Here is a 144179-nt window from a genome sequence, read left to right as displayed (position 1 = left end):
CGTTCAAGCCGCGGCGCCTCCATTCTTTGTGGTCAGTGCATTGTAAGTGTTGGTCGCGGCGAACCTAAAGGCACGCAAGATGTTGCAAAGCCAGCGTCACAGACTGATATGATGTAAACTGATGTAAGGAGAGCAAGGTGTAAGTGTGGGGACCGGCTGTTATCGAGGTGTCATCGAGTGCAGATCTGTCTTAGGTATCACGGCTTAACCTCATTGAAGTCTAGAGGGTGGACAACACGTTCGACTTACTCAGAGCGGTGTCCGAACTCTATTTTCGACGTTATACGTGCCACTTTCATTGTGGCCAACTACGATTCGATACAGAATGCACGAAACCTGAAAGACACCCTAACGGATACATAGAGAGTAGTGTTTGTCTGCTGAATAATGGGAGTGCAAGGGTCTGTGTCATCTATATGGCTGTTTGTAGCACCATTAGTCTTCGGGGGGGGGGGGGGGGGCGGGCGTAGCTCAGGTGGTAGAGCGCTAGCTTAGTATGCGAGAGGTACTGGGATCAATACCCGGTGCCTCCAGAATTTTTAACACACCTACATGCGCACCTTGCCATGCAAGTGGAATAATTCTCAGCCTGCAGATGTGTCTAGGAAGATACAAGCGAATGATTAGCATCCACAATTGGCAAGCGTGCTGTTATTAGTGCGCGGGAAGCACCCTCCTCCCACGCCTGCACTTTATTTAGAAACAGTACAAGTGTTCCCGTAAGATTCTCAAGCCTATGCCGGAAAGATCTGCGTTGCGCCGAGTTCACGTAAATCCCACTGCACATTCCTATTCTTTGCGTGCAGTCGGCTGCTACTGGTGTTGCTAGTTGTGACTGCTGATAACAGATGCCGTAGCAATCAATTCATGGAGTGAGTTGTATGTTTTGCGATAGTCTGTCTCTGACAAGCAAGCACAGGTGACATAGGTGCGAACACAGGAAGCTAGCAGACCCTCGCTGCCTGCAGACACCGAGCAGCCACACTAGGAGGGCGGCCTAAGCCGTAGGCGAAATGTGCTCATTCGCTTTGGCGCGACGTCGAACTATAAATAATGCTGTCACTAGCGTGAGCGTTGCGGAAAGTCGGAAAAGTCGGCTGCGTGGGTGAGTGCCAAGTTTGGGGAGCGTTTTGTTGTATGCGCAGTGCAATGGAGACGCGGAAACTTGTTGTGGCCCAGGGTTTTGCAGTTGGAGGACAAGATTAGTACACAGTAGTAAAGAGCGAGGCACTGAGTTGGCATGAATAATGGAGTGCACAATGGGGCTCGAGATGTGTTTGTTACCTCAGGTGCTGTATGATTGTCGATAAGGAGCGAAAACGGAGCAATTTGTGACGGCTCTTTCAATTTAAGACGTTAAAAACAGACGGAATTTGCATTTGTAATACCAGAGCATCGAAACTACTTGGAACGTTTGTGTATATGAACGTGTCCGCGCCTTTGTACTCTGCTCCCTTCACCGCTACAAACCAACCAACCATCGTGTCCGTGCGCATCAGAGTCGCAAAGAATGGGGAATAGCGCAGTTTGGTCGTGCATGTGGCGTAGCTCAGTTGGTAGCGCGTTCGCTTCGCATGTGAAAGGTGCAGCGTTCAAGCCGCGGCGCCTCCTTTTTTTGTGGTCAGTGCATTGTAAGTGTTGGTCGCGGCGAACCTAAAGGCACGCAAGATGTTGCAAAGCCAGCGTCACAGACTGATATGATGTAAACTGATGTAAGGAGAGCAAGGTGTAAGTGTGGGGACCGGCTGTTATCGAGGTGTCATCGAGTGCAGATCTGTCTTAGGTATCACGGCTTAACCTCATTGAAGTCTAGAGGGTGGACAACACGTTCGACTTACTCAGAGCGGTGTCCGAACTCTATTTTCGACGTTATACGTGCCACTTTCATTGTGGCCAACTACGATTCGATACAGAATGCACGAAACCTGAAAGACACCCTAACGGATACATAGAGAGTAGTGTTTGTCTGCTGAATAATGGGAGTGCAAGGGTCTGTGTCATCTATATGGCTGTTTGTAGCACCATTAGTCTTCGGGGGGGCGGGCGTAGCTCAGGTGGTAGAGCGCTAGCTTAGTATGCGATAGGTACTGGGATCAATACCCGGTGCCTCCAGAATTTTTAACACACCTACATGCGCACCTTGCCATGCAAGTGGAATAATTCTCAGCCTGCAGATGTGTCTAGGAAGATACAAGCGAATGATTAGCATCCACAATTGGCAAGCGTGCTGTTATTAGTGCGCGGGAAGCACCCTCCTCCCACGCCTACACTTTATTTAGAAACAGTACAAGTGTTCCCGTAAGATTCTCAAGCCTATGCCGGAAAGATCTGCGTTGCGCCGAGTTCACGTAAATCCCACTGCACATTCCTATTCTTTGCGTGCAGTCGGCTGCTACTGGTGTTGCTAGTTGTGACTGCTCATAACAGATGCCGTAGCAATCAATTCATGGAGTGAGTTGTATGTTTTGCGATAGTCTGTCTCTGACAAGCAAGCACAGGTGACATAGGTGCGAACACAGGAAGCTAGCAGACCCTCGCTGCCTGCAGACACCGAGCAGCCACACAAGGAGGGCGGCCTAAGCCGTAGGCGAAATGTGCTCATTCGCTTTGGCGCGACGTCGAACTATAAATAATGCTGTCACTAGCGTGAGCGTTGCGTGAGCGTCGTGGAAAGTCGGAAAAGTCGGCTGCGTGGGTGAGTGCCAAGTTTGGGGAGCGTTTTGTTGTATGCGCAGCGCAATGGAGACGCGGAAACTTGTTGTGGCCCAGGGTTTTGCAGTTGGAGGACAAGATTAGTACACAGTAGTAAAGAGCGAGGCACTGAGTTGGCATGAATAATGAAGTGCACAATGGGGCTCGAGATGTGTTTGTTACCTCAGGTGCTGTATGATTGTCGATAAGGAGCGAAAACGGAGCAATTTGTGACGGCTCTTTCAATTTAAGACGTTAAAAACAGACGGAAATTGCATTTGTAATACCAGAGCATCGAAACTACTTGGAACTTTTGTGTATATGAACGTGTCCGCGCCTTTGTACTCTGCTCCCTTCACCGCTACAAACCAACCAACCATCGTGTCCGTGCGCATCAGAGTCGCAAAGAATGGGGAATAGCGCAGTTTGGTCGTGCATGTGGCGTAGCTCAGTTGGTAGCGCGTTCGCTTCGCATGTGAAAGGTGCAGCGTTCAAGCCGCGGCGCCTCCTTTTTTTGTGGTCAGTGCATTGTAAGTGTTGGTCGCGGCGAACCTAAAGGCACGCAAGATGTTGCAAAGCCAGCGTCACAGACTGATATGATGTAAACTGATGTAAGGAGAGCAAGGTGTAAGTGTGGGGACCGGCTGTTATCGAGGTGTCATCGAGTGCAGATCTGTCTTAGGTATCACGGCTTAACCTCATTGAAGTCTAGAGGGTGGACAACACGTTCGACTTACTCAGAGCGGTGTCCGAACTCTATTTTCGACGTTATACGTGCCACTTTCATTGTGGGCAACTACGATTCGATACAGAATGCACGAAACCTGAAAGACACCCTAACGGATACATAGAGAGTAGTGTTTGTCTGCTGAATAATGGGAGTGCAAGGGTCTGTGTCATCTATATGGCTGTTTGTAGCACCATTAGTCTTCGGGGGGGTCGGGCGTAGCTCAGGTGGTAGAGCGCTAGCTTAGTATGCGATAGGTACTGGGATCAATACCCGGTGCCTCCAGAATTTTTAACACACCTACATGCGCACCTTGCCATGCAAGTGGAATAATTCTCAGCCTGCAGATGTGTCTAGGAAGATACAAGCGAATGATTAGCATCCACAATTGGCAAGCGTGCTGTTATTAGTGCGCGGGAAGCACCCTCCTCCCACGCCTACACTTTATTTAGAAACAGTACAAGTGTTCCCGTAAGATTCTCAAGCCTATGCCGGAAAGATCTGCGTTGCGCCGAGTTCACGTAAATCCCACTGCACATTCCTATTCTTTGCGTGCAGTCGGCTGCTACTGGTGTTGCTAGTTGTGACTGCTGATAACAGATGCCGTAGCAATCAATTCATGGAGTGAGTTGTATGTTTTGCGATAGTCTGTCTCTGACAAGCAAGCACAGGTGACATAGGTGCGAACACAGGAAGCTAGCAGACCCTCGCTGCCTGCAGACACCGAGCAGCCACACAAGGAGGGCGGCCTAAGCCGTAGGCGAAATGTGCACATTCGCTTTGGCGCGACGTCGAACTATAAATAATGCTGTCACTAGCGTGAGCGTTGCGTGAGCGTCGTGGAAAGTCGGAAAAGTCGGCTGCGTGGGTGAGTGCCAAGTTTGGGGAGCGTTTTGTTGTATGCGCAGCGCAATGGAGACGCGGAAACTTGTTGTGGCCCAGGGTTTTGCAGTTGGAGGACAAGATTAGTACACAGTAGTAAAGAGCGAGGCACTGAGTTGGCATGAATAATGAAGTGCACAATGGGGCTCGAGATGTGTTTGTTACCTCAGGTGCTGTATGATTGTCGATAAGGAGCGAAAACGGAGCAATTTGTGACGGCTCTTTCCATTTAAGACGTTAAAAACAGACGGAAATTGCATTTGTAATACCAGAGCATCGAAACTACTTGGAACTTTTGTGTATATGAACGTGTCCGCGCCTTTGTACTCTGCTCCCTTCACCGCTACAAACCAACCAACCATCGTGTCCGTGCGCATCAGAGTCGCAAAGAATGGGGAATAGCGCAGTTTGGTCGTGCATGTGGCGTAGCTCAGTTGGTAGCGCGTTCGCTTCGCATGTGAAAGGTGCAGCGTTCAAGCCGCGGCGCCTCTATTTTTTGTGGTCAGTGCATTGTAAGTGTTGGTCGCGACGAACCTAAAGGCACGCAAGATGTTGCAAAGCCAGCGTCACAGACTGATATGATGTAAACTGATGTAAGGAGAGCAAGATGTAAGTGTGGGGACCGGCTGTTATCGAGGTGTCATCGAGTGCAGATCTGTCTTAGGTATCACGGCTTAACCTCATTGAAGTCTAGAGGGTGGACAACATGTTCGACTTAATCAGAGCGGTGTCCGAACTCTATTTTCGACGTTATACGTGCCACTTTTATTGTGGCCAACTACGATTCGATACAGAATGCACGAAACCTGAAAGACACCCTAACGGATACATAGAGAGTAGTGTTTGTCTGCTGAATAATGGGAGTGCAAGGGTCTGTGTCATCTATATGGCTGTTTGTAGCACCATTAGTCTTCGGGGGGGCGGGCGTAGCTCAGGTGGTAGAGCGCTAGCTTAGTATGCGAGAGGTACTGGGATCAATACCCGGTGCCTCCAGAATTTTTAACACACCTACATGCGCACCTTGCCATGCAAGTGGAATAATTCTCAGCCTGCAGATGTGTCTAGGAAGATACAAGCGAATGATTAGCATCCACAATTGGCAAGCGTGCTGTTATTAGTGCGCGGGAAGCACCCTCCTCCCACGCCTACACTTTATTTAGAAACAGTACAAGTGTTCCCGTAAGATTCTCAAGCCTATGCCGGAAAGATCTGCGTTGCGCCGAGTTCACGTAAATCCCACTGCACATTCCTATTCTTTGCGTGCAGTCGGCTGCTACTGGTGTTGCTAGTTGTGACTGCTGATAACAGATGCCGTAGCAATCAATTCATGGAGTGAGTTGTATGTTTTGCGATAGTCTGTCTCTGACAAGCAAGCACAGGTGACATAGGTGCGAACACAGGAAGCTAGCAGACCCTCGCTGCCTGCAGACACCGAGCAGCCACACTAGGAGGGCGGCCTAAGCCGTAGGCGAAATGTGCTCATTCGCTTTGGCGCGACGTCGAACTATAAATAATGCTGTCACTAGCGTGAGCGTTGCGTGAGCGTCGTGGAAAGTCGGAAAAGTCGGCTGCGTGGGTGAGTGCCAAGTTTGGGGAGCGTTTTGTTGTATGCGCAGTGCAATGGAGACGCGGAAACTTGTTGTGGCCCAGGGTTTTGCAGTTGGAGGACAAGATTAGTACACAGTAGTAAAGAGCGAGGCACTGAGTTGGCATGAATAATGGAGTGCACAATGGGGCTCGAGATGTGTTTGTTACCTCAGGTGCTGTATGATTGTCGATAAGGAGCGAAAACGGAGCAATTTGTGACGGCTCTTTCAATTTAAGACGTTAAAAACAGACGGAATTTGCATTTGTAATACCAGAGCATCGAAACTACTTGGAACGTTTGTGTATATGAACGTGTCCGCGCCTTTGTACTCTGCTCCCTTCACCGCTAAAAACCAACCAACCATCGTGTCCGTGCGCATCAGAGTCGCAAAGAATGGGGAATAGCGCAGTTTGGTCGTGCATGTGGCGTAGCTCAGTTGGTAGCGCGTTCGCTTCGCATGTGAAAGGTGCAGCGTTCAAGCCGCGGCGCCTCCATTCTTTGTGGTCAGTGCATTGTAAGTGTTGGTCGCGGCGAACCTAAAGGCACGCAAGATGTTGCAAAGCCAGCGTCACAAACTGATATGATGTAAACTGATGTAAGGAGAGCAAGGTGTAAGTGTGGGGACCGGCTGTTATCGAGGTGTCATCGAGTGCAGATCTGTCTTAGGTATCACGGCTTAACCTCATTGAAGTCTAGAGGGTGGACAACACGTTCGACTTACTCAGAGCGGTGTCCGAACTCTATTTTCGACGTTATACGTGCCACTTTCATTGTGGCCAACTACGATTCGATACAGAATGCACGAAACCTGAAAGACACCCTAACGGATACATAGAGAGTAGTGTTTGTCTGCTGAATAATGGGAGTGCAAGGGTCTGTGTCATCTATATGGCTGTTTGTAGCACCATTAGTCTTCGGGGGGCGGGCGTAGCTCAGGTGGTAGAGCGCTAGCTTAGTATGCGAGAGGTACTGGGATCAATACCCGGTGCCTCCAGAATTTTTAACACACCTACATGCGCACCTTGCCATGCAAGTGGAATAATTCTCAGCCTGCAGATGTGTCTAGGAAGATACAAGCGAATGATTAGCATCCACAATTGGCAAGCGTGCTGTTATTAGTGCGCGGGAAGCACCCTCCTCCCACGCCTACACTTTATTTAGAAACAGTACAAGTGTTCCCGTAAGATTCTCAAGCCTATGCCGGAAAGATCTGCGTTGCGCCGAGTTCACGTAAATCCCACTGCACATTCCTATTCTTTGCGTGCAGTCGGCTGCTACTGGTGTTGCTAGTTGTGACTGCTGATAACAGATGCCGTAGCAATCAATTCATGGAGTGAGTTGTATGTTTTGCGATAGTCTGTCTCTGACAAGCAAGCACAGGTGACATAGGTGCGAACACAGGAAGCTAGCAGACCCTCGCTGCCTGCAGACACCGAGCAGCCACACTAGGAGGGCGGCCTAAGCCGTAGGCGAAATGTGCTCATTCGCTTTGGCGCGACGTCGAACTATAAATAATGCTGTCACTAGCGTGAGCGTCGTGGAAAGTCGGAAAAGTCGGCTGCGTGGGTGAGTGCCAAGTTTGGGGAGCGTTTTGTTGTATGCGCAGTGCAGTGGAGACGCGGAAACTTGTTGTGGCCCAGGGTTTTGCAGTTGGAGGACAAGATTAGTACACAGTAGTAAAGAGCGAGGCACTGAGTTGGCATGAATAATGGAGTGTACAATGGGGCTCGAGATGTGTTTGTTACCTCAGGTGCTGTATGATTGTCGATAAGGAGCGAAAACGGAGCAATTTGTGACGGCTCTTTCAATTTAAGACGTTAAAAACAGACGGAATTTGCATTTGTAATACCAGAGCATCGAAACTACTTGGAACGTTTGTGTATATGAACGTGTCCGCGCCTTTGTACTCTGCTCCCTTCACCGCTAAAAACCAACCAACCATCGTGTCCGTGCGCATCAGAGTCGCAAAGAATGGGGAATAGCGCAGTTTGGTCGTGCATGTGGCGTAGCTCAGTTGGTAGCGCGTTCGCTTCGCATGTGAAAGGTGCAGCGTTCAAGCCGCGGCGCCTCCATTTTTTGTGGTCAGTGCATTGTAAGTGTTGGTCGCGGCGAACCTAAAGGCACGCAAGATGTTGCAAAGCCAGCGTCACAGACTGATATGATGTAAACTGATGTAAGGAGAGCAAGGTGTAAGTGTGGGGACCGGCTGTTATCGAGGTGTCATCGAGTGCAGATCTGTCTTAGGTATCACGGCTTAACCTCATTGAAGTCTAGAGGGTGGACAACACGTTCGACTTACTCAGAGCGGTGTCCGAACTCTATTTTCGACGTTATACGTGCCACTTTCATTGTGGCCAACTACGATTCGATACAGAATGCACGAAACCTGAAAGACACCCTAACGGATACATAGAGAGTAGTGTTTGTCTGCTGAATAATGGGAGTGCAAGGGTCTGTGTCATCTATATGGCTGTTTGTAGCACCATTAGTCTTCGGGGGGGCGGGCGTAGCTCAGGTGGTAGAGCGCTAGCTTAGTATGCGAGAGGTACTGGGATCAATACCCGGTGCCTCCAGAATTTTTAACACACCTACATGCGCACCTTGCCATGCAAGTGGAATAATTCTCAGCCTGCAGATGTGTCTAGGAAGATACAAGCGAATGATTAGCATCCACAATTGGCAAGCGTGCTGTTATTAGTGCGCGGGAAGCACCCTCCTCCCACGCCTACACTTTATTTAGAAACAGTACAAGTGTTCCCGTAAGATTCTCAAGCCTATGCCGGAAAGATCTGCGTTGCGCCGAGTTCACGTAAATCCCACTGCACATTCCTATTCTTTGCGTGCAGTCGGCTGCTACTGGTGTTGCTAGTTGTGACTGCTGATAACAGATGCCGTAGCAATCAATTCATGGAGTGAGTTGTATGTTTTGCGATAGTCTGTCTCTGACAAGCAAGCACAGGTGACATAGGTGCGAACACAGGAAGCTAGCAGACCCTCGCTGCCTGCAGACACCGAGCAGCCACACTAGGAGGGCGGCCTAAGCCGTAGGCGAAATGTGCTCATTCGCTTTGGCGCGACGTCGAACTATAAATAATGCTGTCACTAGCGTGAGCGTTGCGTGAGCGTCGTGGAAAGTCGGAAAAGTCGGCTGCGTGGGTGAGTGCCAAGTTTGGGGAGCGTTTTGTTGTATGCGCAGTGCAATGGAGACGCGGAAACTTGTTGTGGCCCAGGGTTTTGCAGTTGGAGGACAAGATTAGTACACAGTAGTAAAGAGCGAGGCACTGAGTTGGCATGAATAATGGAGTGTACAATGGGGCTCGAGATGTGTTTGTTACCTCAGGTGCTGTATGATTGTCGATAAGGAGCGAAAACGGAGCAATTTGTGACGGCTCTTTCAATTTAAGACGTTAAAAACAGACGGAATTTGCATTTGTAATACCAGAGCATCGAAACTACTTGGAACGTTTGTGTATATGAACGTGTCCGCGCCTTTGTACTCTGCTCCCTTCACCGCTAAAAACCAACCAACCATCGTGTCCGTGCGCATCAGAGTCGCAAAGAATGGGGAATAGCGCAGTTTGGTCGTGCATGTGGCGTAGCTCAGTTGGTAGCGCGTTCGCTTCGCATGTGAAAGGTGCAGCGTTCAAGCCGCGGCGCCTCCATTTTTTGTGGTCAGTGCATTGTAAGTGTTGGTCGCGGCGAACCTAAAGGCACGCAAGATGTTGCAAAGCCAGCGTCACAGACTGATATGATGTAAACTGATGTAAGGAGAGCAAGGTGTAAGTGTGGGGACCGGCTGTCATCGAGGTGTCATCGAGTGCAGATCTGTCTTAGGTATCACGGCTTAACCTCATTGAAGTCTAGAGGGTGGACAACACGTTCGACTTACTCAGACCGGTGTCCGAACTCTATTTTCGACGTTATACGTGCCACTTTCATTGTGGCCAACTACGATTCGATACAGAATGCACGAAACCTGAAAGACACCCTAACGGATACATAGAGAGTAGTGTTTGTCTGCTGAATAATGGGAGTGCAAGGGTCTGTGTCATCTATATGGCTGTTTGTAGCACCATTAGTCTTCGGGGGGGCGGGCGTAGCTCAGGTCGTAGAGCGCTAGCTTAGTATGCGATAGGTACTGGGATCAATACCCGGTGCCTCCAGAATTTTTAACACACCTACATGCGCACCTTGCCATGCAAGTGGAATAATTCTCAGCCTGCAGATGTGTCTAGGAAGATACAAGCGAATGATTAGCATCCACAATTGGCAAGCGTGCTGTTATTAGTGCGCGGGAAGCACCCTCCTCCCACGCCTACACTTTATTTAGAAACAGTACAAGTGTTCCCGTAAGATTCTCAAGCCTATGCCGGAAAGATCTGCGTTGCGCCGAGTTCACGTAAATCCCACTGCACATTCCTATTCTTTGCGTGCAGTCGGCTGCTACTGGTGTTGCTAGTTGTGACTGCTGATAACAGATGCCGTAGCAATCAATTCATGGAGTGAGTTGTATGTTTTGCGATAGTCTGTCTCTGACAAGCAAGCACAGGTGACATAGGTGCGAACACAGGAAGCTAGCAGACCCTCGCTGCCTGCAGACACCGAGCAGCCACACTAGGAGGGCGGCCTAAGCCGTAGGCGAAATGTGCTCATTCGCTTTGGCGCGACGTCGAACTATAAATAATGCTGTCACTAGCGTGAGCGTCGTGGAAAGTCGGAAAAGTCGGCTGCGTGGGTGAGTGCCAAGTTTGGGGAGCGTTTTGTTGTATGCGCAGTGCAATGGAGACGCGGAAACTTGTTGTGGCCCAGGGTTTTGCAGTTGGAGGACAAGATTAGTACACAGTAGTAAAGAGCGAGGCACTGAGTTGGCATGAATAATGGAGTGCACAATGGGGCTCGAGATGTGTTTGTTACCTCAGGTGCTGTATGATTGTCGATAAGGAGCGAAAACGGAGCAATTTGTGACGGCTCTTTCAATTTAAGACGTTAAAAACAGACGGAATTTGCATTTGTAATACCAGAGCATCGAAACTACTTGGAACGTTTGTGTATATGAACGTGTCCGCGCCTTTGTACTCTGCTCCCTTCACCGCTAAAAACCAACCAACCATCGTGTCCGTGCGCATCAGAGTCGCAAAGAATGGGGAATAGCGCAGTTTGGTCGTGCATGTGGCGTAGCTCAGTTGGTAGCGCGTTCGCTTCGCATGTGAAAGGTGCAGCGTTCAAGCCGCGGCGCCTCCATTCTTTGTGGTCAGTGCATTGTAAGTGTTGGTCGCGGCGAACCTAAAGGCACGCAAGATGTTGCAAAGCCAGCGTCACAGACTGATATGATGTAAACTGATGTAAGGAGAGCAAGGTGTAAGTGTGGGGACCGGCTGTTATCGAGGTGTCATCGAGTGCAGATCTGTCTTAGGTATCACGGCTTAACCTCATTGAAGTCTAGAGGGTGGTTAACACGTTCGACTTACTCAGAGCCGTGTCCGAACTCTATTTTCGACGTTATACGTGCCACTTTCATTGTGGCCAACTACGATTCGATACAGAATGCACGAAACCTGAAAGACACCCTAACGGATACATAGAGAGTAGTGTTTGTCTGCTGAATAATGGGAGTGCAAGGGTCTGTGTCATCTATATGGCTGTTTGTAGCACCATTAGTCTTCGGGTGGGCGGGCGTAGCTCAGGTGGTAGAGCGCTAGCTTAGTATGCGAGAGGTACTGGGATCAATACCCGGTGCCTCCAGAATTTTTAACACACCTACATGCGCACCTTGCCATGCAAGTGGAATAATTCTCAGCCTGCAGATGTGTCTAGGAAGATACAAGCGAATGATTAGCATCCACAATTGGCAAGCGTGCTGTTATTAGTGCGCGGGAAGCACCCTCCTCCCACGCCTACACTTTATTTAGAAACAGTACAAGTGTTCCCGTAAGATTCTCAAGCCTATGCCGGAAAGATCTGCGTTGCGCCGAGTTCACGTAAATCCCACTGCACATTCCTATTCTTTGCATGCAGTCGGCTGCTACTGGTGTTGCTAGTTGTGACTGCTGATAACAGATGCCGTAGCAATCAATTTATGGAGTGAGTTGTATGTTTTGCGATAGTCTGTCTCTGACAAGCAAGCACAGGTGACATAGGTGCGAACACAGGAAGCTAGCAGACCCTCGCTGCCTGCAGACACCGAGCAGCCACACTAGGAGGGCGGCCTAAGCCGTAGGCGAAATGTGCTCATTCGCTTTGGCGCGACGTCGAACTATAAATAATGCTGTCACTAGCGTGAGCGTTGCGTGAGCGTCGTGGAAAGTCGGCTGCGTGGGTGAGTGCCAAGTTTGGGGAGCGTTTTGTTGTATGCGCAGTGCAATGGAGACGCTGAAACTTGTTGTGGCCCAGGGTTTTGCAGATGGAGGACAAGATTAGTACACAGTAGTAAAGAGCGAGGCACTGAGTTGGCATGAATAATGGAGTGCACAATGGGGCTCGAGATGTGTTTGTTACCTCAGGTGCTGTATGATTGTCGATAAGGAGCGAAAACGGAGCAATTTGTGACGGCTCTTTCAATTTAAGACGTTAAAAACAGACGGAATTTGCATTTGTAATACCAGAGCATCGAAACTACTTGGAACGTTTGTGTATATGAACGTGTCCGCGCCTTTGTACTCTGCTCCCTTCACCGCTAAAAACCAACCAACCATCGTGTCCGTGCGCATCAGAGTCGCAAAGAATGGGGAATAGCGCAGTTTGGTCGTGCATGTGGCGTAGCTCAGTTGGTAGCGCGTTCGCTTCGCATTTGAAAGGTGCAGCGTTCAAGCCGCGGCGCCTCCATTTTTTGTGGTCAGTGCATTGTAAGTGTTGGTCGCAGCGAACCTAAAGGCACGCAAGATGTTGCAAAGCCAGCGTCACAGACTGATATGATGTAAACTGATGTAAGGAGAGCAAGGTGTAAGTGTGGGGACCGGCTGTTATCGAGGTGTCATCGAGTGCAGATCTGTCTTAGGTATCACGGCTTAACCTCATTGAAGTCTAGAGGGTGGTTAACTCGTTCGACTTACTCAGAGCGGTGTCCGAACTCTATTTTCGACGTTATACGTGCCACTTTCATTGTGGCCAACTACGATTCGATACAGAATGCACGAAACCTGAAAGACACCCTAACGGATACATAGAGAGTAGTGTTTGTCTGCTGAATAATGGGAGTGCAAGGGTCTGTGTCATCTATATGGCTGTTTGTGGCACTATTAGTCTTCGGGGGGGCGGGCGTAGCTCAGGTGGTAGAGCGCTAGCTTAGTATGCGAGAGGTACTGGGATCAATACCCGGTGCCTCCAGAATTTTTAACACACCTACATGCGCACCTTGCCATGCAAGTGGAATAATTCTCAGCCTGCAGATGTGTCTAGGAAGACACAAGCGAATGATTAGCATCCACAATTGGCAAGCGTGCTGTTATTAGTGCGCGGGAAGCACCCTCCTCCCACGCCTACACTTTATTTAGAAACAGTACAAGTGTTCCCGTAAGATTCTCAAGCCTATGCCGGAAAGATCTGCGTTGCGCCGAGTTCACGTAAATCCCACTGCACATTCCTATTCTTTGCGTGCAGTCGGCTGCTACTGGTGTTGCTAGTTGTGACTGCTGATAACAGATGCCGTAGCAATCAATTCATGGAGTGAGTTGTATGTTTTGCGATAGTCTGTCTCTGACAAGCAAGCACAGGTGACATAGGTGCGAACACAGGAAGCTAGCAGACCCTCGCTGCCTGCAGACACCGAGCAGCCACACTAGGAGGGCGGCCTAAGCCGTAGGCGAAATGTGCACATTCGCTTTGGCGCGACGTCGAACTATAAATAATGCTGTCACTAGCGTGAGCGTTGCGTGAGCGTCGTGGAAAGTCGGAAAAGTCGGCTGCGTGGGTGAGTGCCAAGTTTGGGGAGCGTTTTGTTGTATGCGCAGTGCAATGGAGACGCGGAAACTTGTTGTGGCCCAGGGTTTTGCAGTTGGAGGACAAGATTAGTACACAGTAGTAAAGAGCGAGGCACTGAGTTGGCATGAATAATGGAGTGCACAATGGGGCTCGAGATGTGTTTGTTACCTCAGGTGCTGTATGATTGTCGATAAGGAGCGAAAAACGGAGCAATTTGTGACGGCTCTTTCAATTTAAGACGTTAAAAACAGACGGAAATTGCATTTGTAATACCAGAGCATCGAAACTACTTGGAACTTTTGTGTATATGAACGTGTCCGCGCCTTTGTACTCTGCTCCCTTCACCGCTACAAACCAACCAACCATCGTGTCCGTGCGCATCAGAGTCGCAAAGAATGGGGAATAGCGCAGTTTGGTCGTGCATGTGGCGTAGCTCAGTTGGTAGCGCGTCGCTTCGCATGTGAAAGGTGCAGCGTTCAAGCCGCGGCGCCTCCATTTTTTGTGGTCAGTGCATTGTAAGTGTTGGTCGCGACGAACCTAAAGGCACGCAAGATGTTGCAAAGCCAGCGTCACAGACTGATATGATGTAAACTGATGTAAGGAGAGCAAGATGTAAGTGTGGGGACCGGCTGTTATCGAGGTGTCATCGAGTGCAGATCTGTCTTAGGTATCACGGCTTAACCTCATTGAAGTCTAGAGGGTGGACAACATGTTCGACTTACTCAGAGCGGTGTCCGAACTCTATTTTCGACGTTATACGTGCCACTTTCATTGTGGGCAACTACGATTCGATACAGAATGCACGAACCTGAAAGACACCCTAACGGATACATAGAGAGTAGTGTTTGTCTGCTGAATAATGGGGAGTGCAAGGGTCTGTGTCATCTATATGGCTGTTTGTAGCACCATTAGTCTTCGGGGGGGCGGGCGTAGCTCAAGGTGGTAGAGCGCTAGCTTAGTATGCGAGAGGTACAGGGATCAATACCCGGTGCCTCCAGAATTTTTAACACACCTACATGCGCACCTTGCCATGCAAGTGGAATAATTCTCAGCCTGCAGATGTATCTGTCTCGCGTGTGTGCGAATGATTAGCATCCACAATTGGCAAGCGTGCTGTTATTAGTGCGCGGGAAGCACCCTCCTCCCACGCCTACACTTTATTTAGAAACAGTACAAGTGTTCCCGTAAGATTCTCAAGCCTATGCCGGAAAGATCTGCGTTGCGCCGAGTTCACGTAAATCCCACTGCACATTCCTATTCTTTGCGTGCAGTCGGCTGCTACTGGTGTTGCTAGTTGTGACTGCTGATAACAGATGCCGTAGCAATCAATTCATGGAGTGAGTTGTATGTTTTGCGATAGTCTGTCTCTGACAAGCAAGCACAGGTGACATAGGTGCGAACACAGGAAGCTAGCAGACCCTCGCTGCCTGCAGACACCGAGCAGCCACACTAGGAGGGCGGCCTAAGCCGTAGGCGAAATGTGCTCATTCGCTTTGGCGCGACGTCGAACTATAAATAATGCTGTCACTAGCGTGAGCGTTGCGTGAGCGTCGTGGAAAGTCGGAAAAGTCGGCTGCGTGGGTGAGTGCCAAGTTTGGGGAGCGTTTTGTTGTATGCGCAGTGCAATGGAGACGCGGAAACTTGTTGTGGCCCAGGGTTTTGCAGTTGGAGGACAAGATTAGTACACAGTAGTAAAGAGCGAGGCACTGAGTTGGCATGAATAATGGAGTGCACAATGGGGCTCGAGATGTGTTTGTTACCTCAGGTGCTGTATGATTGTCGATAAGGAGCGAAAACGGAGCAATTTGTGACGGCTCTTTCAATTTAAGACGTTAAAAACAGACGGAATTTGCATTTGTAATACCAGAGCATCGAAACTACTTGGAACGTTTGTGTATATGAACGTGTCCGCGCCTTTGTACTCTGCTCCCTTCACCGCTAAAAACCAACCAACCATCGTGTCCGTGCGCATCAGAGTCGCAAAGAATGGGAAATAGCGCAGTTTGGTCGTGCATGTGGCGTAGCTCAGTTGGTAGCGCGTTCGCTTCGCATGTGAAAGGTGCAGCGTTCAAGCCGCGGCGCCTCCATTTTTTGTGGTCAGTGCATTGTAAGTGTTGGTCGCGGCGAACCTAAAGGCACGCAAGATGTTGCAAAGCCAGCGTCACAGACTGATATGATGTAAACTGATGTAAGGAGAGCAAGGTGTAAGTGTGGGGACCGGCTGTTATCGAGGTGTCATCGAGTGCAGATCTGTCTTAGGTATCACGGCTTAACCTCATTGAAGTCTAGAGGGTGGACAACACGTTCGACTTACTCAGAGCGGTGTCCGAACTCTATTTTCGACGTTATACGTGCCACTTTCATTGTGGCCAACTACGATTCGATACAGAATGCACGAAACCTGAAAGACACCCTAACGGATACATAGAGAGTAGTGTTTGTCTGCTGAATAATGGGAGTGCAAGGGTCTGTGTCATCTATATGGCTGTTTGTAGCACCATTAGTCTTCGGGGGGGCGGGCGTAGCTCAGGTGGTAGAGCGCTAGCTTAGTATGCGAGAGGTACTGGGATCAATACCCGGTGCCTCCAGAATTTTTAACACACCTACATGCGCACCTTGCCATGCAAGTGGAATAATTCTCAGCCTGCAGATGTGTCTAGGAAGATACAAGCGAATGATTAGCATCCACAATTGGCAAGCGTGCTGTTATTAGTGCGCGGGAAGCACCCTCCTCCCACGCCTACACTTTATTTAGAAACAGTACAAGTGTTCCCGTAAGATTCTCAAGCCTATGCCGGAAAGATCTGCGTTGCGCCGAGTTCACGTAAATCCCACTGCACATTCCTATTCTTTGCGTGCAGTCGGCTGCTACTGGTGTTGCTAGTTGTGACTGCTGATAACAGATGCCGTAGCAATCAATTCATGGAGTGAGTTGTATGTTTTGCGATAGTCTGTCTCTGACAAGCAAGCACAGGTGACATAGGTGCGAACACAGGAAGCTAGCAGACCCTCGCTGCCTGCAGACACCGAGCAGCCACACTAGGAGGGCGGCCTAAGCCGTAGGCGAAATGTGCTCATTCGCTTTGGCGCGACGTCGAACTATAAATAATGCTGTCACTAGCGTGAGCGTCGTGGAAAGTCGGAAAAGTCGGCTGCGTGGGTGAGTGCCAAGTTTGGGGAGCGTTTTGTTGTATGCGCAGTGCAATGGAGACGCGGAAACTTGTTGTGGCCCAGGGTTTTGCAGTTGGAGGACAAGATTAGTACACAGTAGTAAAGAGCGAGGCACTGAGTTGGCATGAATAATGGAGTGCACAATGGGGCTCGAGATGTGTTTGTTACCTCAGGTGCTGTATGATTGTCGATAAGGAGCGAAAAGGGAGCAATTTGTGACGGCTCTTTCAATTTAAGACGTTAAAAACAGATGGAATTTGCATTTGTAATACCAGAGCATCGAAACTACTTGGAACGTTTGTGTATATGAACGTGTCCGCGCCTTTGTACTCTGCTCCCTTCACCGCTAAAAACCAACCAACCATCGTGTCCGTGCGCATCAGAGTCGCAAAGAATGGGGAATAGCGCAGTTTGGTCGTGCATGTGGCGTAGCTCAGTTGGTAGCGCGTTCAAGCCGCGGCGCCTCCATTTTTTGTGGTCAGTGCATTGTAAGTGTTGGTCGCGGCGAACCTAAAGGCACGCAAGATGTTGCAAAGCCAGCGTCACAGACTGATATGATGTAAACTGATGTAAGGAGAGCAAGGTGTAAGTGTGGGGACCGGCTGTTATCGAGGTGTCATCGAGTGCAGATCTGTCTTAGGTATCACGGCTTAACCTCATTGAAGTCTAGAGGGTGGACAACACGTTCGACTTACTCAGAGCGGTGTCCGAACTCTATTTTCGACGTTATACGTGCCACTTTCATTGTGGCCAACTACGATTCGATACAGAATGCACGAAACCTGAAAGACACCCTAACGGATACATAGAGAGTAGTGTTTGTCTGCTGAATAATGGGAGTGCAAGGGTCTGTGTCATCTATATGGCTGTTTGTAGCACCATTAGTCTTCGGGGGGGCGGGCGTAGCTCAGGTGGTAGAGCGCTAGCTTAGTATGCGAGAGGTACTGGGATCAATACCCGGTGCCTCCAGAATTTTTAACACACCTACATGCGCACCTTGCCATGCAAGTGGAATAATTCTCAGCCTGCAGATGTGTCTAGGAAGATACAAGCGAATGATTAGCATCCACAATTGGCAAGCGTGCTGTTATTAGTGCGCGGGAAGCACCCTCCTCCCACGCCTACACTTTATTTAGAAACAGTACAAGTGTTCCCGTAAGATTCTCAAGCCTATGCCGGAAAGATCTGCGTTGCGCCGAGTTCACGTAAATCCCACTGCACATTCCTATTCTTTGCGTGCAGTCGGCTGCTACTGGTGTTGCTAGTTGTGACTGCTGATAACAGATGCCGTAGCAATCAATTCATGGAGTGAGTTGTATGTTTTGCGATAGTCTGTCTCTGACAAGCAAGCACAGGTGACATAGGTGCGAACACAGGAAGCTAGCAGACCCTCGCTGCCTGCAGACACCGAGCAGCCACACTAGGAGGGCGGCCTAAGCCGTAGGCGAAATGTGCTCATTCGCTTTGGCGCGACGTCGAACTATAAATAATGCTGTCACTAGCGTGAGCGTCGTGGAAAGTCGGAAAAGTCGGCTGCGTGGGTGAGTGCCAAGTTTGGGGAGCGTTTTGTTGTATGCGCAGTGCAATGGAGACGCGGAAACTTGTTGTGGCCCAGGGTTTTGCAGTTGGAGGACAAGATTAGTACACAGTAGTAAAGAGCGAGGCACTGAGTTGGCATGAATAATGGAGTGCACAATGGGGCTCGAGATGTGTTTGTTACCTCAGGTGCTGTATGATTGTCGATAAGGAGCGAAAACGGAGCAATTTGTGACGGCTCTTTCAATTTAAGACGTTAAAAACAGACGGAATTTGCATTTGTAATACCAGAGCATCGAAACTACTTGGAACGTTTGTGTATATGAACGTGTCCGCGCCTTTGTACTCTGCTCCCTTCACCGCTAAAAACCAACCAACCATCGTGTCCGTGCGCATCAGAGTCGCAAAGAATGGGAAATAGCGCAGTTTGGTCGTGCATGTGGCGTAGCTCAGTTGGTAGCGCGTTCAAGCCGCGGCGCCTCCATTTTTTGTGGTCAGTGCATTGTAAGTGTTGGTCGCGGCGAACCTAAAGGCACGCAAGATGTTGCAAAGCCAGCGTCACAGACTGATATGATGTAAACTGATGTAAGGAGAGCAAGGTGTAAGTGTGGGGACCGGCTGTTATCGAGGTGTCATCGAGTGCAGATCTGTCTTAGGTATCACGGCTTAACCTCATTGAAGTCTAGAGGGTGGACAACACGTTCGACTTACTCAGAGCGGTGTCCGAACTCTATTTTCGACGTTATACGTGCCACTTTCATTGTGGCCAACTACGATTCGATACAGAATGCACGAAACCTGAAAGACACCCTAACGGATACATAGAGAGTAGTGTTTGTCTGCTGAATAATGGGAGTGCAAGGGTCTGTGTCATCTATATGGCTGTTTGTAGCACCATTAGTCTTCGGGGGGGGCGGGCGTAGCTCAGGTGGTAGAGCGCTAGCTTAGTATGCGAGAGGTACTGGGATCAATACCCAGTGCCTCCAGAATTTTTAACACACCTACATGCGCACCTTGCCAGGCAAGTGGAATAATTCTCAGCCTGCAGATGTGTCTAGGAAGATACAAGCGAATGATTAGCATCCACAATTGGCAAGCGTGCTGTTATTAGTGCGCGGGAAGCACCCTCCTCCCACGCCTACACTTTATTTAGAAACAGTACAAGTGTTCCCGTAAGATTCTCAAGCCTATGCCGGAAAGATCTGCGTTGCGCCGAGTTCACGTAAATCCCACTGCACATTCCTATTCTTTGCGTGCAGTCGGCTGCTACTGGTGTTGCTAGTTGTGACTGCTGATAACAGATGCCGTAGCAATCAATTCATGGAGTGAGTTGTATGTTTTGCGATAGTCTGTCTCTGACAAGCAAGCACAGGTGACATAGGTGCGAACACAGGAAGCTAGCAGACCCTCGCTGCCTGCAGACACCGAGCAGCCACACTAGGAGGGCGGCCTAAGCCGTAGGCGAAATGTGCTCATTCGCTTTGGCGCGACGTCGAACTATAAATAATGCTGTCACTAGCGTGAGCGTTGCGTGAGCGTCGTGGAAAGTCGGAAAAGTCGGCTGCGTGGGTGAGTGCCAAGTTTGGGGAGCGTTTTGTTGTATGCGCAGTGCAATGGAGACGCGGAAACTTGTTGTGGCCCAGGGTTTTGCAGTTGGAGGACAAGATTAGTACACAGTAGTAAAGAGCGAGGCACTGAGTTGGCATGAATAATGGAGTGCACAATGGGGCTCGAGATGTGTTTGTTACCTCAGGTGCTGTATGATTGTCGATAAGGAGCGAAAACGGAGCAATTTGTGACGGCTCTTTCAATTTAAGACGTTAAAAACAGACGGAATTTGCATTTGTAATACCAGAGCATCGAAACTACTTGGAACGTTTGTGTATATGAACGTGTCCGCGCCTTTGTACTCTGCTCCCTTCACCGCTAAAAACCAACCAACCATCGTGTCCGTGCGCATCAGAGTCGCAAAGAATGGGGAATAGCGCAGTTTGGTCGTGCATGTGGCGTAGCTCAGTTGGTAGCGCGTTCGCTTCGCATGTGAAAGGTGCAGCGTTCAAGCCGCGGCGCCTCCATTTTTTGTGGTCAGTGCATTGTAAGTGTTGGTCGCGGCGAACCTAAAGGCACGCAAGATGTTGCAAAGCCAGCGTCACAGACTGATATGATGTAAACTGATGTAAGGAGAGCAAGGTGTAAGTGTGGGGACCGGCTGTTATCGAGGTGTCATCGAGTGCAGATCTGTCTTAGGTATCACGGCTTAACCTCATTGAAGTCTAGAGGGTGGACAACACGTTCGACTCACTCAGAGCGGTGTCCGAACTCTATTTTCGACGTTATACGTGCCACTTTCATTGTGGCCAACTACGATTCGATACAGAATGCACGAAACCTGAAAGACACCCTAACGGATACATAGAGAGTAGTGTTTGTCTGCTGAATAATGGGAGTGCAAGGGTCTGTGTCATCTATATGGCTGTTTGTAGCACCATTAGTCTTCGGGGGGGCGGGCGTAGCTCAGGTGGTAGAGCGCTAGCTTAGTATGCGAGAGGTACTGGGATCAATACCCGGTGCCTCCAGAATTTTTAACACACCTACATGCGCACCTTGCCATGCAAGTGGAATAATTCTCAGCCTGCAGATGTGTCTAGGAAGATACAAGCGAATGATTAGCATCCACAATTGGCAAGCGTGCTGTTATTAGTGCGCGGGAAGCACCCTCCTCCCACGCCTACACTTTATTTAGAAACAGTACAAGTGTTCCCGTAAGATTCTCAAGCCTATGCCGGAAAGATCTGCGTTGCGCCGAGTTCACGTAAATCCCACTGCACATTCCTATTCTTTGCGTGCAGTCGGCTGCTACTGGTGTTGCTAGTTGTGACTGCTGATAACAGATGCCGTAGCAATCAATTCATGGAGTGAGTTGTATGTTTTGCGATAGTCTGTCTCTGGCAAGCAAGCACAGGTGACATAGGTGCGAACACAGGAAGCTAGCAGACCCTCGCTGCCTGCAGACACCGAGCAGCCACACTAGGAGGGCGGCCTAAGCCGTAGGCGAAATGTGCTCATTCGCTTTGGCGCGACGTCGAACTATAAATAATGCTGTCACTAGCGTGAGCGTTGCGTGAGCGTCGTGGAAAGTCGGGAAAGTCGGCTGCGTGGGTGAGTGCCAAGTTTGGGGAGCGTTTTGTTGTATGCGCAGTGCAATGGAGACGCGGAAACTTGTTGTGGCCCAGGGTTTTGCAGTTGGAGGACAAGATTAGTACACAGTAGTAAAGAGCGAGGCACTGAGTTGGCATGAATAATGGAGTGCACAATGGGGCTCGAGATGTGTTTGTTACCTCAGGTGCTGTATGATTGGCGATAAGGAGCGAAAACGGAGCAATTTGTGACGGCTCTTTCAATTTAAGACGTTAAAAACAGACGGAATTTGCATTTGTAATACCAGAGCATCGAAACTACTTGGAACGTTTGTGTATATGAACGTGTCCGCGCCTTTGTACTCTGCTCCCTTCACCGCTAAAAACCAACCAACCATCGTGTCCGTGCGCATCAGAGTCGCAAAGAATGGGGAATAGCGCAGTTTGGTCGTGCCTGTGGCGTAGCTCAGTTGGTAGCGCGTTCGCTTCGCATGTGAAAGGTGCAGCGTTCAAGCCGCGGCGCCTCCATTTTTTGTGGTCAGTGCATTGTAAGTGTTGGTCGCGGCGAACCTAAAGGCACGCAAGATGTTGCAAAGCCAGCGTCACAGACTGATATGATGTAAACTGATGTAAGGAGAGCAAGGTGTAAGTGTGGGGACCGGCTGTTATCGAGGTGTCATCGAGTGCAGATCTGTCTTAGGTATCACGGCTTAACCTCATTGAAGTCTAGAGGGTGGACAACACGTTCGACTTACTCAGAGCGGTGTCCGAACTCTATTTTCGACGTTATACGTGCCACTTTCATTGTGGCCAACTACGATTCGATACAGAATGCACGAAACCTGAAAGACACCCTAACGGATACATAGAGAGTAGTGTTTGTCTGCTGAATAATGGGAGTGCAAGGGTCTGTGTCATCTATATGGCTGTTTGTAGCACCATTAGTCTTCGGGGGGGCGGGCGTAGCTCAGGTGGTAGAGCGCTAGCTTAGTATGCGAGAGGTCTTGGGATCAATACCCGGTGCCTCCAGAATTTTTAACACACCTACATGCGCACCTTGCCATGCAAGTGGAATAATTCTCAGCCTGCAGATGTGTCTAGGAAGATACAAGCGAATGATTAGCATCCACAATTGGCAAGCGTGCTGTTATTAGTGCGCGGGAAGCACCCTCCTCCCACGCCTACACTTTATTTAGAAACAGTACAAGTGTTCCCGTAAGATTCTCAAGCCTATGCCGGAAAGATCTGCGTTGCGCCGAGTTCACGTAAATCCCACTGCACATTCCTATTCTTTGCGTGCAGTCGGCTGCTACTGGTGTTGCTAGTTGTGACTGCTGATAACAGATGCCGTAGCAATCAATTCATGGAGTGAGTTGTATGTTTTGCGATAGTCTGTCTCTGACAAGCAAGCACAGGTGACATAGGTGCGAACACAGGAAGCTAGCAGACCCTCGCTGCCTGCAGACACCGAGCAGCCACACTAGGAGGGCGGCCTAAGCCGTAGGCGAAATGTGCTCATTCGCTTTGGCGCGACGTCGAACTATAAATAATGCTGTCACTAGCGTGAGCGTTGCGTGAGCGTCGTGGAAAGTCGGGAAAGTCGGCTGCGTGGTTGAGTGCCAAGTTTGGGGAGCGTTTTGTTGTATGCGCAGTGCAATGGAGACGCGGAAACTTGTTGTGGCCCAGGGTTTTGCAGTTGGAGGACAAGATTAGTACACAGTAGTAAAGAGCGAGGCACTGAGTTGGCATGAATAATGGAGTGCACAATGGGGCTCGAGATGTGTTTGTTACCTCAGGTGCTGTATGATTGTCGATAAGGAGCGAAAACGGAGCAATTTGTGACGGCTCTTTCAATTTAAGACGTTAAAAACAGACGGAATTTGCATTTGTAATACCAGAGCATCGAAACTACTTGGAACGTTTGTGTATATGAACGTGTCCGCGCCTTTGTACTCTGCTCCCTTCACCGCTAAAAACCAACCAACCATCGTGTCCGTGCGCATCAGAGTCGCAAAGAATGGGGAATAGCGCAGTTTGGTCGTGCATGTGGCGTAGCTCAGTTGGTAGCGCGTTCGCTTCGCATGTGAAAGGTGCAGCGTTTAAGCCGCGGCGCCTCCATTTTTTGTGGTCAGTGCATTGTAAGTGTTGGTCGCGGCGAACCTAAAGGCACGCAAGATGTTGCAAAGCCAGCGTCACAGACTGATATGATGTAAACTGATGTAAGGAGAGCAAGGTGTAAGTGTGGGGACCGGCTGTTATCGAGGTGTCATCGAGTGCAGATCTGTCTTAGGTATCACGGCTTAACCTCATTGAAGTCTAGAGGGTGGACAACACGTTCGACTTACTCAGAGCGGTGTCCGAACTCTATTTTCGACGTTATACGTGCCACTTTCATTGTGGCCAACTACGATTCGATACAGAATGCACGAAACCTGAAAGACACCCTAACGGATACATAGAGAGTAGTGTTTGTCTGCTGAATAATGGGAGTGCAAGGGTCTGTGTCATCTATATGGCTGTTTGTAGCACCATTAGTCTTCGGGGGGGCGGGCGTAGCTCAGGTGGTAGAGCGCTAGCTTAGTATGCGAGAGGTACTGGGATCAATACCCGGTGCCTCCAGAATTTTTAACACACCTACATGCGCACCTTGCCATGCAAGTGGAATAATTCTCAGCCTGCAGATGTGTCTAGGAAGATACAAGCGAATGATTAGCATCCACAATTGGCAAGCGTGCTGTTATTAGTGCGCGGGAAGCACCCTCCTCCCACGCCTACACTTTATTTAGAAACAGTACAAGTGTTCCCGTAAGATTCTCAAGCCTATGCCGGAAAGATCTGCGTTGCGCCGAGTTCACGTAAATCCCACTGCACATTCCTATTCTTTGCGTGCAGTCGGCTGCTACTGGTGTTGCTAGTTGTGACTGCTGATAACAGATGCCGTAGCAATCAATTCATGGAGTGAGTTGTATGTTTTGCGATAGTCTGTCTCTGACAAGCAAGCACAGGTGACATAGGTGCGAACACAGGAAGCTAGCAGACCCTCGCTGCCTGCAGACACCGAGCAGCCACACTAGGAGGGCGGCCTAAGCCGTAGGCGAAATGTGCTCATTCGCTTTGGCGCGACGTCGAACTATAAATAATGCTGTCACTAGCGTGAGCGTTGCGTGATTGTCGTGGAAAGTCGGAAAAGTCGGCTGCGTGGGTGAGTGCCAAGTTTGGGGAGCGTTTTGTTGTATGCGCAGTGCAATGGAGACGCGGAAACTTGTTGTGGCCCAGGGTTTTGCACTTGGAGGACAAGATTAGTACACAGTAGTAAAGAGCGAGGCACTGAGTTGGCATGAATAATGGAGTGCACAATGGGGCTCGAGATGTGTTTGTTACCTCAGGTGCTGTATGATTGTCGATAAGGAGCGAAAACGGAGCAATTTGTGACGGCTCTTTCAATTTAAGACGTTAAAAACAGACGGAATTTGCATTTGTAATACCAGAGCATCGAAACTACTTGGAACGTTTGTGTATATGAACGTGTCCGCGCCTTTGTACTCTGCTCCCTTCACCGCTAAAAACCAACCAACCATCGTGTCCGTGCGCATCAGAGTCGCAAAGAATGGGGAATAGCGCAGTTTGGTCGTGCATGTGGCGTAGCTCAGTTGGTAGCGCGTTCGCTTTGCATGTGAAAGGTGCAGCGTTCAAGCCGCGGCGCCTCCATTTTTTGTGGTCAGTGCATTGTAAGTGTTGGTCGCGGCGAACCTAAAGGCACGCAAGATGTTGCAAAGCCAGCGTCACAGACTGATATGATGTAAACTGATGTAAGGAGAGCAAGGTGTAAGTGTGGGGACCGGCTGTTATCGAGGTGTCATCGAGTGCAGATCTGTCTTAGGTATCACGGCTTAACCTCATTGAAGTCTAGAGGGTGGACAACACGTTCGACTTACTCAGAGCGGTGTCCGAACTCTATTTTCGACGTTATACGTGCCACTTTCATTGTGGCCAACTACGATTCGATACAGAATGCACGAAACCTGAAAGACACCCTAACGGATACATAGGGAGTAGTGTTTGTCTGCTGAATAATGGGAGTGCAAGGGTCTGTGTCATCTATATGGCTGTTTGTAGCACCATTAGTCTTCGGGGGGGCGGGCGTAGCTCAGGTGGTAGAGCGCTAGCTTAGTATGCGAGAGGTACTGGGATCAATACCCGGTGCCTCCAGAATTTTTAACACACCTACATGCGCACCTTGCCATGCAAGTGGAATAATTCTCAGCCTGCAGATGTGTCTAGGAAGATACAAGCGAATGATTAGCATCCACAATTGGCAAGCGTGCTGTTATTAGTGCGCGGGAAGCACCCTCCTCCCACGCCTACACTTTATTTAGAAACAGTACAAGTGTTCCCGTAAGATTCTCAAGCCTATGCCGGAAAGATCTGCGTTGCGCCGAGTTCACGTAAATCCCACTGCACATTCCTATTCTTTGCGTGCAGTCGGCTGCTACTGGTGTTGCTAGTTGTGACTGCTGATAACAGATGCCGTAGCAATCAATTCATGGAGTGAGTTGTATGTTTTGCGATAGTCTGTCTCTGACAAGCAAGCACAGGTGACATAGGTGCGAACACAGGAAGCTAGCAGACCCTCGCTGCCTGCAGACACCGAGCAGCCACACTAGGAGGGCGGCCTAAGCCGTAGGCGAAATGTGCTCATTCGCTTTGGCGCGACGTCGAACTATAAATAATGCTGTCACTAGCGTGAGCGTTGCGTGAGCGTCGTGGAAAGTCGGGAAAGTCGGCTGCGTGGGTGAGTGCCAAGTTTGGGGAGCGTTTTGTTGTATGCGCAGTGCAATGGAGACGCGGAAACTTGTTGTGGCCCAGGGTTTTGCAGTTGGAGGACAAGATTAGTACACAGTAGTAAAGAGCGAGGCACTGAGTTGGCATGAATAATGGAGTGCACAATGGGGCTCGAGATGTGTTTGTTACCTCAGGTGCTGTATGATTGTCGATAAGGAGCGAAAACGGAGCAATTTGTGACGGCTCTTTCAATTTAAGACGTTAAAAACAGACGGAATTTGCATTTGTAATACCAGAGCATCGAAACTACTTGGAACGTTTGTGTATATGAACGTGTCCGCGCCTTTGTACTCTGCTCCCTTCACCGCTAAAAACCAACCAACCATCGTGTCCGTGCGCATCAGAGTCGCAAAGAATGGGGAATAGCGCAGTTTGGTCGTGCATGTGGCGTAGCTCAGTTGGTAGCGCGTTCGCTTCGCATGTGAAAGGTGCAGCGTTCAAGCCGCGGCGCCTCCATTTTTTGTGGTCAGTGCATTGTAAGTGTTGGTCGCGGCGAACCTAAAGGCACGCAAGATGTTGCAAAGCCAGCGTCACAGACTGATATGATGTAAACTGATGTAAGGAGAGCAAGGTGTAAGTGTGGGGACCGGCTGTTATCGAGGTGTCATCGAGTGCAGATCTGTCTTAGGTATCACGGCTTAACCTCATTGAAGTCTAGAGGGTGGACAACACGTTCGACTTACTCAGAGCGGTGTCCGAACTCTATTTTCGACGTTATACGTGCCACTTTCATTGTGGCCAACTACGATTCGATACAGAATGCACGAAACCTGAAAGACACCCTAACGGATACATAGGGAGTAGTGTTTGTCTGCTGAATAATGGGAGTGCAAGGGTCTGTGTCATCTATATGGCTGTTTGTAGCACCATTAGTCTTCGGGGGGGCGGGCGTAGCTCAGGTGGTAGAGCGCTAGCTTAGTATGCGAGAGGTACTGGGATCAATACCCGGTGCCTCCAGAATTTTTAACACACCTACATGCGCACCTTGCCATGCAAGTGGAATAATTCTCAGCCTGCAGATGTGTCTAGGAAGATACAAGCGAATGATTAGCATCCACAATTGGCAAGCGTGCTGTTATTAGTGCGCGGGAAGCACCCTCCTCCCACGCCTACACTTTATTTAGAAACAGTACAAGTGTTCCCGTAAGATTCTCAAGCCTATGCCGGAAAGATCTGCGTTGCGCCGAGTTCACGTAAATCCCACTGCACATTCCTATTCTTTGCGTGCAGTCGGCTGCTACTGGTGTTGCTAGTTGTGACTGCTGATAACAGATGCCGTAGCAATCAATTCATGGAGTGAGTTGTATGTTTTGCGATAGTCTGTCTCTGACAAGCAAGCACAGGTGACATAGGTGCGAACACAGGAAGCTAGCAGACCCTCGCTGCCTGCAGACACCGAGCAGCCACACTAGGAGGGCGGCCTAAGCCGTAGGCGAAATGTGCTCATTCGCTTTGGCGCGACGTCGAACTATAAATAATGCTGTCACTAGCGTGAGCGTTGCGTGATTGTCGTGGAAAGTCGGAAAAGTCGGCTGCGTGGGTGAGTGCCAAGTTTGGGGAGCGTTTTGTTGTATGCGCAGTGCAATGGAGACGCGGAAACTTGTTGTGGCCCAGGGTTTTGCAGTTGGAGGACAAGATTAGTACACAGTAGTAAAGAGCGAGGCACTGAGTTGGCATGAATAATGGAGTGCACAATGGGGCTCGAGATGTGTTTGTTACCTCAGGTGCTGTATGATTGTCGATAAGGAGCGAAAACGGAGCAATTTGTGACGGCTCTTTCAATTTAAGACGTTAAAAACAGACGGAATTTGCATTTGTAATACCAGAGCATCGAAACTACTTGGAACGTTTGTGTATATGAACGTGTCCGCGCCTTTGTACTCTGCTCCCTTCACCGCTAAAAACCAACCAACCATCGTGTCCGTGCGCATCAGAGTCGCAAAGAATGGGGAATAGCGCAGTTTGGTCGTGCATGTGGCGTAGCTCAGTTGGTAGCGCGTTCGCTTTGCATGTGAAAGGTGCAGCGTTCAAGCCGCGGCGCCTCCATTTTTTGTGGTCAGTGCATTGTAAGTGTTGGTCGCGGCGAACCTAAAGGCACGCAAGATGTTGCAAAGCCAGCGTCACAGACTGATATGATGTAAACTGATGTAAGGAGAGCAAGGTGTAAGTGTGGGGACCGGCTGTTATCGAGGTGTCATCGAGTGCAGATCTGTCTTAGGTATCACGGCTTAACCTCATTGAAGTCTAGAGGGTGGACAACACGTTCGACTTACTCAGAGCGGTGTCCGAACTCTATTTTCGACGTTATACGTGCCACTTTCATTGTGGCCAACTACGATTCGATACAGAATGCACGAAACCTGAAAGACACCCTAACGGATACATAGGGAGTAGTGTTTGTCTGCTGAATAATGGGAGTGCAAGGGTCTGTGTCATCTATATGGCTGTTTGTAGCACCATTAGTCTTCGGGGGGGCGGGCGTAGCTCAGGTGGTAGAGCGCTAGCTTAGTATGCGAGAGGTACTGGGATCAATACCCGGTGCCTCCAGAATTTTTAACACACCTACATGCGCACCTTGCCATGCAAGTGGAATAATTCTCAGCCTGCAGATGTGTCTAGGAAGATACAAGCGAATGATTAGCATCCACAATTGGCAAGCGTGCTGTTATTAGTGCGCGGGAAGCACCCTCCTCCCACGCCTACACTTTATTTAGAAACAGTACAAGTGTTCCCGTAAGATTCTCAAGCCTATGCCGGAAAGATCTGCGTTGCGCCGAGTTCACGTAAATCCCACTGCACATTCCTATTCTTTGCGTGCAGTCGGCTGCTACTGGTGTTGCTAGTTGTGACTGCTGATAACAGATGCCGTAGCAATCAATTCATGGAGTGAGTTGTATGTTTTGCGATAGTCTGTCTCTGACAAGCAAGCACAGGTGACATAGGTGCGAACACAGGAAGCTAGCAGACCCTCGCTGCCTGCAGACACCGAGCAGCCACACTAGGAGGGCGGCCTAAGCCGTAGGCGAAATGTGCTCATTCGCTTTGGCGCGACGTCGAACTATAAATAATGCTGTCACTAGCGTGAGCGTTGCGTGAGCGTCGTGGAAAGTCGGGAAAGTCGGCTGCGTGGGTGAGTGCCAAGTTTGGGGAGCGTTTTGTTGTATGCGCAGTGCAATGGAGACGCGGAAACTTGTTGTGGCCCAGGGTTTTGCAGTTGGAGGACAAGATTAGTACACAGTAGTAAAGAGCGAGGCACTGAGTTGGCATGAATAATGGAGTGCACAATGGGGCTCGAGATGTGTTTGTTACCTCAGGTGCTGTATGATTGTCGATAAGGAGCGAAAACGGAGCAATTTGTGACGGCTCTTTCAATTTAAGACGTTAAAAACAGACGGAATTTGCATTTGTAATACCAGAGCATCGAAACTACTTGGAACGTTTGTGTATATGAACGTGTCCGCGCCTTTGTACTCTGCTCCCTTCACCGCTAAAAACCAACCAACCATCGTGTCCGTGCGCATCAGAGTCGCAAAGAATGGGGAATAGCGCAGTTTGGTCGTGCATGTGGCGTAGCTCAGTTGGTAGCGCGTTCGCTTCGCATGTGAAAGGTGCAGCGTTCAAGCCGCGGCGCCTCCATTTTTTGTGGTCAGTGCATTGTAAGTGTTGGTCGCGGCGAACCTAAAGGCACGCAAGATGTTGCAAAGCCAGCGTCACAGACTGATATGATGTAAACTGATGTAAGGAGAGCAAGGTGTAAGTGTGGGGACCGGCTGTTATCGAGGTGTCATCGAGTGCAGATCTGTCTTAGGTATCACGGCTTAACCTCATTGAAGTCTAGAGGGTGGACAACACGTTCGACTTACTCAGAGCGGTGTCCGAACTCTATTTTCGACGTTATACGTGCCACTTTCATTGTGGCCAACTACGATTCGATACAGAATGCACGAAACCTGAAAGACACCCTAACGGATACATAGGGAGTAGTGTTTGTCTGCTGAATAATGGGAGTGCAAGGGTCTGTGTCATCTATATGGCTGTTTGTAGCACCATTAGTCTTCGGGGGGGCGGGCGTAGCTCAGGTGGTAGAGCGCTAGCTTAGTATGCGAGAGGTACTGGGATCAATACCCGGTGCCTCCAGAATTTTTAACACACCTACATGCGCACCTTGCCATGCAAGTGGAATAATTCTCAGCCTGCAGATGTGTCTAGGAAGATACAAGCGAATGATTAGCATCCACAATTGGCAAGCGTGCTGTTATTAGTGCGCGGGAAGCACCCTCCTCCCACGCCTACACTTTATTTAGAAACAGTACAAGTGTTCCCGTAAGATTCTCAAGCCTATGCCGGAAAGATCTGCGTTGCGCCGAGTTCACGTAAATCCCACTGCACATTCCTATTCTTTGCGTGCAGTCGGCTGCTACTGGTGTTGCTAGTTGTGACTGCTGATAACAGATGCCGTAGCAATCAATTCATGGAGTGAGTTGTATGTTTTGCGATAGTCTGTCTCTGACAAGCAAGCACAGGTGACATAGGTGCGAACACAGGAAGCTAGCAGACCCTCGCTGCCTGCAGACACCGAGCAGCCACACTAGGAGGGCGGCCTAAGCCGTAGGCGAAATGTGCTCATTCGCTTTGGCGCGACGTCGAACTATAAATAATGCTGTCACTAGCGTGAGCGTTGCGTGAGCGTCGTGGAAAGTCGGGAAAGTCGGCTGCGTGGGTGAGTGCCAAGTTTGGGGAGCGTTTTGTTGTATGCGCAGTGCAATGGAGACGCGGAAACTTGTTGTGGCCCAGGGTTTTGCAGTTGGAGGACAAGATTAGTACACAGTAGTAAAGAGCGAGGCACTGAGTTGGCATGAATAATGGAGTGCACAATGGGGCTCGAGATGTGTTTGTTACCTCAGGTGCTGTATGATTGTCGATAAGGAGCGAAAACGGAGCAATTTGTGACGGCTCTTTCAATTTAAGACGTTAAAAACAGACGGAATTTGCATTTGTAATACCAGAGCATCGAAACTACTTGGAACGTTTGTGTATATGAACGTGTCCGCGCCTTTGTACTCTGCTCCCTTCACCGCTAAAAACCAACCAACCATCGTGTCCGTGCGCATCAGAGTCGCAAAGTATGGGGAATAGCGCAGTTTGGTCGTGCATGTGGCGTAGCTCAGTTGGTAGCGCGTTCGCTTCGCATGTGAAAGGTGCAGCGTTCAAGCCGCGGCGCCTCCATTTTTTGTGGTCAGTGCATTGTAAGTGTTGGTCGCGGCGAACCTAAAGGCACGCAAGATGTTGCAAAGCCAGCGTCACAGACTGATATGATGTAAACTGATGTAAGGAGAGCAAGGTGTAAGTGTGGGGACCGGCTGTTATCGAGGTGTCATCGAGTGCAGATCTGTCTTAGGTATCACGGCTTAACCTCATTGAAGTCTAGAGGGTGGACAACACGTTCGACTTACTCAGAGCGGTGTCCGAACTCTATTTTCGACGTTATACGTGCCACTTTCATTGTGGCCAACTACGATTCGATACAGAATGCACGAAACCTGAAAGACACCCTAACGGATACATAGAGAGTAGTGTTTGTCTGCTGAATAATGGGAGTGCAAGGGTCTGTGTCATCTATATGGCTGTTTGTAGCACCATTAGTCTTGGGGGGGGCGGGCGTAGCTCAGGTGGTAGAGCGCTAGCTTAGTATGCGAGAGGTACTGGGATCAATACCCGGTGCCTCCAGAATTTTTAACACACCTACATGCGCACCTTGCCATGCAAGTGGAATAATTCTCAGCCTGCAGATGTGTCTAGGAAGATACAAGCGAATGATTAGCATCCACAATTGGCAAGCGTGCTGTTATTAGTGCGCGGGAAGCACCCTCCTCCCACGCCTACACTTTATTTAGAAACAGTACAAGTGTTCCCGTAAGATTCTCAAGCCTATGCCGGAAAGATCTGCGTTGCGCCGAGTTCACGTAAATCCCACTGCACATTCCTATTCTTTGCGTGCAGAACACGCGATCTAGTGTAGCTAGTTGTGACTGCTGATAACAGATGCCGTAGCAATCAATTCATGGAGTGAGTTGTATGTTTTGCGATAGTCTGTCTCTGACAAGCAAGCACAGGTGACATAGGTGCGAACACAGGAAGCTAGCAGACCCTCGCTGCCTGCAGACACCGAGCAGCCACACTAGGAGGGCGGCCTAAGCCGTAGGCGAAATGTGCTCATTCGCTTTGGCGCGACGTCGAACTATAAATAATGCTGTCACTAGCGTGAGCGTTGCGTGAGCGTCGTGGAAAGTCGGAAAAGTCGGCTGCGTGGGTGAGTGCCAAGTTTGGGGAGCGTTTTGTTGTATGCGCAGTGCAATGGAGACGCGGAAACTTGTTGTGGCCCAGGGTTTTGCAGTTGGAGGACAAGATTAGTACACAGTAGTAAAGAGCGAGGCACTGAGTTGGCATGAATAATGGAGTGCACAATGGGGCTCGAGATGTGTTTGTTACCTCAGGTGCTGTATGATTGTCGATAAGGAGCGAAAACGGAGCAATTTGTGACGGCTCTTTCAATTTAAGACGTTAAAAACAGACGGAATTTGCATTTGTAATACCAGAGCATCGAAACTACTTGGAACGTTTGTGTATATGAACGTGTCCGCGCCTTTGTACTCTGCTCCCTTCACCGCTAAAAACCAACCAACCATCGTGTCCGTGCGCATCAGAGTCGCAAAGAATGGGGAATAGCGCAGTTTGGTCGTGCATGTGGCGTAGCTCAGTTGGTAGCGCGTTCGCTTTGCATGTGAAAGGTGCAGCGTTCAAGCCGCTGCGCCTCCATTTTTTGTGGTCAGTGCATTGTAAGTGTTGGTCGCGGCGAACCTAAAGGCACGCAAGATGTTGCAAAGCCAGCGTCACAGACTGATATGATGTAAACTGATGTAAGGAGAGCAAGGTGTAAGTGTGGGGACCGGCTGTTATCGAGGTGTCATCGAGTGCAGATCTGTCTTAGGTATCACGGCTTAACCTCATTGAAGTCTAGAGGGTGGACAACACGTTCGACTTACTCAGAGCGGTGTCCGAACTCTATTTTCGACGTTATACGTGCCACTTTCATTGTGGCCAACTACGATTCGATACAGAATGCACGAAACCTGAAAGACACCCTAACGGATACATAGGGAGTAGTGTTTGTCTGCTGAATAATGGGAGTGCAAGGGTCTGTGTCATCTATATGGCTGTTTGTAGCACCATTAGTCTTCGGGGGGGCGGGCGTAGCTCAGGTGGTAGAGCGCTAGCTTAGTATGCGAGAGGTACTGGGATCAATACCCGGTGCCTCCAGAATTTTTAACACACCTACATGCGCACCTTGCCATGCAAGTGGAATAATTCTCAGCCTGCAGATGTGTCTAGGAAGATACAAGCGAATGATTAGCATCCACAATTGGCAAGCGTGCTGTTATTAGTGCGCGGGAAGCACCCTCCTCCCACGCCTACACTTTATTTAGAAACAGTACAAGTGTTCCCGTAAGATTCTCAAGCCTATGCCGGAAAGATCTGCGTTGCGCCGAGTTCACGTAAATCCCACTGCACATTCCTATTCTTTGCGTGCAGTCGGCTGCTACTGGTGTTGCTAGTTGTGACTGCTGATAACAGATGCCGTAGCAATCAATTCATGGAGTGAGTTGTATGTTTTGCGATAGTCTGTCTCTGACAAGCAAGCACAGGTGACATAGGTGCGAACACAGGAAGCTAGCAGACCCTCGCTGCCTGCAGACACCGAGCAGCCACACTAGGAGGGCGGCCTAAGCCGTAGGCGAAATGTGCTCATTCGCTTTGGCGCGACGTCGAACTATAAATAATGCTGTCACTAGCGTGAGCGTTGCGTGAGCGTCGTGGAAAGTCGGGAAAGTCGGCTGCGTGGGTGAGTGCCAAGTTTGGGGAGCGTTTTGTTGTATGCGCAGTGCAATGGAGACGCGGAAACTTGTTGTGGCCCAGGGTTTTGCAGTTGGAGGACAAGATTAGTACACAGTAGTAAAGAGCGAGGCACTGAGTTGGCATGAATAATGGAGTGCACAATGGGGCTCGAGATGTGTTTGTTACCTCAGGTGCTGTATGATTGTCGATAAGGAGCGAAAACGGAGCAATTTGTGACGGCTCTTTCAATTTAAGACGTTAAAAACAGACGGAATTTGCATTTGTAATACCAGAGCATCGAAACTACTTGGAACGTTTGTGTATATGAACGTGTCCGCGCCTTTGTACTCTGCTCCCTTCACCGCTAAAAACCAACCAACCATCGTGTCCGTGCGCATCAGAGTCGCAAAGTATGGGGAATAGCGCAGTTTGGTCGTGCATGTGGCGTAGCTCAGTTGGTAGCGCGTTCGCTTCGCATGTGAAAGGTGCAGCGTTCAAGCCGCGGCGCCTCCATTTTTTGTGGTCAGTGCATTGTAAGTGTTGGTCGCGGCGAACCTAAAGGCACGCAAGATGTTGCAAAGCCAGCGTCACAGACTGATATGATGTAAACTGATGTAAGGAGAGCAAGGTGTAAGTGTGGGGACCGGCTGTTATCGAGGTGTCATCGAGTGCAGATCTGTCTTAGGTATCACGGCTTAACCTCATTGAAGTCTAGAGGGTGGACAACACGTTCGACTTACTCAGAGCGGTGTCCGAACTCTATTTTCGACGTTATACGTGCCACTTTCATTGTGGCCAACTACGATTCGATACAGAATGCACGAAACCTGAAAGACACCCTAACGGATACATAGAGAGTAGTGTTTGTCTGCTGAATAATGGGAGTGCAAGGGTCTGTGTCATCTATATGGCTGTTTGTAGCACCATTAGTCTTGGGGGGGGGCGGGCGTAGCTCAGGTGGTAGAGCGCTAGCTTAGTATGCGAGAGGTACTGGGATCAATACCCGGTGCCTCCAGAATTTTTAACACACCTACATGCGCACCTTGCCATGCAAGTGGAATAATTCTCAGCCTGCAGATGTGTCTAGGAAGATACAAGCGAATGATTAGCATCCACAATTGGCAAGCGTGCTGTTATTAGTGCGCGGGAAGCACCCTCCTCCCACGCCTACACTTTATTTAGAAACAGTACAAGTGTTCCCGTAAGATTCTCAAGCCTATGCCGGAAAGATCTGCGTTGCGCCGAGTTCACGTAAATCCCACTGCACATTCCTATTCTTTGCGTGCAGTCGGCTGCTACTGGTGTTGCTAGTTGTGACTGCTGATAACAGATGCCGTAGCAATCAATTCATGGAGTGAGTTGTATGTTTTGCGATAGTCTGTCTCTGACAAGCAAGCACAGGTGACATAGGTGCGAACACAGGAAGCTAGCAGACCCTCGCTGCCTGCAGACACCGAGCAGCCACACTAGGAGGGCGGCCTAAGCCGTAGGCGAAATGTGCTCATTCGCTTTGGCGCGACGTCGAACTATAAATAATGCTGTCACTAGCGTGAGCGTTGCGTGAGCGTCGTGGAAAGTCGGAAAAGTCGGCTGCGTGGGTGAGTGCCAAGTTTGGGGAGCGTTTTGTTGTATGCGCAGTGCAATGGAGACGCGGAAACTTGTTGTGGCCCAGGGTTTTGCAGTTGGAGGACAAGATTAGTACACAGTAGTAAAGAGCGAGGCACTGAGTTGGCATGAATAATGGAGTGCACAATGGGGCTCGAGATGTGTTTGTTACCTCAGGTGCTGTATGATTGTCGATAAGGAGCGAAAACGGAGCAATTTGTGACGGCTCTTTCAATTTAAGACGTTAAAAACAGACGGAATTTGCATTTGTAATACCAGAGCATCGAAACTACTTGGAACGTTTGTGTATATGAACGTGTCCGCGCCTTTGTACTCTGCTCCCTTCACCGCTAAAAACCAACCAACCATCGTGTCCGTGCGCATCAGAGTCGCAAAGAATGGGGAATAGCGCAGTTTGGTCGTGCATGTGGCGTAGCTCAGTTGGTAGCGCGTTCGCTTTGCATGTGAAAGGTGCAGCGTTCAAGCCGCGGCGCCTCCATTTTTTGTGGTCAGTGCATTGTAAGTGTTGGTCGCGGCGAACCTAAAGGCACGCAAGATGTTGCAAAGCCAGCGTCACAGACTGATATGATGTAAACTGATGTAAGGAGAGCAAGGTGTAAGTGTGGGGACCGGCTGTTATCGAGGTGTCATCGAGTGCAGATCTGTCTTAGGTATCACGGCTTAACCTCATTGAAGTCTAGAGGGTGGACAACACGTTCGACTTACTCAGAGCGGTGTCCGAACTCTATTTTCGACGTTATACGTGCCACTTTCATTGTGGCCAACTACGATTCGATACAGAATGCACGAAACCTGAAAGACACCCTAACGGATACATAGGGAGTAGTGTTTGTCTGCTGAATAATGGGAGTGCAAGGGTCTGTGTCATCTATATGGCTGTTTGTAGCACCATTAGTCTTCGGGGGGGCGGGCGTAGCTCAGGTGGTAGAGCGCTAGCTTAGTATGCGAGAGGTACTGGGATCAATACCCGGTGCCTCCAGAATTTTTAACACACCTACATGCGCACCTTGCCATGCAAGTGGAATAATTCTCAGCCTGCAGATGTGTCTAGGAAGATACAAGCGAATGATTAGCATCCACAATTGGCAAGCGTGCTGTTATTAGTGCGCGGGAAGCACCCTCCTCCCACGCCTACACTTTATTTAGAAACAGTACAAGTGTTCCCGTAAGATTCTCAAGCCTATGCCGGAAAGATCTGCGTTGCGCCGAGTTCACGTAAATCCCACTGCACATTCCTATTCTTTGCGTGCAGTCGGCTGCTACTGGTGTTGCTAGTTGTGACTGCTGATAACAGATGCCGTAGCAATCAATTCATGGAGTGAGTTGTATGTTTTGCGATAGTCTGTCTCTGACAAGCAAGCACAGGTGACATAGGTGCGAACACAGGAAGCTAGCAGACCCTCGCTGCCTGCAGACACCGAGCAGCCACACTAGGAGGGCGGCCTAAGCCGTAGGCGAAATGTGCTCATTCGCTTTGGCGCGACGTCGAACTATAAATAATGCTGTCACTAGCGTGAGCGTTGCGTGAGCGTCGTGGAAAGTCGGGAAAGTCGGCTGCGTGGGTGAGTGCCAAGTTTGGGGAGCGTTTTGTTGTATGCGCAGTGCAATGGAGACGCGGAAACTTGTTGTGGCCCAGGGTTTTGCAGTTGGAGGACAAGATTAGTACACAGTAGTAAAGAGCGAGGCACTGAGTTGGCATGAATAATGGAGTGCACAATGGGGCTCGAGATGTGTTTGTTACCTCAGGTGCTGTATGATTGTCGATAAGGAGCGAAAACGGAGCAATTTGTGACGGCTCTTTCAATTTAAGACGTTAAAAACAGACGGAATTTGCATTTGTAATACCAGAGCATCGAAACTACTTGGAACGTTTGTGTATATGAACGTGTCCGCGCCTTTGTACTCTGCTCCCTTCACCGCTAAAAACCAACCAACCATCGTGTCCGTGCGCATCAGAGTCGCAAAGTATGGGGAATAGCGCAGTTTGGTCGTGCATGTGGCGTAGCTCAGTTGGTAGCGCGTTCGCTTCGCATGTGAAAGGTGCAGCGTTCAAGCCGCGGCGCCTCCATTTTTTGTGGTCAGTGCATTGTAAGTGTTGGTCGCGGCGAACCTAAAGGCACGCAAGATGTTGCAAAGCCAGCGTCACAGACTGATATGATGTAAACTGATGTAAGGAGAGCAAGGTGTAAGTGTGGGGACCGGCTGTTATCGAGGTGTCATCGAGTGCAGATCTGTCTTAGGTATCACGGCTTAACCTCATTGAAGTCTAGAGGGTGGACAACACGTTCGACTTACTCAGAGCGGTGTCCGAACTCTATTTTCGACGTTATACGTGCCACTTTCATTGTGGCCAACTACGATTCGATACAGAATGCACGAAACCTGAAAGACACCCTAACGGATACATAGAGAGTAGTGTTTGTCTGCTGAATAATGGGAGTGCAAGGGTCTGTGTCATCTATATGGCTGTTTGTAGCACCATTAGTCTTGGGGGGGGCGGGCGTAGCTCAGGTGGTAGAGCGCTAGCTTAGTATGCGAGAGGTACTGGGATCAATACCCGGTGCCTCCAGAATTTTTAACACACCTACATGCGCACCTTGCCATGCAAGTGGAATAATTCTCAGCCTGCAGATGTGTCTAGGAAGATACAAGCGAATGATTAGCATCCACAATTGGCAAGCGTGCTGTTATTAGTGCGCGGGAAGCACCCTCCTCCCACGCCTACACTTTATTTAGAAACAGTACAAGTGTTCCCGTAAGATTCTCAAGCCTATGCCGGAAAGATCTGCGTTGCGCCGAGTTCACGTAAATCCCACTGCACATTCCTATTCTTTGCGTGCAGTCGGCTGCTACTGGTGTTGCTAGTTGTGACTGCTGATAACAGATGCCGTAGCAATCAATTCATGGAGTGAGTTGTATGTTTTGCGATAGTCTGTCTCTGACAAGCAAGCACAGGTGACATAGGTGCGAACACAGGAAGCTAGCAGACCCTCGCTGCCTGCAGACACCGAGCAGCCACACTAGGAGGGCGGCCTAAGCCGTAGGCGAAATGTGCTCATTCGCTTTGGCGCGACGTCGAACTATAAATAATGCTGTCACTAGCGTGAGCGTTGCGTGAGCGTCGTGGAAAGTCGGAAAAGTCGGCTGCGTGGGTGAGTGCCAAGTTTGGGGAGCGTTTTGTTGTATGCGCAGTGCAATGGAGACGCGGAAACTTGTTGTGGCCCAGGGTTTTGCAGTTGGAGGACAAGATTAGTACACAGTAGTAAAGAGCGAGGCACTGAGTTGGCATGAATAATGGAGTGCACAATGGGGCTCGAGATGTGTTTGTTACCTCAGGTGCTGTATGATTGTCGATAAGGAGCGAAAACGGAGCAATTTGTGACGGCTCTTTCAATTTAAGACGTTAAAAACAGACGGAATTTGCATTTGTAATACCAGAGCATCGAAACTACTTGGAACGTTTGTGTATATGAACGTGTCCGCGCCTTTGTACTCTGCTCCCTTCACCGCTAAAAACCAACCAACCATCGTGTCCGTGCGCATCAGAGTCGCAAAGAATGGGGAATAGCGCAGTTTGGTCGTGCATGTGGCGTAGCTCAGTTGGTAGCGCGTTCGCTTTGCATGTGAAAGGTGCAGCGTTCAAGCCGCGGCGCCTCCATTTTTTGTGGTCAGTGCATTGTAAGTGTTGGTCGCGGCGAACCTAAAGGCACGCAAGATGTTGCAAAGCCAGCGTCACAGACTGATATGATGTAAACTGATGTAAGGAGAGCAAGGTGTAAGTGTGGGGACCGGCTGTTATCGAGGTGTCATCGAGTGCAGATCTGTCTTAGGTATCACGGCTTAACCTCATTGAAGTCTAGAGGGTGGACAACACGTTCGACTTACTCAGAGCGGTGTCCGAACTCTATTTTCGACGTTATACGTGCCACTTTCATTGTGGCCAACTACGATTCGATACAGAATGCACGAAACCTGAAAGACACCCTAACGGATACATAGGGAGTAGTGTTTGTCTGCTGAATAATGGGAGTGCAAGGGTCTGTGTCATCTATATGGCTGTTTGTAGCACCATTAGTCTTCGGGGGGGCGGGCGTAGCTCAGGTGGTAGAGCGCTAGCTTAGTATGCGAGAGGTACTGGGATCAATACCCGGTGCCTCCAGAATTTTTAACACACCTACATGCGCACCTTGCCATGCAAGTGGAATAATTCTCAGCCTGCAGATGTGTCTAGGAAGATACAAGCGAATGATTAGCATCCACAATTGGCAAGCGTGCTGTTATTAGTGCGCGGGAAGCACCCTCCTCCCACGCCTACACTTTATTTAGAAACAGTACAAGTGTTCCCGTAAGATTCTCAAGCCTATGCCGGAAAGATCTGCGTTGCGCCGAGTTCACGTAAATCCCACTGCACATTCCTATTCTTTGCGTGCAGTCGGCTGCTACTGGTGTTGCTAGTTGTGACTGCTGATAACAGATGCCGTAGCAATCAATTCATGGAGTGAGTTGTATGTTTTGCGATAGTCTGTCTCTGACAAGCAAGCACAGGTGACATAGGTGCGAACACAGGAAGCTAGCAGACCCTCGCTGCCTGCAGACACCGAGCAGCCACACTAGGAGGGCGGCCTAAGCCGTAGGCGAAATGTGCTCATTCGCTTTGGCGCGACGTCGAACTATAAATAATGCTGTCACTAGCGTGAGCGTTGCGTGAGCGTCGTGGAAAGTCGGGAAAGTCGGCTGCGTGGGTGAGTGCCAAGTTTGGGGAGCGTTTTGTTGTATGCGCAGTGCAATGGAGACGCGGAAACTTGTTGTGGCCCAGGGTTTTGCAGTTGGAGGACAAGATTAGTACACAGTAGTAAAGAGCGAGGCACTGAGTTGGCATGAATAATGGAGTGCACAATGGGGCTCGAGATGTGTTTGTTACCTCAGGTGCTGTATGATTGTCGATAAGGAGCGAAAACGGAGCAATTTGTGACGGCTCTTTCAATTTAAGACGTTAAAAACAGACGGAATTTGCATTTGTAATACCAGAGCATCGAAACTACTTGGAACGTTTGTGTATATGAACGTGTCCGCGCCTTTGTACTCTGCTCCCTTCACCGCTAAAAACCAACCAACCATCGTGTCCGTGCGCATCAGAGTCGCAAAGTATGGGGAATAGCGCAGTTTGGTCGTGCATGTGGCGTAGCTCAGTTGGTAGCGCGTTCGCTTCGCATGTGAAAAGTGCAGCGTTCAAGCCGCGGCGCCTCCATTTTTTGTGGTCAGTGCATTGTAAGTGTTGGTCGCGGCGAACCTAAAGGCACGCAAGATGTTGCAAAGCCAGCGTCACAGACTGATATGATGTAAACTGATGTAAGGAGAGCAAGGTGTAGGTGTGGGGACCGGCTGTTATCGAGGTGTCATCGAGTGCAGATCTGTCTTAGGTATCACGGCTTAACCTCATTGAAGTCTAGAGGGTGGACAACACGTTCGACTTACTCAGAGCGGTGTCCGAACTCTATTTTCGACGTTATACGTGCCACTTTCATTGTGGCCAACTACGATTCGATACAGAATGCACGAAACCTGAAAGACACCCTAACGGATACATAGAGAGTAGTGTTTGTCTGCTGAATAATGGGAGTGCAAGGGTCTGTGTCATCTATATGGCTGTTTGTAGCACCATTAGTCTTCGGGGGGGCGGGCGTAGCTCAGGTGGTAGAGCGCTAGCTTAGTATGCGAGAGGTACTGGGATCAATACCCGGTGCCTCCAGAATTTTTAACACACCTACATGCGCACCTTGCCATGCAAGTGGAATAATTCTCAGCCTGCAGATGTGTCTAGGAAGATACAAGCGAATGATTAGCATCCACAATTGGCAAGCGTGCTGTTATTAGTGCGCGGGAAGCACCCTCCTCCCACGCCTACACTTTATTTAGAAACAGTACAAGTGTTCCCGTAAGATTCTCAAGCCTATGCCGGAAAGATCTGCGTTGCGCCGAGTTCACGTAAATCCCACTGCACATTCCTATTCTTTGCGTGCAGTCGGCTGCTACTGGTGTTGCTAGTTGTGACTGCTGATAACAGATGCCGTAGCAATCAATTCATGGAGTGAGTTGTATGTTTTGCGATAGTCTGTCTCTGACAAGCAAGCACAGGTGACATAGGTGCGAACACAGGAAGCTAGCAGACCCTCGCTGCCTGCAGACACCGAGCAGCCACACTAGGAGGGCGGCCTAAGCCGTAGGCGAAATGTGCTCATTCGCTTTGGCGCGACGTCGAACTATAAATAATGCTGTCACTAGCGTGAGCGTTGCGTGAGCGTCGTGGAAAGTCGGAAAAGTCGGCTGCGTGGGTGAGTGCCAAGTTTGGGGAGCGTTTTGTTGTATGCGCAGTGCAATGGAGACGCGGAAACTTGTTGTGGCCCAGGGTTTTGCAGTTGGAGGACAAGATTAGTACACAGTAGTAAAGAGCGAGGCACTGAGTTGGCATGAATAATGGAGTGCACAATGGGGCTCGAGATGTGTTTGTTACCTCAGGTGCTGTATGATTGTCGATAAGGAGCGAAAACGGAGCAATTTGTGACGGCTCTTTCAATTTAAGACGTTAAAAACAGACGGAATTTGCATTTGTAATACCAGAGCATCGAAACTACTTGGAACGTTTGTGTATATGAACGTGTCCGCGCCTTTGTACTCTGCTCCCTTCACCGCTAAAAACCAACCAACCATCGTGTCCGTGCGCATCAGAGTCGCAAAGTATGGGGAATAGCGCAGTTTGGTCGTGCATGTGGCGTAGCTCAGTTGGTAGCGCGTTCGCTTCGCATGTGAAAGGTGCAGCGTTCAAGCCGCGGCGCCTCCATTTTTTGTGGTCAGTGCATTGTAAGTGTTGGTCGCGGCGAACCTAAAGGCACGCAAGATGTTGCAAAGCCAGCGTCACAGACTGATATGATGTAAACTGATGTAAGGAGAGCAAGGTGTAGGTGTGGGGACCGGCTGTTATCGAGGTGTCATCGAGTGCAGATCTGTCTTAGGTATCACGGCTTAACCTCATTGAAGTCTAGAGGGTGGACAACACGTTCGACTTACTCAGAGCGGTGTCCGAACTCTATTTTCGACGTTATACGTGCCACTTTCATTGTGGCCAACTACGATTCGATACAGAATGCACGAAACCTGAAAGACACCCTAACGGATACATAGAGAGTAGTGTTTGTCTGCTGAATAATGGGAGTGCAAGGGTCTGTGTCATCTATATGGCTGTTTGTAGCACCATTAGTCTTCGGGGGGGCGGGCGTAGCTCAGGTGGTAGAGCGCTAGCTTAGTATGCGAGAGGTACTGGGATCAATACCCGGTGCCTCCAGAATTTTTAACACACCTACATGCGCACCTTGCCATGCAAGTGGAATAATTCTCAGCCTGCAGATGTGTCTAGGAAGATACAAGCGAATGATTAGCATCCACAATTGGCAAGCGTGCTGTTATTAGTGCGCGGGAAGCACCCTCCTCCCACGCCTACACTTTATTTAGAAACAGTACAAGTGTTCCCGTAAGATTCTCAAGCCTATGCCGGAAAGATCTGCGTTGCGCCGAGTTCACGTAAATCCCACTGCACATTCCTATTCTTTGCGTGCAGTCGGCTGCTACTGGTGTTGCTAGTTGTGACTGCTGATAACAGATGCCGTAGCAATCAATTCATGGAGTGAGTTGTATGTTTTGCGATAGTCTGTCTCTGACAAGCAAGCACAGGTGACATAGGTGCGAACACAGGAAGCTAGCAGACCCTCGCTGCCTGCAGACACCGAGCAGCCACACTAGGAGGGCGGCCTAAGCCGTAGGCGAAATGTGCTCATTCGCTTTGGCGCGACGTCGAACTATAAATAATGCTGTCACTAGCGTGAGCGTTGCGTGAGCGTCGTGGAAAGTCGGAAAAGTCGGCTGCGTGGGTGAGTGCCAAGTTTGGGGAGCGTTTTGTTGTATGCGCAGTGCAATGGAGACGCGGAAACTTGTTGTGGCCCAGGGTTTTGCAGTTGGAGGACAAGATTAGTACACAGTAGTAAAGAGCGAGGCACTGAGTTGGCATGAATAATGGAGTGCACAATGGGGCTCGAGATGTGTTTGTTACCTCAGGTGCTGTATGATTGTCGATAAGGAGCGAAAACGGAGCAATTTGTGACGGCTCTTTCAATTTAAGACGTTAAAAACAGACGGAATTTGCATTTGTAATACCAGAGCATCGAAACTACTTGGAACGTTTGTGTATATGAACGTGTCCGCGCCTTTGTACTCTGCTCCCTTCACCGCTAAAAACCAACCAACCATCGTGTCCGTGCGCATCAGAGTCGCAAAGTATGGGGAATAGCGCAGTTTGGTCGTGCATGTGGCGTAGCTCAGTTGGTAGCGCGTTCGCTTCGCATGTGAAAGGTGCAGCGTTCAAGCCGCGGCGCCTCCATTTTTTGTGGTCAGTGCATTGTAAGTGTTGGTCGCGGCGAACCTAAAGGCACGCAAGATGTTGCAAAGCCAGCGTCACAGACTGATATGATGTAAACTGATGTAAGGAGAGCAAGGTGTAGGTGTGGGGACCGGCTGTTATCGAGGTGTCATCGAGTGCAGATCTGTCTTAGGTATCACGGCTTAACCTCATTGAAGTCTAGAGGGTGGACAACACGTTCGACTTACTCAGAGCGGTGTCCGAACTCTATTTTCGACGTTATACGTGCCACTTTCATTGTGGCCAACTACGATTCGATACAGAATGCACGAAACCTGAAAGACACCCTAACGGATACATAGAGAGTAGTGTTTGTCTGCTGAATAATGGGAGTGCAAGGGTCTGTGTCATCTATATGGCTGTTTGTAGCACCATTAGTCTTCGGGGGGGCGGGCGTAGCTCAGGTGGTAGAGCGCTAGCTTAGTATGCGAGAGGTACTGGGATCAATACCCGGTGCCTCCAGAATTTTTAACACACCTACATGCGCACCTTGCCATGCAAGTGGAATAATTCTCAGCCTGCAGATGTGTCTAGGAAGATACAAGCGAATGATTAGCATCCACAATTGGCAAGCGTGCTGTTATTAGTGCGCGGGAAGCACCCTCCTCCCACGCCTACACTTTATTTAGAAACAGTACAAGTGTTCCCGTAAGATTCTCAAGCCTATGCCGGAAAGATCTGCGTTGCGCCGAGTTCACGTAAATCCCACTGCACATTCCTATTCTTTGCGTGCAGTCGGCTGCTACTGGTGTTGCTAGTTGTGACTGCTGATAACAGATGCCGTAGCAATCAATTCATGGAGTGAGTTGTATGTTTTGCGATAGTCTGTCTCTGACAAGCAAGCACAGGTGACATAGGTGCGAACACAGGAAGCTAGCAGACCCTCGCTGCCTGCAGACACCGAGCAGCCACACTAGGAGGGCGGCCTAAGCCGTAGGCGAAATGTGCTCATTCGCTTTGGCGCGACGTCGAACTATAAATAATGCTGTCACTAGCGTGAGCGTTGCGTGAGCGTCGTGGAAAGTCGGGAAAGTCGGCTGCGTGGGTGAGTGCCAAGTTTGGGGAGCGTTTTGTTGTATGCGCAGTGCAATGGAGACGCGGAAACTTGTTGTGGCCCAGGGTTTTGCAGTTGGAGGACAAGATTAGTACACAGTAGTAAAGAGCGAGGCACTGAGTTGGCATGAATAATGGAGTGCACAATGGGGCTCGAGATGTGTTTGTTACCTCAGGTGCTGTATGATTGTCGATAAGGAGCGAAAACGGAGCAATTTGTGACGGCTCTTTCAATTTAAGACGTTAAAAACAGACGGAATTTGCATTTGTAATACCAGAGCATCGAAACTACTTGGAACGTTTGTGTATATGAACGTGTCCGCGCCTTTGTACTCTGCTCCCTTCACCGCTAAAAACCAACCAACCATCGTGTCCGTGCGCATCAGAGTCGCAAAGAATGGGGAATAGCGCAGTTTGGTCGTGCATGTGGCGTAGCTCAGTTGGTAGCGCGTTCGCTTCGCATGTGAAAGGTGCAGCGTTCAAGCCGCGGCGCCTCCATTTTTGTGGTCAGTGCATTGTAAGTGTTGGTCGCGGCGAACCTAAAGGCACGCAAGATGTTGCAAAGCCAGCGTCACAGACTGATATGATGTAAACTGATGTAAGGAGAGCAAGGTGTAAGTGTGGGGACCGGCTGTTATCGAGGTGTCATCGAGTGCAGATCTGTCTTAGGTATCACGGCTTAACCTCATTGAAGTCTAGAGGGTGGACAACACGTTCGACTTACTCAGAGCGGTGTCCGAACTCTATTTTCGACGTTATACGTGCCACTTTCATTGTGGCCAACTACGATTCGATACAGAATGCACGAAACCTGAAAGACACCCTAACGGATACATAGAGAGTAGTGTTTGTCTGCTGAATAATGGGAGTGCAAGGGTCTGTGTCATCTATATGGCTGTTTGTAGCACCATTAGTCTTCGGGGGGGCGGGCGTAGCTCAGGTGGTAGAGCGCTAGCTTAGTATGCGAGAGGTACTGGGATCAATACCCGGTGCCTCCAGAATTTTTAACACACCTACATGCGCACCTTGCCATGCAAGTGGAATAATTCTCAGCCTGCAGATGTGTCTAGGAAGATACAAGCGAATGATTAGCATCCACAATTGGCAAGCGTGCTGTTATTAGTGCGCGGGAAGCACCCTCCTCCCACGCCTACACTTTATTTAGAAACAGTACAAGTGTTCCCGTAAGATTCTCAAGCCTATGCCGGAAAGATCTGCGTTGCGCCGAGTTCACGTAAATCCCACTGCACATTCCTATTCTTTGCGTGCAGTCGGCTGCTACTGGTGTTGCTAGTTGTGACTGCTGATAACAGATGCCGTAGCAATCAATTCATGGAGTGAGTTGTATGTTTTGCGATAGTCTGTCTCTGACAAGCAAGCACAGGTGACATAGGTGCGAACACAGGAAGCTAGCAGACCCTCGCTGCCTGCAGACACCGAGCAGCCACACTAGGAGGGCGGCCTAAGCCGTAGGCGAAATGTGCTCATTCGCTTTGGCGCGACGTCGAACTATAAATAATGCTGTCACTAGCGTGAGCGTTGCGTGAGCGTCGTGGAAAGTCGGGAAAGTCGGCTGCGTGGGTGAGTGCCAAGTTTGGGGAGCGTTTTGTTGTATGCGCAGTGCAATGGAGACGCGGAAACTTGTTGTGGCCCAGGGTTTTGCAGTTGGAGGACAAGATTAGTACACAGTAGTAAAGAGCGAGGCACTGAGTTGGCATGAATAATGGAGTGCACAATGGGGCTCGAGATGTGTTTGTTACCTCAGGTGCTGTATGATTGTCGATAAGGAGCGAAAACGGAGCAATTTGTGACGGCTCTTTCAATTTAAGACGTTAAAAACAGACGGAATTTGCATTTGTAATACCAGAGCATCGAAACTACTTGGAACGTTTGTGTATATGAACGTGTCCGCGCCTTTGTACTCTGCTCCCTTCACCGCTAAAACCCAACCAACCATCGTGTCCGTGCGCATCAGAGTCGCAAAGAATGGGGAATAGCGCAGTTTGGTCGTGCATGTGGCGTAGCTCAGTTGGTAGCGCGTTCGCTTCGCATGTGAAAGGTGCAGCGTTCAAGCCGCGGCGCCTCCATTTTTTGTGGTCAGTGCATTGTAAGTGTTGGTCGCGGCGAACCTAAAGGCACGCAAGATGTTGCAAAGCCAGCGTCACAGACTGATATGATGTAAACTGATGTAAGGAGAGCAAGGTGTAAGTGTGGGGACCGGCTGTTATCGAGGTGTCATCGAGTGCAGATCTGTCTTAGGTATCACGGCTTAACCTCATTGAAGTCTAGAGGGTGGACAACACGTTCGACTTACTCAGAGCGGTGTCCGAACTCTATTTTCGACGTTATACGTGCCACTTTCATTGTGGCCAACTACGATTCGATACAGAATGCACGAAACCTGAAAGACACCCTAACGGATACATAGAGAGTAGTGTTTGTCTGCTGAATAATGGGAGTGCAAGGGTCTGTGTCATCTATATGGCTGTTTGTAGCACCATTAGTCTTCGCGGGGGCGGGCGTAGCTCAGGTGGTAGAGCGCTAGCTTAGTATGCGAGAGGTACTGGGATCAATACCCGGTGCCTCCAGAATTTTTAACACACCTACATGCGCACCTTGCCATGCAAGTGGAATAATTCTCAGCCTGCAGATGTGTCTAGGAAGATACAAGCGAATGATTAGCATCCACAATTGGCAAGCGTGCTGTTATTAGTGCGCGGGAAGCACCCTCCTCCCACGCCTACACTTTATTTAGAAACAGTACAAGTGTTCCCGTAAGATTCTCAAGCCTATGCCGGAAAGATCTGCGTTGCGCCGAGTTCACGTAAATCCCACTGCACATTCCAATTCTTTGCGTGCAGTCGGCTGCTACTGGTGTTGCTAGTTGTGACTGCTGATAACAGATGCCGTAGCAATCAATTCATGGAGTGAGTTGTATGTTTTGCGATAGTCTGTCTCTGACAAGCAAGCACAGGTGACATAGGTGCGAACACAGGAAGCTAGCAGACCCTCGCTGCCTGCAGACACCGAGCAGCCACACTAGGAGGGCGGCCTAAGCCGTAGGCGAAATGTGCTCATTCGCTTTGGCGCGACGTCGAACTATAAATAATGCTGTCACTAGCGTGAGCGTTGCGTGAGCGTCGTGGAAAGTCGGGAAAGTCGGCTGCGTGGGTGAGTGCCAAGTTTGGGGAGCGTTTTGTTGTATGCGCAGTGCAATGGAGACGCGGAAACTTGTTGTGGCCCAGGGTTTTGCAGTTGGAGGACAAGATTAGTACACAGTAGTAAAGAGCGAGGCACTGAGTTGGCATGAATAATGGAGTGCACAATGGGGCTCGAGATGTGTTTGTTACCTCAGGTGCTGTATGATTGTCGATAAGGAGCGAAAACGGAGCAATTTGTGACGGCTCTTTCAATTTAAGACGTTAAAAACAGACGGAATTTGCATTTGTAATACCAGAGCATCGAAACTACTTGGAACGTTTGTGTATATGAACGTGTCCGCGCCTTTGTACTCTGCTCCCTTCACCGCTAAAAACCAACCAACCATCGTGTCCGTGCGCATCAGAGTCGCAAAGAATGGGGAATAGCGCAGTTTGGTCGTGCATGTGGCGTAGCTCAGTTGGTAGCGCGTTCGCTTCGCATGTGAAAGGTGCAGCGTTCAAGCCGCGGCGCCTCCATTTTTTGTGGTCAGTGCATTGTAAGTGTTGGTCGCGGCGAACCTAAAGGCACGCAAGATGTTGCAAAGCCAGCGTCACAGACTGATATGATGTAAACTGATGTAAGGAGAGCAAGGTGTAAGTGTGGGGACCGGCTGTTATCGAGGTGTCATCGAGTGCAGATCTGTCTTAGGTATCACGGCTTAACCTCATTGAAGTCTAGAGGGTGGACAACACGTTCGACTTACTCAGAGCGGTGTCCGAACTCTATTTTCGACGTTATACGTGCCACTTTCATTGTGGCCAACTACGATTCGATACAGAATGCACGAAACCTGAAAGACACCCTAACGGATACATAGAGAGTAGTGTTTGTCTGCTGAATAATGGGAGTGCAAGGGTCTGTGTCATCTATATGGCTGTTTGTAGCACCATTAGTCTTCGGGGGGGCGGGCGTAGCTCAGGTGGTAGAGCGCTAGCTTAGTATGCGAGAGGTACTGGGATCAATACCCGGTGCCTCCAGAATTTTTAACACACCTACATGCGCACCTTGCCATGCAAGTGGAATAATTCTCAGCCTGCAGATGTGTCTAGGAAGATACAAGCGAATGATTAGCATCCACAATTGGCAAGCGTGCTGTTATTAGTGCGCGGGAAGCACCCTCCTCCCACGCCTACACTTTATTTAGAAACAGTACAAGTGTTCCCGTAAGATTCTCAAGCCTATGCCGGAAAGATCTGCGTTGCGCCGAGTTCACGTAAATCCCACTGCACATTCCTATTCTTTGCGTGCAGTCGGCTGCTACTGGTGTTGCTAGTTGTGACTGCTGATAACAGATGCCGTAGCAATCAATTCATGGAGTGAGTTGTATGTTTTGCGATAGTCTGTCTCTGACAAGCAAGCACAGGTGACATAGGTGCGAACACAGGAAGCTAGCAGACCCTCGCTGCCTGCAGACACCGAGCAGCCACACTAGGAGGGCGGCCTAAGCCGTAGGCGAAATGTGCTCATTCGCTTTGGCGCGACGTCGAACTATAAATAATGCTGTCACTAGCGTGAGCGTTGCGTGAGCGTCGTGGAAAGTCGGGAAAGTCGGCTGCGTGGGTGAGTGCCAAGTTTGGGGAGCGTTTTGTTGTATGCGCAGTGCAATGGAGACGCGGAAACTTGTTGTGGCCCAGGGTTTTGCAGTTGGAGGACAAGATTAGTACACAGTAGTAAAGAGCGAGGCACTGAGTTGGCATGAATAATGGAGTGCACAATGGGGCTCGAGATGTGTTTGTTACCTCAGGTGCTGTATGATTGTCGATAAGGAGCGAAAACGGAGCAATTTGTGACGGCTCTTTCAATTTAAGACGTTAAAAACAGACGGAATTTGCATTTGTAATACCAGAGCATCGAAACTACTTGGAACGTTTGTGTATATGAACGTGTCCGCGCCTTTGTACTCTGCTCCCTTCACCGCTAAAAACCAACCAACCATCGTGTCCGTGCGCATCAGAGTCGCAAAGAATGGGGAATAGCGCAGTTTGGTCGTGCATGTGGCGTAGCTCAGTTGGTAGCGCGTTCGCTTCGCATGTGAAAGGTGCAGCGTTCAAGCCGCGGCGCCTCCATTTTTGTGGTCAGTGCATTGTAAGTGTTGGTCGCGGCGAACCTAAAGGCACGCAAGATGTTGCAAAGCCAGCGTCACAGACTGATATGATGTAAACTGATGTAAGGAGAGCAAGGTGTAAGTGTGGGGACCGGCTGTTATCGAGGTGTCATCGAGTGCAGATCTGTCTTAGGTATCACGGCTTAACCTCATTGAAGTCTAGAGGGTGGACAACACGTTCGACTTACTCAGAGCGGTGTCCGAACTCTATTTTCGACGTTATACGTGCCACTTTCATTGTGGCCAACTACGATTCGATACAGAATGCACGAAACCTGAAAGACACCCTAACGGATACATAGAGAGTAGTGTTTGTCTGCTGAATAATGGGAGTGCAAGGGTCTGTGTCATCTATATGGCTGTTTGTAGCACCATTAGTCTTCGGGGGGGGGCGGGCGTAGCTCAGGTGGTAGAGCGCTAGCTTAGTATGCGAGAGGTACTGGGATCAATACCCGGTGCCTCCAGAATTTTTAACACACCTACATGCGCACCTTGCCATGCAAGTGGAATAATTCTCAGCCTGCAGATGTGTCTAGGAAGATACAAGCGAATGATTAGCATCCACAATTGGCAAGCGTGCTGTTATTAGTGCGCGGGAAGCACCCTCCTCCCACGCCTACACTTTATTTAGAAACAGTACAAGTGTTCCCGTAAGATTCTCAAGCCTATGCCGGAAAGATCTGCGTTGCGCCGAGTTCACGTAAATCCCACTGCACATTCCTATTCTTTGCGTGCAGTCGGCTGCTACTGGTGTTGCTAGTTGTGACTGCTGATAACAGATGCCGTAGCAATCAATTCATGGAGTGAGTTGTATGTTTTGCGATAGTCTGTCTCTGACAAGCAAGCACAGGTGACATAGGTGCGAACACAGGAAGCTAGCAGACCCTCGCTGCCTGCAGACACCGAGCAGCCACACTAGGAGGGCGGCCTAAGCCGTAGGCGAAATGTGCTCATTCGCTTTGGCGCGACGTCGAACTATAAATAATGCTGTCACTAGCGTGAGCGTTGCGTGAGCGTCGTGGAAAGTCGGGAAAGTCGGCTGCGTGGGTGAGTGCCAAGTTTGGGGAGCGTTTTGTTGTATGCGCAGTGCAATGGAGACGCGGAAACTTGTTGTGGCCCAGGGTTTTGCAGTTGGAGGACAAGATTAGTACACAGTAGTAAAGAGCGAGGCACTGAGTTGGCATGAATAATGGAGTGCACAATGGGGCTCGAGATGTGTTTGTTACCTCAGGTGCTGTATGATTGTCGATAAGGAGCGAAAACGGAGCAATTTGTGACGGCTCTTTCAATTTAAGACGTTAAAAACAGACGGAATTTGCATTTGTAATACCAGAGCATCGAAACTACTTGGAACGTTTGTGTATATGAACGTGTCCGCGCCTTTGTACTCTGCTCCCTTCACCGCTAAAAACCAACCAACCATCGTGTCCGTGCGCATCAGAGTCGCAAAGAATGGGGAATAGCGCAGTTTGGTCGTGCATGTGGCGTAGCTCAGTTGGTAGCGCGTTCGCTTCGCATGTGAAAGGTGCAGCGTTCAAGCCGCGGCGCCTCCATTTTTGTGGTCAGTGCATTGTAAGTGTTGGTCGCGGCGAACCTAAAGGCACGCAAGATGTTGCAAAGCCAGCGTCACAGACTGATATGATGTAAACTGATGTAAGGAGAGCAAGGTGTAAGTGTGGGGACCGGCTGTTATCGAGGTGTCATCGAGTGCAGATCTGTCTTAGGTATCACGGCTTAACCTCATTGAAGTCTAGAGGGTGGACAACACGTTCGACTTACTCAGAGCGGTGTCCGAACTCTATTTTCGACGTTATACGTGCCACTTTCATTGTGGCCAACTACGATTCGATACAGAATGCACGAAACCTGAAAGACACCCTAACGGATACATAGAGAGTAGTGTTTGTCTGCTGAATAATGGGAGTGCAAGGGTCTGTGTCATCTATATAGCTGTTTGTAGCACCATTAGTCTTCGGGGGGGGGCGGGCGTAGCTCAGGTGGTAGAGCGCTAGCTTAGTATGCGAGAGGTACTGGGATCAATACCCGGTGCCTCCAGAATTTTTAACACACCTACATGCGCACCTTGCCATGCAAGTGGAATAATTCTCAGCCTGCAGATGTGTCTAGGAAGATACAAGCGAATGATTAGCATCCACAATTGGCAAGCGTGCTGTTATTAGTGCGCGGGAAGCACCCTCCTCCCACGCCTACACTTTATTTAGAAACAGTACAAGTGTTCCCGTAAGATTCTCAAGCCTATGCCGGAAAGATCTGCGTTGCGCCGAGTTCACGTAAATCCCACTGCACATTCCTATTCTTTGCGTGCAGTCGGCTGCTACTGGTGTTGCTAGTTGTGACTGCTGATAACAGATGCCGTAGCAATCAATTCATGGAGTGAGTTGTATGTTTTGCGATAGTCTGTCTCTGACAAGCAAGCACAGGTGACATAGGTGCGAACACAGGAAGCTAGCAGACCCTCGCTGCCTGCAGACACCGAGCAGCCACACTAGGAGGGCGGCCTAAGCCGTAGGCGAAATGTGCTCATTCGCTTTGGCGCGACGTCGAACTATAAATAATGCTGTCACTAGCGTGAGCGTTGCGTGAGCGTCGTGGAAAGTCGGAAAAGTCGGCTGCGTGGGTGAGTGCTAAGTTTGGGGAGCGTTTTGTTGTATGCGCAGTGCAATGGAGACGCGGAAACTTGTTGTGGCCCAGGGTTTTGCAGTTGGAGGACAAGATTAGTACACAGTAGTAAAGAGCGAGGCACTGAGTTGGCATGAATAATGGAGTGCACAATGGGGCTCGAGATGTGTTTGTTACCTCAGGTGCTGTATGATTGTCGATAAGGAGCGAAAACGGAGCAATTTGTGACGGCTCTTTCAATTTAAGACGTTAAAAACAGACGGAATTTGCATTTGTAATACCAGAGCATCGAAACTACTTGGAACGTTTGTGTATATGAACGTGTCCGCGCCTTTGTACTCTGCTCCCTTCACCGCTAAAAACCAACCAACCATCGTGTCCGTGCGCATCAGAGTCGCAAAGAATGGGGAATAGCGCAGTTTGGTCGTGCATGTGGTGTAGCTCAGTTGGTAGCGCGTTCGCTTCGCATGTGAAAGGTGCAGCGTTCAAGCCGCGGCGCCTCCATTTTTTGTGGTCAGTGCATTGTAAGTGTTGGTCGCGGCGAACCTAAAGGCACGCAAGATGTTGCAAAGCCAGCGTCACAGACTGATATGATGTAAACTGATGTAAGGAGAGCAAGGTGTAAGTGTGGGGACCGGCTGTTATCGAGGTGTCATCGAGTGCAGATCTGTCTTAGGTATCACGGCTTAACCTCATTGAAGTCTAGAGGGTGGACAACACGTTCGACTTACTCAGAGCGGTGTCCGAACTCTATTTTCGACGTTATACGTGCCACTTTCATTGTGGCCAACTACGATTCGATACAGAATGCACGAAACCTGAAAGACACCCTAACGGATACATAGAGAGTAGTGTTTGTCTGCTGAATAATGGGAGTGCAAGGGTCTGTGTCATCTATATGGCTGTTTGTAGCACCATTAGTCTTCGGGGGGGGGCGGGCGTAGCTCAGGTGGTAGAGCGCTAGCTTAGTATGCGAGAGGTACTGGGATCAATACCCGGTGCCTCCAGAATTTTTAACACACCTACATGCGCACCTTGCCATGCAAGTGGAATAATTCTCAGCCTGCAGATGTGTCTAGGAAGATACAAGCGAATGATTAGCATCCACAATTGGCAAGCGTGCTGTTATTAGTGCGCGGGAAGCACCCTCCTCCCACGCCTACACTTTATTTAGAAACAGTACAAGTGTTCCCGTAAGATTCTCAAGCCTATGCCGGAAAGATCTGCGTTGCGCCGAGTTCACGTAAATCCCACTGCACATTCCTATTCTTTGCGTGCAGTCGGCTGCTACTGGTGTTGCTAGTTGTGACTGCTGATAACAGATGCCGTAGCAATCAATTCATGGAGTGAGTTGTATGTTTTGCGATAGTCTGTCTCTGACAAGCAAGCACAGGTGACATAGGTGCGAACACAGGAAGCTAGCAGACCCTCGCTGCCTGCAGACACCGAGCAGCCACACTAGGAGGGCGGCCTAAGCCGTAGGCGAAATGTGCTCATTCGCTTTGGCGCGACGTCGAACTATAAATAATGCTGTCACTAGCGTGAGCGTTGCGTGAGCGTCGTGGAAAGTCGGAAAAGTCGGCTGCGTGGGTGAGTGCTAAGTTTGGGGAGCGTTTTGTTGTATGCGCAGTGCAATGGAGACGCGGAAACTTGTTGTGGCCCAGGGTTTTGCAGTTGGAGGACAAGATTAGTACACAGTAGTAAAGAGCGAGGCACTGAGTTGGCATGAATAATGGAGTGCACAATGGGGCTCGAGATGTGTTTGTTACCTCAGGTGCTGTATGATTGTCGATAAGGAGCGAAAACGGAGCAATTTGTGACGGCTCTTTCAATTTAAGACGTTAAAAACAGACGGAATTTGCATTTGTAATACCAGAGCATCGAAACTACTTGGAACGTTTGTGTATATGAACGTGTCCGCGCCTTTGTACTCTGCTCCCTTCACCGCTAAAAACCAACCAACCATCGTGTCCGTGCGCATCAGAGTCGCAAAGTATGGGGAATAGCGCAGTTTGGTCGTGCATGTGGCGTAGCTCAGTTGGTAGCGCGTTCGCTTCGCATGTGAAAGGTGCAGCGTTCAAGCCGCGGCGCCTCCATTTTTTGTGGTCAGTGCATTGTAAGTGTTGGTCGCGGCGAACCTAAAGGCACGCAAGATGTTGCAAAGCCAGCGTCACAGACTGATATGATGTAAACTGATGTAAGGAGAGCAAGGTGTAAGTGTGGGGACCGGCTGTTATCGAGGTGTCATCGAGTGCAGATCTGTCTTAGGTATCACGGCTTAACCTCATTGAAGTCTAGAGGGTGGACAACACGTTCGACTTACTCAGAGCGGTGTCCGAACTCTATTTTCGACGTTATACGTGCCACTTTCATTGTGGCCAACTACGATTCGATACAGAATGCACGAAACCTGAAAGACACCCTAACGGATACATAGAGAGTAGTGTTTGTCTGCTGAATAATGGGAGTGCAAGGGTCTGTGTCATCTATATGGCTGTTTGTAGCACCATTAGTCTTCGCGGGGGCGGGCGTAGCTCAGGTGGTAGAGCGCTAGCTTAGTATGCGAGAGGTACTGGGATCAATACCCGGTGCCTCCAGAATTTTTAACACACCTACATGCGCACCTTGCCATGCAAGTGGAATAATTCTCAGCCTGCAGATGTGTCTAGGAAGATACAAGCGAATGATTAGCATCCACAATTGGCAAGCGTGCTGTTATTAGTGCGCGGGAAGCACCCTCCTCCCACGCCTACACTTTATTTAGAAACAGTACAAGTGTTCCCGTAAGATTCTCAAGCCTATGCCGGAAAGATCTGCGTTGCGCCGAGTTCACGTAAATCCCACTGCACATTCCAATTCTTTGCGTGCAGTCGGCTGCTACTGGTGTTGCTAGTTGTGACTGCTGATAACAGATGCCGTAGCAATCAATTCATGGAGTGAGTTGTATGTTTTGCGATAGTCTGTCTCTGACAAGCAAGCACAGGTGACATAGGTGCGAACACAGGAAGCTAGCAGACCCTCGCTGCCTGCAGACACCGAGCAGCCACACTAGGAGGGCGGCCTAAGCCGTAGGCGAAATGTGCTCATTCGCTTTGGCGCGACGTCGAACTATAAATAATGCTGTCACTAGCGTGAGCGTTGCGTGAGCGTCGTGGAAAGTCGGGAAAGTCGGCTGCGTGGGTGAGTGCCAAGTTTGGGGAGCGTTTTGTTGTATGCGCAGTGCAATGGAGACGCGGAAACTTGTTGTGGCCCAGGGTTTTGCAGTTGGAGGACAAGATTAGTACACAGTAGTAAAGAGCGAGGCACTGAGTTGGCATGAATAATGGAGTGCACAATGGGGCTCGAGATGTGTTTGTTACCTCAGGTGCTGTATGATTGTCGATAAGGAGCGAAAACGGAGCAATTTGTGACGGCTCTTTCAATTTAAGACGTTAAAAACAGACGGAATTTGCATTTGTAATACCAGAGCATCGAAACTACTTGGAACGTTTGTGTATATGAACGTGTCCGCGCCTTTGTACTCTGCTCCCTTCACCGCTAAAAACCAACCAACCATCGTGTCCGTGCGCATCAGAGTCGCAAAGAATGGGGAATAGCGCAGTTTGGTCGTGCATGTGGCGTAGCTCAGTTGGTAGCGCGTTCGCTTCGCATGTGAAAGATACAGCGTTCAAGCCGCGGCGCCTCCATTTTTTGTGGTCAGTGCATTGTAAGTGTTGGTCGCGGCGAACCTAAAGGCACGCAAGATGTTGCAAAGCCAGCGTCACAGACTGATATGATGTAAACTGATGTAAGGAGAGCAAGGTGTAAGTGTGGGGACCGGCTGTTATCGAGGTGTCATCGAGTGCAGATCTGTCTTAGGTATCACGGCTTAACCTCATTGAAGTCTAGAGGGTGGACAACACGTTCGACTTACTCAGAGCGGTGTCCGAACTCTATTTTCGACGTTATACGTGCCACTTTCATTGTGGCCAACTACGATTCGATACAGAATGCACGAAACCTGAAAGACACCCTAACGGATACATAGAGAGTAGTGTTTGTCTGCTGAATAATGGGAGTGCAAGGGTCTGTGTCATCTATATGGCTGTTTGTAGCACCATTAGTCTTCGGGGGGGCGGGCGTAGCTCAGGTGGTAGAGCGCTAGCTTAGTATGCGAGAGGTACTGGGATCAATACCCGGTGCCTACAGAATTTTTAACACACCTACATGCGCACCTTGCCATGCAAGTGGAATAATTCTCAGCCTGCAGATGTGTCTAGGAAGATACAAGCGAATGATTAGCATCCACAATTGGCAAGCGTGCTGTTATTAGTGCGCGGGAAGCACCCTCCTCCCACGCCTACACTTTATTTAGAAACAGTACAAGTGTTCCCGTAAGATTCTCAAGCCTATGCCGGAAAGATCTGCGTTGCGCCGAGTTCACGTAAATCCCACTGCACATTCCTATTCTTTGCGTGCAGTCGGCTGCTACTGGTGTTGCTAGTTGTGACTGCTGATAACAGATGCCGTAGCAATCAATTCATGGAGTGAGTTGTATGTTTTGCGATAGTCTGTCTCTGACAAGCAAGCACAGGTGACATAGGTGCGAACACAGGAAGCTAGCAGACCCTCGCTGCCTGCAGACACCGAGCAGCCACACTAGGAGGGCGGCCTAAGCCGTAGGCGAAATGTGCTCATTCGCTTTGGCGCGACGTCGAACTATAAATAATGCTGTCACTAGCGTGAGCGTTGCGTGAGCGTCGTGGAAAGTCGGGAAAGTCGGCTGCGTGGGTGAGTGCCAAGTTTGGGGAGCGTTTTGTTGTATGCGCAGTGCAATGGAGACGCGGAAACTTGTTGTGGCCCAGGGTTTTGCAGTTGGAGGACAAGATTAGTACACAGTAGTAAAGAGCGAGGCACTGAGTTGGCATGAATAATGGAGTGCACAATGGGGCTCGAGATGTGTTTGTTACCTCAGGTGCTGTATGATTGTCGATAAGGAGCGAAAACGGAGCAATTTGTGACGGCTCTTTCAATTTAAGACGTTAAAAACAGACGGAATTTGCATTTGTAATACCAGAGCATCGAAACTACTTGGAACGTTTGTGTATATGAACGTGTCCGCGCCTTTGTACTCTGCTCCCTTCACCGCTAAAAACCAACCAACCATCGTGTCCGTGCGCATCAGAGTCGCAAAGAATGGGGAATAGCGCAGTTTGGTCGTGCATGTGGCGTAGCTCAGTTGGTAGCGCGTTCGCTTCGCATGTGAAAGGTACAGCGTTCAAGCCGCGGCGCCTCCATTTTTTGTGGTCAGTGCATTGTAAGTGTTGGTCGCGGCGAACCTAAAGGCACGCAAGATGTTGCAAAGCCAGCGTCACAGACTGATATGATGTAAACTGATGTAAGGAGAGCAAGGTGTAAGTGTGGGGACCGGCTGTTATCGAGGTGTCATCGAGTGCAGATCTGTCTTAGGTATCACGGCTTAACCTCATTGAAGTCTAGAGGGTGGACAACACGTTCGACTTACTCAGAGCGGTGTCCGAACTCTATTTTCGACGTTATACGTGCCACTTTCATTGTGGCCAACTACGATTCGATACAGAATGCACGAAACCTGAAAGACACCCTAACGGATACATAGAGAGTAGTGTTTGTCTGCTGAATAATGGGAGTGCAAGGGTCTGTGTCATCTATATGGCTGTTTGTAGCACCATTAGTCTTCGGGGGGGCGGGCGTAGCTCAGGTGGTAGAGCGCTAGCTTAGTATGGGAGAGGTACTGGGATCAATACCCGGTGCCTCCAGAATTTTTAACACACCTACATGCGCACCTTGCCATGCAAGTGGAATAATTCTCAGCCTGCAGATGTGTCTAGGAAGATACAAGCGAATGATTAGCATCCACAATTGGCAAGCGTGCTGTTATTAGTGCGCGGGAAGCACCCTCCTCCCACGCCTACACTTTATTTAGAAACAGTACAAGTGTTCCCGTAAGATTCTCAAGCCTATGCCGGAAAGATCTGCGTTGCGCCGAGTTCACGTAAATCCCACTGCACATTCCTATTCTTTGCGTGCAGTCGGCTGCTACTGGTGTTGCTAGTTGTGACTGCTGATAACAGATGCCGTAGCAATCAATTCATGGAGTGAGTTGTATGTTTTGCGATAGTCTGTCTCTGACAAGCAAGCACAGGTGACATAGGTGCGAACACAGGAAGCTAGCAGACCCTCGCTGCCTGCAGACACCGAGCAGCCACACTAGGAGGGCGGCCTAAGCCGTAGGCGAAATGTGCTCATTCGCTTTGGCGCGACGTCGAACTATAAATAATGCTGTCACTAGCGTGAGCGTCGTGGAAAGTCGGAAAAGTCGGCTGCGTGGGTGAGTGCCAAGTTTGGGGAGCGTTTTGTTGTATGCGCAGTGCAATGGAGACGCGGAAACTTGTTGTGGCCCAGGGTTTTGCAGTTGGAGGACAAGATTAGTACACAGTAGTAAAGAGCGAGGCACTGAGTTGGCATGAATAATGGAGTGCACAATGGGGCTCGAGATGTGTTTGTTACCTCAGGTGCTGTATGATTGTCGATAAGGAGCGAAAACGGAGCAATTTGTGACGGCTCTTTCAATTTAAGACGTTAAAAACAGACGGAATTTGCATTTGTAATACCAGAGCATCGAAACTACTTGGAACGTTTGTGTATATGAACGTGTCCGCGCCTTTGTACTCTGCTCCCTTCACCGCTAAAAACCAACCAACCATCGTGTCCGTGCGCATCAGAGTCGCAAAGAATGGGGAATAGCGCAGTTTGGTCGTGCATGTGGCGTAGCTCAGTTGGTAGCGCGTTCGCTTCGCATGTGAAAGGTGCAGCGTTCAAGCCGCGGCGCCTCCATTTTTTGTGGTCAGTGCATTGTAAGTGTTGGTCGCGGCGAACCTAAAGGCACGCAAGATGTTGCAAAGCCAGCGTCACAGACTGATATGATGTAAACTGATGTAAGGAGAGCAAGGTGTAAGTGTGAGGACCGGCTGTTATCGAGGTGTCATCGAGTGCAGATCTGTCTTAGGTATCACGGCTTAACCTCATTGAAGTCTAGAGGGTGGACAACACGTTCGACTTACTCAGAGCGGTGTCCGAACTCTATTTTCGACGTTATACGTGCCACTTTCATTGTGGCCAACTACGATTCGATACAGAATGCACGAAACCTGAAAGACACCCTAACGGATACATAGAGAGTAGTGTTTGTCTGCTGAATAATGGGAGTGCAAGGGTCTGTGTCATCTATATGGCTGTTTGTAGCACCATTAGTCTTCGGGGGGGCGGGCGTAGCTCAGGTGGTAGAGGTACTGGGATCAATACCCGGTGCCTCCAGAATTTTTAACACACCTACATGCGCACCTTGCCATGCAAGTGGAATAATTCTCAGCCTGCAGATGTGTCTAGGAAGATACAAGCGAATGATTAGCATCCACAATTGGCAAGCGTGCTGTTATTAGTGAGCGGGAAGCACCCTCCTCCCACGCCTACACTTTATTTAGAAACAGTACAAGTGTTCCCGTAAGATTCTCAAGCCTATGCCGGAAAGATCTGCGTTGCGCCGAGTTCACGTAAATCCCACTGCACATTCCTATTCTTTGCGTGCAGTCGGCTGCTACTGGTGTTGCTAGTTGTGACTGCTGATAACAGATGCCGTAGCAATCAATTCATGGAGTGAGTTGTATGTTTTGCGATAGTCTGTCTCTGACAAGCAAGCACAGGTGACATAGGTGCGAACACAGGAAGCTAGCAGACCCTCGCTGCCTGCAGACACCGAGCAGCCACACTAGGAGGGCGGCCTAAGCCGTAGGCGAAATGTGCTCATTCGCTTTGGCGCGACGTCGAACTATAAATAATGCTGTCACTAGCGTGAGCGTCGTGGAAAGTCGGAAAAGTCGGCTGCGTGGGTGAGTGCCAAGTTTGGGGAGCGTTTTGTTGTATGCGCAGTGCAATGGAGACGCGGAAACTTGTTGTGGCCCAGGGTTTTGCAGTTGGAGGACAAGATTAGTACACAGTAGTAAAGAGCGAGGCACTGAGTTGGCATGAATAATGGAGTGCACAATGGGGCTCGAGATGTGTTTGTTACCTCAGGTGCTGTATGATTGTCGATAAGGAGCGAAAACGGAGCAATTTGTGACGGCTCTTTCAATTTAAGACGTTAAAAACAGACGGAATTTGCATTTGTAATACCAGAGCATCGAAACTACTTGGAACGTTTGTGTATATGAACGTGTCCGCGCCTTTGTACTCTGCTCCCTTCACCGCTAAAAACCAACCAACCATCGTGTCCGTGCGCATCAGAGTCGCAAAGAATGGGGAATAGCGCAGTTTGGTCGTGCATGTGGCGTAGCTCAGTTGGTAGCGCGTTCGCTTCGCATGTGAAAGGTGCAGCGTTCAAGCCGCGGCGCCTCCATTTTTTGTGGTCAGTGCATTGTAAGTGTTGGTCGCGGCGAACCTAAAGGCACGCAATATGTTGCAAAGCCAGCGTCACAGACTGATATGATGTAAACTGATGTAAGGAGAGCAAGGTGTAAGTGTGGGGACCGGCTGTTATCGAGGTGTCATCGAGTGCAGATCTGTCTTAGGTATCACGGCTTAACCTCATTGAAGTCTAGAGGGTGGACAACACGTTCGACTTACTCAGAGCGGTGTCCGAACTCTATTTTCGACGTTATACGTGCCACTTTCATTGTGGCCAACTACGATTCGATACAGAATGCACGAAACCTGAAAGACACCCTAACGGATACATAGAGAGTAGTGTTTGTCTGCTGAATAATGGGAGTGCAAGGGTCTGTGTCATCTATATGGCTGTTTGCAGCACCATTAGTCTTCGCGGGGGCGGGCGTAGCTCAGGTGGTAGAGCGCTAGCTTAGTATGCGAGAGGTACTGGGATCAATACCCGGTGCCTCCAGAATTTTTAACACACCTACATGCGCACCTTGCCATGCAAGTGGAATAATTCTCAGCCTGCAGATGTGTCTAGGAAGATACAAGCGAATGATTAGCATCCACAATTGGCAAGCGTGCTGTTATTAGTGCGCGGGAAGCACCCTCCTCCCACGCCTACACTTTATTTAGAAACAGTACAAGTGTTCCCGTAAGATTCTCAAGCCTATGCCGGAAAGATCTGCGTTGCGCCGAGTTCACGTAAATCCCACTGCACATTCCTATTCTTTGCGTGCAGTCGGCTGCTACTGGTGTTGCTAGTTGTGACTGCTGATAACAGATGCCGTAGCAATCAATTCATGGAGTGAGTTGTATGTTTTGCGATAGTCTGTCTCTGACAAGCAAGCACAGGTGACATAGGTGCGAACACAGGAAGCTAGCAGACCCTCGCTGCCTGCAGACACCGAGCAGCCACACTAGGAGGGCGGCCTAAGCCGTAGGCGAAATGTGCTCATTCGCTTTGGCGCGACGTCGAACTATAAATAATGCTGTCACTAGCGTGAGCGTTGCGTGAGCGTCGTGGAAAGTCGGGAAAGTCGGCTGCGTGGGTGAGTGCCAAGTTTGGGGAGCGTTTTGTTGTATGCGCAGTGCAATGGAGACGCGGAAACTTGTTGTGGCCCAGGGTTTTGCAGTTGGAGGACAAGATTAGTACACAGTAGTAAAGAGCGAGGCACTGAGTTGGCATGAATAATGGAGTGCACAATGGGGCTCGAGATGTGTTTGTTACCTCAGGTGCTGTATGATTGTCGATAAGGAGCGAAAACGGAGCAATTTGTGACGGCTCTTTCAATTTAAGACGTTAAAAACAGACGGAATTTGCATTTGTAATACCAGAGCATCGAAACTACTTGGAACGTTTGTGTATATGAACGTGTCCGCGCCTTTGTACTCTGCTCCCTTCACCGCTAAAAACCAACCAACCATCGTGTCCGTGCGCATCAGAGTCGCAAAGAATGGGGAATAGCGCAGTTTGGTCGTGCATGTGGCGTAGCTCAGTTGGTAGCGCGTTCGCTTCGCATGTGAAAGGTGCAGCGTTCAAGCCGCGGCGCCTCCATTTTTTGTGGTCAGTGCATTGTAAGTGTTGGTCGCGGCGAACCTAAAGGCACGCAAGATGTTGCAAAGCCAGCGTCACAGACTGATATGATGTAAACTGATGTAAGGAGAGCAAGGTGTAAGTGTGGGGACCGGCTGTTATCGAGGTGTCATCGAGTGCAGATCTGTCTTAGGTATCACGGCTTAACCTCATTGAAGTCTAGAGGGTGGACAACACGTTCGACTTACTCAGAGCGGTGTCCGAACTCTATTTTCGACGTTATACGTGCCACTTTCATTGTGGCCAACTACGATTCGATACAGAATGCACGAAACCTGAAAGACACCCTAACGGATACATAGAGAGTAGTGTTTGTCTGCTGAATAATGGGAGTGCAAGGGTCTGTGTCATCTATATGGCTGTTTGTAGCACCATTAGTCTTCGGGGGGGCGGGCGTAGCTCAGGTGGTAGAGCGCTAGCTTAGTATGCGAGAGGTACTGGGATCAATACCCGGTGCCTCCAGAATTTTTAACACACCTACATGCGCACCTTGCCATGCAAGTGGCTCAGGTGGTAGAGCGCTAGCTTAGTATGCGAGAGGTACTGGGATCAATACCCGGTGCCTCCAGAATTTTTAACACACCTACATGCGCACCTTGCCATGCAAGTGGAATAATTCTCAGCCTGCAGATGTGTCTAGGAAGATACAAGCGAATGATTAGCATCCACAATTGGCAAGCGTGCTGTTATTAGTGCGCGGGAAGCACCCTCCTCCCACGCCTACACTTTATTTAGAAACAGTACAAGTGTTCCCGTAAGATTCTCAAGCCTATGCCGGAAAGATCTGCGTTGCGCCGAGTTCACGTAAATCCCACTGCACATTCCTATTCTTTGCGTGCAGTCGGCTGCTACTGGTGTTGCTAGTTGTGACTGCTGATAACAGATGCCGTAGCAATCAATTCATGGAGTGAGTTGTATGTTTTGCGATAGTCTGTCTCTGACAAGCAAGCACAGGTGACATAGGTGCGAACACAGGAAGCTAGCAGACCCTCGCTGCCTGCAGACACCGAGCAGCCACACTAGGAGGGCGGCCTAAGCCGTAGGCGAAATGTGCTCATTCGCTTTGGCGCGACGTCGAACTATAAATAATGCTGTCACTAGCGTGAGCGTCGTGGAAAGTCGGAAAAGTCGGCTGCGTGGGTGAGTGCCAAGTTTGGGGAGCGTTTTGTTGTATGCGCAGTGCAATGGAGACGCGGAAACTTGTTGTGGCCCAGGGTTTTGCAGTTGGAGGACAAGATTAGTACACAGTAGTAAAGAGCGAGGCACTGAGTTGGCATGAATAATGGAGTGCACAATGGGGCTCGAGATGTGTTTGTTACCTCAGGTGCTGTATGATTGTCGATAAGGAGCGAAAACGGAGCAATTTGTGACGGCTCTTTCAATTTAAGACGTTAAAAACAGACGGAATTTGCATTTGTAATACCAGAGCATCGAAACTACTTGGAACGTTTGTGTATATGAACGTGTCCGCGCCTTTGTACTCTGCTCCCTTCACCGCTAAAAACCAACCAACCATCGTGTCCGTGCGCATCAGAGTCGCAAAGAATGGGGAATAGCGCAGTTTGGTCGTGCATGTGGCGTAGCTCAGTTGGTAGCGCGTTCGCTTCGCATGTGAAAGGTGCAGCGTTCAAGCCGCGGCGCCTCCATTTTTTGTGGTCAGTGCATTGTAAGTGTTGGTCGCGGCGAACCTAAAGGCACGCAATATGTTGCAAAGCCAGCGTCACAGACTGATATGATGTAAACTGATGTAAGGAGAGCAAGGTGTAAGTGTGGGGACCGGCTGTTATCGAGGTGTCATCGAGTGCAGATCTGTCTTAGGTATCACGGCTTAACCTCATTGAAGTCTAGAGGGTGGACAACACGTTCGACTTACTCAGAGCGGTGTCCGAACTCTATTTTCGACGTTATACGTGCCACTTTCATTGTGGCCAACTACGATTCGATACAGAATGCACGAAACCTGAAAGACACCCTAACGGATACATAGAGAGTAGTGTTTGTCTGCTGAATAATGGGAGTGCAAGGGTCTGTGTCATCTATATGGCTGTTTGTAGCACCATTAGTCTTCGGGGGGGCGGGCGTAGCTCAGGTGGTAGAGCGCTAGCTTAGTATGCGAGAGGTACTGGGATCAATACCCGGTGCCTCCAGAATTTTTAACACACCTACATGCGCACCTTGCCATGCAAGTGGAATAATTCTCAGCCTGCAGATGTGTCTAGGAAGATACAAGCGAATGATTAGCATCCACAATTGGCAAGCGTGCTGTTATTAGTGAGCGGGAAGCACCCTCCTCCCACGCCTACACTTTATTTAGAAACAGTACAAGTGTTCCCGTCTCTAGGAAGATACAAGCGAATGATTAGCATCCACAATTGGCAAGCGTGCTGTTATTAGTGCGCGGGAAGCACCCTCCTCCCACGCCTACACTTTATTTAGAAACAGTACAAGTGTTCCCGTAAGATTCTCAAGCCTATGCCGGAAAGATCTGCGTTGCGCCGAGTTCACGTAAATCCCACTGCACATTCCTATTCTTTGCGTGCAGTCGGCTGCTACTGGTGTTGCTAGTTGTGACTGCTGATAACAGATGCCGTAGCAATCAATTCATGGAGTGAGTTGTATGTTTTGCGATAGTCTGTCTCTGACAAGCAAGCACAGGTGACATAGGTGCGAACACAGGAAGCTAGCAGACCCTCGCTGCCTGCAGACACCGAGCAGCCACACTAGGAGGGCGGCCTAAGCCGTAGGCGAAATGTGCTCATTCGCTTTGGCGCGACGTCGAACTATAAATAATGCTGTCACTAGCGTGAGCGTTGCGTGAGCGTCGTGGAAAGTCGGGAAAGTCGGCTGCGTGGGTGAGTGCCAAGTTTGGGGAGCGTTTTGTTGTATGCGCAGTGCAATGGAGACGCGGAAACTTGTTGTGGCCCAGGGTTTTGCAGTTGGAGGACAAGATTAGTACACAGTAGTAAAGAGCGAGGCACTGAGTTGGCATGAATAATGGAGTGCACAATGGGGCTCGAGATGTGTTTGTTACCTCAGGTGCTGTATGATTGTCGATAAGGAGCGAAAACGGAGCAATTTGTGACGGCTCTTTCAATTTAAGACGTTAAAAACAGACGGAATTTGCATTTGTAATACCAGAGCATCGAAACTACTTGGAACGTTTGTGTATATGAACGTGTCCGCGCCTTTGTACTCTGCTCCCTTCACCGCTAAAAACCAACAGACCATCGTGTCCGTGCGCATCAGAGTCGCAAAGAATGGGGAATAGCGCAGTTTGGTCGTGCATGTGGCGTAGCTCAGTTGGTAGCGCGTTCGCTTCGCATGTGAAAGGTGCAGCGTTCAAGCCGCGGCGCCTCCATTTTTTGTGGTCAGTGCATTGTAAGTGTTGGTCGCGGCGAACCTAAAGGCACGCAAGATGTTGCAAAGCCAGCGTCACAGACTGATATGATGTAAACTGATGTAAGGAGAGCAAGGTGTAAGTGTGGGGACCGGCTGTTACCGAGGTGTCATCGAGTGCAGATCTGTCTTAGGTATCACGGCTTAACCTCATTGAAGTCTAGAGGGTGGACAACACGTTCGACTTACTCAGAGCGGTGTCCGAACTCTATTTTCGACGTTATACGTGCCACTTTCATTGTGGCCAACTACGATTCGATACAGAATGCACGAAACCTGAAAGACACCCTAACGGATACATAGAGAGTAGTGTTTGTCTGCTGAATAATGGGAGTGCAAGGGTCTGTGTCATCTATATGGCTGTTTGTAGCACCATTAGTCTTCGGGGGGGCGGGCGTAGCTCAGGTGGTAGAGCGCTAGCTTAGTATGCGAGAGGTACTGGGATCAATACCCGGTGCCTCCAGAATTTTTAACACACCTACATGCGCACCTTGCCATGCAAGTGGAATAATTCTCAGCCTGCAGATGTGTCTAGGAAGATACAAGCGAATGATTAGCATCCACAATTGGCAAGCGTGCTGTTATTAGTGCGCGGGAAGCACCCTCCTCCCACGCCTACACTTTATTTAGAAACAGTACAAGTGTTCCCGTAAGATTCTCAAGCCTATGCCGGAAAGATCTGCGTTGCGCCGAGTTCACGTAAATCCCACTGCACATTCCTATTCTTTGCGTGCAGTCGGCTGCTACTGGTGTTGCTAGTTGTGACTGCTGATAACAGATGCCGTAGCAATCAATTCATGGAGTGAGTTGTATGTTTTGCGATAGTCTGTCTCTGACAAGCAAGCACAGGTGACATAGGTGCGAACACAGGAAGCTAGCAGACCCTCGCTGCCTGCAGACACCGAGCAGCCACACTAGGAGGGCGGCCTAAGCCGTAGGCGAAATGTGCTCATTCGCTTTGGCGCGACGTCGAACTATAAATAATGCTGTCACTAGCGTGAGCGTTGCGTGAGCGTCGTGGAAAGTCGGGAAAGTCGGCTGCGTGGGTGAGTGCCAAGTTTGGGGAGCGTTTTGTTGTATGCGCAGTGCAATGGAGACGCGGAAACTTGTTGTGGCCCAGGGTTTTGCAGTTGGAGGACAAGATTAGTACACAGTAGTAAAGAGCGAGGCACTGAGTTGGCATGAATAATGGAGTGCACAATGGGGCTCGAGATGTGTTTGTTACCTCAGGTGCTGTATGATTGTCGATAAGGAGCGAAAACGGAGCAATTTGTGACGGCTCTTTCAATTTAAGACGTTAAAAACAGACGGAATTTGCATTTGTAATACCAGAGCATCGAAACTACTTGGAACGTTTGTGTATATGAACGTGTCCGCGCCTTTGTACTCTGCTCCCTTCACCGCTAAAAACCAACCAACCATCGTGTCCGTGCGCATCAGAGTCGCAAAGAATGGGGAATAGCGCAGTTTGGTCGTGCATGTGGCGTAGCTCAGTTGGTAGCGCGTTCGCTTCGCATGTGAAAGGTACAGCGTTCAAGCCGCGGCGCCTCCATTTTTTGTGGTCAGTGCATTGTAAGTGTTGGTCGCGGCGAACCTAAAGGCACGCAAGATGTTGCAAAGCCAGCGTCACAGACTGATATGATGTAAACTGATGTAAGGAGAGCAAGGTGTAAGTGTGGGGACCGGCTGTTATCGAGGTGTCATCGAGTGCAGATCTGTCTTAGGTATCACGGCTTAACCTCATTGAAGTCTAGAGGGTGGACAACACGTTCGACTTACTCAGAGCGGTGTCCGAACTCTATTTTCGACGTTATACGTGCCACTTTCATTGTGGCCAACTACGATTCGATACAGAATGCACGAAACCTGAAAGACACCCTAACGGATACATAGAGAGTAGTGTTTGTCTGCTGAATAATGGGAGTGCAAGGGTCTGTGTCATCTATATGGCTGTTTGTAGCACCATTAGTCTTCGGGGGGGCGGGCGTAGCTCAGGTGGTAGAGCGCTAGCTTAGTATGCGAGAGGTACTGGGATCAATACCCGGTGCCTCCAGAATTTTTAACACACCTACATGCGCACCTTGCCATGCAAGTGGAATAATTCTCAGCCTGCAGATGTGTCTAGGAAGATACAAGCGAATGATTAGCATCCACAATTGGCAAGCGTGCTGTTATTAGTGCGCGGGAAGCACCCTCCTCCCACGCCTACACTTTATTTAGAAACAGTACAAGTGTTCCCGTAAGATTCTCAAGCCTATGCCGGAAAGATCTGCGTTGCGCCGAGTTCACGTAAATCCCACTGCACATTCCTATTCTTTGCGTGCAGTCGGCTGCTACTGGTGTTGCTAGTTGTGACTGCTGATAACAGATGCCGTAGCAATCAATTCATGGAGTGAGTTGTATGTTTTGCGATAGTCTGTCTCTGACAAGCAAGCACAGGTGACATAGGTGCGAACACAGGAAGCTAGCAGACCCTCGCTGCCTGCAGACACCGAGCAGCCACACTAGGAGGGCGGCCTAAGCCGTAGGCGAAATGTGCTCATTCGCTTTGGCGCGACGTCGAACTATAAATAATGCTGTCACTAGCGTGAGCGTTGCGTGAGCGTCGTGGAAAGTCGGAAAAGTCGGCTGCGTGGGTGAGTGCCAAGTTTGGGGAGCGTTTTGTTGTATGCGCAGTGCAATGGAGACGCGGAAACTTGTTGTGGCCCAGGGTTTTGCAGTTGGAGGACAAGATTAGTACACAGTAGTAAAGAGCGAGGCACTGAGTTGGCATGAATAATGGAGTGCACAATGGGGCTCGAGATGTGTTTGTTACCTCAGGTGCTGTATGATTGTCGATAAGGAGCGAAAACGGAGCAATTTGTGACGGCTCTTTCAATTTAAGACGTTAAAAACAGACGGAATTTGCATTTGTAATACCAGAGCATCGAAACTACTTGGAACGTTTGTGTATATGAACGTGTCCGCGCCTTTGTACTCTGCTCCCTTCACCGCTAAAAACCAACCAACCATCGTGTCCGTGCGCATCAGAGTCGCAAAGAATGGGGAATAGCGCAGTTTGGTCGTGCATGTGGCGTAGCTCAGTTGGTAGCGCGTTCGCTTCGCATGTGAAAGGTGCAGCGTTCAAGCCGCGGCGCCTCCATTTTTTGTGGTCAGTGCATTGTAAGTGTTGGTCGCGGCGAACCTAAAGGCACGCAAGATGTTGCAAAGCCAGCGTCACAGACTGATATGATGTAAACTGATGTAAGGAGAGCAAGGTGTAAGTGTGGGGACCGGCTGTTATCGAGGTGTCATCGAGTGCAGATCTGTCTTAGGTATCACGGCTTAACCTCATTGAAGTCTAGAGGGTGGACAACACGTTCGACTTACTCAGAGCGGTGTCCGAACTCTATTTTCGACGTTATACGTGCCACTTTCATTGTGGCCAACTACGATTCGATACAGAATGCACGAAACCTGAAAGACACCCTAACGGATACATAGAGAGTAGTGTTTGTCTGCTGAATAATGGGAGTGCAAGGGTCTGTGTCATCTATATGGCTGTTTGTAGCACCATTAGTCTTCGGGGGGGCGGGCGTAGCTCAGGTGGTAGAGCGCTAGCTTAGTATGCGAGAGGTACTGGGATCAATACCCGGTGCCTCCAGAATTTTTAACACACCTACATGCGCACCTTGCCATGCAAGTGGAATAATTCTCAGCCTGCAGATGTGTCTAGGAAGATACAAGCGAATGATTAGCATCCACAATTGGCAAGCGTGCTGTTATTAGTGCGCGGGAAGCACCCTCCTCCCACGCCTACACTTTATTTAGAAACAGTACAAGTGTTCCCGTAAGATTCTCAAGCCTATGCCGGAAAGATCTGCGTTGCGCCGAGTTCACGTAAATCCCACTGCACATTCCTATTCTTTGCGTGCAGTCGGCTGCTACTGGTGTTGCTAGTTGTGACTGCTGATAACAGATGCCGTAGCAATCAATTCATGGAGTGAGTTGTATGTTTTGCGATAGTCTGTCTCTGACAAGCAAGCACAGGTGACATAGGTGCGAACACAGGAAGCTAGCAGACCCTCGCTGCCTGCAGACACCGAGCAGCCACACTAGGAGGGCGGCCTAAGCCGTAGGCGAAATGTGCTCATTCGCTTTGGCGCGACGTCGAACTATAAATAATGCTGTCACTAGCGTGAGCGTTGCGTGAGCGTCGTGGAAAGTCGGGAAAGTCGGCTGCGTGGGTGAGTGCCAAGTTTGGGGAGCGTTTTGTTGTATGCGCAGTGCAATGGAGACGCGGAAACTTGTTGTGGCCCAGGGTTTTGCAGTTGGAGGACAAGATTAGTACACAGTAGTAAAGAGCGAGGCACTGAGTTGGCATGAATAATGGAGTGCACAATGGGGCTCGAGATGTGTTTGTTACCTCAGGTGCTGTATGATTGTCGATAAGGAGCGAAAACGGAGCAATTTGTGACGGCTCTTTCAATTTAAGACGTTAAAAACAGACGGAATTTGCATTTGTAATACCAGAGCATCGAAACTACTTGGAACGTTTGTGTATATGAACGTGTCCGCGCCTTTGTACTCTGCTCCCTTCACCGCTAAAAACCAACCAACCATCGTGTCCGTGCGCATCAGAGTCGCAAAGAATGGGGAATAGCGCAGTTTGGTCGTGCATGTGGCGTAGCTCAGTTGGTAGCGCGTTCGCTTCGCATGTGAAAGGTGCAGCGTTCAAGCCGCGGCGCCTCCATTTTTGTGGTCAGTGCATTGTAAGTGTTGGTCGCGGCGAACCTAAAGGCACGCAAGATGTTGCAAAGCCAGCGTCACAGACTGATATGATGTAAACTGATGTAAGGAGAGCAAGGTGTAAGTGTGGGGACCGGCTGTTATCGAGGTGTCATCGAGTGCAGATCTGTCTTAGGTATCACGGCTTAACCTCATTGAAGTCTAGAGGGTGGACAACACGTTCGACTTACTCAGAGCGGTGTCCGAACTCTATTTTCGACGTTATACGTGCCACTTTCATTGTGGCCAACTACGATTCGATACAGAATGCACGAAACCTGAAAGACACCCTAACGGATACATAGAGAGTAGTGTTTGTCTGCTGAATAATGGGAGTGCAAGGGTCTGTGTCATCTATATGGCTGTTTGTAGCACCATTAGTCTTCGGGGGGGGCGGGCGTAGCTCAGGTGGTAGAGCGCTAGCTTAGTATGCGAGAGGTACTGGGATCAATACCCGGTGCCTCCAGAATTTTTAACACACCTACATGCGCACCTTGCCATGCAAGTGGAATAATTCTCAGCCTGCAGATGTGTCTAGGAAGATACAAGCGAATGATTAGCATCCACAATTGGCAAGCGTGCTGTTATTAGTGCGCGGGAAGCACCCTCCTCCCACGCCTACACTTTATTTAGAAACAGTACAAGTGTTCCCGTAAGATTCTCAAGCCTATGCCGGAAAGATCTGCGTTGCGCCGAGTTCACGTAAATCCCACTGCACATTCCTATTCTTTGCGTGCAGTCGGCTGCTACTGGTGTTGCTAGTTGTGACTGCTGATAACAGATGCCGTAGCAATCAATTCATGGAGTGAGTTGTATGTTTTGCGATAGTCTGTCTCTGACAAGCAAGCACAGGTGACATAGGTGCGAACACAGGAAGCTAGCAGACCCTCGCTGCCTGCAGACACCGAGCAGCCACACTAGGAGGGCGGCCTAAGCCGTAGGCGAAATGTGCTCATTCGCTTTGGCGCGACGTCGAACTATAAATAATGCTGTCACTAGCGTGAGCGTCGTGGAAAGTCGGAAAAGTCGGCTGCGTGGGTGAGTGCCAAGTTTGGGGAGCGTTTTGTTGTATGCGCAGTGCAATGGAGACGCGGAAACTTGTTGTGGCCCAGGGTTTTGCAGTTGGAGGACAAGATTAGTACACAGTAGTAAAGAGCGAGGCACTGAGTTGGCATGAATAATGGAGTGCACAATGGGGCTCGAGATGTGTTTGTTACCTCAGGTGCTGTATGATTGTCGATAAGGAGCGAAAACGGAGCAATTTGTGACGGCTCTTTCAATTTAAGACGTTAAAAACAGACGGAATTTGCATTTGTAATACCAGAGCATCGAAACTACTTGGAACGTTTGTGTATATGAACGTGTCCGCGCCTTTGTACTCTGCTCCCTTCACCGCTAAAAACCAACCAACCATCGTGTCCGTGCGCATCAGAGTCGCAAAGAATGGGGAATAGCGCAGTTTGGTCGTGCATGTGGCGTAGCTCAGTTGGTAGCGCGTTCGCTTCGCATGTGAAAGGTACAGCGTTCAAGCCGCGGCGCCTCCATTTTTTGTGGTCAGTGCATTGTAAGTGTTGGTCGCGGCGAACCTAAAGGCACGCAATATGTTGCAAAGCCAGCGTCACAGACTGATATGATGTAAACTGATGTAAGGAGAGCAAGGTGTAAGTGTGGGGACCGGCTGTTATCGAGGTGTCATCGAGTGCAGATCTGTCTTAGGTATCACGGCTTAACCTCATTGAAGTCTAGAGGGTGGACAACACGTTCGACTTACTCAGAGCGGTGTCCGAACTCTATTTTCGACGTTATACGTGCCACTTTCATTGTGGCCAACTACGATTCGATACAGAATGCACGAAACCTGAAAGACACCCTAACGGATACATAGAGAGTAGTGTTTGTCTGCTGAATAATGGGAGTGCAAGGGTCTGTGTCATCTATATGGCTGTTTGTAGCACCATTAGTCTTCGGGGGGGCGGGCGTAGCTCAGGTGGTAGAGCGCTAGCTTAGTATGCGAGAGGTACTGGGATCAATACCCGGTGCCTCCAGAATTTTTAACACACCTACATGCGCACCTTGCCATGCAAGTGGAATAATTCTCAGCCTGCAGATGTGTCTAGGAAGATACAAGCGAATGATTAGCATCCACAATTGGCAAGCGTGCTGTTATTAGTGAGCGGGAAGCACCCTCCTCCCACGCCTACACTTTATTTAGAAACAGTACAAGTGTTCCCGTCTCTAGGAAGATACAAGCGAATGATTAGCATCCACAATTGGCAAGCGTGCTGTTATTAGTGCGCGGGAAGCACCCTCCTCCCACGCCTACACTTTATTTAGAAACAGTACAAGTGTTCCCGTAAGATTCTCAAGCCTATGCCGGAAAGATCTGCGTTGCGCCGAGTTCACGTAAATCCCACTGCACATTCCTATTCTTTGCGTGCAGTCGGCTGCTACTGGTGTTGCTAGTTGTGACTGCTGATAACAGATGCCGTAGCAATCAATTCATGGAGTGAGTTGTATGTTTTGCGATAGTCTGTCTCTGACAAGCAAGCACAGGTGACATAGGTGCGAACACAGGAAGCTAGCAGACCCTCGCTGCCTGCAGACACCGAGCAGCCACACTAGGAGGGCGGCCTAAGCCGTAGGCGAAATGTGCTCATTCGCTTTGGCGCGACGTCGAACTATAAATAATGCTGTCACTAGCGTGAGCGTTGCGTGAGCGTCGTGGAAAGTCGGGAAAGTCGGCTGCGTGGGTGAGTGCCAAGTTTGGGGAGCGTTTTGTTGTATGCGCAGTGCAATGGAGACGCGGAAACTTGTTGTGGCCCAGGGTTTTGCAGTTGGAGGACAAGATTAGTACACAGTAGTAAAGAGCGAGGCACTGAGTTGGCATGAATAATGGAGTGCACAATGGGGCTCGAGATGTGTTTGTTACCTCAGGTGCTGTATGATTGTCGATAAGGAGCGAAAACGGAGCAATTTGTGACGGCTCTTTCAATTTAAGACGTTAAAAACAGACGGAATTTGCATTTGTAATACCAGAGCATCGAAACTACTTGGAACGTTTGTGTATATGAACGTGTCCGCGCCTTTGTACTCTGCTCCCTTCACCGCTAAAAACCAACAGACCATCGTGTCCGTGCGCATCAGAGTCGCAAAGAATGGGGAATAGCGCAGTTTGGTCGTGCATGTGGCGTAGCTCAGTTGGTAGCGCGTTCGCTTCGCATGTGAAAGGTGCAGCGTTCAAGCCGCGGCGCCTCCATTTTTTGTGGTCAGTGCATTGTAAGTGTTGGTCGCGGCGAACCTAAAGGCACGCAAGATGTTGCAAAGCCAGCGTCACAGACTGATATGATGTAAACTGATGTAAGGAGAGCAAGGTGTAAGTGTGGGGACCGGCTGTTATCGAGGTGTCATCGAGTGCAGATCTGTCTTAGGTATCACGGCTTAACCTCATTGAAGTCTAGAGGGTGGACAACACGTTCGACTTACTCAGAGCGGTGTCCGAACTCTATTTTCGACGTTATACGTGCCACTTTCATTGTGGCCAACTACGATTCGATACAGAATGCACGAAACCTGAAAGACACCCTAACGGATACATAGAGAGTAGTGTTTGTCTGCTGAATAATGGGAGTGCAAGGGTCTGTGTCATCTATATGGCTGTTTGTAGCACCATTAGTCTTCGGGGGGGCGGGCGTAGCTCAGGTGGTAGAGCGCTAGCTTAGTATGCGAGAGGTACTGGGATCAATACCCGGTGCCTCCAGAATTTTTAACACACCTACATGCGCACCTTGCCATGCAAGTGGAATAATTCTCAGCCTGCAGATGTGTCTAGGAAGATACAAGCGAATGATTAGCATCCACAATTGGCAAGCGTGCTGTTATTAGTGCGCGGGAAGCACCCTCCTCCCACGCCTACACTTTATTTAGAAACAGTACAAGTGTTCCCGTAAGATTCTCAAGCCTATGCCGGAAAGATCTGCGTTGCGCCGAGTTCACGTAAATCCCACTGCACATTCCTATTCTTTGCGTGCAGTCGGCTGCTACTGGTGTTGCTAGTTGTGACTGCTGATAACAGATGCCGTAGCAATCAATTCATGGAGTGAGTTGTATGTTTTGCGATAGTCTGTCTCTGACAAGCAAGCACAGGTGACATAGGTGCGAACACAGGAAGCTAGCAGACCCTCGCTGCCTGCAGACACCGAGCAGCCACACTAGGAGGGCGGCCTAAGCCGTAGGCGAAATGTGCTCATTCGCTTTGGCGCGACGTCGAACTATAAATAATGCTGTCACTAGCGTGAGCGTTGCGTGAGCGTCGTGGAAAGTCGGGAAAGTCGGCTGCGTGGGTGAGTGCCAAGTTTGGGGAGCGTTTTGTTGTATGCGCAGTGCAATGGAGACGCGGAAACTTGTTGTGGCCCAGGGTTTTGCAGTTGGAGGACAAGATTAGTACACAGTAGTAAAGAGCGAGGCACTGAGTTGGCATGAATAATGGAGTGCACAATGGGGCTCGAGATGTGTTTGTTACCTCAGGTGCTGTATGATTGTCGATAAGGAGCGAAAACGGAGCAATTTGGGACGGCTCTTTCAATTTAAGACGTTAAAAACAGACGGAATTTGCATTTGTAATACCAGAGCATCGAAACTACTTGGAACGTTTGTGTATATGAACGTGTCCGCGCCTTTGTACTCTGCTCCCTTCACCGCTAAAAACCAACCAACCATCGTGTCCGTGCGCATCAGAGTCGCAAAGAATGGGGAATAGCGCAGTTTGGTCGTGCATGTGGCGTAGCTCAGTTGGTAGCGCGTTCGCTTCGCATGTGAAAGGTGCAGCGTTCAAGCCGCGGCGCCTCCATTTTTTGTGGTCAGTGCATTGTAAGTGTTGGTCGCGGCGAACCTAAAGGCACGCAAGATGTTGCAAAGCCAGCGTCACAGACTGATATGATGTAAACTGATGTAAGGAGAGCAAGGTGTAAGTGTGGGGAACGGCTGTTATCGAGGTGTCATCGAGTGCAGATCTGTCTTAGGTATCACGGCTTAACCTCATTGAAGTCTAGAGGGTGGACAACACGTTCGACTTACTCAGAGCGGTGTCCGAACTCTATTTTCGACGTTATACGTGCCACTTTCATTGTGGCCAACTACGATTCGATACAGAATGCACGAAACCTGAAAGACACCCTAACGGATACATAGAGAGTAGTGTTTGTCTGCTGAATAATGGGAGTGCAAGGGTCTGTGTCATCTATATGGCTGTTTGTAGCACCATTAGTCTTCGGGGGGGCGGGCGTAGCTCAGGTGGTAGAGCGCTAGCTTAGTATGCGAGAGGTACTGGGATCAATACCCGGTGCCTCCAGAATTTTTAACACACCTACATGCGCACCTTGCCATGCAAGTGGAATAATTCTCAGCCTGCAGATGTGTCTAGGAAGATACAAGCGAATGATTAGCATCCACAATTGGCAAGCGTGCTGTTATTAGTGCGCGGGAAGCACCCTCCTCCCACGCCTACACTTTATTTAGAAACAGTACAAGTGTTCCCGTAAGATTCTCAAGCCTATGCCGGAAAGATCTGCGTTGCGCCGAGTTCACGTAAATCCCACTGCACATTCCTATTCTTTGCGTGCAGTCGGCTGCTACTGGTGTTGCTAGTTGTGACTGCTGATAACAGATGCCGTAGCAATCAATTCATGGAGTGAGTTGTATGTTTTGCGATAGTCTGTCTCTGACAAGCAAGCACAGGTGACATAGGTGCGAACACAGGAAGCTAGCAGACCCTCGCTGCCTGCAGACACCGAGCAGCCACACTAGGAGGGCGGCCTAAGCCGTAGGCGAAATGTGCTCATTCGCTTTGGCGCGACGTCGAACTATAAATAATGCTGTCACTAGCGTGAGCGTTGCGTGAGCGTCGTGGAAAGTCGGAAAAGTCGGCTGCGTGGGTGAGTGCCAAGTTTGGGGAGCGTTTTGTTGTATGCGCAGTGCAATGGAGACGCGGAAACTTGTTGTGGCCCAGGGTTTTGCAGTTGGAGGACAAGATTAGTACACAGTAGTAAAGAGCGAGGCACTGAGTTGGCATGAATAATGGAGTGCACAATGGGGCTCGAGATGTGTTTGTTACCTCAGGTGCTGTATGATTGTCGATAAGGAGCGAAAACGGAGCAATTTGTGACGGCTCTTTCAATTTAAGACGTTAAAAACAGACGGAATTTGCATTTGTAATACCAGAGCATCGAAACTACTTGGAACGTTTGTGTATATGAACGTGTCCGCGCCTTTGTACTCTGCTCCCTTCACCGCTAAAAACCAACCAACCATCGTGTCCGTGCGCATCAGAGTCGCAAAGAATGGGGAATAGCGCAGTTTGGTCGTGCATGTGGCGTAGCTCAGTTGGTAGCGCGTTCGCTTCGCATGTGAAAGGTGCAGCGTTCAAGCCGCGGCGCCTCCATTTTTTGTGGTCAGTGCATTGTAAGTGTTGGTCGCGGCGAACCTAAAGGCACGCAAGATGTTGCAAAGCCAGCGTCACAGACTGATATGATGTAAACTGATGTAAGGAGAGCAAGGTGTAAGTGTGGGGACCGGCTGTTATCGAGGTGTCATCGAGTGCAGATCTGTCTTAGGTATCACGGCTTAACCTCATTGAAGTCTAGAGGGTGGACAACACGTTCGACTTACTCAGAGCGGTGTCCGAACTCTATTTTCGACGTTATACGTGCCACTTTCATTGTGGCCAACTACGATTCGATACAGAATGCACGAAACCTGAAAGACACCCTAACGGATACATAGGGAGTAGTGTTTGTCTGCTGAATAATGGGAGTGCAAGGGTCTGTGTCATCTATATGGCTGTTTGTAGCACCATTAGTCTTCGGGGGGGCGGGCGTAGCTCAGGTGGTAGAGCGCTAGCTTAGTATGCGAGAGGTACTGGGATCAATACCCGGTGCCTCCAGAATTTTTAACACACCTACATGCGCACCTTGCCATGCAAGTGGAATAATTCTCAGCCTGCAGATGTGTCTAGGAAGATACAAGCGAATGATTAGCATCCACAATTGGCAAGCGTGCTGTTATTAGTGAGCGGGAAGCACCCTCCTCCCACGCCTACACTTTATTTAGAAACAGTACAAGTGTTCCCGTCTCTAGGAAGATACAAGCGAATGATTAGCATCCACAATTGGCAAGCGTGCTGTTATTAGTGCGCGGGAAGCACCCTCCTCCCACGCCTACACTTTATTTAGAAACAGTACAAGTGTTCCCGTAAGATTCTCAAGCCTATGCCGGAAAGATCTGCGTTGCGCCGAGTTCACGTAAATCCCACTGCACATTCCTATTCTTTGCGTGCAGTCGGCTGCTACTGGTGTTGCTAGTTGTGACTGCTGATAACAGATGCCGTAGCAATCAATTCATGGAGTGAGTTGTATGTTTTGCGATAGTCTGTCTCTGACAAGCAAGCACAGGTGACATAGGTGCGAACACAGGAAGCTAGCAGACCCTCGCTGCCTGCAGACACCGAGCAGCCACACTAGGAGGGCGGCCTAAGCCGTAGGCGAAATGTGCTCATTCGCTTTGGCGCGACGTCGAACTATAAATAATGCTGTCACTAGCGTGAGCGTTGCGTGAGCGTCGTGGAAAGTCGGAAAAGTCGGCTGCGTGGGTGAGTGCCAAGTTTGGGGAGCGTTTTGTTGTATGCGCAGTGCAATGGAGACGCGGAAACTTGTTGTGGCCCAGGGTTTTGCAGTTGGAGGACAAGATTAGTACACAGTAGTAAAGAGCGAGGCACTGAGTTGGCATGAATAATGGAGTGCACAATGGGGCTCGAGATGTGTTTGTTACCTCAGGTGCTGTATGATTGTCGATAAGGAGCGAAAACGGAGCAATTTGTGACGGCTCTTTCAATTTAAGACGTTAAAAACAGACGGAATTTGCATTTGTAATACCAGAGCATCGAAACTACTTGGAACGTTTGTGTATATGAACGTGTCCGCGCCTTTGTACTCTGCTCCCTTCACCGCTAAAAACCAACAGACCATCGTGTCCGTGCGCATCAGAGTCGCAAAGAATGGGGAATAGCGCAGTTTGGTCGTGCATGTGGCGTAGCTCAGTTGGTAGCGCGTTCGCTTCGCATGTGAAAGGTGCAGCGTTCAAGCCGCGGCGCCTCCATTTTTTGTGGTCAGTGCATTGTAAGTGTTGGTCGCGGCGAACCTAAAGGCACGCAAGATGTTGCAAAGCCAGCGTCACAGACTGATATGATGTAAACTGATGTAAGGAGAGCAAGGTGTAAGTGTGGGGACCGGCTGTTATCGAGGTGTCATCGAGTGCAGATCTGTCTTAGGTATCACGGCTTAACCTCATTGAAGTCTAGAGGGTGGACAACACGTTCGACTTACTCAGAGCGGTGTCCGAACTCTATTTTCGACGTTATACGTGCCACTTTCATTGTGGCCAACTACGATTCGATACAGAATGCACGAAACCTGAAAGACACCCTAATGGATACATAGAGAGTAGTGTTTGTCTGCTGAATAATGGGAGTGCAAGGGTCTGTGTCATCTATATGGCTGTTTGTAGCACCATTAGTCTTCGGGGAGGCGGGCGTAGCTCAGGTGGTAGAGCGCTAGCTTAGTTTGCGAGAGGTACTGGGATCAATACCCGGTGCCTCCAGAATTTTTAACACACCTACATGCGCACCTTGCCATGCAAGTGGAATAATTCTCAGCCTGCAGATGTGTCTAGGAAGATACAAGCGAATGATTAGCATCCACAATTGGCAAGCGTGCTGTTATTAGTGCGCGGGAAGCACCCTCCTCCCACGCCTACACTTTATTTAGAAACAGTACAAGTGTTCCCGTAAGATTCTCAAGCCTATGCCGGAAAGATCTGCGTTGCGCCGAGTTCACGTAAATCCCACTGCACATTCCTATTCTTTGCGTGCAGTCGGCTGCTACTGGTGTTGCTAGTTGTGACTGCTGATAACAGATGCCGTAGCAATCAATTCATGGAGTGAGTTGTATGTTTTGCGATAGTCTGTCTCTGACAAGCAAGCACAGGTGACATAGGTGCGAACACAGGAAGCTAGCAGACCCTCGCTGCCTGCAGACACCGAGCAGCCACACTAGGAGGGCGGCCTAAGCCGTAGGCGAAATGTGCTCATTCGCTTTGGCGCGACGTCGAACTATAAATAATGCTGTCACTAGCGTGAGCGTCGTGGAAAGTCGGAAAAGTCGGCTGCGTGGGTGAGTGCCAAGTTTGGGGAGCGTTTTGTTGTATGCGCAGTGCAATGGAGACGCGGAAACTTGTTGTGGCCCAGGGTTTTGCAGTTGGAGGACAAGATTAGTACACAGTAGTAAAGAGCGAGGCACTGAGTTGGCATGAATAATGGAGTGCACAATGGGGCTCGAGATGTGTTTGTTACCTCAGGTGCTGTATGATTGTCGATAAGGAGCGAAAACGGAGCAATTTGTGACGGCTCTTTCAATTTAAGACGTTAAAAACAGACGGAATTTGCATTTGTAATACCAGAGCATCGAAACTACTTGGAACGTTTGTGTATATGAACGTGTCCGCGCCTTTGTACTCTGCTCCCTTCACCGCTAAAAACCAACCAACCATCGTGTCCGTGCGCATCAGAAACGCAAAGAATGGGGAATAGCGCAGTTTGGTCGTGCATGTGGCGTAGCTCAGTTGGTAGCGCGTTCGCTTCGCATGTGAAAGGTGCAGCGTTCAAGCCGCGGCGCCTCCATTTTTTGTGGTCAGTGCATTGTAAGTGTTGGTCGCGGCGAACCTAAAGGCACGCAAGATGTTGCAAAGCCAGCGTCACAGACTGATATGATGTAAACTGATGTAAGGAGAGCAAGGTGTAAGTGTGGGGACCGGCTGTTATCGAGGTGTCATCGAGTGCAGATCTGTCTTAGGTATCACGGCTTAACCTCATTGAAGTCTAGAGGGTGGACAACACGTTCGACTTACTCAGAGCGGTGTCCGAACTCTATTTTCGACGTTATACGTGCCACTTTCATTGTGGCCAACTACGATTCGATACAGAATGCACGAAACCTGAAAGACACCCTAACGGATACATAGAGAGTAGTGTTTGTCTGCTGAATAATGGGAGTGCAAGGGTCTGTGTCATCTATATGGCTGTTTGTAGCACCATTAGTCTTCGGGGGGGCGGGCGTAGCTCAGGTGGTAGAGCGCTAGCTTAGTATGCGAGAGGTACTGGGATCAATACCCGGTGCCTCCAGAATTTTTAACACACCTACATGCGCACCTTGCCATGCAAGTGGAATAATTCTCAGCCTGCAGATGTGTCTAGGAAGATACAAGCGAATGATTAGCATCCACAATTGGCAAGCGTGCTGTTATTAGTGCGCGGGAAGCACCCTCCTCCCACGCCTACACTTTATTTAGAAACAGTACAAGTGTTCCCGTAAGATTCTCAAGCCTATGCCGGAAAGATCTGCGTTGCGCCGAGTTCACGTAAATCCCACTGCACATTCCTATTCTTTGCGTGCAGTCGGCTGCTACTGGTGTTGCTAGTTGTGACTGCTGATAACAGATGCCGTAGCAATCAATTCATGGAGTGAGTTGTATGTTTTGCGATAGTCTGTCTCTGACAAGCAAGCACAGGTGACATAGGTGCGAACACAGGAAGCTAGCAGACCCTCGCTGCCTGCAGACACCGAGCAGCCACACTAGGAGGGCGGCCTAAGCCGTAGGCGAAATGTGCTCATTCGCTTTGGCGCGACGTCGAACTATAAATAATGCTGTCACTAGCGTGAGCGTTGCGTGAGCGTCGTGGAAAGTCGGGAAAGTCGGCTGCGTGGGTGAGTGCCAAGTTTGGGGAGCGTTTTGTTGTATGCGCAGTGCAATGGAGACGCGGAAACTTGTTGTGGCCCAGGGTTTTGCAGTTGGAGGACAAGATTAGTACACAGTAGTAAAGAGCGAGGCACTGAGTTGGCATGAATAATGGAGTGCACAATGGGGCTCGAGATGTGTTTGTTACCTCAGGTGCTGTATGATTGTCGATAAGGAGCGAAAACGGAGCAATTTGTGACGGCTCTTTCAATTTAAGACGTTAAAAACAGACGGAATTTGCATTTGTAATACCAGAGCATCGAAACTACTTGGAACGTTTGTGTATATGAACGTGTCCGCGCCTTTGTACTCTGCTCCCTTCACCGCTAAAAACCAACCAACCATCGTGTCCGTGCGCATCAGAGTCGCAAAGAATGGGGAATAGCGCAGTTTGGTCGTGCATGTGGCGTAGCTCAGTTGGTAGCGCGTTCGCTTCGCATGTGAAAGGTGCAGCGTTCAAGCCGCGGCGCCTCCATTTTTTGTGGTCAGTGCATTGTAAGTGTTGGTCGCGGCGAACCTAAAGGCACGCAAGATGTTGCAAAGCCAGCGTCACAGACTGATATGATGTAAACTGATGTAAGGAGAGCAAGGTGTAAGTGTGGGGACCGGCTGTTATCGAGGTGTCATCGAGTGCAGATCTGTCTTAGGTATCACGGCTTAACCTCATTGAAGTCTAGAGGGTGGACAACACGTTCGACTTACTCAGAGCGGTGTCCGAACTCTATTTTCGACGTTATACGTGCCACTTTCATTGTGGCCAACTACGATTCGATACAGAATGCACGAAACCTGAAAGACACCCTAACGGATACATAGGGAGTAGTGTTTGTCTGCTGAATAATGGGAGTGCAAGGGTCTGTGTCATCTATATGGCTGTTTGTAGCACCATTAGTCTTCGGGGGGGCGGGCGTAGCTCAGGTGGTAGAGCGCTAGCTTAGTATGCGAGAGGTACTGGGATCAATACCCGGTGCCTCCAGAATTTTTAACACACCTACATGCGCACCTTGCCATGCAAGTGGAATAATTCTCAGCCTGCAGATGTGTCTAGGAAGATACAAGCGAATGATTAGCATCCACAATTGGCAAGCGTGCTGTTATTAGTGAGCGGGAAGCACCCTCCTCCCACGCCTACACTTTATTTAGAAACAGTACAAGTGTTCCCGTCTCTAGGAAGATACAAGCGAATGATTAGCATCCACAATTGGCAAGCGTGCTGTTATTAGTGCGCGGGAAGCACCCTCCTCCCACGCCTACACTTTATTTAGAAACAGTACAAGTGTTCCCGTAAGATTCTCAAGCCTATGCCGGAAAGATCTGCGTTGCGCCGAGTTCACGTAAATCCCACTGCACATTCCTATTCTTTGCGTGCAGTCGGCTGCTACTGGTGTTGCTAGTTGTGACTGCTGATAACAGATGCCGTAGCAATCAATTCATGGAGTGAGTTGTATGTTTTGCGATAGTCTGTCTCTGACAAGCAAGCACAGGTGACATAGGTGCGAACACAGGAAGCTAGCAGACCCTCGCTGCCTGCAGACACCGAGCAGCCACACTAGGAGGGCGGCCTAAGCCGTAGGCGAAATGTGCTCATTCGCTTTGGCGCGACGTCGAACTATAAATAATGCTGTCACTAGCGTGAGCGTTGCGTGAGCGTCGTGGAAAGTCGGAAAAGTCGGCTGCGTGGGTGAGTGCCAAGTTTGGGGAGCGTTTTGTTGTATGCGCAGTGCAATGGAGACGCGGAAACTTGTTGTGGCCCAGGGTTTTGCAGTTGGAGGACAAGATTAGTACACAGTAGTAAAGAGCGAGGCACTGAGTTGGCATGAATAATGGAGTGCACAATGGGGCTCGAGATGTGTTTGTTACCTCAGGTGCTGTATGATTGTCGATAAGGAGCGAAAACGGAGCAATTTGTGACGGCTCTTTCAATTTAAGACGTTAAAAACAGACGGAATTTGCATTTGTAATACCAGAGCATCGAAACTACTTGGAACGTTTGTGTATATGAACGTGTCCGCGCCTTTGTACTCTGCTCCCTTCACCGCTAAAAACCAACAGACCATCGTGTCCGTGCGCATCAGAGTCGCAAAGAATGGGGAATAGCGCAGTTTGGTCGTGCATGTGGCGTAGCTCAGTTGGTAGCGCGTTCGCTTCGCATGTGAAAGGTGCAGCGTTCAAGCCGCGGCGCCTCCATTTTTTGTGGTCAGTGCATTGTAAGTGTTGGTCGCGGCGAACCTAAAGGCACGCAAGATGTTGCAAAGCCAGCGTCACAGACTGATATGATGTAAACTGATGTAAGGAGAGCAAGGTGTAAGTGTGGGGACCGGCTGTTATCGAGGTGTCATCGAGTGCAGATCTGTCTTAGGTATCACGGCTTAACCTCATTGAAGTCTAGAGGGTGGACAACACGTTCGACTTACTCAGAGCGGTGTCCGAACTCTATTTTCGACGTTATACGTGCCACTTTCATTGTGGCCAACTACGATTCGATACAGAATGCACGAAACCTGAAAGACACCCTAATGGATACATAGAGAGTAGTGTTTGTCTGCTGAATAATGGGAGTGCAAGGGTCTGTGTCATCTATATGGCTGTTTGTAGCACCATTACTCTTCGGGGGGGCGGGCGTAGCTCAGGTGGTAGAGCGCTAGCTTAGTATGCGAGAGGTACTGGGATCAATACCCGGTGCCTCCAGAATTTTTAACACACCTACATGCGCACCTTGCCATGCAAGTGGAATAATTCTCAGCCTGCAGATGTGTCTAGGAAGATACAAGCGAATGATTAGCATCCACAATTGGCAAGCGTGCTGTTATTAGTGCGCGGGAAGCACCCTCCTCCCACGCCTACACTTTATTTAGAAACAGTACAAGTGTTCCCGTAAGATTCTCAAGCCTATGCCGGAAAGATCTGCGTTGCGCCGAGTTCACGTAAATCCCACTGCACATTCCTATTCTTTGCGTGCAGTCGGCTGCTACTGGTGTTGCTAGTTGTGACTGCTGATAACAGATGCCGTAGCAATCAATTCATGGAGTGAGTTGTATGTTTTGCGATAGTCTGTCTCTGACAAGCAAGCACAGGTGACATAGGTGCGAACACAGGAAGCTAGCAGACCCTCGCTGCCTGCAGACACCGAGCAGCCACACTAGGAGGGCGGCCTAAGCCGTAGGCGAAATGTGCTCATTCGCTTTGGCGCGACGTCGAACTATAAATAATGCTGTCACTAGCGTGAGCGTCGTGGAAAGTCGGAAAAGTCGGCTGCGTGGGTGAGTGCCAAGTTTGGGGAGCGTTTTGTTGTATGCGCAGTGCAATGGAGACGCGGAAACTTGTTGTGGCCCAGGGTTTTGCAGTTGGAGGACAAGATTAGTACACAGTAGTAAAGAGCGAGGCACTGAGTTGGCATGAATAATGGAGTGCACAATGGGGCTCGAGATGTGTTTGTTACCTCAGGTGCTGTATGATTGTCGATAAGGAGCGAAAACGGAGCAATTTGTGACGGCTCTTTCAATTTAAGACGTTAAAAACAGACGGAATTTGCATTTGTAATACCAGAGCATCGAAACTACTTGGAACGTTTGTGTATATGAACGTGTCCGCGCCTTTGTACTCTGCTCCCTTCACCGCTAAAAACCAACCAACCATCGTGTCCGTGCGCATCAGAGTCGCAAAGAATGGGGAATAGCGCAGTTTGGTCGTGCATGTGGCGTAGCTCAGTTGGTAGCGCGTTCGCTTCGCATGTGAAAGGTGCAGCGTTCAAGCCGCGGCGCCTCCATTTTTTGTGGTCAGTGCATTGTAAGTGTTGGTCGCGGCGAACCTAAAGGCACGCAAGATGTTGCAAAGCCAGCGTCACAGACTGATATGATGTAAACTGATGTAAGGAGAGCAAGGTGTAAGTGTGGGGACCGGCTGTTATCGAGGTGTCATCGAGTGCAGATCTGTCTTAGGTATCACGGCTTAACCTCATTGAAGTCTAGAGGGTGGACAACACGTTCGACTTACTCAGAGCGGTGTCCGAACTCTATTTTCGACGTTATACGTGCCACTTTCATTGTGGCCAACTACGATTCGATACAGAATGCACGAAACCTGAAAGACACCCTAACGGATACATAGAGAGTAGTGTTTGTCTGCTGAATAATGGGAGTGCAAGGGTCTGTGTCATCTATATGGCTGTTTGTAGCACCATTAGTCTTCGGGGGGGCGGGCGTAGCTCAGGTGGTAGAGCGCTAGCTTAGTATGCGAGAGGTACTGGGATCAATACCCGGTGCCTCCAGAATTTTTAACACACCTACATGCGCACCTTGCCATGCAAGTGGAATAATTCTCAGCCTGCAGATGTGTCTAGGAAGATACAAGCGAATGATTAGCATCCACAATTGGCAAGCGTGCTGTTATTAGTGCGCGGGAAGCACCCTCCTCCCACGCCTACACTTTATTTAGAAACAGTACAAGTGTTCCCGTAAGATTCTCAAGCCTATGCCGGAAAGATCTGCGTTGCGCCGAGTTCACGTAAATCCCACTGCACATTCCTATTCTTTGCGTGCAGTCGGCTGCTACTGGTGTTGCTAGTTGTGACTGCTGATAACAGATGCCGTAGCAATCAATTCATGGAGTGAGTTGTATGTTTTGCGATAGTCTGTCTCTGACAAGCAAGCACAGGTGACATAGGTGCGAACACAGGAAGCTAGCAGACCCTCGCTGCCTGCAGACACCGAGCAGCCACACTAGGAGGGCGGCCTAAGCCGTAGGCGAAATGTGCTCATTCGCTTTGGCGCGACGTCGAACTATAAATAATGCTGTCACTAGCGTGAGCGTTGCGTGAGCGTCGTGGAAAGTCGGAAAAGTCGGCTGCGTGGGTGAGTGCCAAGTTTGGGGAGCGTTTTGTTGTATGCGCAGTGCAATGGAGACGCGGAAACTTGTTGTGGCCCAGGGTTTTGCAGTTGGAGGACAAGATTAGTACACAGTAGTAAAGAGCGAGGCACTGAGTTGGCATGAATAATGGAGTGCACAATGGGGCTCGAGATGTGTTTGTTACCTCAGGTGCTGTATGATTGTCGATAAGGAGCGAAAACGGAGCAATTTGTGACGGCTCTTTCAATTTAAGACGTTAAAAACAGACGGAATTTGCATTTGTAATACCAGAGCATCGAAACTACTTGGAACGTTTGTGTATATGAACGTGTCCGCGCCTTTGTACTCTGCTCCCTTCACCGCTAAAAACCAACCAACCATCGTGTCCGTGCGCATCAGAGTCGCAAAGAATGGGGAATAGCGCAGTTTGGTCGTGCATGTGGCGTAGCTCAGTTGGTAGCGCGTTCGCTTCGCATGTGAAAGGTGCAGCGTTCAAGCCGCGGCGCCTCCATTTTTTGTGGTCAGTGCATTGTAAGTGTTGGTCGCGGCGAACCTAAAGGCACGCAAGATGTTGCAAAGCCAGCGTCACAGACTGATATGATGTAAACTGATGTAAGGAGAGCAAGGTGTAAGTGTGGGGACCGGCTGTTATCGAGGTGTCATCGAGTGCAGATCTGTCTTAGGTATCACGGCTTAACCTCATTGAAGTCTAGAGGGTGGACAACACGTTCGACTTACTCAGAGCGGTGTCCGAACTCTATTTTCGACGTTATACGTGCCACTTTCATTGTGGCCAACTACGATTCGATACAGAATGCACGAAACCTGAAAGACACCCTAACGGATACATAGAGAGTAGTGTTTGTCTGCTGAATAATGGGAGTGCAAGGGTCTGTGTCATCTATATGGCTGTTTGTAGCACCATTAGTCTTCGGGGGCGGCGGGCGTAGCTCAGGTGGTAGAGCGCTAGCTTAGTATGCGAGAGGTACTGGGATCAATACCCGGTGCCTCCAGAATTTTTAACACACCTACATGCGCACCTTGCCATGCAAGTGGAATAATTCTCAGCCTGCAGATGTGTCTAGGAAGATACAAGCGAATGATTAGCATCCACAATTGGCAAGCGTGCTGTTATTAGTGCGCGGGAAGCACCCTCCTCCCACGCCTACACTTTATTTAGAAACAGTACAAGTGTTCCCGTAAGATTCTCAAGCCTATGCCGGAAAGATCTGCGTTGCGCCGAGTTCACGTAAATCCCACTGCACATTCCTATTCTTTGCGTGCAGTCGGCTGCTACTGGTGTTGCTAGTTGTGACTGCTGATAACAGATGCCGTAGCAATCAATTCATGGAGTGAGTTGTATGTTTTGCGATAGTCTGTCTCTGACAAGCAAGCACAGGTGACATAGGTGCGAACACAGGAAGCTAGCAGACCCTCGCTGCCTGCAGACACCGAGCAGCCACACTAGGAGGGCGGCCTAAGCCGTAGGCGAAATGTGCTCATTCGCTTTGGCGCGACGTCGAACTATAAATAATGCTGTCACTAGCGTGAGCGTCGTGGAAAGTCGGAAAAGTCGGCTGCGTGGGTGAGTGCCAAGTTTGGGGAGCGTTTTGTTGTATGCGCAGTGCAATGGAGACGCGGAAACTTGTTGTGGCCCAGGGTTTTGCAGTTGGAGGACAAGATTAGTACACAGTAGTAAAGAGCGAGGCACTGAGTTGGCATGAATAATGGAGTGCACAATGGGGCTCGAGATGTGTTTGTTACCTCAGGTGCTGTATGATTGTCGATAAGGAGCGAAAACGGAGCAATTTGTGACGGCTCTTTCAATTTAAGACGTTAAAAACAGACGGAATTTGCATTTGTAATACCAGAGCATCGAAACTACTTGGAACGTTTGTGTATATGAACGTGTCCGCGCCTTTGTACTCTGCTCCCTTCACCGCTAAAAACCAACCAACCATCGTGTCCGTGCGCATCAGAGTCGCAAAGAATGGGGAATAGCGCAGTTTGGTCGTGCATGTGGCGTAGCTCAGTTGGTAGCGCGTTCGCTTCGCATGTGAAAGGTGCAGCGTTCAAGCCGCGGCGCCTCCATTTTTTGTGGTCAGTGCATTGTAAGTGTTGGTCGCGGCGAACCTAAAGGCACCTAAGATGTTGCAAAGCCAGCGTCACAGACTGATATGATGTAAACTGATGTAAGGAGAGCAAGGTGTAAGTGTGGGGACCGGCTGTTATCGAGGTGTCATCGAGTGCAGATCTGTCTTTGGTATCACGGCTTAACCTCATTGAAGTCTAGAGGGTGGACAACACGTTCGACTTACTCAGAGCGGTGTCCGAACTCTATTTTCGACGTTATACGTGCCACTTTCATTGTGGCCAACTACGATTCGATACAGAATGCACGAAAGCTGAAAGACACCCTAACGGATACATAGAGAGTAGTGTTTGTCTGCTGAATAATGGGAGTGCAAGGGTCTGTGTCATCTATATGGCTGTTTGTAGCACCATTAGTCTTCGGGGGGGCGGGCGTAGCTCAGGTGGTAGAGCGCTAGCTTAGTATGCGAGAGGTACTGGGATCAATACCCGGTGCCTCCAGAATTTTTAACACACCTACATGCGCACCTTGCCATGCAAGTGGAATAATTCTCAGCCTGCAGATGTGTCTAGGAAGATACAAGCGAATGATTAGCATCCACAATTGGCAAGCGTGCTGTTATTAGTGCGCGGGAAGCACCCTCCTCCCACGCCTACACTTTATTTAGAAACAGTACAAGTGTTCCCGTAAGATTCTCAAGCCTATGCCGGAAAGATCTGCGTTGCGCCGAGTTCACGTAAATCCCACTGCACATTCCTATTCTTTGCGTGCAGTCGGCTGCTACTGGTGTTGCTAGTTGTGACTGCTGATAACAGATGCCGTAGCAATCAATTCATGGAGTGAGTTGTATGTTTTGCGATAGTCTGTCTCTGACAAGCAAGCACAGGTGACATAGGTGCGAACACAGGAAACTAGCAGACCCTCGCTGCCTGCAGACACCGAGCAGCCACACTAGGAGGGCGGCCTAAGCCGTAGGCGAAATGTGCTCATTCGCTTTGGCGCGACGTCGAACTATAAATAATGCTGTCACTAGCGTGAGCGTTGCGTGAGCGTCGTGGAAAGTCGGGAAAGTCGGCTGCGTGGGTGAGTGCCAAGTTTGGGGAGCGTTTTGTTGTATGCGCAGTGCAATGGAGACGCGGAAACTTGTTGTGGCCCAGGGTTTTGCAGTTGGAGGACAAGATTAGTACACAGTAGTAAAGAGCGAGGCACTGAGTTGGCATGAATAATGGAGTGCACAATGGGGCTCGAGATGTGTTTGTTACCTCAGGTGCTGTATGATTGTCGATAAGGAGCGAAAACGGAGCAATTTGTGACGGCTCTTTCAATTTAAGACGTTAAAAACAGACGGAATTTGCATTTGTAATACCAGAGCATCGAAACTACTTGGAACGTTTGTGTATATGAACGTGTCCGCGCCTTTGTACTCTGCTCCCTTCACCGCTAAAAACCAACCAACCATCGTGTCCGTGCGCATCAGAGTCGCAAAGAATGGGGAATAGCGCAGTTTGGTCGTGCATGTGGCGTAGCTCAGTTGGTAGCGCGTTCGCTTCGCATGTGAAAGGTGCAGCGTTCAAGCCGCGGCGCCTCCATTTTTTGTGGTCAGTGCATTGTAAGTGTTGGTCGCGGCGAACCTAAAGGCACGCAAGATGTTGCAAAGCCAGCGTCACAGACTGATATGATGTAAACTGATGTAAGGAGAGCAAGGTGTAAGTGTGGGGACCGGCTGTTATCGAGGTGTCATCGAGTGCAGATCTGTCTTAGGTATCACGGCTTAACCTCATTGAAGTCTAGAGGGTGGACAACACGTTCGACTTACTCAGAGCGGTGTCCGAACTCTATTTTCGACGTTATACGTGCCACTTTCATTGTGGCCAACTACGATTCGATACAGAATGCACGAAACCTGAAAGACACCCTAACGGATACATAGAGAGTAGTGTTTGTCTGCTGAATAATGGGAGTGCAAGGGTCTGTGTCATCTATATGGCTGTTTGTAGCACCATTAGTCTTCGGAGGGGCGGGCGTAGCTCAGGTGGTAGAGCGCTAGCTTAGTATGCGAGAGGTACTGGGATCAATACCCGGTGCCTCCAGCATTTTTAACACACCTACATGCGCACCTTGCCATGCAAGTGGAATAATTCTCAGCCTGCAGATGTGTCTAGGAAGATACAAGCGAATGATTAGCATCCACAATTGGCAAGCGTGCTGTTATTAGTGCGCGGGAAGCACCCTCCTCCCACGCCTACACTTTATTTAGAAACAGTACAAGTGTTCCCGTAAGATTCTCAAGCCTATGCCGGAAAGATCTGCGTTGCGCCGAGTTCACGTAAATCCCACTGCACATTCCTATTCTTTGCGTGCAGTCGGCTGCTACTGGTGTTGCTAGTTGTGACTGCTGATAACAGATGCCGTAGCAATCAATTCATGGAGTGAGTTGTATGTTTTGCGATAGTCTGTCTCTGACAAGCAAGCACAGGTGACATAGGTGCGAACACAGGAAGCTAGCAGACCCTCGCTGCCTGCAGACACCGAGCAGCCACACTAGGAGGGCGGCCTAAGCCGTAGGCGAAATGTGCTCATTCGCTTTGGCGCGACGTCGAACTATAAATAATGCTGTCACTAGCGTGAGCGTTGCGTGAGCGTCGTGGAAAGTCGGGAAAGTCGGCTGCGTGGGTGAGTGCCAAGTTTGGGGAGCGTTTTGTTGTATGCGCAGTGCAATGGAGACGCGGAAACTTGTTGTGGCCCAGGGTTTTGCAGTTGGAGGACAAGATTAGTACACAGTAGTAAAGAGCGAGGCACTGAGTTGGCATGAATAATGGAGTGCACAATGGGGCTCGAGATGTGTTTGTTACCTCAGGTGGTGTATGATTGTCGATAAGGAGCGAAAACGGAGCAATTTGTGACGGCTCTTTCAATTTAAGACGTTAAAAACAGACGGAATTTGCATTTGTAATACCAGAGCATCGAAACTACTTGGAACGTTTGTGTATATGAACGTGTCCGCGCCTTTGTACTCTGCTCCCTTCACCGCTAAAAACCAACCAACCATCGTGTCCGTGCGCATCAGAGTCGCAAAGAATGGGGAATAGCGCAGTTTGGTCGTGCATGTGGCGTAGCTCAGTTGGTAGCGCGTTCGCTTCGCATGTGAAAGGTGCAGCGTTCAAGCCGCGGCGCCTCCATTTTTTGTGGTCAGTGCATTGTAAGTGTTGGTCGCGGCGAACCTAAAGGCACGCAAGATGTTGCAAAGCCAGCGTCACAGACTGATATGATGTAAACTGATGTAAGGAGAGCAAGGTGTAAGTGTGGGGACCGGCTGTTATCGAGGTGTCATCGAGTGCAGATCTGTCTTAGGTATCACGGCTTAACCTCATTGAAGTCTAGAGGGTGGACAACACGTTCGACTTACTCAGAGCGGTGTCCGAACTCTATTTTCGACGTTATACGTGCCACTTTCATTGTGGCCAACTACGATTCGATACAGAATGCACGAAACCTGAAAGACACCCTAACGGATACATAGAGAGTAGTGTTTGTCTGCTGAATAATGGGAGTGCAAGGGTCTGTGTCATCTATATGGCTGTTTGTAGCACCATTAGTCTTCGGAGGGGCGGGCGTAGCTCAGGTGGTAGAGCGCTAGCTTAGTATGCGAGAGGTACTGGGATCAATACCCGGTGCCTCCAGCATTTTTAACACACCTACATGCGCACCTTGCCATGCAAGTGGAATAATTCTCAGCCTGCAGATGTGTCTAGGAAGATACAAGCGAATGATTAGCATCCACAATTGGCAAGCGTGCTGTTATTAGTGCGCGGGAAGCACCCTCCTCCCACGCCTACACTTTATTTAGAAACAGTACAAGTGTTCCCGTAAGATTCTCAAGCCTATGCCGGAAAGATCTGCGTTGCGCCGAGTTCACGTAAATCCCACTGCACATTCCTATTCTTTGCGTGCAGTCGGCTGCTACTGGTGTTGCTAGTTGTGACTGCTGATAACAGATGCCGTAGCAATCAATTCATGGAGTGAGTTGTATGTTTTGCGATAGTCTGTCTCTGACAAGCAAGCACAGGTGACATAGGTGCGAACACAGGAAGCTAGCAGACCCTCGCTGCCTGCAGACACCGAGCAGCCACACTAGGAGGGCGGCCTAAGCCGTAGGCGAAATGTGCTCATTCGCTTTGGCGCGACGTCGAACTATAAATAATGCTGTCACTAGCGTGAGCGTTGCGTGAGCGTCGTGGAAAGTCGGAAAAGTCGGCTGCGTGGGTGAGTGCCAAGTTTGGGGAGCGTTTTGTTGTATGCGCAGTGCAATGGAGACGCGGAAACTTGTTGTGGCCCAGGGTTTTGCAGTTGGAGGACAAGATTAGTACACAGTAGTAAAGAGCGAGGCACTGAGTTGGCATGAATAATGGAGTGCACAATGGGGCTCGAGATGTGTTTGTTACCTCAGGTGGTGTATGATTGTCGATAAGGAGCGAAAACGGAGCAATTTGTGACGGCTCTTTCAATTTAAGACGTTAAAAACAGACGGAATTTGCATTTGTAATACCAGAGCATTGAAACTACTTGGAACGTTTGTGTATATGAACGTGTCCGCGCCTTTGTACTCTGCTCCCTTCACCGCTAAAAACCAACCAACCATCGTGTCCGTGCGCATCAGAGTCGCAAAGAATGGGGAATAGCGCAGTTTGGTCGTGCATGTGGCGTAGCTCAGTTGGTAGCGCGTTCGCTTCGCATGTGAAAGCTGCAGCGTTCAAGCCGCGGCGCCTCCATTTTTTGTGGTCAGTGCATTGTAAGTGTTGGTCGCGGCGAACCTAAAGGCACGCAAGATGTTGCAAAGCCAGCGTCACAGACTGATATGATGTAAACTGATGTAAGGAGAGCAAGGTGTAAGTGTGGGGACCGGCTGTTATCGAGGTGTCATCGAGTGCAGATCTGTCTTAGGTATCACGGCTTAACCTCATTGAAGTCTAGAGGGTGGACAACACGTTCGACTTACTCAGAGCGGTGTCCGAACTCTATTTTCGACGTTATACGTGCCACTTTCATTGTGGCCAACTACGATTCGATACAGAATGCACGAAACCTGAAAGACACCCTAACGGATACATAGAGAGTAGTGTTTGTCTGCTGAATAATGGGAGTGCAAGGGTCTGTGTCATCTATATGGCTGTTTGTAGCACCATTAGTCTTCGGGGGGGCGGGCGTAGCTCAGGTGGTAGAGCGCTAGCTTAGTATGTGAGAGGTACTGGGATCAATACCCGGTGCCTCCAGAATTTTTAACACACCTACATGCGCACCTTGCCATGCAAGTGGAATAATTCTCAGCCTGCAGATGTGTCTAGGAAGATACAAGCGAATGATTAGCATCCACAATTGGCAAGCGTGCTGTTATTAGTGCGCGGGAAGCACCCTCCTCCCACGCCTACACTTTATTTAGAAACAGTACAAGTGTTCCCGTAAGATTCTCAAGCCTATGCCGGAAAGATCTGCGTTGCGCCGAGTTCACGTAAATCCCACTGCACATTCCTATTCTTTGCGTGCAGTCGGCTGCTACTGGTGTTGCTAGTTGTGACTGCTGATAACAGATGCCGTAGCAATCAATTCATGGAGTGAGTTGTATGTTTTGCGATAGTCTGTCTCTGACAAGCAAGCACAGGTGACATAGGTGCGAACACAGGAAGCTAGCAGACCCTCGCTGCCTGCAGACACCGAGCAGCCACACTAGGAGGGCGGCCTAAGCCGTAGGCGAAATGTGCTCATTCGCTTTGGCGCGACGTCGAACTATAAATAATGCTGTCACTAGCGTGAGCGTTGCGTGAGCGTCGTGGAAAGTCGGAAAAGTCGGCTGCGTGGGTGAGTGCCAAGTTTGGGGAGCGTTTTGTTGTATGCGCAGTGCAATGGAGACGCGGAAACTTGTTGTGGCCCAGGGTTTTGCAGTTGGAGGACAAGATTAGTACACAGTAGTAAAGAGCGAGGCACTGAGTTGGCATGAATAATGGAGTGCACAATGGGGCTCGAGATGTGTTTGTTACCTCAGGTGCTGTATGATTGTCGATAAGGAGCGAAAACGGAGCAATTTGTGACGGCTCTTTCAATTTAAGACGTTAAAAACAGACGGAATTTGCATTTGTAATACCAGAGCATCGAAACTACTTGGAACGTTTGTGTATATGAACATGTCCGCGCCTTTGTACTCTGCTCCCTTCACCGCTAAAAACCAACCAACCATCGTGTCCGTGCGCATCAGAGTCGCAAAGAATGGGGAATAGCGCAGTTTGGTCGTGCATGTGGCGTAGCTCAGTTGGTAGCGCGTTCGCTTCGCATGTGAAAGGTGCAGCGTTCAAGCCGCGGCGCCTCCATTTTTTGTGGTCAGTGCATTGTAAGTGTTGGTCGCGGCGAACCTAAAGGCACGCAAGATGTTGCAAAGCCAGCGTCACAGACTGATATGATGTAAACTGATGTAAGGAGAGCAAGGTGTAAGTGTGGGGACCGGCTGTTATCGAGGTGTCATCGAGTGCAGATCTGTCTTAGGTATCACGGCTTAACCTCATTGAAGTCTAGAGGGTGGACAACACGTTCGACTTACTCAGAGCGGTGTCCGAACTCTATTTTCGACGTTATACGTGCCACTTTCATTGTGGCCAACTACGATTCGATACAGAATGCACGAAACCTGAAAGACACCCTAATGGATACATAGAGAGTAGTGTTTGTCTGCTGAATAATGGGAGTGCAAGGGTCTGTGTCATCTATATGGCTGTTTGTAGCACCATTAGTCTTCGGGGGGGCGGGCGTAGCTCAGGTGGTAGAGCGCTAGCTTAGTATGCGAGAGGTACTGGGATCAATACCCGGTGCCTCCAGCATTTTTAACACACCTACATGCGCACCTTGCCATGCAAGTGGAATAATTCTCAGCCTGCAGATGTGTCTAGGAAGATACAAGCGAATGATTAGCATCCACAATTGGCAAGCGTGCTGTTATTAGTGCGCGGGAAGCACCCTCCTCCCACGCCTACACTTTATTTAGAAACAGTACAAGTGTTCCCGTAAGATTCTCAAGCCTATGCCGGAAAGATCTGCGTTGCGCCGAGTTCACGTAAATCCCACTGCACATTCCTATTCTTTGCGTGCAGTCGGCTGCTACTGGTGTTGCTAGTTGTGACTGCTGATAACAGATGCCGTAGCAATCAATTCATGGAGTGAGTTGTATGTTTTGCGATAGTCTGTCTCTGACAAGCAAGCACAGGTGACATAGGTGCGAACACAGGAAGCTAGCAGACCCTCGCTGCCTGCAGACACCGAGCAGCCACACTAGGAGGGCGGCCTAAGCCGTAGGCGAAATGTGCTCATTCGCTTTGGCGCGACGTCGAACTATAAATAATGCTGTCACTAGCGTGAGCGTTGCGTGAGCGTCGTGGAAAGTCGGAAAAGTCGGCTGCGTGGGTGAGTGCCAAGTTTGGGGAGCGTTTTGTTGTATGCGCAGTGCAATGGAGACGCGGAAACTTGTTGTGGCCCAGGGTTTTGCAGTTGGAGGACAAGATTAGTACACAGTAGTAAAGAGCGAGGCACTGAGTTGGCATGAATAATGGAGTGCACAATGGGGCTCGAGATGTGTTTGTTACCTCAGGTGCTGTATGATTGTCGATAAGGAGCGAAAACGGAGCAATTTGTGACGGCTCTTTCAATTTAAGACGTTAAAAACAGACGGAATTTGCATTTGTAATACCAGAGCATCGAAACTACTTGGAACGTTTGTGTATATGAACGTGTCCGCGCCTTTGTACTCTGCTCCCTTCACCGCTAAAAACCAACCAACCATCGTGTCCGTGCGCATCAGAGTCGCAAAGAATGGGGAATAGCGCAGTTTGGTCGTGCATGTGGCGTAGCTCAGTTGGGCGTCTGCCTGCGGCAGCGGTGGTGAGCGGACCTCCAGGGCCAGCGCGCTGCGGCAGGAAGTGTTTACGTCAGGCGGTGAGTCGCGTGCTTACAGCGTCTGCTTATTAGTATTCGTTCCGTTCTGTAGGATCTGATATGGAATTATGAATCCGACTAACAGGAAAGATACCTTGAAGTTTACCTTTGATAGGAACTTTTCGAAACCAAATTCGTTTGAAGTTGAAGCATGGTTAGAGGAAACAGCTAAGATTACTTTTGATGACATTGTAGGGATAAATTTCTCTATCGTGACTAGTGTTGTTTATGTGAAATTAACGTCCTCTGAACTGTGTGATAGAATTGTGGAGTCCAGTGGAGGTGTACTGAAGTTTAAACATAGCGATGGTACCGTCAGTGACGTCAGCATTACGCATGCTGGACTGGGCATCCGAACGGCACGTATTTTCGAACTCCCGTTTGAAATAACAGCCGCGCAAATAAATTCTGCATTGACACCTTACGGGAGGGTCATTAACAATTTTGCGGAGCGTTGGTCCAAAGCCCACAAATTTCCGGTGCTTAACGGCGTCAGGCAGGTTAAGATCGATATACAGAAGCACATACCTTCATATATTTACGTAGGTGGACATCGCGGAATTGTCATATATGATGGGCAGCCAAAAACGTGTGCCGGCTGTGGTGCGCCCGGCCACGTGCGCTCTGAATGTATACAAAGACGGGTGACGCAGATACCTGTCGGTGAAGCCGCTAGCCCCCCTGTGACGACGGCACTGCCACTGACATACGCTGTCGCGGCTTCTGGTCTTCCACCCGCGACCCCGCCTGTAGATGCCCCTCGTTTGAATGATGTTTTGGCCGATAACGTCAAAGAACCGAGTGCTGACGCGGCACCGCCGCTACCACACTCAGAGATGGAGGTAACGACGGATGACTCCCCAGTGGTTGATGCCACTGGTACTGAGGATGAAGCAGACGCTGTGTTCCCGGCGGATCAACCCCAGAGTCAACAGTCCACTTCGGATGTTGATGATACTGCGAACCCTAACAGGAAGCCTTCCAAAAAGAAGCGGAGACTTGCACATCAAGGAGCCAATCAGCTCGCCCCACAGCTCCGCGACAAAGCGAAACGAATAAGCAGCCAAATGTGTCAGAACACTTCTGAACCCTCTGAAGTTGGTCTCCCTGCGTCTGGTCGAATGGACATTGATCCTGTAGTGTCTCCCCCTGTGAATCCACGACGGGTGGAAGATAGTGATACCTCGAGTAGAGTCGTTTTGCCGGATACCCACGCTCAAGGAAACGCAGGATCGCTTTTGTCAGAGGCCACTCTCACTGGGAATTGGGCACAGGAAATGGAAGTATTGGATGCGAGCAATGATGCGGCTGTCATGCGGACCATTGAGACGGAATCTTCGGCACCCCCCACAGAGCAGCATACACCAACCGTACCGGGAACTACAGGAACTCCGACTGACGCGCTTGGCCTCAATTTCGTTAGCCATCCTTCTAAGACTGTTTAATTAATAGTATGTGCCTTCTCCCATGAACGAGCCCCAAGCCTATAAAATTGCCACGTTAAACATCAATAAGATACAGTCGTACTGGCGGCTCCGTAATTTACAAGATTTTGTATACGCAGCGGATATCGATATTCTGTTACTTCAAGAAGTCGCTGCGATTGAACTTGACCGAATAACTGGTTATACTACTCTCTCCAATTCCGGGAGCGGTGCGAATTTAGGGACAGCGATTCTGTTAAAAGAAGGGATTGTAGCGACCGACGCAGAAAAACTGCCTGATCATAGAGGGATCGCTGTCACTTTCCATCGGACACGCATAATCAATGTTTACGCCCCGTCCGGCAGTAGCAATAGGCGTGCTAGGGCTGAGTTCTTCACAAGCGCCATAGTCCCACTTTTTAGGGGAACCTACGATCGTATAATTTTTGCGGGTGACTTCAATTGTGTCTTAAGTCCAAAAGACCAGACGCCTAATTTTAACAAATCTGGAGAACTAGAACGTATCGTCCAAGAAATGAACCTCATTGACACATGGGAGCATACGCACGGAGCGGCACCTGGGTTCACTCATGTCACGAACCACTCTGCAAGCCGGCTAGACAGAATCTATGTATCGGCGTGTATGAAGACTCAAGTCCTCCAATCCGAAGTTTGGCCCACAATTTTTTCCGATCATGCCGCATATATTTGTACTGTTAACATGGTCAAGCAAGGCACATTTCGCGGCAGAGGTTTCTGGAAACTTAACAATGCTCTCCTTAACGATGTTGACTGTCACCGTGTCTTTAACGAAACATGGGAGGCATGTGAACGACGGGTTGCACAGTATGCCTCCGTTACTGAATGGTGGATAACACATGCCAAACCAACTTTATCAAAAATGTTTAAACGCTACGCTCGGGACAAATCCTGGTGGCAACGGCAAACGTCTGAGTTTTATTTTACTTGTCTCAGGGAGCTCTACCAGTCCGATGTGACTGTACCTGAAAATTTTATGCAGATTAAAAAAATTAAGGCAAAATTATTAAAACTTCAGCGGCAGCAGGCAGAAGGCTTTCAAATAAGGTCCAGGCCCCAGAATGTGATAGACGACGAAATGACATCCATGTTTCACGTCATTCGTGAAAATAAGAGGGGGCGGCGGAGATTAATAACTCGTCTTCAGTTGAGTGAAGGCGTTGCGCTCACGCGGCAACAAGACATACGGAACGCACTTCACAATCACTTGGCAGGTCTCCTGACAACGACACATACCGACGATGGAACTCACGATGAATTACTCAATAACTTGCAAAGGACTTTGGGTGCTGCTGAAGTCGAAACTCTCATGCGAGAAATTGATGAAGACGAATTGGATTCTGCGCTATCACGAAGTCCGAAAAATAAATCGCCGGGACCCGACGGTCTCACTGCCGAATTTTATCTTACTTTCTGCGACAAATTAAAGCCCAAGTTGTTGAGTATGTTTAATGAAATTTTACGGCCAGATTTTAATGTTCCTCAGGCTCTCGTGGAAGGCATCGTGGTTTTAATCCCTAAACGCCCAATGTGCAGTTCTGTTGACGATTTTCGGCCGCTTACTTTACTGAACAGTGACTACAAAATTTTAGCACGTATTATTTCTAATAGATTGAAAATGTTGATGAATACTGTCATTGGTCAGTACCAGACCAGTGTAGGTGTCGGTAGGACGATCTTCCAAAATTTGTCTCAATACAGGGACGTTATAGCCATTGCAGATGCGTGTAAGATACGGTGTGCGCTAGTTTCCCTTGACTTTTCAAAGGCATTCGACAGAGTAAACCATCAGTTTCTCATCCGGACGATGCATGCCATGGGATTTCCACTACGTTTTATCAATCTTATACATGAGCTCCTTCGTAAAGGAGTAACTCGACTCATGGTGAATGGCCAGCTGAGCGCATCAATTAATATTACTAATTCAGTGCGACAGGGATGCCCTATGTCGATGGCCTTGTTTGCCATTGCCATTGAGCCTTTGCTTGTCACCTTGACACAGCGTCTACAAGGATTAACCATCCACGGCATTAAGATTGTTTGTACTGCATATGCGGATGACGTCGGATTTTTGGTCATGGACGAAGGTGAAGTCGAGGAAGCCCTTCAGATCGTCAAAAACTACGAACTTGTTGCGGGTGCGAAGTTGAATGCCAGGAAATCTGGCATTATGAACATAGGACGCGGCATCTCGCTGCACCATCACGGTCAGTTGCAACTAATTTCTAAAATGAAATGCCTTGGTATTGAGTACAGGAGCAACATACAGCACACAATTGCGGTGAACTATAGGAATCTCCTGGCAAGTATGCGTGCTTGCATGCAGACCCACTACCTAAGAAGCCTTGATGAACTGCAGAAAGTCACCTTCGCTAATGTCTACCTCACCTCAAAGATTAACTACGTTGCACAAGTACTGCCCATGCCACAGGAGACAGCGAAGCGTATGATGTCCGCTCTAGGCCATTTTGTCACACGTGGACACATTTTAAAGTCAAGTACGATACGCTCACTCTCTCCACGACCGATGGAGGCTTAAATTTAACAGATGTTCGTTCCAAGTCACGAGCTTTGTACGTATGCACCACCTACAAACGGTGGAGGTCGTTACCGAACAGTCTAACGGCTCACTTGTTAACCGAAATAGCGCCGGCCTGCCTGCAGCCTCCTGTCTCTGTTCAACATATTCCGCCTGCGCTGACTCACTTTAAGAGCTTTTTCATTGAGTTCAGTTACGTACGGTCAACTCTCCCAGAAAATGAGCTTTCCGTGGTGAAGTTAGTTTATAATAAACTACTGGCAACCAAGAACAGGAACAACATCGAACACAAATACCCCAATCATCGCTGGCCAGTGATATGGAAAAACATACATAGCCGTGATTTACCAACGTCAGTGAAAGCCTCTTGGTACAGGGTCGTGAACCGTAAAATAAGTACCAATTCACGACTTCATGCTCTACATTTGGCTAACTCACCTTTGTGCCTAACGTGCAACTTGCCTGATACTGATGAACATCGTTTTCTGTGCACCACTGTCCAAGCAGTTTGGCCATGCATTCGCCGAAAACTGGCTACGATTATGAGGACTTCCCAGCATTGTATTAAACCTGAAGATTTCCTGTATCCGGATTCAGTGCCGTACCCGAACACCAAACGGAACTCTGTCAATTGGTTGAAGGGTCATTATGTTCATTATTTACAGACGCAAGAACCCAAGAGTGAGGCGGCGTTCTGTCTTTACCTGGCATTACAGTTTCACATACTTTCACAGACGAGACATTACAGGAAACGATATGCGAATTTTTTAGAAGTCGTTCTTCGATGAAAGAAGTATTTTTTTCTTTCCTTCATTCTACACTGCTTTGTTTTTTCTCTTTTCTTCTTCAAATGTCACAGTGACGTATACTGAACAGTGTTACGACAAGGACTATTTTATTTTCTTCTGTTTTTCTAGCGGACCAGAGTTCCTTTTTCATTTTCTATTAAAAAAAAAAAAAATATTCTACTTTGTCACCATTGCGGGACTATGCAATAAGTTTAGAAGTATCTTTGGTTTGGAAATCGGAATAGTTCAGAAGAATAAGTAATTCAGAAATCATGGCAGATGAAGCCGACGCCGACGAAGGCGATTTATGGCGAGGGCAAGGCGGGGCTGAAGGGGAGGAAGGAGGCCCTAAAAAAAAAAAAAAAAAAAAAAAAAAAAAAAAAAAAAAAAAAGTTGGTAGCGCGTTCGCTTCGCATGTGAAAGGTGCAGCGTTCAAGCCGCGGCGCCTCCATTTTTTGTGGTCAGTGCATTGTAAGTGTTGGTCGCGGCGAACCTAAAGGCACGCAAGATGTTGCAAAGCCAGCGTCACAGACTGATATGATGTAAACTGATGTAAGGAGAGCAAGGTGTAAGTGTGGGGACCGGCTGTTATCGAGGTGTCATCGAGTGCAGATCTGTCTTAGGTATCACGGCTTAACCTCATTGAAGTCTAGAGGGTGGACAACACGTTCGACTTACTCAGAGCGGTGTCCGAACTCTATTTTCGACGTTATACGTGCCACTTTCATTGTGGCCAACTACGATTCGATACAGAATGCACGAAACCTGAAAGACACCCTAACGGATACATAGAGAGTAGTGTTTGTCTGCTGAATAATGGGAGTGCAAGGGTCTGTGTCATCTATATGGCTGTTTGTAGCACCATTAGTCTTCTGGGGGGCGGGCGTAGCTCAGGTGGTAGAGCGCTAGCTTAGTATGCGAGAGGTACTGGGATCAATACCCGGTGCCTCCAGAATTTTTAACACACCTACATGCGCACCTTGCCATGCAAGTGGAATAATTCTCAGCCTGCAGATGTGTCTAGGAAGATACAAGCGAATGATTAGCATCCACAATTGGCAAGCGTGCTGTTATTAGTGCGCGGGAAGCACCCTCCTCCCACGCCTACACTTTATTTAGAAACAGTACAAGTGTTCCCGTAAGATTCTCAAGCCTATGCCGGAAAGATCTGCGTTGCGCCGAGTTCACGTAAATCCCACTGCACATTCCTATTCTTTGCGTGCAGTCGGCTGCTACTGGTGTTGCTAGTTGTGACTGCTGATAACAGATGCCGTAGCAATCAATTCATGGAGTGAGTTGTATGTTTTGCGATATTCTGTCTCTGACAAGCAAGCACAGGTGACATAGGTGCGAACACAGGAAGCTAGCAGACCCTCGCTGCCTGCAGACACCGAGCAGCCACACTAGGAGGGCGGCCTAAGCCGTAGGCGATATGTGCTCATTCGCTTTGGCGCGACGTCGAACTATAAATAATGCTGTCACTAGCGTGAGCGTTGCGTGAGCGTCGTGGAAAGTCGGAAAAGTCGGCTGCGTGGGTGAGTGCCAAGTTTGGGGAGCGTTTTGTTGTATGCGCAGTGCAATGGAGACGCGGAAACTTGTTGTGGCCCAGGGTTTTGCAGTTGGAGGACAAGATTAGTACACAGTAGTAAAGAGCGAGGCACTGAGTTGGCATGAATAATGGAGTGCACAATGGGGCTCGAGATGTGTTTGTTACCTCAGGTGCTGTATGATTGTCGATAAGGAGCGAAAACGGAGCAATTTGTGACGGCTCTTTCAATTTAAGACGTTAAAAACAGACGGAATTTGCATTTGTAATACCAGAGCATCGAAACTACTTGGAACGTTTGTGTATATGAACGTGTCCGCGCCTTTGTACTCTGCTCCCTTCACCGCTAAAAACCAACCAACCATCGTGTCCGTGCGCATCAGAGTCGCAAAGAATGGGGAATAGCGCAGTTTGGTCGTGCATGTGGCGTAGCTCAGTTGGTAGCGCGTTCGCTTCGCATGTGAAAGGTGCAGCGTTCAAGCCGCGGCGCCTCCATTTTTTGTGGTCAGTGCATTGTAAGTGTTGGTCGCGGCGAACCTAAAGGCACGCAAGATGTTGCAAAGCCAGCGTCACAGACTGATATGATGTAAACTGATGTAAGGAGAGCAAGGTGTAAGTGTGGGGACCGGCTGTTATCGAGGTGTCATCGAGTGCAGATCTGTCTTAGGTATCACGGCTTAACCTCATTGAAGTCTAGAGGGTGGACAACACGTTCGACTTACTCAGAGCGGTGTCCGAACTCTATTTTCGACGTTATACGTGCCACTTTCATTGTGGCCAACTACGATTCGATACAGAATGCACGAAACCTGAAAGACACCCTAACGGATACATAGAGAGTAGTGTTTGTCTGCTGAATAATGGGAGTGCAAGGGTCTGTGTCATCTATATGGCTGTTTGTAGCACCATTAGTCTTCGGAGGGGCGGGCGTAGCTCAGGTGGTAGAGCGCTAGCTTAGTATGCGAGAGGTACTGGGATCAATACCCGGTGCCTCCAGCATTTTTAACACACCTACATGCGCACCTTGCCATGCAAGTGGAATAATTCTCAGCCTGCAGATGTGTCTAGGAAGATACAAGCGAATGATTAGCATCCACAATTGGCAAGCGTGCTGTTATTAGTGCGCGGGAAGCACCCTCCTCCCACGCCTACACTTTATTTAGAAACAGTACAAGTGTTCCCGTAAGATTCTCAAGCCTATGCCGGAAAGATCTGCGTTGCGCCGAGTTCACGTAAATCCCACTGCACATTCCTATTCTTTGCGTGCAGTCGGCTGCTACTGGTGTTGCTAGTTGTGACTGCTGATAACAGATGCCGTAGCAATCAATTCATGGAGTGAGTTGTATGTTTTGCGATAGTCTGTCTCTGACAAGCAAGCACAGGTGACATAGGTGCGAACACAGGAAGCTAGCAGACCCTCGCTGCCTGCAGACACCGAGCAGCCACACTAGGAGGGCGGCCTAAGCCGTAGGCGAAATGTGCTCATTCGCTTTGGCGCGACGTCGAACTATAAATAATGCTGTCACTAGCGTGAGCTTTGCGTGAGCGTCGTGGAAAGTCGGAAAAGTCGGCTGCGTGGGTGAGTGCCAAGTTTGGGGAGCGTTTTGTTGTATGCGCAGTGCAATGGAGACGCGGAAACTTGTTGTGGCCCAGGGTTTTGCAGTTGGAGGACAAGATTAGTACACAGTAGTAAAGAGCGAGGCACTGAGTTGGCATGAATAATGGAGTGCACAATGGGGCTCGAGATGTGTTTGTTACCTCAGGTGCTGTATGATTGTCGATAAGGAGCGAAAACGGAGCAATTTGTGACGGCTCTTTCAATTTAAGACGTTAAAAACAGACGGAATTTGCATTTGTAATACCAGAGCATCGAAACTACTTGGAACGTTTGTGTATATGAACGTGTCCGCGCCTTTGTACTCTGCTCCCTTCACCGCTAAAAACCAACCAACCATCGTGTCCGTGCGCATCAGAGTCGCAAAGAATGGGGAATAGCGCAGTTTCGTCGTGCATGTGGCGTAGCTCAGTTGGTAGCGCGTTCGCTTCGCATGTGAAAGGTGCAGCGTTCAAGCCGCGGCGCCTCCATTTTTTGTGGTCAGTGCATTGTAAGTGTTGGTCGCGGCGAACCTAAAGGCACGCAAGATGTTGCAAAGCCAGCGTCACAGACTGATATGATGTAAACTGATGTAAGGAGAGCAAGGTGTAAGTGTGGGGACCGGCTGTTATCGAGGTGTCATCGAGTGCAGATCTGTCTTAGGTATCACGGCTTAACCTCATTGAAGTCTAGAGGGTGGACAACACGTTCGACTTACTCAGAGCGGTGTCCGAACTCTATTTTCGACGTTATACGTGCCACTTTCATTGTGGCCAACTACGATTCGATACAGAATGCACGAAACCTGAAAGACACCCTAACGGATACATAGAGAGTAGTGTTTGTCTGCTGAATAATGGGAGTGCAAGGGTCTGTGTCATCTATATGGCTGTTTGTAGCACCATTAGTCTTCGGGGGGGCGGGCGTAGCTCAGGTGGTAGAGCGCTAGCTTAGTATGGGAGAGGTACTGGGATCAATACCCGGTGCCTCCAGAATTTTTAACACACCTACATGCGCACCTTGCCATGCAAGTGGAATAATTCTCAGCCTGCAGATGTGTCTAGGAAGATACAAGCGAATGATTAGCATCCACAATTGGCAAGCGTGCTGTTATTAGTGCGCGGGAAGCACCCTCCTCCCACGCCTACACTTTATTTAGAAACAGTACAAGTGTTCCCGTAAGATTCTCAAGCCTATGCCGGAAAGATCTGCGTTGCGCCGAGTTCACGTAAATCCCACTGCACATTCCTATTCTTTGCGTGCAGTCGGCTGCTACTGGTGCTGCTAGTTGTGACTGCTGATAACAGATGCCGTAGCAATCAATTCATGGAGTGAGTTGTATGTTTTGCGATAGTCTGTCTCTGACAAGCAAGCACAGGTGACATAGGTGCGAACACAGGAAGCTAGCAGACCCTCGCTGCCTGCAGACACCGAGCAGCCACACTAGGAGGGCGGCCTAAGCCGTAGGCGAAATGTGCTCATTCGCTTTGGCGCGACGTCGAACTATAAATAATGCTGTCACTAGCGTGAGCGTTGCGTGAGCGTCGTGGAAAGTCGGAAAAGTCGGCTGCGTGGGTGAGTGCCAAGTTTGGGGAGCGTTTTGTTGTATGCGCAGTGCAATGGAGACGCGGAAACTTGTTGTGGCCCAGGGTTTTGCAGTTGGAGGACAAGGTAAGTACACAGTAGTAAAGAGCGAGGCACTGAGTTGGCATGAATAATGGAGTGCACAATGGGGCTCGAGATGTGTTTGTTACCTCAGGTGCTGTATGATTGTCGATAAGGAGCGAAAACGGAGCAATTTGTGACGGCTCTTTCAATTTAAGACGTTAAAAACAGACGGAATTTGCATTTGTAATACCAGAGCATCGAAACTACTTGGAACGTTTGTGTATATGAACGTGTCCGCGCCTTTGTACTCTGCTCCCTTCACCGCTAAAAACCAACCAACCATCGTGTCCGTGCGCATCAGAGTCGCAAAGAATGGGGAATAGCGCAGTTTGGTCGTGCATGTGGCGTAGCTCAGTTGGTAGCGCGTTCGCTTCGCATGTGAAAGGTGCAGCGTTCAAGCCGCGGCGCCTCCATTTTTTGTGGTCAGTGCATTGTAAGTGTTGGTCGCGGCGAACCTAAAGGCACGCAAGATGTTGCAAAGCCAGCGTCACAGACTGATATGATGTAAACTGATGTAAGGAGAGCAAGGTGTAAGTGTGGGGACCGGCTGTTATCGAGGTGTCATCGAGTGCAGATCTGTCTTAGGTATCACGGCTTAACCTCATTGAAGTCTAGAGGGTGGACAACACGTTCGACTTACTCAGAGCGGTGTCCGAACTCTATTTTCGACGTTATACGTGCCACTTTCATTGTGGCCAACTACGATTCGATACAGAATGCACGAAACCTGAAAGACACCCTAACGGATACATAGAGAGTAGTGTTTGTCTGCTGAATAATGGGAGTGCAAGGGTCTGTGTCATCTATATGGCTGTTTGTAGCACCATTAGTCTTCGGGGGGGCGGGCGTAGCTCAGGTGGTAGAGCGCTAGCTTAGTATGGGAGAGGTACTGGGATCAATACCCGGTGCCTCCAGCATTTTTAACACACCTACATGCGCACCTTGCCATGCAAGTGGAATAATTCTCAGCCTGCAGATGTGTCTAGGAAGATACAAGGAAATGATTAGCATCCACAATTGGCAAGCGTGCTGTTATTAGTGCGCGGGAAGCACCCTCCTCCCACGCCTACACTTTATTTAGAAACAGTACAAGTGTTCCCGTAAGATTCTCAAGCCTATGCCGGAAAGATCTGCGTTGCGCCGAGTTCACGTAAATCCCACTGCACATTCCTATTCTTTGCGTGCAGTCGGCTGCTACTGGTGTTGCTAGTTGTGACTGCTGATAACAGATGCCGTAGCAATCAATTCATGGAGTGAGTTGTATGTTTTGCGATAGTCTGTCTCTGACAAGCAAGCACAGGTGACATAGGTGCGAACACAGGAAGCTAGCAGACCCTCGCTGCCTGCAGACACCGAGCAGCCACACTAGGAGGGCGGCCTAAGCCGTAGGCGAAATGTGCTCATTCGCTTTGGCGCGACGTCGAACTATAAATAATGCTGTCACTAGCGTGAGCGTCGTGGAAAGTCGGAAAAGTCGGCTGCGTGGGTGAGTGCCAAGTTTGGGGAGCGTTTTGTTGTATGCGCAGTGCAATGGAGACGCGGAAACTTGTTGTGGCCCAGGGTTTTGCAGTTGGAGGACAAGATTAGTACACAGTAGTAAAGAGCGAGGCACTGAGTTGGCATGAATAATGGAGTGCACAATGGGGCTCGAGATGTGTTTGTTACCTCAGGTGCTGTATGATTGTCGATAAGGAGCGAAAACGGAGCAATTTGTGACGGCTCTTTCAATTTAAGACGTTAAAAACAGACGGAATTTGCATTTGTAATACCAGAGCATCGAAACTACTTGGAACGTTTGTGTATATGAACGTGTCCGCGCCTTTGTACTCTGCTCCCTTCACCGCTAAAAACCAACCAACCATCGTGTCCGTGCGCATCAGAGTCGCAAAGAATGGGGAATAGCGCAGTTTGGTCGTGCATGTGGCGTAGCTCAGTTGGTAGCGCGTTCGCTTCGCATGTGAAAGGTGCAGCGTTCAAGCCGCGGCGCCTCCATTTTTTGTGGTCAGTGCATTGTAAGTGTTGGTCGCGGCGAACCTAAAGGCACGCAAGATGTTGCAAAGCCAGCGTCACAGACTGATATGATGTAAACTGATGTAAGGAGAGCAAGGTGTAAGTGTGGGGACCGGCTGTTATCGAGGTGTCATCGAGTGCAGATCTGTCTTAGGTATCACGGCTTAACCTCATTGAAGTCTAGAGGGTGGACAACACGTTCGACTTACTCAGAGCGGTGTCCGAACTCTATTTTCGACGTTATACGTGCCACTTTCATTGTGGCCAACTACGATTCGATACAGAATGCACGAAACCTGAAAGACACCCTAACGGATACATAGAGAGTAGTGTTTGTCTGCTGAATAATGGGAGTGCAAGGGTCTGTGTCATCTATATGGCTGTTTGTAGCACCATTAGTCTTCGGGGGGGCGGGCGTAGCTCAGGTGGTAGAGCGCTAGCTTAGTATGCGAGAGGTACTGGGATCAATACCCGGTGCCTCCAGAATTTTTAACACACCTACATGCGCACCTTGCCATGCAAGTGGAATAATTCTCAGCCTGCAGATGTGTCTAGGAAGATACAAGCGAATGATTAGCATCCACAATTGGCAAGCGTGCTGTTATTAGTGCGCGGGAAGCACCCTCCTCCCACGCCTACACTTTATTTAGAAACAGTACAAGTGTTCCCGTAAGATTCTCAAGCCTATGCCGGAAAGATCTGCGTTGCGCCGAGTTCACGTAAATCCCACTGCACATTCCTATTCTTTGCGTGCAGTCGGCTGCTACTGGTGCTGCTAGTTGTGACTGCTGATAACAGATGCCGTAGCAATCAATTCATGGAGTGAGTTGTATGTTTTGCGATAGTCTGTCTCTGACAAGCAAGCACAGGTGACATAGGTGCGAACACAGGAAGCTAGCAGACCCTCGCTGCCTGCAGACACCGAGCAGCCACACTAGGAGGGCGGCCTAAGCCGTAGGCGAAATGTGCTCATTCGCTTTGGCGCGACGTCGAACTATAAATAATGCTGTCACTAGCGTGAGCGTTGCGTGAGCGTCGTGGAAAGTCGGAAAAGTCGGCTGCGTGGGTGAGTGCCAAGTTTGGGGAGCGTTTTGTTGTATGCGCAGTGCAATGGAGACGCGGAAACTTGTTGTGGCCCAGGGTTTTGCAGTTGGAGGACAAGGTAAGTACACAGTAGTAAAGAGCGAGGCACTGAGTTGGCATGAATAATGGAGTGCACAATGGGGCTCGAGATGTGTTTGTTACCTCAGGTGCTGTATGATTGTCGATAAGGAGCGAAAACGGAGCAATTTGTGACGGCTCTTTCAATTTAAGACGTTAAAAACAGACGGAATTTGCATTTGTAATACCAGAGCATCGAAACTACTTGGAACGTTTGTGTATATGAACGTGTCCGCGCCTTTGTACTCTGCTCCCTTCACCGCTAAAAACCAACCAACCATCGTGTCCGTGCGCATCAGAGTCGCAAAGAATGGGGAATAGCGCAGTTTGGTCGTGCATGTGGCGTAGCTCAGTTGGTAGCGCGTTCGCTTCGCATGTGAAAGGTGCAGCGTTCAAGCCGCGGCGCCTCCATTTTTTGTGGTCAGTGCATTGTAAGTGTTGGTCGCGGCGAACCTAAAGGCACGCAAGATGTTGCAAAGCCAGCGTCACAGACTGATATGATGTAAACTGATGTAAGGAGAGCAAGGTGTAAGTGTGGGGACCGGCTGTTATCGAGGTGTCATCGAGTGCAGATCTGTCTTAGGTATCACGGCTTAACCTCATTGAAGTCTAGAGGGTGGACAACACGTTCGACTTACTCAGAGCGGTGTCCGAACTCTATTTTCGACGTTATACGTGCCACTTTCATTGTGGCCAACTACGATTCGATACAGAATGCACGAAACCTGAAAGACACCCTAACGGATACATAGAGAGTAGTGTTTGTCTGCTGAATAATGGGAGTGCAAGGGTCTGTGTCATCTATATGGCTGTTTGTAGCACCATTAGTCTTCGGGGGGGCGGGCGTAGCTCAGGTGGTAGAGCGCTAGCTTAGTATGGGAGAGGTACTGGGATCAATACCCGGTGCCTCCAGCATTTTTAACACACCTACATGCGCACCTTGCCATGCAAGTGGAATAATTCTCAGCCTGCAGATGTGTCTAGGAAGATACAAGGAAATGATTAGCATCCACAATTGGCAAGCGTGCTGTTATTAGTGCGCGGGAAGCACCCTCCTCCCACGCCTACACTTTATTTAGAAACAGTACAAGTGTTCCCGTAAGATTCTCAAGCCTATGCCGGAAAGATCTGCGTTGCGCCGAGTTCACGTAAATCCCACTGCACATTCCTATTCTTTGCGTGCAGTCGGCTGCTACTGGTGTTGCTAGTTGTGACTGCTGATAACAGATGCCGTAGCAATCAATTCATGGAGTGAGTTGTATGTTTTGCGATAGTCTGTCTCTGACAAGCAAGCACAGGTGACATAGGTGCGAACACAGGAAGCTAGCAGACCCTCGCTGCCTGCAGACACCGAGCAGCCACACTAGGAGGGCGGCCTAAGCCGTAGGCGAAATGTGCTCATTCGCTTTGGCGCGACGTCGAACTATAAATAATGCTGTCACTAGCGTGAGCGTCGTGGAAAGTCGGAAAAGTCGGCTGCGTGGGTGAGTGCCAAGTTTGGGGAGCGTTTTGTTGTATGCGCAGTGCAATGGAGACGCGGAAACTTGTTGTGGCCCAGGGTTTTGCAGTTGGAGGACAAGATTAGTACACAGTAGTAAAGAGCGAGGCACTGAGTTGGCATGAATAATGGAGTGCACAATGGGGCTCGAGATGTGTTTGTTACCTCAGGTGCTGTATGATTGTCGATAAGGAGCGAAAACGGAGCAATTTGTGACGGCTCTTTCAATTTAAGACGTTAAAAACAGACGGAATTTGCATTTGTAATACCAGAGCATCGAAACTACTTGGAACGTTTGTGTATATGAACGTGTCCGCGCCTTTGTACTCTGCTCCCTTCACCGCTAAAAACCAACCAACCATCGTGTCCGTGCGCATCAGAGTCGCAAAGAATGGGGAATAGCGCAGTTTGGTCGTGCATGTGGCGTAGCTCAGTTGGTAGCGCGTTCGCTTCGCATGTGAAAGGTGCAGCGTTCAAGCCGCGGCGCCTCCATTTTTTGTGGTCAGTGCATTGTAAGTGTTGGTCGCGGCGAACCTAAAGGCACGCAAGATGTTGCAAAGCCAGCGTCACAGACTGATATGATGTAAACTGATGTAAGGAGAGCAAGGTGTAAGTGTGGGGACCGGCTGTTATCGAGGTGTCATCGAGTGCAGATCTGTCTTAGGTATCACGGCTTAACCTCATTGAAGTCTAGAGGGTGGACAACACGTTCGACTTACTCAGAGCGGTGTCCGAACTCTATTTTCGACGTTATACGTGCCACTTTCATTGTGGCCAACTACGATTCGATACAGAATGCACGAAACCTGAAAGACACCCTAACGGATACATAGAGAGTAGTGTTTGTCTGCTGAATAATGGGAGTGCAAGGGTCTGTGTCATCTATATGGCTGTTTGTAGCACCATTAGTCTTCGGGGGGGCGGGCGTAGCTCAGGTGGTAGAGCGCTAGCTTAGTATGCGAGAGGTACTGGGATCAATACCCGGTGCCTCCAGAATTTTTAACACACCTACATGCGCACCTTGCCATGCAAGTGGAATAATTCTCAGCCTGCAGATGTGTCTAGGAAGATACAAGCGAATGATTAGCATCCACAATTGGCAAGCGTGCTGTTATTAGTGCGCGGGAAGCACCCTCCTCCCACGCCTACACTTTATTTAGAAACAGTACAAGTGTTCCCGTAAGATTCTCAAGCCTATGCCGGAAAGATCTGCGTTGCGCCGAGTTCACGTAAATCCCACTGCACATTCCTATTCTTTGCGTGCAGTCGGCTGCTACTGGTGCTGCTAGTTGTGACTGCTGATAACAGATGCCGTAGCAATCAATTCATGGAGTGAGTTGTATGTTTTGCGATAGTCTGTCTCTGACAAGCAAGCACAGGTGACATAGGTGCGAACACAGGAAGCTAGCAGACCCTCGCTGCCTGCAGACACCGAGCAGCCACACTAGGAGGGCGGCCTAAGCCGTAGGCGAAATGTGCTCATTCGCTTTGGCGCGACGTCGAACTATAAATAATGCTGTCACTAGCGTGAGCGTTGCGTGAGCGTCGTGGAAAGTCGGAAAAGTCGGCTGCGTGGGTGAGTGCCAAGTTTGGGGAGCGTTTTGTTGTATGCGCAGTGCAATGGAGACGCGGAAACTTGTTGTGGCCCAGGGTTTTGCAGTTGGAGGACAAGGTAAGTACACAGTAGTAAAGAGCGAGGCACTGAGTTGGCATGAATAATGGAGTGCACAATGGGGCTCGAGATGTGTTTGTTACCTCAGGTGCTGTATGATTGTCGATAAGGAGCGAAAACGGAGCAATTTGTGACGGCTCTTTCAATTTAAGACGTTAAAAACAGACGGAATTTGCATTTGTAATACCAGAGCATCGAAACTACTTGGAACGTTTGTGTATATGAACGTGTCCGCGCCTTTGTACTCTGCTCCCTTCACCGCTAAAAACCAACCAACCATCGTGTCCGTGCGCATCAGAGTCGCAAAGAATGGGGAATAGCGCAGTTTGGTCGTGCATGTGGCGTAGCTCAGTTGGTAGCGCGTTCGCTTCGCATGTGAAAGGTGCAGCGTTCAAGCCGCGGCGCCTCCATTTTTTGTGGTCAGTGCATTGTAAGTGTTGGTCGCGGCGAACCTAAAGGCACGCAAGATGTTGCAAAGCCAGCGTCACAGACTGATATGATGTAAACTGATGTAAGGAGAGCAAGGTGTAAGTGTGGGGACCGGCTGTTATCGAGGTGTCATCGAGTGCAGATCTGTCTTAGGTATCACGGCTTAACCTCATTGAAGTCTAGAGGGTGGACAACACGTTCGACTTACTCAGAGCGGTGTCCGAACTCTATTTTCGACGTTATACGTGCCACTTTCATTGTGGCCAACTACGATTCGATACAGAATGCACGAAACCTGAAAGACACCCTAACGGATACATAGAGAGTAGTGTTTGTCTGCTGAATAATGGGAGTGCAAGGGTCTGTGTCATCTATATGGCTGTTTGTAGCACCATTAGTCTTCGGGGGGGCGGGCGTAGCTCAGGTGGTAGAGCGCTAGCTTAGTATGGGAGAGGTACTGGGATCAATACCCGGTGCCTCCAGCATTTTTAACACACCTACATGCGCACCTTGCCATGCAAGTGGAATAATTCTCAGCCTGCAGATGTGTCTAGGAAGATACAAGGAAATGATTAGCATCCACAATTGGCAAGCGTGCTGTTATTAGTGCGCGGGAAGCACCCTCCTCCCACGCCTACACTTTATTTAGAAACAGTACAAGTGTTCCCGTAAGATTCTCAAGCCTATGCCGGAAAGATCTGCGTTGCGCCGAGTTCACGTAAATCCCACTGCACATTCCTATTCTTTGCGTGCAGTCGGCTGCTACTGGTGTTGCTAGTTGTGACTGCTGATAACAGATGCCGTAGCAATCAATTCATGGAGTGAGTTGTATGTTTTGCGATAGTCTGTCTCTGACAAGCAAGCACAGGTGACATAGGTGCGAACACAGGAAGCTAGCAGACCCTCGCTGCCTGCAGACACCGAGCAGCCACACTAGGAGGGCGGCCTAAGCCGTAGGCGAAATGTGCTCATTCGCTTTGGCGCGACGTCGAACTATAAATAATGCTGTCACTAGCGTGAGCGTCGTGGAAAGTCGGAAAAGTCGGCTGCGTGGGTGAGTGCCAAGTTTGGGGAGCGTTTTGTTGTATGCGCAGTGCAATGGAGACGCGGAAACTTGTTGTGGCCCAGGGTTTTGCAGTTGGAGGACAAGATTAGTACACAGTAGTAAAGAGCGAGGCACTGAGTTGGCATGAATAATGGAGTGCACAATGGGGCTCGAGATGTGTTTGTTACCTCAGGTGCTGTATGATTGTCGATAAGGAGCGAAAACGGAGCAATTTGTGACGGCTCTTTCAATTTAAGACGTTAAAAACAGACGGAATTTGCATTTGTAATACCAGAGCATCGAAACTACTTGGAACGTTTGTGTATATGAACGTGTCCGCGCCTTTGTACTCTGCTCCCTTCACCGCTAAAAACCAACCAACCATCGTGTCCGTGCGCATCAGAGTCGCAAAGAATGGGGAATAGCGCAGTTTGGTCGTGCATGTGGCGTAGCTCAGTTGGTAGCGCGTTCGCTTCGCATGTGAAAGGTGCAGCGTTCAAGCCGCGGCGCCTCCATTTTTTGTGGTCAGTGCATTGTAAGTGTTGGTCGCGGCGAACCTAAAGGCACGCAAGATGTTGCAAAGCCAGCGTCACAGACTGATATGATGTAAACTGATGTAAGGAGAGCAAGGTGTAAGTGTGGGGACCGGCTGTTATCGAGGTGTCATCGAGTGCAGATCTGTCTTAGGTATCACGGCTTAACCTCATTGAAGTCTAGAGGGTGGACAACACGTTCGACTTACTCAGAGCGGTGTCCGAACTCTATTTTCGACGTTATACGTGCCACTTTCATTGTGGCCAACTACGATTCGATACAGAATGCACGAAACCTGAAAGACACCCTAACGGATACATAGAGAGTAGTGTTTGTCTGCTGAATAATGGGAGTGCAAGGGTCTGTGTCATCTATATGGCTGTTTGTAGCACCATTAGTCTTCGGGGGGGCGGGCGTAGCTCAGGTGGTAGAGCGCTAGCTTAGTATGCGAGAGGTACTGGGATCAATACCCGGTGCCTCCAGAATTTTTAACACACCTACATGCGCACCTTGCCATGCAAGTGGAATAATTCTCAGCCTGCAGATGTGTCTAGGAAGATACAAGCGAATGATTAGCATCCACAATTGGCAAGCGTGCTGTTATTAGTGCGCGGGAAGCACCCTCCTCCCACGCCTACACTTTATTTAGAAACAGTACAAGTGTTCCCGTAAGATTCTCAAGCCTATGCCGGAAAGATCTGCGTTGCGCCGAGTTCACGTAAATCCCACTGCACATTCCTATTCTTTGCGTGCAGTCGGCTGCTACTGGTGTTGCTAGTTGTGACTGCTGATAACAGATGCCGTAGCAATCAATTCATGGAGTGAGTTGTATGTTTTGCGATAGTCTGTCTCTGACAAGCAAGCACAGGTGACATAGGTGCGAACACAGGAAGCTAGCAGACCCTCGCTGCCTGCAGACACCGAGCAGCCACACTAGGAGGGCGGCCTAAGCCGTAGGCGAAATGTGCTCATTCGCTTTGGCGCGACGTCGAACTATAAATAATGCTGTCACTAGCGTGAGCGTTGCGTGAGCGTCGTGGAAAGTCGGGAAAGTCGGCTGCGTGGGTGAGTGCCAAGTTTGGGGAGCGTTTTGTTGTATGCGCAGTGCAATGGAGACGCGGAAACTTGTTGTGGCCCAGGGTTTTGCAGTTGGAGGACAAGATTAGTACACAGTAGTAAAGAGCGAGGCACTGAGTTGGCATGAATAATGGAGTGCACAATGGGGCTCGAGATGTGTTTGTTACCTCAGGTGCTGTATGATTGTCGATAAGGAGCGAAAACGGAGCAATTTGTGACGGCTCTTTCAATTTAAGACGTTAAAAACAGACGGAATTTGCATTTGTAATACCAGAGCATCGAAACTACTTGGAACGTTTGTGTATATGAACGTGTCCGCGCCTTTGTACTCTGCTCCCTTCACCGCTAAAAACCAACCAACCATCGTGTCCGTGCGCATCAGAGTCGCAAAGAATGGGGAATAGCGCAGTTTGGTCGTGCATGTGGCGTAGCTCAGTTGGTAGCGCGTTCGCTTCGCATGTGAAAGGTGCAGCGTTCAAGCCGCGGCGCCTCCATTTTTTGTGGTCAGTGCATTGTAAGTGTTGGTCGCGGCGAACCTAAAGGCACGCAAGATGTTGCAAAGCCAGCGTCACAGACTGATATGATGTAAACTGATGTAAGGAGAGCAAGGTGTAAGTGTGGGGACCGGCTGTTATCGAGGTGTCATCGAGTGCAGATCTGTCTTAGGTATCACGGCTTAACCTCATTGAAGTCTAGAGGGTGGACAACACGTTCGACTTACTCAGAGCGGTGTCCGAACTCTATTTTCGACGTTATACGTGCCACTTTCATTGTGGCCAACTACGATTCGATACAGAATGCACGAAACCTGAAAGACACCCTAACGGATACATAGAGAGTAGTGTTTGTCTGCTGAATAATGGGAGTGCAAGGGTCTGTGTCATCTATATGGCTGTTTGTAGCACCATTAGTCTTCGGGGGGGCGGGCGTAGCTCAGGTGGTAGAGCGCTAGCTTAGTATGGGAGAGGTACTGGGATCAATACCCGGTGCCTCCAGAATTTTTAACACACCTACATGCGCACCTTGCCATGCAAGTGGAATAATTCTCAGCCTGCAGATGTGTCTAGGAAGATACAAGCGTATGATTAGCATCCACAATTGGCAAGCGTGCTGTTATTAGTGCGCGGGAAGCACCCTCCTCCCACGCCTACACTTTATTTAGAAACAGTACAAGTGTTCCCGTAAGATTCTCAAGCCTATGCCGGAAAGATCTGCGTTGCGCCGAGTTCACGTAAATCCCACTGCACATTCCTATTCTTTGCGTGCAGTCGGCTGCTACTGGTGTTGCTAGTTGTGACTGCTGATAACAGATGCCGTAGCAATCAATTCATGGAGTGAGTTGTATGTTTTGCGATAGTCTGTCTCTGACAAGCAAGCACAGGTGACATAGGTGCGAACACAGGAAGCTAGCAGACCCTCGCTGCCTGCAGACACCGAGCAGCCACACTAGGAGGGCGGCCTAAGCCGTAGGCGAAATGTGCTCATTCGCTTTGGCGCGACGTCGAACTATAAATAATGCTGTCACTAGCGTGAGCGTTGCGTGAGCGTCGTGGAAAGTCGGGAAAGTCGGCTGCGTGGGTGAGTGCCAAGTTTGGGGAGCGTTTTGTTGTATGCGCAGTGCAATGGAGACGCGGAAACTTGTTGTGGCCCAGGGTTTTGCAGTTGGAGGACAAGATTAGTACACAGTAGTAAAGAGCGAGGCACTGAGTTGGCATGAATAATGGAGTGCACAATGGGGCTCGAGATGTGTTTGTTACCTCAGGTGCTGTATGATTGTCGATAAGGAGCGAAAACGGAGCAATTTGTGACGGCTCTTTCAATTTAAGACGTTAAAAACAGACGGAATTTGTATTTGTAATACCAGAGCATCGAAACTACTTGGAACGTTTGTGTATATGAACGTGTCCGCGCCTTTGTACTCTGCTCCCTTCACCGCTAAAAACCAACCAACCATCGTGTCCGTGCGCATCAGAGTCGCAAAGAATGGGGAATAGCGCAGTTTGGTCGTGCATGTGGCGTAGCTCAGTTGGTAGCGCGTTCGCTTCGCATGTGAAAGGTGCAGCGTTCAAGCCGCGGCGCCTCCATTTTTTGTGGTCAGTGCATTGTAAGTGTTGGTCGCGGCGAACCTAAAGGCACGCAAGATGTTGCAAAGCCAGCGTCACAGACTGATATGATGTAAACTGATGTAAGGAGAGCAAGGTGTAAGTGTGGGGACCGGCTGTTATCGAGGTGTCATCGAGTGCAGATCTGTCTTAGGTATCACGGCTTAACCTCATTGAAGTCTAGAGGGTGGACAACACGTTCGACTTACTCAGAGCGGTGTCCGAACTCTATTTTCGACGTTATACGTGCCACTTTCATTGTGGCCAACTACGATTCGATACAGAATGCACGAAACCTGAAAGACACCCTAACGGATACATAGAGAGTAGTGTTTGTCTGCTGAATAATGGGAGTGCAAGGGTCTGTGTCATCTATATGGCTGTTTGTAGCACCATTAGTCTTCGGGGGGGCGGGCGTAGCTCAGGTGGTAGAGCGCTAGCTTAGTATGCGAGAGGTACTGGGATCAATACCCGGTGCCTCCAGCATTTTTAACACACCTACATGCGCACCTTGCCATGCAAGTGGAATAATTCTCAGCCTGCAGATGTGTCTAGGAAGATACAAGCGAATGATTAGCATCCACAATTGGCAAGCGTGCTGTTATTAGTGCGCGGGAAGCACCCTCCTCCCACGCCTACACTTTATTTAGAAACAGTACAAGTGTTCCCGTAAGATTCTCAAGCCTATGCCGGAAAGATCTGCGTTGCGCCGAGTTCACGTAAATCCCACTGCACATTCCTATTCTTTGCGTGCAGTCGGCTGCTACTGGTGTTGCTAGTTGTGACTGCTGATAACAGATGCCGTAGCAATCAATTCATGGAGTGAGTTGTATGTTTTGCGATAGTCTGTCTCTGACAAGCAAGCACAGGTGACATAGGTGCGAACACAGGAAGCTAGCAGACCCTCGCTGCCTGCAGACACCGAGCAGACACACTAGGAGGGCGGCCTAAGCCGTAGGCGAAATGTGCTCATTCGCTTTGGCGCGACGTCGAACTATAAATAATGCTGTCACTAGCGTGAGCGTTGCGTGAGCGTCGTGGAAAGTCGGAAAAGTCGGCTGCGTGGGTGAGTGCCAAGTTTGGGGAGCGTTTTGTTGTATGCGCAGTGCAATGGAGACGCGGAAACTTGTTGTGGCCCAGGGTTTTGCAGTTGGAGGACAAGATTAGTACACAGTAGTAAAGAGCGAGGCACTGAGTTGGCATGAATAATGGAGTGCACAATGGGGCTCGAGATGTGTTTGTTACCTCAGGTGCTGTATGATTGTCGATAAGGAGCGAAAACGGAGCAATTTGTGACGGCTCTTTCAATTTAAGACGTTAAAAACAGACGGAATTTGCATTTGTAATACCAGAGCATCGAAACTACTTGGAACGTTTGTGTATATGAACGTGTCCGCGCCTTTGTACTCTGCTCCCTTCACCGCTAAAAACCAACCAACCATCGTGTCCGTGCGCATCAGAGTCGCAAAGAATGGGGAATAGCGCAGTTTGGTCGTGCATGTGGCGTAGCTCAGTTGGTAGCGCGTTCGCTTCGCATGTGAAAGGTGCAGCGTTCAAGCCGCGGCGCCTCCATTTTTTGTGGTCAGTGCATTGTAAGTGTTGGTCGCGGCGAACCTAAAGGCACGCAAGATGTTGCAAAGCCAGCGTCACAGACTGATATGATGTAAACTGATGTAAGGAGAGCAAGGTGTAAGTGTGGGGACCGGCTGTTATCGAGGTGTCATCGAGTGCAGATCTGTCTTAGGTATCACGGCTTAACCTCATTGAAGTCTAGAGGGTGGACAACACGTTCGACTTACTCAGAGCGGTGTCCGAACTCTATTTTCGACGTTATACGTGCCACTTTCATTGTGGCCAACTACGATTCGATACAGAATGCACGAAACCTGAAAGACACCCTAACGGATACATAGAGAGTAGTGTTTGTCTGCTGAATAATGGGAGTGCAAGGGTCTGTGTCATCTATATGGCTGTTTGTAGCACCATTAGTCTTCGGGGGGGCGGGCGTAGCTCAGGTGGTAGAGCGCTAGCTTAGTATGGGAGAGGTACTGGGATCAATACCCGGTGCCTCCAGAATTTTTAACACACCTACATGCGCACCTTGCCATGCAAGTGGAATAATTCTCAGCCTGCAGATGTGTCTAGGAAGATACAAGCGAATGATTAGCATCCACAATTGGCAAGCGTGCTGTTATTAGTGCGCGGGAAGCACCCTCCTCCCACGCCTACACTTTATTTAGAAACAGTACAAGTGTTCCCGTAAGATTCTCAAGCCTATGCCGGAAAGATCTGCGTTGCGCCGAGTTCACGTAAATCCCACTGCACATTCCTATTCTTTGCGTGCAGTCGGCTGCTACTGGTGTTGCTAGTTGTGACTGCTGATAACAGATGCCGTAGCAATCAATTCATGGAGTGAGTTGTATGTTTTGCGATAGTCTGTCTCTGACAAGCAAGCACAGGTGACATAGGTGCGAACACAGGAAGCTAGCAGACCCTCGCTGCCTGCAGACACCGAGCAGCCACACTAGGAGGGCGGCCTAAGCCGTAGGCGAAATGTGCTCATTCGCTTTGGCGCGACGTCGAACTATAAATAATGCTGTCACTAGCGTGAGCGTTGCGTGAGCGTCGTGGAAAGTCGGGAAAGTCGGCTGCGTGGGTGAGTGCCAAGTTTGGGGAGCGTTTTGTTGTATGCGCAGTGCAATGGAGACGCGGAAACTTGTTGTGGCCCAGGGTTTTGCAGTTGGAGGACAAGATTAGTACACAGTAGTAAAGAGCGAGGCACTGAGTTGGCATGAATAATGGAGTGCACAATGGGGCTCGAGATGTGTTTGTTACCTCAGGTGCTGTATGATTGTCGATAAGGAGCGAAAACGGAGCAATTTGTGACGGCTCTTTCAATTTAAGACGTTAAAAACAGACGGAATTTGCATTTGTAATACCAGAGCATCGAAACTACTTGGAACGTTTGTGTATATGAACGTGTCCGCGCCTTTGTACTCTGCTCCCTTCACCGCTAAAAACCAACCAACCATCGTGTCCGTGCGCATCAGAGTCGCAAAGAATGGGGAATAGCGCAGTTTCGTCGTGCATGTGGCGTAGCTCAGTTGGTAGCGCGTTCGCTTCGCATGTGAAAGGTGCAGCGTTCAAGCCGCGGCGCCTCCATTTTTTGTGGTCAGTGCATTGTAAGTGTTGGTCGCGGCGAACCTAAAGGCACGCAAGATGTTGCAAAGCCAGCGTCACAGACTGATATGATGTAAATTGATGTAAGGAGAGCAAGGTGTAAGTGTGGGGACCGGCTGTTATCGAGGTGTCATCGAGTGCAGATCTGTCTTAGGTATCACGGCTTAACCTCATTGAAGTCTAGAGGGTGGACAACACGTTCGACTTACTCAGAGCGGTGTCCGAACTCTATTTTCGACGTTATACGTGCCACTTTCATTGTGGCCAACTACGATTCGATACAGAATGCACGAAACCTGAAAGACACCCTAACGGATACATAGAGAGTAGTGTTTGTCTGCTGAATAATGGGAGTGCAAGGGTCTGTGTCATCTATATGGCTGTTTGTAGCACCATTAGTCTTCGGGGGGGCGGGCGTAGCTCAGGTGGTAGAGCGCTAGCTTAGTATGGGAGAGGTACTGGGATCAATACCCGGTGCCTCCAGCATTTTTAACACACCTACATGCGCACCTTGCCATGCAAGTGGAATAATTCTCAGCCTGCAGATGTGTCTAGGAAGATACAAGGAAATGATTAGCATCCACAATTGGCAAGCGTGCTGTTATTAGTGCGCGGGAAGCACCCTCCTCCCACGCCTACACTTTATTTAGAAACAGTACAAGTGTTCCCGTAAGATTCTCAAGCCTATGCCGGAAAGATCTGCGTTGCGCCGAGTTCACGTAAATCCCACTGCACATTCCTATTCTTTGCGTGCAGTCGGCTGCTACTGGTGTTGCTAGTTGTGACTGCTGATAACAGATGCCGTAGCAATCAATTCATGGAGTGAGTTGTATGTTTTGCGATAGTCTGTCTCTGACAAGCAAGCACAGGTGACATAGGTGCGAACACAGGAAGCTAGCAGACCCTCGCTGCCTGCAGACACCGAGCAGCCACACTAGGAGGGCGGCCTAAGCCGTAGGCGAAATGTGCTCATTCGCTTTGGCGCGACGTCGAACTATAAATAATGCTGTCACTAGCGTGAGCGTCGTGGAAAGTCGGAAAAGTCGGCTGCGTGGGTGAGTGCCAAGTTTGGGGAGCGTTTTGTTGTATGCGCAGTGCAATGGAGACGCGGAAACTTGTTGTGGCCCAGGGTTTTGCAGTTGGAGGACAAGATTAGTACACAGTAGTAAAGAGCGAGGCACTGAGTTGGCATGAATAATGGAGTGCACAATGGGGCTCGAGATGTGTTTGTTACCTCAGGTGCTGTATGATTGTCGATAAGGAGCGAAAACGGAGCAATTTGTGACGGCTCTTTCAATTTAAGACGTTAAAAACAGACGGAATTTGCATTTGTAATACCAGAGCATCGAAACTACTTGGAACGTTTGTGTATATGAACGTGTCCGCGCCTTTGTACTCTGCTCCCTTCACCGCTAAAAACCAACCAACCATCGTGTCCGTGCGCATCAGAGTCGCAAAGAATGGGGAATAGCGCAGTTTGGTCGTGCATGTGGCGTAGCTCAGTTGGTAGCGCGTTCGCTTCGCATGTGAAAGGTGCAGCGTTCAAGCCGCGGCGCCTTCATTTTTTGTGGTCAGTGCATTGTAAGTGTTGGTCGCGGCGAACCTAAAGGCACGCAAGATGTTGCAAAGCCAGCGTCACAGACTGATATGATGTAAACTGATGTAAGGAGAGCAAGGTGTAAGTGTGGGGACCGGCTGTTATCGAGGTGTCATCGAGTGCAGATCTGTCTTAGGTATCACGGCTTAACCTCATTGAAGTCTAGAGGGTGGACAACACGTTCGACTTACTCAGAGCGGTGTCCGAACTCTATTTTCGACGTTATACGTGCCACTTTCATTGTGGCCAACTACGATTCGATACAGAATGCACGAAACCTGAAAGACACCCTAACGGATACATAGAGAGTAGTGTTTGTCTGCTGAATAATGGGAGTGCAAGGGTCTGTGTCATCTATATGGCTGTTTGTAGCACCATTAGTCTTCGGGGGGGCGGGCGTAGCTCAGGTGGTAGAGCGCTAGCTTAGTATGCGAGAGGTACTGGGATCAATACCCGGTGCCTCCAGAATTTTTAACACACCTACATGCGCACCTTGCCATGCAAGTGGAATAATTCTCAGCCTGCAGATGTGTCTAGGAAGATACAAGCGAATGATTAGCATCCACAATTGGCAAGCGTGCTGTTATTAGTGCGCGGGAAGCACCCTCCTCCCACGCCTACACTTTATTTAGAAACAGTACAAGTGTTCCCGTAAGATTCTCAAGCCTATGCCGGAAAGATCTGCGTTGCGCCGAGTTCACGTAAATCCCACTGCACATTCCTATTCTTTGCGTGCAGTCGGCTGCTACTGGTGTTGCTAGTTGTGACTGCTGATAACAGATGCCGTAGCAATCAATTCATGGAGTGAGTTGTATGTTTTGCGATAGTCTGTCTCTGACAAGCAAGCACAGGTGACATAGGTGCGAACACAGGAAGCTAGCAGACCCTCGCTGCCTGCAGACACCGAGCAGCCACACTAGGAGGGCGGCCTAAGCCGTAGGCGAAATGTGCTCATTCGCTTTGGCGCGACGTCGAACTATAAATAATGCTGTCACTAGCGTGAGCGTTGCGTGAGCGTCGTGGAAAGTCGGAAAAGTCGGCTGCGTGGGTGAGTGCCAAGTTTGGGGAGCGTTTTGTTGTATGCGCAGTGCAATGGAGACGCGGAAACCTGTTGTGGCCCAGGGTTTTGCAGTTGGAGGACAAGATTAGTACACAGTAGTAAAGAGCGAGGCACTGAGTTGGCATGAATAATGGAGTGCACAATGGGGCTCGAGATGTGTTTGTTACCTCAGGTGCTGTATGATTGTCGATAAGGAGCGAAAACGGAGCAATTTGTGACGGCTCTTTCAATTTAAGACGTTAAAAACAGACGGAATTTGCATTTGTAATACCAGAGCATCGAAACTACTTGGAACGTTTGTGTATATGAACGTGTCCGCGCCTTTGTACTCTGCTCCCTTCACCGCTAAAAACCAACCAACCATCGTGTCCGTGCGCATCAGAGTCGCAAAGAATGGGGAATAGCGCAGTTTGGTCGTGCATGTGGCGTAGCTCAGTTGGTAGCGCGTTCGCTTCGCATGTGAAAGGTGCAGCGTTCAAGCCGCGGCGCCTCCATTTTTTGTGGTCAGTGCATTGTAAGTGTTGGTCGCGGCGAACCTAAAGGCACGCAAGATGTTGCAAAGCCAGCGTCACAGACTGATATGATGTAAACTGATGTAAGGAGAGCAAGGTGTAAGTGTGGGGACCGGCTGTTATCGAGGTGTCATCGAGTGCAGATCTGTCTTAGGTATCACGGCTTAACCTCATTGAAGTCTAGAGGGTGGACAACACGTTCGACTTACTCAGAGCGGTGTCCGAACTCTATTTTCGACGTTATACGTGCCACTTTCATTGTGGCCAACTACGATTCGATACAGAATGCACGAAACCTGAAAGACACCCTAACGGATACATAGAGAGTAGTGTTTGTCTGCTGAATAATGGGAGTGCAAGGGTCTGTGTCATCTATATGGCTGTTTGTAGCACCATTAGTCTTCGGGGGGGCGGGCGTAGCTCAGGTGGTAGAGCGCTAGCTTAGTATGCGAGAGGTACTGGGATCAATACCCGGTGCCTCCAGAATTTTTAACACACCTACATGCGCACCTTGCCATGCAAGTGGAATAATTCTCAGCCTGCAGATGTGTCTAGGAAGATACAAGCGAATGATTAGCATCCACAATTGGCAAGCGTGCTGTTATTAGTGCGCGGGAAGCACCCTCCTCCCACGCCTACACTTTATTTAGAAACAGTACAAGTGTTCCCGTAAGATTCTCAAGCCTATGCCGGAAAGATCTGCGTTGCGCCGAGTTCACGTAAATCCCACTGCACATTCCTATTCTTTGCGTGCAGTCGGCTGCTACTGGTGTTGCTAGTTGTGACTGCTGATAACAGATGCCGTAGCAATCAATTCATGGAGTGAGTTGTATGTTTTGCGATAGTCTGTCTCTGACAAGCAAGCACAGGTGACATAGGTGCGAACACAGGAAGCTAGCAGACCCTCGCTGCCTGCAGACACCGAGCAGCCACACTAGGAGGGCGGCCTAAGCCGTAGGCGAAATGTGCTCATTCGCTTTGGCGCGACGTCGAACTATAAATAATGCTGTCACTAGCGTGAGCGTTGCGTGAGCGTCGTGGAAAGTCGGGAAAGTCGGCTGCGTGGGTGAGTGCCAAGTTTGGGGAGCGTTTTGTTGTATGCGCAGTGCAATGGAGACGCGGAAACTTGTTGTGGCCCAGGGTTTTGCAGTTGGAGGACAAGATTAGTACACAGTAGTAAAGAGCGAGGCACTGAGTTGGCATGAATAATGGAGTGCACAATGGGGCTCGAGATGTGTTTGTTACCTCAGGTGCTGTATGATTGTCGATAAGGAGCGAAAACGGAGCAATTTGTGACGGCTCTTTCAATTTAAGACGTTAAAAACAGACGGAATTTGCATTTGTAATACCAGAGCATCGAAACTACTTGGAACGTTTGTGTATATGAACGTGTCCGCGCCTTTGTACTCTGCTCCCTTCACCGCTAAAAACCAACCAACCATCGTGTCCGTGCGCATCAGAGTCGCAAAGAATGGGGAATAGCGCAGTTTGGTCGTGCATGTGGCGTAGCTCAGTTGGTAGCGCGTTCGCTTCGCATGTGAAAGGTGCAGCGTTCAAGCCGCGGCGCCTCCATTTTTTGTGGTCAGTGCATTGTAAGTGTTGGTCGCGGCGAACCTAAAGGCACGCAAGATGTTGCAAAGCCAGCGTCACAGACTGATATGATGTAAACTGATGTAAGGAGAGCAAGGTGTAAGTGTGGGGACCGGCTGTTATCGAGGTGTCATCGAGTGCAGATCTGTCTTAGGTATCACGGCTTAACCTCATTGAAGTCTAGAGGGTGGACAACACGTTCGACTTACTCAGAGCGGTGTCCGAACTCTATTTTCGACGTTATACGTGCCACTTTCATTGTGGCCAACTACGATTCGATACAGAATGCACGAAACCTGAAAGACACCCTAACGGATACATAGAGAGTAGTGTTTGTCTGCTGAATAATGGGAGTGCAAGGGTCTGTGTCATCTATATGGCTGTTTGTAGCACCATTAGTCTTCGGGGGGGCGGGCGTAGCTCAGGTGGTAGAGCGCTAGCTTAGTATGGGAGAGGTACTGGGATCAATACCCGGTGCCTCCAGAATTTTTAACACACCTACATGCGCACCTTGCCATGCAAGTGGAATAATTCTCAGCCTGCAGATGTGTCTAGGAAGATACAAGCGAATGATTAGCATCCACAATTGGCAAGCGTGCTGTTATTAGTGCGCGGGAAGCACCCTCCTCCCACGCCTACACTTTATTTAGAAACAGTACAAGTGTTCCCGTAAGATTCTCAAGCCTATGCCGGAAAGATCTGCGTTGCGCCGAGTTCACGTAAATCCCACTGCACATTCCTATTCTTTGCGTGCAGTCGGCTGCTACTGGTGTTGCTAGTTGTGACTGCTGATAACAGATGCCGTAGCAATCAATTCATGGAGTGAGTTGTATGTTTTGCGATAGTCTGTCTCTGACAAGCAAGCACAGGTGACATAGGTGCGAACACAGGAAGCTAGCAGACCCTCGCTGCCTGCAGACACCGAGCAGCCACACTAGGAGGGCGGCCTAAGCCGTAGGCGAAATGTGCTCATTCGCTTTGGCGCGACGTCGAACTATAAATAATGCTGTCACTAGCGTGAGCGTTGCGTGAGCGTCGTGGAAAGTCGGGAAAGTCGGCTGCGTGGGTGAGTGCCAAGTTTGGGGAGCGTTTTGTTGTATGCGCAGTGCAATGGAGACGCGGAAACTTGTTGTGGCCCAGGGTTTTGCAGTTGGAGGACAAGATTAGTACACAGTAGTAAAGAGCGAGGCACTGAGTTGGCATGAATAATGGAGTGCACAATGGGGCTCGAGATGTGTTTGTTACCTCAGGTGCTGTATGATTGTCGATAAGGAGCGAAAACGGAGCAATTTGTGACGGCTCTTTCAATTTAAGACGTTAAAAACAGACGGAATTTGTATTTGTAATACCAGAGCATCGAAACTACTTGGAACGTTTGTGTATATGAACGTGTCCGCGCCTTTGTACTCTGCTCCCTTCACCGCTAAAAACCAACCAACCATCGTGTCCGTGCGCATCAGAGTCGCAAAGAATGGGGAATAGCGCAGTTTGGTCGTGCATGTGGCGTAGCTCAGTTGGTAGCGCGTTCGCTTCGCATGTGAAAGGTGCAGCGTTCAAGCCGCGGCGCCTCCATTTTTTGTGGTCAGTGCATTGTAAGTGTTGGTCGCGGCGAACCTAAAGGCACGCAAGATGTTGCAAAGCCAGCGTCACAGACTGATATGATGTAAACTGATGTAAGGAGAGCAAGGTGTAAGTGTGGGGACCGGCTGTTATCGAGGTGTCATCGAGTGCAGATCTGTCTTAGGTATCACGGCTTAACCTCATTGAAGTCTAGAGGGTGGACAACACGTTCGACTTACTCAGAGCGGTGTCCGAACTCTATTTTCGACGTTATACGTGCCACTTTCATTGTGGCCAACTACGATTCGATACAGAATGCACGAAACCTGAAAGACACCCTAACGGATACATAGAGAGTAGTGTTTGTCTGCTGAATAATGGGAGTGCAAGGGTCTGTGTCATCTATATGGCTGTTTGTAGCACCATTAGTCTTGGGGGGGGCGGGCGTAGCTCAGGTGGTAGAGCGCTAGCTTAGTATGCGAGAGGTACTGGGATCAATACCCGGTGCCTCCAGCATTTTTAACACACCTACATGCGCACCTTGCCATGCAAGTGGAATAATTCTCAGCCTGCAGATGTGTCTAGGAAGATACAAGCGAATGATTAGCATCCACAATTGGCAAGCGTGCTGTTATTAGTGCGCGGGAAGCACCCTCCTCCCACGCCTACACTTTATTTAGAAACAGTACAAGTGTTCCCGTAAGATTCTCAAGCCTATGCCGGAAAGATCTGCGTTGCGCCGAGTTCACGTAAATCCCACTGCACATTCCTATTCTTTGCGTGCAGTCGGCTGCTACTGGTGTTGCTAGTTGTGACTGCTGATAACAGATGCCGTAGCAATCAATTCATGGAGTGAGTTGTATGTTTTGCGATAGTCTGTCTCTGACAAGCAAGCACAGGTGACATAGGTGCGAACACAGGAAGCTAGCAGACCCTCGCTGCCTGCAGACACCGAGCAGCCACACTAGGAGGGCGGCCTAAGCCGTAGGCGAAATGTGCTCATTCGCTTTGGCGCGACGTCGAACTATAAATAATGCTGTCACTAGCGTGAGCGTTGCGTGAGCGTCGTGGAAAGTCGGAAAAGTCGGCTGCGTGGGTGAGTGCCAAGTTTGGGGAGCGTTTTGTTGTATGCGCAGTGCAATGGAGACGCGGAAACTTGTTGTGGCCCAGGGTTTTGCAGTTGGAGGACAAGATTAGTACACAGTAGTAAAGAGCGAGGCACTGAGTTGGCATGAATAATGGAGTGCACAATGGGGCTCGAGATGTGTTTGTTACCTCAGGTGCTGTATGATTGTCGATAAGGAGCGAAAACGGAGCAATTTGTGACGGCTCTTTCAATTTAAGACGTTAAAAACAGACGGAATTTGCATTTGTAATACCAGAGCATCGAAACTACTTGGAACGTTTGTGTATATGAACGTGTCCGCGCCTTTGTACTCTGCTCCCTTCACCGCTAAAAACCAACCAACCATCGTGTCCGTGCGCATCAGAGTCGCAAAGAATGGGGAATATCGCAGTTTGGTCGTGCATGTGGCGTAGCTCAGTTGGTAGCGCGTTCGCTTCGCATGTGAAAGGTGCAGCGTTCAAGCCGCGGCGCCTCCATTTTTTGTGGTCAGTGCATTGTAAGTGTTGGTCGCGGCGAACCTAAAGGCACGCAAGATGTTGCAAAGCCAGCGTCACAGACTGATATGATGTAAACTGATGTAAGGAGAGCAAGGTGTAAGTGTGGGGACCGGCTGTTATCGAGGTGTCATCGAGTGCAGATCTGTCTTAGGTATCACGGCTTAACCTCATTGAAGTCTAGAGGGTGGACAACACGTTCGACTTACTCAGAGCGGTGTCCGAACTCTATTTTCGACGTTATACGTGCCACTTTCATTGTGGCCAACTACGATTCGATACAGAATGCACGAAACCTGAAAGACACCCTAACGGATACATAGAGAGTAGTGTTTGTCTGCTGAATAATGGGAGTGCAAGGGTCTGTGTCTTCTATATGGCTGTTTGTAGCACCATTAGTCTTCGGGGGGGCGGGCGTAGCTCAGGTGGTAGAGCGCTAGCTTAGTATGCGAGAGGTACTGGGATCAATACCCGGTGCCTCCAGCATTTTTAACACACCTACATGCGCACCTTGCCATGCAAGTGGAATAATTCTCAGCCTGCAGATGTGTCTAGGAAGATACAAGCGAATGATTAGCATCCACAATTGGCAAGCGTGCTGTTATTAGTGCGCGGGAAGCACCCTCCTCCCACGCCTACACTTTATTTAGAAACAGTACAAGTGTTCCCGTAAGATTCTCAAGCCTATGCCGGAAAGATCTGCGTTGCGCCGAGTTCACGTAAATCCCACTGCACATTCCTATTCTTTGCGTGCAGTCGGCTGCTACTGGTGTTGCTAGTTGTGACTGCTGATAACAGATGCCGTAGCAATCAATTCATGGAGTGAGTTGTATGTTTTGCGATAGTCTGTCTCTGACAAGCAAGCACAGGTGACATAGGTGCGAACACAGGAAGCTAGCAGACCCTCGCTGCCTGCAGACACCGAGCAGACACACTAGGAGGGCGGCCTAAGCCGTAGGCGAAATGTGCTCATTCGCTTTGGCGCGACGTCGAACTATAAATAATGCTGTCACTAGCGTGAGCGTTGCGTGAGCGTCGTGGAAAGTCGGAAAAGTCGGCTGCGTGGGTGAGTGCCAAGTTTGGGGAGCGTTTTGTTGTATGCGCAGTGCAATGGAGACGCGGAAACTTGTTGTGGCCCAGGGTTTTGCAGTTGGAGGACAAGATTAGTACACAGTAGTAAAGAGCGAGGCACTGAGTTGGCATGAATAATGGAGTGCACAATGGGGCTCGAGATGTGTTTGTTACCTCAGGTGCTGTATGATTGTCGATAAGGAGCGAAAACATCTGTCTCGCGTGTTTCTCTTTCAATTTAAGACGTTAAAAACAGACGGAATTTGCATTTGTAATACCAGAGCATCGAAACTACTTGGAACGTTTGTGTATATGAACGTGTCCGCGCCTTTGTACTCTGCTCCCTTCACCGCTAAAAACCAACCAACCATCGTGTCCGTGCGCATCAGAGTCGCAAAGAATGGGGAATAGCGCAGTTTGGTCGTGCATGTGGCGTAGCTCAGTTGGTAGCGCGTTCGCTTCGCATGTGAAAGGTGCAGCGTTCAAGCCGCGGCGCCTCCATTTTTTGTGGTCAGTGCATTGTAAGTGTTGGTCGCGGCGAACCTAAAGGCACGCAAGATGTTGCAAAGCCAGCGTCACAGACTGATATGATGTAAACTGATGTAAGGAGAGCAAGGTGTAAGTGTGGGGACCGGCTGTTATCGAGGTGTCATCGAGTGCAGATCTGTCTTAGGTATCACGGCTTAACCTCATTGAAGTCTAGAGGGTGGACAACACGTTCGACTTACTCAGAGCGGTGTCCGAACTCTATTTTCGACGTTATACGTGCCACTTTCATTGTGGCCAACTACGATTCGATACAGAATGCACGAAACCTGAAAGACACCCTAACGGATACATAGAGAGTAGTGTTTGTCTGCTGAATAATGGGAGTGCAAGGGTCTGTGTCATCTATATGGCTGTTTGTAGCACCATTAGTCTTCGGGGGGGCGGGCGTAGCTCAGGTGGTAGAGCGCTAGCTTAGTATGCGAGAGGTACTGGGATCAATACCCGGTGCCTCCAGAATTTTTAACACACCTACATGCGCACCTTGCCATGCAAGTGGAATAATTCTCAGCCTGCAGATGTGTCTAGGAAGATACAAGCGAATGATTAGCATCCACAATTGGCAAGCGTGCTGTTATTAGTGCGCGGGAAGCACCCTCCTCCCACGCCTACACTTTATTTAGAAACAGTACAAGTGTTCCCGTAAGATTCTCAAGCCTATGCCGGAAAGATCTGCGTTGCGCCGAGTTCACGTAAATCCCACTGCACATTCCTATTCTTTGCGTGCAGTCGGCTGCTACTGGTGTTGCTAGTTGTGACTGCTGATAACAGATGCCGTAGCAATCAATTCATGGAGTGAGTTGTATGTTTTGCGATAGTCTGTCTCTGACAAGCAAGCACAGGTGACATAGGTGCGAACACAGGAAGCTAGCAGACCCTCGCTGCCTGCAGACACCGAGCAGCCACACTAGGAGGGCGGCCTAAGCCGTAGGCGAAATGTGCTCATTCGCTTTGGCGCGACGTCGAACTATAAATAATGCTGTCACTAGCGTGAGCGTTGCGTGAGCGTCGTGGAAAGTCGGAAAAGTCGGCTGCGTGGGTGAGTGCCAAGTTTGGGGAGCGTTTTGTTGTATGCGCAGTGCAATGGAGACGCGGAAACTTGTTGTGGCCCAGGGTTTTGCAGTTGGAGGACAAGATTAGTACACAGTAGTAAAGAGCGAGGCACTGAGTTGGCATGAATAATGGAGTGCACAATGGGGCTCGAGATGTGTTTGTTACCTCAGGTGCTGTATGATTGTCGATAAGGAGCGAAAACGGAGCAATTTGTGACGGCTCTTTCAATTTAAGACGTTAAAAACAGACGGAATTTGCATTTGTAATACCAGAGCATCGAAACTACTTGGAACGTTTGTGTATATGAACGTGTCCGCGCCTTTGTACTCTGCTCCCTTCACCGCTAAAAACCAACCAACCATCGTGTCCGTGCGCATCAGAGTCGCAAAGAATGGGGAATAGCGCAGTTTGGTCGTGCATGTGGCGTAGCTCAGTTGGTAGCGCGTTCGCTTCGCATGTGAAAGGTGCAGCGTTCAAGCCGCGGCGCCTCCATTTTTTGTGGTCAGTGCATTGTAAGTGTTGGTCGCGGCGAACCTAAAGGCACGCAAGATGTTGCAAAGCCAGCGTCACAGACTGATATGATGTAAACTGATGTAAGGAGAGCAAGGTGTAAGTGTGGGGACCGGCTGTTATCGAGGTGTCATCGAGTGCAGATCTGTCTTAGGTATCACGGCTTAACCTCATTGAAGTCTAGAGGGTGGACAACACGTTCGACTTACTCAGAGCGGTGTCCGAACTCTATTTTCGACGTTATACGTGCCACTTTCATTGTGGCCAACTACGATTCGATACAGAATGCACGAAACCTGAAAGACACCCTAACGGATACATAGAGAGTAGTGTTTGTCTGCTGAATAATGGGAGTGCAAGGGTCTGTGTCTTCTATATGGCTGTTTGTAGCACCATTAGTCTTCGGGGGGGCGGGCGTAGCTCAGGTGGTAGAGCGCTAGCTTAGTATGCGAGAGGTACTGGGATCAATACCCGGTGCCTCCAGCATTTTTAACACACCTACATGCGCACCTTGCCATGCAAGTGGAATAATTCTCAGCCTGCAGATGTGTCTAGGAAGATACAAGCGAATGATTAGCATCCACAATTGGCAAGCGTGCTGTTATTAGTGCGCGGGAAGCACCCTCCTCCCACGCCTACACTTTATTTAGAAACAGTACAAGTGTTCCCGTAAGATTCTCAAGCCTATGCCGGAAAGATCTGCGTTGCGCCGAGTTCACGTAAATCCCACTGCAGATTCCTATTCTTTGCGTGCAGTCGGCTGCTACTGGTGTTGCTAGTTGTGACTGCTGATAACAGATGCCGTAGCAATCAATTCATGGAGTGAGTTGTATGTTTTGCGATAGTCTGTCTCTGACAAGCAAGCACAGGTGACATAGGTGCGAACACAGGAAGCTAGCAGACCCTCGCTGCCTGCAGACACCGAGCAGACATACTAGGAGGGCGGCCTAAGCCGTAGGCGAAATGTGCTCATTCGCTTTGGCGCGACGTCGAACTATAAATAATGCTGTCACTAGCGTGAGCGTTGCGTGAGCGTCGTGGAAAGTCGGAAAAGTCGGCTGCGTGGGTGAGTGCCAAGTTTGGGGAGCGTTTTGTTGTATGCGCAGTGCAATGGAGACGCGGAAACTTGTTGTGGCCCAGGGTTTTGCAGTTGGAGGACAAGATTAGTACACAGTAGTAAAGAGCGAGGCACTGAGTTGGCATGAATAATGGAGTGCACAATGGGGCTCGAGATGTGTTTGTTACCTCAGGTGCTGTATGATTGTCGATAAGGAGCGAAAACGGAGCAATTTGTGACGGCTCTTTCAATTTAAGACGTTAAAAACAGACGGAATTTGCATTTGTAATACCAGAGCATCGAAACTACTTGGAACGTTTGTGTATATGAACGTGTCCGCGCCTTTGTACTCTGCTCCCTTCACCGCTAAAAACCAACCAACCATCGTGTCCGTGCGCATCAGAGTCGCAAAGAATGGGGAATAGCGCAGTTTGGTCGTGCATGTGGCGTAGCTCAGTTGGTAGCGCGTTCGCTTCGCATGTGAAAGGTGCAGCGTTCAAGCCGCGGCGCCTCCATTTTTTGTGGTCAGTGCATTGTAAGTGTTGGTCGCGGCGAACCTAAAGGCACGCAAGATGTTGCAAAGCCAGCGTCACAGACTGATATGATGTAAACTGATGTAAGGAGAGCAAGGTGTAAGTGTGGGGACCGGCTGTTATCGAGGTGTCATCGAGTGCAGATCTGTCTTAGGTATCACGGCTTAACCTCATTGAAGTCTAGAGGGTGGACAACACGTTCGACTTACTCAGAGCGGTGTCCGAACTCTATTTTCGACGTTATAAGTGCCACTTTCATTGTGGCCAACTACGATTCGATACAGAATGCACGAAACCTGAAAGACACCCTAACGGATACATAGAGAGTAGTGTTTGTCTGCTGAATAATGGGAGTGCAAGGGTCTGTGTCATCTATATGGCTGTTTGTAGCACCATTAGTCTTCGGGGGGGCGGGCGTAGCTCAGGTGGTAGAGCGCTAGCTTAGTATGCGAGAGGTACTGGGATCAATACCCGGTGCCTCCAGAATTTTTAACACACCTACATGCGCACCTTGCCATGCAAGTGGAATAATTCTCAGCCTGCAGATGTGTCTAGGAAGATACAAGCGAATGATTAGCATCCACAATTGGCAAGCGTGCTGTTATTAGTGCGCGGGAAGCACCCTCCTCCCACGCCTACACTTTATTTAGAAACAGTACAAGTGTTCCCGTAAGATTCTCAAGCCTATGCCGGAAAGATCTGCGTTGCGCCGAGTTCACGTAAATCCCACTGCACATTCCTATTCTTTGCGTGCAGTCGGCTGCTACTGGTGTTGCTAGTTGTGACTGCTGATAACAGATGCCGTAGCAATCAATTCATGGAGTGAGTTGTATGTTTTGCGATAGTCTGTCTCTGACAAGCAAGCACAGGTGACATAGGTGCGAACACAGGAAGCTAGCAGACCCTCGCTGCCTGCAGACACCGAGCAGCCACACTAGGAGGGCGGCCTAAGCCGTAGGCGAAATGTGCTCATTCGCTTTGGCGCGACGTCGAACTATAAATAATGCTGTCACTAGCGTGAGCGTCGTGGAAAGTCGGAAAAGTCGGCTGCGTGGGTGAGTGCGAAGTTTGGGGAGCGTTTTGTTGTATGCGCAGTGCAATGGAGACGCGGAAACTTGTTGTGGCCCAGGGTTTTGCAGTTGGAGGACAAGATTAGTACACAGTAGTAAAGAGCGAGGCACTGAGTTGGCATGAATAATGGAGTGCACAATGGGGCTCGAGATGTGTTTGTTACCTCAGGTGCTGTATGATTGTCGATAAGGAGCGAAAACGGAGCAATTTGTGACGGCTCTTTCAATTTAAGACGTTAAAAACAGACGGAATTTGCATTTGTAATACCAGAGCATCGAAACTACTTGGAACGTTTGTGTATATGAACGTGTCCGCGCCTTTGTACTCTGCTCCCTTCACCGCTAAAAACCAACCAACCATCGTGTCCGTGCGCATCAGAGTCGCAAAGAATGGGGAATAGCGCAGTTTGGTCGTGCATGTGGCGTAGCTCAGTTGGTAGCGCGTTCGCTTCGCATGTGAAAGGTGCAGCGTTCAAGCCGCGGCGCCTCCATTTTTTGTGGTCAGTGCATTGTAAGTGTTGGTCGCGGCGAACCTAAAGGCACGCAAGATGTTGCAAAGCCAGCGTCACAGACTGATATGATGTAAACTGATGTAAGGAGAGCAAGGTGTAAGTGTGGGGACCGGCTGTTATCGAGGTGTCATCGAGTGCAGATCTGTCTTAGGTATCACGGCTTAACCTCATTGAAGTCTAGAGGGTGGACAACACGTTCGACTTACTCAGAGCGGTGTCCGAACTCTATTTTCGACGTTATACGTGCCACTTTCATTGTGGCCAACTACGATTCGATACAGAATGCACGAAACCTGAAAGACACCCTAACGGATACATAGAGAGTAGTGTTTGTCTGCTGAATAATGGGAGTGCAAGGGTCTGTGTCATCTATATGGCTGTTTGTAGCACCATTAGTCTTCGGGGTGGCGGGCGTAGCTCAGGTGGTAGAGCGCTAGCTTAGTATGGGAGAGGTACTGGGATCAATACCCGGTGCCTCCAGAATTTTTAACACACCTACATGCGCACCTTGCCATGCAAGTGGAATAATTCTCAGCCTGCAGATGTGTCTAGGAAGATACAAGCGAATGATTAGCATCCACAATTGGCAAGCGTGCTGTTATTAGTGCGCGGGAAGCACCCTCCTCCCACGCCTACACTTTATTTAGAAACAGTACAAGTGTTCCCGTAAGATTCTCAAGCCTATGCCGGAAAGATCTGCGTTGCGCCGAGTTCACGTAAATCCCACTGCACATTCCTATTCTTTGCGTGCAGTCGGCTGCTACTGGTGTTGCTAGTTGTGACTGCTGATAACAGATGCCGTAGCAATCAATTCATGGAGTGAGTTGTATGTTTTGCGATAGTCTGTCTCTGGCAAGCAAGCACAGGTGACATAGGTGCGAACACAGGAAGCTAGCAGACCCTCGCTGCCTGCAGACACCGAGCAGCCACACTAGGAGGGCGGCCTAAGCCGTAGGCGAAATGTGCTCATTCGCTTTGGCGCGACGTCGAACTATAAATAATGCTGTCACTAGCGTGAGCGTCGTGGAAAGTCGGAAAAGTCGGCTGCGTGGGTGAGTGCCAAGTTTGGGGAGCGTTTTGTTGTATGCGCAGTGCAATGGAGACGCGGAAACTTGTTGTGGCCCAGGGTTTTGCAGTTGGAGGACAAGATTAGTACACAGTAGTAAAGAGCGAGGCACTGAGTTGGCATGAATAATGGAGTGCATAATGGGGCTCGAGATGTGTTTGTTACCTCAGGTGCTGTATGATTGTCGATAAGGAGCGAAAACGGAGCAATTTGTGACGGCTCTTTCAATTTAAGACGTTAAAAACAGACGGAATTTGCATTTGTAATACCAGAGCATCGAAACTACTTGGAACGTTTGTGTATATGAACGTGTCCGCGCCTTTGTACTCTGCTCCCTTCACCGCTAAAAACCAACCAACCATCGTGTCCGTGCGCATCAGAGTCGCAAAGAATGGGGAATAGCGCAGTTTGGTCGTGCATGTGGCGTAGCTCAGTTGGTAGCGCGTTCGCTTCGCATGTGAAAGGTGCAGCGTTCAAGCCGCGGCGCCTCCATTTTTTGTGGTCAGTGCATTGTAAGTGTTGGTCGCGGCGAACCTAAAGGCACGCAAGATGTTGCAAAGCCAGCGTCACAGACTGATATGATGTAAACTGATGTAAGGAGAGCAAGGTGTAAGTGTGGGGACCGGCTGTTATCGAGGTGTCATCGAGTGCAGATCTGTCTTAGGTATCACGGCTTAACCTCATTGAAGTCTAGAGGGTGGACAACACGTTCGACTTACTCAGAGCGGTGTCCGAACTCTATTTTCGACGTTATACGTGCCACTTTCATTGTGGCCAACTACGATTCGATACAGAATGCACGAAACCTGAAAGACACCCTAACGGATACATAGAGAGTAGTGTTTGTCTGCTGAATAATGGGAGTGCAAGGGTCTGTGTCATCTATATGGCTGTTTGTAGCACCATTAGTCTTCGGGGTGGCGGGCGTAGCTCAGGTGGTAGAGCGCTAGCTTAGTATGGGAGAGGTACTGGGATCAATACCCGGTGCCTCCAGAATTTTTAACACACCTACATGCGCACCTTGCCATGCAAGTGGAATAATTCTCAGCCTGCAGATGTGTCTAGGAAGATACAAGCGAATGATTAGCATCCACAATTGGCAAGCGTGCTGTTATTAGTGCGCGGGAAGCACCCTCCTCCCACGCCTACACTTTATTTAGAAACAGTACAAGTGTTCCCGTAAGATTCTCAAGCCTATGCCGGAAAGATCTGCGTTGCGCCGAGTTCACGTAAATCCCACTGCACATTCCTATTCTTTGCGTGCAGTCGGCTGCTACTGGTGTTGCTAGTTGTGACTGCTGATAACAGATGCCGTAGCAATCAATTCATGGAGTGAGTTGTATGTTTTGCGATAGTCTGTCTCTGACAAGCAAGCACAGGTGACATAGGTGCGAACACAGGAAGCTAGCAGACCCTCGCTGCCTGCAGACACCGAGCAGCCACACTAGGAGGGCGGCCTAAGCCGTAGGCGAAATGTGCTCATTCGCTTTGGCGCGACGTCGAACTATAAATAATGCTGTCACTAGCGTGAGCGTTGCGTGAGCGTCGTGGAAAGTCGGAAAAGTCGGCTGCGTGGGTGAGTGCCAAGTTTGGGGAGCGTTTTGTTGTATGCGCAGTGCAATGGAGACGCGGAAACTTGTTGTGGCCCAGGGTTTTGCAGTTGGAGGACAAGATTAGTACACAGTAGTAAAGAGCGAGGCACTGAGTTGGCATGAATAATGGAGTGCACAATGGGGCTCGAGATGTGTTTGTTACCTCAGGTGCTGTATGATTGTCGATAAGGAGCGAAAACGGAGCAATTTGTGACGGCTCTTTCAATTTAAGACGTTAAAAACAGACGGAATTTGCATTTGTAATACCAGAGCATCGAAACTACTTGGAACGTTTGTGTATATGAACGTGTCCGCGCCTTTGTACTCTGCTCCCTTCACCGCTAAAAACCAACCAACCATCGTGTCCGTGCGCATCAGAGTCGCAAAGAATGGGGAATAGCGCAGTTTGGTCGTGCATGTGGCGTAGCTCAGTTGGTAGCGCGTTCGCTTCGCATGTGAAAGGTGCAGCGTTCAAGCCGCGGCGCCTCCATTTTTTGTGGTCAGTGCATTGTAAGTGTTGGTCGCGGCGAACCTAAAGGCACGCAAGATGTTGCAAAGCCAGCGTCACAGACTGATATGATGTAAACTGATGTAAGGAGAGCAAGGTGTAAGTGTGGGGACCGGCTGTTATCGAGGTGTCATCGAGTGCAGATCTGTCTTAGGTATCACGGCTTAACCTCATTGAAGTCTAGAGGGTGGACAACACGTTCGACTTACTCAGAGCGGTGTCCGAACTCTATTTTCGACGTTATACGTGCCACTTTCATTGTGGCCAACTACGATTCGATACAGAATGCACGAAACCTGAAAGACACCCTAACGGATACATAGAGAGTAGTGTTTGTCTGCTGAATAATGGGAGTGCAAGGGTCTGTGTCATCTATATGGCTGTTTGTAGCACCATTAGTCTTCGGGGGGGCGGGCGTAGCTCAGGTGGTAGAGCGCTAGCTTAGTATGGGAGAGGTACTGGGAACAATACCCGGTGCCTCCAGAATTTTTAACACACCTACATGCGCACCTTGCCATGCAAGTGGAATAATTCTCAGCCTGCAGATGTGTCTAGGAAGATACAAGCGAATGATTAGCATCCACAATTGGCAAGCGTGCTGTTATTAGTGCGCGGGAAGCACCCTCCTCCCACGCCTACACTTTATTTAGAAACAGTACAAGTGTTCCCGTAAGATTCTCAAGCCTATGCCGGAAAGATCTGCGTTGCGCCGAGTTCACGTAAATCCCACTGCACATTCCTATTCTTTGCGTGCAGTCGGCTGCTACTGGTGTTGCTAGTTGTGACTGCTGATAACAGATGCCGTAGCAATCAATTCATGGAGTGAGTTGTATGTTTTGCGATAGTCTGTCTCTGACAAGCAAGCACAGGTGACATAGGTGCGAACACAGGAAGCTAGCAGACCCTCGCTGCCTGCAGACACCGAGCAGCCACACTAGGAGGGCGGCCTAAGCCGTAGGCGAAATGTGCTCATTCGCTTTGGCGCGACGTCGAACTATAAATAATGCTGTCACTAGCGTGAGCGTTGCGTGAGCGTCGTGGAAAGTCGGAAAAGTCGGCTGCGTGGGTGAGTGCCAAGTTTGGGGAGCGTTTTGTTGTATGCGCAGTGCAATGGAGACGCGGAAACTTGTTGTGGCCCAGGGTTTTGCAGTTGGAGGACAAGATTAGTACACAGTAGTAAAGAGCGAGGCACTGAGTTGGCATGAATAATGGAGTGCACAATGGGGCTCGAGATGTGTTTGTTACCTCAGGTGCTGTATGATTGTCGATAAGGAGCGAAAACGGAGCAATTTGTGACGGCTCTTTCAATTTAAGACGTTAAAAACAGACGGAATTTGCATTTGTAATACCAGAGCATCGAAACTACTTGGAACGTTTGTGTATATGAACGTGTCCGCGCCTTTGTACTCTGCTCCCTTCACCGCTAAAAACCAACCAACCATCGTGTCCGTGCGCATCAGAGTCGCAAAGAATGGGGAATAGCGCAGTTTGGTCGCGCATGTGGCGTAGCTCAGTTGGTAGCGCGTTCGCTTCGCATGTGAAAGGTGCAGCGTTCAAGCCGCGGCGCCTCCATTTTTTGTGGTCAGTGCATTGTAAGTGTTGGTCGCGGCGAACCTAAAGGCACGCAAGATGTTGCAAAGCCAGCGTCACAGACTGATATGATGTAAACTGATGTAAGGAGAGCAAGGTGTAAGTGTGGGGACCGGCTGTTATCGAGGTGTCATCGAGTGCAGATCTGTCTTAGGTATCACGGCTTAACCTCATTGAAGTCTAGAGGGTGGACAACACGTTCGACTTACTCAGAGCGGTGTCCGAACTCTATTTTCGACGTTATACGTGCCACTTTCATTGTGGCCAACTACGATTCGATACAGAATGCACGAAACCTGAAAGACACCCTAACGGATACATAGAGAGTAGTGTTTGTCTGCTGAATAATGGGAGTGCAAGGGTCTGTGTCATCTATATGGCTGTTTGTAGCACCATTAGTCTTCGGGGGGGCGGGCGTAGCTCAGGTGGTAGAGCGCTAGCTTAGTATGGGAGAGGTACTGGGATCAATACCCGGTGCCTCCAGAATTTTTAACACACCTACATGCGCACCTTGCCATGCAAGTGGAATAATTCTCAGCCTGCAGATGTGTCTAGGAAGATACAAGCGAATGATTAGCATCCACAATTGGCAAGCGTGCTGTTATTAGTGCGCGGGAAGCACCCTCCTCCCACGCCTACACTTTATTTAGAAACAGTACAAGTGTTCCCGTAAGATTCTCAAGCCTATGCCGGAAAGATCTGCGTTGCGCCGAGTTCACGTAAATCCCACTGCACATTCCTATTCTTTGCGTGCAGTCGGCTGCTACTGGTGTTGCTAGTTGTGACTGCTGATAACAGATGCCGTAGCAATCAATTCATGGAGTGAGTTGTATGTTTTGCGATAGTCTGTCTCTGACAAGCAAGCACAGGTGACATAGGTGCGAACACAGGAAGCTAGCAGACCCTCGCTGCCTGCAGACACCGAGCAGCCACACTAGGAGGGCGGCCTAAGCCGTAGGCGAAATGTGCTCATTCGCTTTGGCGCGACGTCGAACTATAAATAATGCTGTCACTAGCGTGAGCGTTGCGTGAGCGTCGTGGAAAGTCGGAAAAGTCGGCTGCGTGGGTGAGTGCCAAGTTTGGGGAGCGTTTTGTTGTATGCGCAGTGCAATGGAGACGCGGAAACTTGTTGTGGCCCAGGGTTTTGCAGTTGGAGGACAAGATTAGTACACAGTAGTAAAGAGCGAGGCACTGAGTTGGCATGAATAATGGAGTGCACAATGGGGCTCGAGATGTGTTTGTTACCTCAGGTGCTGTATGATTGTCGATAAGGAGCGAAAACGGAGCAATTTGTGACGGCTCTTTCAATTTAAGACGTTAAAAACAGACGGAATTTGCATTTGTAATACCAGAGCATCGAAACTACTTGGAACGTTTGTGTATATGAACGTGTCCGCGCCTTTGTACTCTGCTCCCTTCACCGCTAAAAACCAACCAACCATCGTGTCCGTGCGCATCAGAGTCGCAAAGAATGGGGAATAGCGCAGTTTGGTCGCGCATGTGGCGTAGCTCAGTTGGTAGCGCGTTCGCTTCGCATGTGAAAGGTGCAGCGTTCAAGCCGCGGCGCCTCCATTTTTTGTGGTCAGTGCATTGTAAGTGTTGGTCGCGGCGAACCTAAAGGCACGCAAGATGTTGCAAAGCCAGCGTCACAGACTGATATGATGTAAACTGATGTAAGGAGAGCAAGGTGTAAGTGTGGGGACCGGCTGTTATCGAGGTGTCATCGAGTGCAGATCTGTCTTAGGTATCACGGCTTAACCTCATTGAAGTCTAGAGGGTGGACAACACGTTCGACTTACTCAGAGCGGTGTCCGAACTCTATTTTCGACGTTATACGTGCCACTTTCATTGTGGCCAACTACGATTCGATACAGAATGCACGAAACCTGAAAGACACCCTAACGGATACATAGAGAGTAGTGTTTGTCTGCTGAATAATGGGAGTGCAAGGGTCTGTGTCATCTATATGGCTGTTTGTAGCACCATTAGTCTTCGGGGGGGCGGGCGTAGCTCAGGTGGTAGAGCGCTAGCTTAGTATGGGAGAGGTACTGGGATCAATACCCGGTGCCTCCAGAATTTTTAACACACCTACATGCGCACCTTGCCATGCAAGTGGAATAATTCTCAGCCTGCAGATGTGTCTAGGAAGATACAAGCGAATGATTAGCATCCACAATTGGCAAGCGTGCTGTTATTAGTGCGCGGGAAGCACCCTCCTCCCACGCCTACACTTTATTTAGAAACAGTACAAGTGTTCCCGTAAGATTCTCAAGCCTATGCCGGAAAGATCTGCGTTGCGCCGAGTTCACGTAAATCCCACTGCACATTCCTATTCTTTGCGTGCAGTCGGCTGCTACTGGTGTTGCTAGTTGTGACTGCTGATAACAGATGCCGTAGCAATCAATTCATGGAGTGAGTTGTATGTTTTGCGATAGTCTGTCTCTGACAAGCAAGCACAGGTGACATAGGTGCGAACACAGGAAGCTAGCAGACCCTCGCTGCCTGCAGACACCGAGCAGCCACACTAGGAGGGCGGCCTAAGCCGTAGGCGAAATGTGCTCATTCGCTTTGGCGCGACGTCGAACTATAAATAATGCTGTCACTAGCGTGAGCGTTGCGTGAGCGTCGTGGAAAGTCGGAAAAGTCGGCTGCGTGGGTGAGTGCCAAGTTTGGGGAGCGTTTTGTTGTATGCGCAGTGCAATGGAGACGCGGAAACTTGTTGTGGCCCAGGGTTTTGCAGTTGGAGGACAAGATTAGTACACAGTAGTAAAGAGCGAGGCACTGAGTTGGCATGAATAATGGAGTGCACAATGGGGCTCGAGATGTGTTTGTTACCTCAGGTGCTGTATGATTGTCGATAAGGAGCGAAAACGGAGCAATTTGTGACGGCTCTTTCAATTTAAGACGTTAAAAACAGACGGAATTTGCATTTGTAATACCAGAGCATCGAAACTACTTGGAACGTTTGTGTATATGAACGTGTCCGCGCCTTTGTACTCTGCTCCCTTCACCGCTAAAAACCAACCAACCATCGTGTCCGTGCGCATCAGAGTCGCAAAGAATGGGGAATAGCGCAGTTTGGTCGTGCATGTGGCGTAGCTCAGTTGGTAGCGCGTTCGCTTCGCATGTGAAAGGTGCAGCGTTCAAGCCGCGGCGCCTCCATTTTTTGTGGTCAGTGCATTGTAAGTGTTGGTCGCGGCGAACCTAAAGGCACGCAAGATGTTGCAAAGCCAGCGTCACAGACTGATATGATGTAAACTGATGTAAGGAGAGCAAGGTGTAAGTGTGGGGACCGGCTGTTATCGAGGTGTCATCGAGTGCAGATCTGTCTTAGGTATCACGGCTTAACCTCATTGAAGTCTAGAGGGTGGACAACACGTTCGACTTACTCAGAGC

The sequence above is a fragment of the Schistocerca gregaria genome, unplaced genomic scaffold (genome assembly GCF_023897955.1).
Source record: "Schistocerca gregaria isolate iqSchGreg1 unplaced genomic scaffold, iqSchGreg1.2 ptg000174l, whole genome shotgun sequence".
Classification (NCBI taxonomy): Eukaryota; Metazoa; Arthropoda; class Insecta; order Orthoptera; family Acrididae; genus Schistocerca; species Schistocerca gregaria.
Note: the sequence above shows the minus strand (reverse complement) of the source record.